Consider the following 127,041-nt stretch of genomic DNA (forward strand, 5'->3'; position numbering starts at 1 on the left):
TAATTTACTTGACAAGCTTCGATACAGCATGAGCTGGCTTCAAATGCACACGAAATTGTGCGCAGTGCAGCCGGGCAGGCTCTGCTATTAAATATGCGTGTCATGTCCATTTATTTGGCTTTGCTGTCACCTTCGGCCATGTTGACTTTTCAATCTCGAAATCCCGAACACTCCTCGCAGCGCACAGCGCACAGCGCAGTTAGCCTTGGCAATCTGGATAATGTTGGGAACATATTTCGCACATCTGCCGACTGGTTCCCCGTGGCCCGACTTGATTGAATGGGCCTAGACCGGTTCCAGACATCTAAAGTGCACACACATGACTTGCTCGCTCGGATTGCATCCAATCCCCCCCAGAACCAGAACCGAAACCAAGATCCCAGAACCCAGAGCGCTCATGAGAAAATATTTTTTGCCCCAGTCGGCCGCTTAATCAGCATTTGTCAAATGAAAAACCTTTCACCAGCTCCTGGCCAAAATGACAATGACATGGCAGAGCGGCTGGCAAATGGCTCTCTCTCTCTTTGTGTGCATTAGTCTGTGTGAGGGTGTGGGTGTGTGAGTGCGAGTGCGACTGTGTGACTGTGTGACTGCTCCTTAACAATGACACCAAAATGCCTGGCATTATGCGGGCTGCTGACTGCATTGAGTCCAACGTCAACTGTTTCTGTTGACAAATTAGAGCAAAAAGTAAAAATGTCCCATCCGGCAGACAAATGTGGTTCGAGATTTTCCTTGGGCTGGGTGGCGTAAATATGAAGCCAGGTGGAGCAGTCACCTGGGAAACCGGCAAGCACACAAAGGCGGTGGCAGCAGCTCGAGTGCTTTTCCCAATGCGAGGCTGGCAAATTTCCATAAATCATATTAACCCACATTTGACATTACCCACTCCGCCCACCGCCCTCCGCCCCCCGCTTTCCGCTTGCATTGTTTGCCTAAAAGTTTTCATTTTGCACATTTGGCATAGTTTCGCCCTCCACTCAACTTTGTGTGCAGCTTCCTTCTTGTGCTTGCTGCACTTAAAAATTTCCCCCGAAGTTGTCAGCCCAGAAAAAGGTTTTCAGGGCCAACGTTCGCACTGCATATCGAAGCTTTTACTCGGAAAATTCCCGTGCAACGGTGAGTGTACTTTGGGCTAAGTAGATATTGATGAATGTACTTTACGCGCAGCGCAGAATATCCTTTAATTTTAGCTTCAGGCTCGCGGGAATCACATGCATTTCTTATTCTAATTGCCCCGAATGGGAAAATGGGAAAACAAAATAGCCAGAGAATCACATGCTCAAGGCCTTCGATGGTCGCCTTTGTGGGGTAATAAATCATTTTTATTGCTGGCACTTAAAATAGCATTGTGTTGCAATAAAGTCGCCGTAGTAAAACACGAACATTTGCCAGCAGAGCAGCGAGTGAGTTGGCCCACAAAAATCCAGCGCTGACCCACTACTTGACCCGTGGAGTGGTTATCCTGGCCGCAGGAGCAGTCTAATTGAATCGGGATGTCTGGCTGCGGCTCGTGCCATTAGTTTTAATGTTCATTTCGGGAATGTGATCTTGCAACATCCGAGGCCGGGTAATTATGCAATCACTTTTTGGCATGACCTCCAAAACGAACTGCTTGCATGTCCTTTGCCAGGACTCATTCATGCGGCCTTTGGCATTACAAATTGCCGCCGTACGCGAGCTAATGCTTTGCTATTTGTACAAAATGCTAATTTGATTTATCCGCATTTCATTTTTATGAGGCCTCGCTTGTTTCGCGTTACATTGAATCCATTTTTTAGCCGACTCGCGTGCCGTCACCGAGGCGAATGTAAATATTAAATACAAGGCGGCGCATACTCCACATCTTTGGCCAGGACGAGCGGCCTCAGCTCGCAATTAGGATAATCGTCGGCGGGAAATGTTAATTTAAATGTGAATGATTGTGGGCTCTGTTTCTGTTTATATTTCTGCCCCTCATCCTGCTCCTGCTCCTGCTCCTGCTGTTGTTTATTCTACTCCCACTGTTGCTCTGGACATTCGTGCCGCCGGTTGCGTGATGGAGTGTACATGTGTTTGGGCGCGGAACTCACGGCGATTGTGTAACCGCTTGGCTAGGCTTGATTCCGAATTGGAATCTCTCGTGACAGGCGGCCATGCGTGGGGCATTGATTGAGTGAAGTGGGTGACATGGTGACTAGGAGATACCCGCTACAAGTCCATGCTGAAAATGCCACGCTGCTCCACGTTCATATCGCTCCAGACACTAACGGCCTCCTTCACCGCCAAGGATTTCGGCATTTCGCGATGTATCTCATGGTAGAACTCCATGAAGTTTAGAAAGCCATTCGAGGGCAGCAAGCTCTCCCTAATTGCCTCCTTGTTCGAGATCTTCTTAACGCCGGCAACGGGAGCTCTGCTGCCGATTAGCGGCCTATAGGAGGTGACCACATCGCGAGCTCGCCGCTGAGGAACTCTCTTCGCCTTGAGATTCTTTTTAACCACCTTTTTGCGAGCAGCCACTTTCCCGGCCATCTTGTTGGCCCTCTTGGGAGCCACCCGCTTGGGCACATCCATAATAATCTTGGTGACGGAGCCCTTGCAAAAGGTGTGGTACATGAATGCGGCTCCAAGTGCTTTCGGCTTAAGGAAGTACTTACCATATGAGCATATCGATTCCGCTGAGCCGGCGAGAAAGTTCCCCAAACACGCGCTGCATTGGAAAACGCATCATTGGTTCGCATTTGTCTGTGCTGATTTCTGTAGAGTTTCAGGAAGTTTCTGTAGGCAATAATGGACTCTCTGGACTCGACTGATCTACTTATGGTCTGACCCATTGCAGAAAACTTGAGATTTGGTTATGTGATATCAACGATTACTACTAATCAATTTTTGTTGTGAATGCACGAGCTTATTTTGTATAAAACAAAATGTAGTGCTGCTTGACGCAAAAGGCCATGTGAGTCATGAATAAAATTCATGTTTCTACATAAATATTCGTTCGCTTGCATAAGCTTGAATACGAAATGTGATTCATCAGTTCTTTTGATTTATTGTGAAGACATTTTAAGTGTGGCAAAGTGTGAAAATTTCCCAGCAGGTGACACAAAATTGGTTTTCATAAATAAATATGAAAGCCATGCGTCTGTCCGATTCTGCCGAGTTCGTTCAGTAGACTTAAGCCACAACTTGAACACGGTACGCTTTTCATAATTAAAGAGCTTCCTGCCACAAACATTGGTGATTGTGAGCAGTCCCGCAAAACTCCTTCTCGCCAATCTTATCGCTTGGCTAACGAACTAACGCCATTAGCCAACGCGGCCGGTGCGACAACCAGTGGCTACGTAATAAAAAAAGGGCAACAACCGACCATTAGGCTTTTGGCCAAGTGGCAGGAGGGGCACAGGACTGGGCGAAGGACTCTGGCCACTGCGAGCTGAAGCCTAATGAAATTCCATGGAAACATGGAAACATGTTCTCGCCTGATAAGCAGCCATTGGTCAATTGGCCAGTGGAGCGAGGACGAGGAGGGGGGCAGGAGGGCCTCAAATGTGCACCACACAGGCAATCCGGAGGAAGCGAGCGTGACGTGGTACGCAAAACGCAAGCGAGTCTGCCGCACGAAATATGAGAAACTGCAGGGGCGAAAAGTCAATGTCATTTGCAATGCAGCTCTGTAAATTATTTTACATGGCCGACTTAAGGCCAACAAGTGAATGGAGTGAGTGGCTGGGGCTTTAAGAGCACGACCCGGGGCGGAAACTCAGCCATGCCAGACTCTCCGCCAGGTGGAGCTGCAGCAGATTCAGTTGCGCTACACTGGCAGAAAGTGGCCAGGCCTTTGCGTAACCATTTCTGCTGCTTTGGTATTCCTATCTACCCTTAAGATAGATGGAGCGTAAGATAGCTAATTCCACGGCACATGCCGGTAACTTGCGCTCAGTGTAAGTCCACGTGCTTCACCACGCCTGTCCCAACTTTCTGGCATTTATCTCTGTGAAAAGAAATCGCTCAACGCCGGGCGGTCGGCGGTCGGCGGGGCTTCTTTGTCTTAGCCAGGAGCAAAGACAGTGGCGGCAGGAGGCCGGCAAACTGGCGGAGGACCATCCCAAAGCAGCGTTTCCGCCGCGCACTCCTGTGCAGCGAGTCCTGGCAGCAGGATTCAGATGCTCCGCCTCTGCCTGGGCTTTGTGTATGCAAACAAAGTGCGAGATAAACTTTTGTTCTGCCTGAACTTTGTCGCGGCTTCGAGTGCGGGGCTTCTGCAGCTGCCGCGTTTGGCTGTGGCTGTTTTCGCATTATGATTTCAGCTCGCTTTCGCACAAGTCCCGTCTCTTTGTGCGCGCTTTATGAAAATGAGTTAAACATAATACAAATCTCTGGGGCGAGTTTGGGAAATTGTTTTTAAATTTCGCCAGGAGTCCCCTAATGCTCGCTCCTTTGCTCCTTCGCTCTGCGTTTTTGGGTTTGTGTCACACGCGCGAGGCGGCGGAATTGAAAATGCCAGCAACAATATGTCATTAGAATATAAATTGAAATTGACGGGCCAACTTGTTTGCCTTTCGTCGGCATTTCTTTTGCGGCACGCAGACAGGGTAACTGTCATTGGTTTTGCATGTTGCAGGCTGATTAAAAAACTATACGAGAGTGTTTTTCCTCCACTCACGTGCCGCACGCAGGTCGAGGCGAAAATGAGCCGCTCCGAGATGCGGTGACGGTGACTTCTGTGGAAGGCAATCCTGCGGGGCACAGGGTGCCATAGACATACTTTTCCAATTTACCCCCACCACCGCCGGAGCGGACTGTGCGAAATGAGCCACTCAAAGCAATCAGGCAGATACATCTCTGGCCCCACCCAATCACTCAGCCTGACCCCACATCGTGCTCCAGTCCTCGCCAGCCATCAGCGCCATGAATTATGCAAATCTCTTGCGGCCAACTCAGCGCAGAGGCGGTCGAGCTGGGAAAAAATCAAACAAAATCGATTGATGTACAAATTTTTCTTAGCATCCGCAAACAATTTGCTCCAACGGAGATGGAGCCCGCCTTTTGATTTGTGCGTCCATGACAGGCGGGGCATGGGGGCTGCTTGAGTGGAAATGTTGTCTTGTCCTGGCGGCCTACTCCTAAATTATGTAGATTTGTTTTAGCATAATGCTTGCGCTCGTGTGTGTGTGTGTGTGTGTGTGTGTGGGTGTGTGTGTGCGGAAACAAGGATCCTACAGCGATTTCTTTCTGCTCGCCTGCAACGTTTTAAACCGCCATTAAGTTGCCCCCATAAATATCAGGCTGGCCCGTTCCCAAGTTCGCAAGACAAGAATTATGTAAATTCGGTTGGTCGCAGGACTGCGTGGTGTGCACACCACCCACCGGCGCATTTCATTGAATTATTGTGCGTTGCCCAGGACAACTGATGGTCCTGGGATCCCGGATCCCGGACTCGCCTTTTCGACACATTCTTCCGTTGCCATAGTGTTAGTTGGCACTGTGCGGTTGCCTTTGACCCGGCCAATAGTGTGCGAGTATATGAGAAATTCTTGAGTTTCCACTTCGTTGTTTGCCTTGGCCAATTTAATTTATTGGCATTCAGAGCGCAATTTAGTTTAATTTGCCGGACATTCCCCTTGATTGGCCGGCCCACAGTGGACGTTGGCGGAAAGTGTAACTTTTCCATCGGCAATTGTTGAAACTTGCGTTTTTAGCAATAACTGTTCGCAGAAATCAAATCAGTTGAAAATTAATTTAATTCGCACTTGAACGGCAAAGTTTGGCTGCCATGTAGCTTTATGATTTGCCTGCGTTCTACTCTCTCTTTACGCCAGCCATCGCGAAAAAAGCGAAAAATAATCGAAAAAAGCGAAAATACCGAGCTGCAAAATTTTAATTATAAAAGTTTGGATCTTGCTCGCCTTGACGCCTGCTTGCCAGCCAAACAAAACTGCCTGACTGACTGACTGGCTGACTGGATGGCTCGTCCTGCTCCTTTGGCACTCCTGTCTGCGGATTGCGGGTCCTGTGGCAAGGACCAAAGTGGTGGTATTAGTGCCACCCGCAGCAGCATCGTGCGCGCTGCACTTTGCCAATTTCACCAATATTAATTATGATTTCATTTTCGTTTCGTTAACAGTTTTTTCGCAGCGATTCTTTATTGCTGGCGCGCTCCTTTGAAATGAATACCAATGGAAATGAATGGGGTAAGTGAAAGAGTTTCCTTGTGGCGCAACTTAATTAATTTTACATTGCTTCGAGTGCACTGCTCTCTAGCTGGCTGTTGGAAAAGTGTTCAAATGATAAACGAGCTAATTAATATGCGCCAAAACTTGTCCCTGGGCTGAATCCAACTGAATCCAATGCAAATGGCTGGAAAGAGTCGCTTGTGGCCCGCCAATTATGCGATATGATTTGCAAAAGTTGCCCCCACACTCCCGGCTGCACAGCATATTTCTGCGAAATGTCCCCATTTTCTGGGCCAGTTCAACGACACCATTTTCATTAAAATTCATGTGCAATATATTGAGACTTGCATGCATAATGGTCACTAAGTTTGCACCCGGCAAACTTGCAGGGTGGCATCCAGTGGGCCCGCCAACATGCAAATACGCCGACGTGGTGGGACATCTGGGCACTAGCAACTGGTAACTGCTAACTGGAAACCAGTAACTGGCATCCGGACATCCTGCGCTCCGTTCCAAATGCAACTTGCAGCGCTAGTATCCGCCTGTATAAAAACGCAGCTCAAGTAGTTTGGCCGCCTATGAAATTTCATGCATAAACTTTTGCCAAATGCAAAACTTTTAATAATTTAAACCGTGCACGTATGTCCACGTTGCTGGGTCCCTTTTGTGGCCCCGGTCAGCTTTGGGTTGGATTTTTGAAAGAGCTTAGAAGTGCTTGAGGCGAAGTCCTTGGGAGAAAATCGACAGAAAAGACCTGGCATTGCCATCGATGATTATGTACTTTCATATGAATTTGCAGAAAGTTTGCTAGTCTGCTGACTGGCACAAAGGATGTGACACATTTAAATTTCATACTTAGGACTTGCATTATGGCTGGCAAGCACTTGAGGGCCTCTTGAAATTGTACGAAAATTGAAAACGATATACACACAAATGTATTAAGCCATATCCCTGGCTAAGCTGCAGCTGAATTCAATATTTGAAGAGAAATAATAAAGGTATACGCCACAGGAAAATAAAATAAAATAAAGTGGTTACCCCCCTCGCCTTTGTGAATGCTGATGATTTGCAAACATAAATATTGCTTTTGCCGGAAAGAGGTTTGTACTAACAAGCTGAAAGTTCAGAAAATCCGTAAACGTGGGTAAATGAAACCAAATTGCATAGTTTAGTTTACATCTAATGCTTTATTTTATTTTGAATATTTTAGGGTTCTTATGCGCATTAATCATACAATTAGCATCGTACTATGTAGTTAGTAATTAATGAATTCACTTTTTATGAACACGTACCGGTCGCGTGCTTAGCTATATCTGTTTAATCTGAATTATACTGGTATTTAGGTTCGGAGTGGATCCTTTTCGGAACCCTCCGCAACTATGTAATCTGTAGTAACGCCTCCGATTCGTCCTGCATCCTGCACTCAACTGGCTAAGTAAGGTACACACACATACACATTTATGTAGATAAATTGTAACGCTTTTACTTGGTTTTCAATTCGATTTCGGTTTCGGTTTCGGTTTTGGTTTTGGCCTCGTTCGATCGACATGCTAAGTACAGAAGGTTGTGTACGAGTTCGAGCTGCAGGCCGCGGCCCATCAAATATACAAGTGACCCTTGACCTCTATTGTGTGCCCTAAATGAAACAGTACGGATGCGGATCGTACAATTGGAAAGGTGCAAAAGCTGATAAAATGCCTGCTGGGTTCGCAACACTCAATATTATTCACGTATTTATGTATATTTACAGGTCGACGCTCGTGACATTCGCGAGTGACTACTAATATGTATGCAAGATTCACATTCAAATACTCCGAATAATATTCCGATTTCGATTCAGATTCAGATTCCGATTTTGAGTGGGGGATTAGCTAGTTTGCGTCGCTATATTTCGACCTTTCGCCTTTCTTTTGGTGGTACAACACGTTGCTTAAACTCTAATTTACATCGAAAAACATTACATTGAATTGCTGTTACGTTGTTATCCTTTTGGTTATGGGTGCGCTTACTGGCTAAAATAAGACTACAGCTGCAATCGAAAAAGTGGCAATAGAACTGAAATGAACTCGATCTCGAATGTGAATGTGAATGCGAATTCGAATTCGAATTCAAAACGGAAACGTGGCAAATACTTTACATACTAACATTTTGCGGTGTGTGGCTTCTCTGTTTTATTTCATCGCCAATATTTTGTTATTTATGGTTTCGCTCGAAACTAAATAATATCACTATATAATGTTTGCTTAATTTACATACACATCCTGCACATCAGCCCAACATTTATGAAGTAAAATGCAGTTCACATTCAGATATCTAATGCTTATTTACATGACCTAGTTCGACTTATTCTACCATGGGGATGGAACTGGGGGTGGGCTTTGGATGGTGGATTTGCCTTCTCCAATTGCAATTTCCATTAACCATTTTCCGGCTGTATGTGTGTGATGGGGTGTGTGCTAATTTAATCGTGGACAAAACTCTTGAAAAATTATTTACATGGGTTTTTCGTTCAGCTTGTGGGTTTGCCATCTCTCCGCGTCTTTGTTGCTTAGTGTAGGGCTGGATTCACTTGCTCTCTGGGCTGACGGGGTAGGTGTACAATAAAATCTTCTATTCCTCCCCTGGATTTCTATACACTGCTTGTTTCCGTCCTGCCCCGGCCACTTCCTCCTCCAAGTGCGAGTGATTCCCCTTGTCTTGTGCTGCTCCTGGTTTCGATCCTGATCCCGATCGTCTGCCGCCTGAACCGCTTATCCCAGGCCCAGTCGGCGTCTGTCGAACTGACAATTACTCAAGGCCAGGGCCAGAAGAAGCGCCGTGTGCAGCACCCTGGATCCCGGCAGGCTGCCCATGGAGGCACTATTGCTGCGCGACTTGGAGCTGGCCACCACCTCGGCGTCCTCGGGGCCGAGGTCCTGGCTGTTGTTGGCGACGACAAATTGAAATATATCGCTGACCTGCAGGTTGAGGGCGAGAGGCAGACAGTGGGTTGAGCAAAGAAAAGTGGCACAAAATCAAGATTAAGTAGCCGCCCTGTCGCACCGAGCTGGACAGGACACTCGCATAGATTTATGCCGCAGCTATGGGCATTGGAGAACTCACCTCGTTCCAGCCGTAGCGATTCTTGGCCTGCACAATTGCCTCGTAGTAGCCGCCCGGATGCAGATTCTTGATGGTGTAGGACATGATGTGTGTGAGGGGCTCCGAGGCCGGTCGGTGCTCCGGGGTGAGGATGAAGTCGTGCCACCTGCCCGGCTGCTGGTACGTCTCATTCATCTGAAGCGAAACGAAACGAAATGAAACGAAACGAAACGGGACGAAGAGCCAAATTAAGTGCCGGACTCCACCATTGACAGTTTTCCTTTGATTCCATAATTAATTTTATGTCCTGCGCGAGGAAACCAAATGATTTCCGCTGCGAGCGCCCGATCAGGTTATGACAGCTATCACATCAATTAAGTCTCCTCCACCGCCAGCTTCTGCCCCACCTGCTCCTTCCTGCCACTTGATACGCCGCCCCGGCGGAAAGTCCTCCAATAATTGCACTTCAATGGCGCATGAATGCAGGGAAAAATTATCCCCGCCCACTGCAGCTCCACATTCAGCGCCAAGTGTCCGTGAGTTGAAATCTCATTAAATTTCGTGACCCAGCTCGCCCGATTTGCCTGTTTGTACAGCCCAGAGTCGCAATTAAGCGGCATTTTTGTGTGTCTACACCGACATGAGTATTGAACAGCACTCTTCTTTTTTGTGTGTACTTTTGCTACATTGAAAATAATTTTCGAGTTTCTTTCTGTGCCCACATAATTAGCCCACTTTGTATCTACATTTGTATCTGTTCCCTTGCAGTCCTCCTTACATGGGGCTTAATTCCTTTATCAGCGCATTGGATGTCGATTTCTCAAGACATCTTTGTGAGTGTAATTTTAATCACGTGCTTCGTTAGTGAGCACAGTGCTCGCCAAATATAAAAGCCCGTCTCCAGACAAGATGTCAAGGTATCGGATTGCTTGGCGCGTGGAGCATCTCCCAGCAGATTGTCAAGTTGTCAGTCTGGCGGGATCGGGCTTTGTGCATGCTTCACCATTAATTAATTGAATATACTCCTTTCATATCGGATTGCCAGTGGCTTCCCAACCATTATCCCGCCCTCCACTCACCTGCACTCGACGGTAAAGTAGGCGGACCTCCTCCAGCGGCGGGTAGCTATCGATTTTCCAGGTCAGATTGTAGCTGTCCGGCGAATGACCCCACTTGGGCGAATAGAACTCGGCGGCTCCGGGGCGTCCGGAGAGCTCCATGTATTTGCGGGAGCGTCCCAGCGAATTGTCCGCCACGCAGCTGAAAGGGATTTCTAATTAGCATATGGCTTAAGTGGTTAATTGACTTAATTGGCTTTTGGTTTTCGAGTTTTCAGCTCTCTGTGTTTGAGTTGTTAATTTCTGGGCGCGTCATGTTTGCCTGCAATCACTTTTGCACACGGCCAAAAATGTAATTTCCTTTTAATTTTGCATTACACTCTGTCAGCATTACTCATACGTCATGTGGCACGGCCTGTGGCATGAGGCAGCACAACCATCCGCCCTGTGGGCCAGTGGCCGCATCGATCTGGCAGTCGGCAAGTGGCTGGCAACCGACTGGGGAACTCGACTCAACTAATCCAAACACGTCGACACGTCGTGTGCACCAAAGCCACTCACTGTGGGTGGTGGCCAGGTGGTTTGATGGGCGCCAGTAGCACCACTAGCACCCTCACCCACATCGCCCCACATTCGGAAGATGGCTAAAACTTTGTGCATGAAATGTTGTGTCAACATGGCGAAACTTCCGCTTCTTTAATATGTTTCAGACAGATTGACATTGATGTGGAAAACTTGTTTGTCCGCAAAATGGGTGGGGCACGCCCCGCACAGACTATTCCCCAGAAGCCGGACGTGGCTACACGAATGTTCGAGTGTGGCAAATACGGCAGGACTAAGCCCCGATCCCAGACAAGTGGGAACTTACAACTTGGTGCTGCTAACTGGCTGACAAAAAGTGAAATAAGTTGTAGTCAAAGTTGCCAAATTGACTAAATCAACGCTGGCCGGCAAAGTTCACAGTAAGCCACAAGTTGTCCTCGTCGATGCTGGGATTCCATTGAACCACGCGGCCCAGGACTCACCTGTAGTTGCCAAAGTCCTCCTGCTGGATGTGGCGGATGGTGAGCATGTGCCGGTTGGCTCTGGTGGCCATGATGCGCCTGTCCGTCGATTGGATCGGAAATGAGTTTTGGTACCAGGACACCTGCAGCGAGAAGTGACTTGGATTAGCTGGGTTTTCGATGGTGATCACGATGGAGATGAAGATGGAGCACATGTCGATGGACTGCAGCAACTAATAAATTCAACTCAAAATTTGACCCACTTGCAGTAACTTCTGCCGACTGTCCGCAATTCGAAACGAAAAACGAAAAAAGATACGAAACGAAACGAAACGAAATGAAATGAAAGTTGGGCAAATAAAAATGGCATTAATTTGCCACAGCAAGAAATCGGAAAAAGAAATTGCAAGCCAGCCTGGCACAAAGCCTGTGAGAACGGGAACAGGACACAATACAGCAGAACAGGACTCAACTGAAACGAAAAGCTGAATAACTGAAAAACTGAAAAGCTGAAAAACAGGAAAAGTGACCTGGAAAACAAAGTTCTTGCATAAACCGATGGCAAGTGGCGATGGAGGAGGAGGAGGAGGAGGAGGCAGGATGCCTCTGCCCGCCTGCCCCCATTCCTTTTCTGCCCATGGCCCCGTAATCGTAATAATCTAAAAATCCACGAAAAATAACAAAAACTGTCTGGGCACAATGGAACGAATGAAACGGTGCATTCAAAGAGCCAACAAACCGTTGCGACTGGATCAGCGAAAACAATGCAAACGAGCTTCGCCTCGAATCCTTCGCCCGAGTGTATCCAGGATTTCTCCACTTGTATATCCGGGGGATCTGCACCCAGATACCCAGGCATCCGTCAGGTTGCAGGTTGGCAGCGCAGCAGGATTGCGGGATGGCCAGCAAGGACACACAGAGAGAGAAGGAATGAAAGAAAGAGAGAGGCGGTGGAAAGAATTTAGCACACGAAGCGGCAATCTGATTACAGTCAAAAATCAATTTATATACAGTTGCTAAGATTCCGTTTGGTCTCGGCTTTCTCTTCCCGTTCAAATTGTTTTCTGCCCGGCATTTGTCTATATCGAATCAGTCGGTGGTGCCGCATTGTTGCATGCATCGAGTATCTGAGTATCTGAGTGTCTAGTATCTGGAGTCGTGTATCTGCACAGCGGTTTCTCTACTCAACTCGCAGCCGGATTTGCTTTTCCCGCTGCAGTCAGCAGCTTTAAGGCACTGATTTACGAGTCCCACCGTACGCTTTTGCCCAAAACACTTTTCCTCGCCTCCGGCTGCTAGATTTTCTTTATCCCCTTACATCTGCAGTTTCAATTGCAAAGTTCTGATCTGCCCCAAATGGATTTCAAGTTTCTGCCTTATTTACACAATGATTAATGACTGCCGTTGCGGCACAGCTACTCGCACTTAGTACTTGCAGATACACCAAAATAATATAGTTTCTTTGCTTGAAACTATAACACTGGTTGACACAGTAAATTAAGGCCTATGTTGGAATGTACTTTCTATCATGCAACCAATTGAATTAAAGTTAAATTAAATAGCTGTCAAGGGGCACTTACACAACACATCCAGCCGCATGTCGACGGTGACCGGATCTCCCACTCCGTTGTCGGCGGTGCACTGGTAGACTCCCGCCTGCTGGCGCTCCAGCTTCTCCAGGGTCAGAATGGGTCCGTCTCCGATCCTGGCCGTCGACTTGTTCGCGCCGCTCTGGAAGGATATGTGCAAGAAGGTCGGGATATTTTGTAACGCTTTGTAAACAGAGTGGCAACAAATTGAATCAATCGCCGACGTCTTTTGGCCCGGCTAAAATGAAGTCGGCGAGAGTGCAAGTAGCAAATGTCAAAAGACAAATGCTGTTGGCAAGCGAAAAAGTGCGGAAACGAAACGAAATGAAACGAAACAAAACCCAAATGAAGACATCTCCCCGAACGAGCAGGCGAAAAACTTGCTCCTGCTGCACAGGGGGCGGGGCAGGGGGTCAAAGGGCAAGTTGCACAAATATTGGATGTGGAGCATGCAAACTGGATGTAAACACAGACATCGGAGCGGGTCTCAAAGGGCCAAAAGGGGCGTTGTAGCAAGTCAGCTTTTTGGCTTTCTGGCTTTCTGGCTTTCTGGCTGCGAGCGTCTTTTCTTTGGCAACGGCTTTTGCCATGGCTCGGCTTGGCTTTGCCATGGCTTGGTTCTCTGGAGGAGGGGCGGCAGAAGTGACGCTCCCGGGGGAAACACGTGTCAACGTGTGCTGCAAAGACAGCCGAAAACACGACGGAAATGCTGGGGCAGATTGAAATGGAACGCAGCTCTGTAGGATGACACCCAGCTGGCAGTGTCTCCGGGCGAGCAGGACGAGAAGCACTTCTCCATGGAGCTGGAGTCGGGGCAACTCATAGTACCTGCCTAGAGCAAACAAATCGAACGGAAATGTCAAATGCGCCAAAGTGCAGCAAACGAGACTTTTACCCAAATGTAGATGTTCTGACATGGACATATACTCCTATGGCACACACATTCGTGGAGTGCTTACGACTCCGACACTTGCTTTATTGAAAGTTTGTGAGTGAATGCAAGTGGTACAGTCAGAAAAAGGAATGGATGCCCTCTACTCTAGTCCATGTCATTAAATGTCTTGATTCATACTGCATTTACTACATGCGAGGCCATATGCATAGTACATAAAATGAAGACATGGTAACGTTCAGTTGGCTGCCTTGCAAGTTGAAGTGCCTTCGTCACTAGACTGGTTTTTGTCCGATTTGTTTTGCATTTTCCCAGTGTAGCCCCTACAAAGTGCTAACTGGTCGAGTGACACTGACAGTGACTGGGTCAGTAGACTGGTTGCCAAGCGGCAATTTCTTGGCTCCTGCCGGGTGGCAGTAGAATATAGCATACTTTTAAGGGTCTGTGAATCGCATTAATTACGCCTTGAGTACGAGCCAGCATTTCCCCTGGCAACCTGCAGTCTCACCTTCTCGCATTTGCGAGTGGCTGTCGCTGACAGTGATTTAGTGTAAATTCCCTGGCATCGAATCAATGCCAGATTGGGATCCCGAATATATAGCCCCAACTGGTATAATGGCAAATGTGTAATGTAGTGTCTGCATGCTCTAGTTGGCACAACTTGATAAACTTCTCGAAATTAGCAGCGAAAACTAATTGCCAACTCGCATCCGCATTTGCAAGTCATAGAAGTCGGCATAAACTCGTTTGTCCCGCTGCCGTTGTGCCTGCTTTCGTCCCGTTTTGGCCCACTTTGTACGGCCCAGTGGCAAATATGTTATCCCTTGTTGGCTCATGCGTAAAATTATGTGTTTGTTGAATTCATAATTGCCTCCCATTACAGCCACATGCCGCAATCGTAGATGGTTGTGCCCTGCGATTTATCATCTCACTTTTTGTTTGCTGTGATTTCGGCGGCAATGTGTTGAAAACTGTGAGTGATGGGATATGTTGTTGATTTATAGTATAAAGCTTGTAAAGAGCACAACGCATTCCTATCTAGACCTGGCTTTAATGTGGGCGAATCGTTTTTAATTAATAACGCCCAACTTTTGGCCATCCGAAATGGCTGAAAAACTTTCCCCCTCATTGCCCCACCGATGGCGAAAAGTTGGCGGGCTCTTAAGAGCTTAAAAGCGGGTGAAAGTGAAAGTGAAATTTGAAAGGGAAAGTGCTCAGCAACTGACCCCACGCAGTTTTTCCGGCTCCAAGCTCCCGTTGGGAGCAGAGAACGCAATTTAAATTTACATAACGATGCGAAACAGTGGCGAAACAGTTGAATTAAATTCAATTAAACTAAATGAATTAAAATTCACTTAAAGCGGCTTCGAGTTCTGCGAAGCACACAAAGCGATGTGTAACGAACCTTCTTGGTCCAGTAAATGGATGGCACCGGATTACCAGATCCCTTGCACTCCAGCGTAATGGGTCCTCCTTTGCGGGCCTGCAGTTGTCCGGATGTGGGTATGGCCCGTACACTGGGCGGAACTGGGGGTGGAAAGGGGGCAGTTCAGTGAATCAGTGGCTAATTGATGTGTGCGCCTTAAGGAGCACTTGTCAAATGCAAATCTGTTAGCTAATGCTGTGCAAACATGTCGACGTGTACTCACCCAATATCTCAACTGTGTGCACTTGATCACGATTTATTTTGTCACTGATTTGACAAACATAATCCCCGGCATCTTGAGGCTCCAAATCGGATATCTCTAAATTATAACCATCTATCAGTCTTACGCGCTCATCCCTTGTAACCATAATGTTGGAGGCAGTGAGCACATTTGTTCCTCGTCGCCACAGAAGGACGAAATTGCCTGCAAGAGATGGAGATAGAGCTGTAGAGAAGTGTGCAAAAAGCCGAGTGTGGTTCTATAAGCAGATGGAAAATAAAATATATAGAGCAAAATGTGTGTCCTCTCGTTGGCTGCGAAATTTATTGTAAAATGCCGCAATATAAACATGAAACATTTTGCTGCCAGCGTAGACATATACTTTCAGCTGTCACTGTGGCCGGGCAAGATAGTTTTCATCCCAGCAGATACATATCTATACTTCCATCTCTCCGCCTCGCAGCTGTGAAAGTTGTGCAGATTCTTTTCTGTTTGTCTATCCGGACAAACGGAGGTCCTGCCAGGAGCCAGAGTAGCAGAAGCTGGATATGTGTGGGCTTCTGTTTTCATCTATTTTTTAGTGTGCTTGCCCATATAAATGACATAATTTTGCAGATGTTGTTGGCAGAATTCTGTGCTTTTTTATTCTTTGTAAAATATGCACACCAGTCGGATCGCTTTTATTGTCGTCGTCGCCGCAAAAAGGCAAACGAGAATTTGTTAAATGAGATTAAGTGGCGTATAATATGTTTATTTATTTTGTGTGCTTAAGACCCGCATTCAGCTCCGCCTCGAACAATTTATGAACTTGTATTTATTATGGAAATATTAAAAAAACAAACGTGAAAAAGCGCCGCACACTCATATTACGTATACGTGCTGTAAAACCGAAATCAGAGTTGTGTAAACACGACGTCGCCGGCATTTATCCAATGTAAAAGTGGGCGGTTGCCCTTGCCGGTCAACGGTTTGTTGGCATATGATTTTCAGCATTCGAAATATGAAATTTTAATGAAATGTTTTTATTTTCTCGACCTCCCCACTTTTATGTGTGTGGGCGTGTGTGCGCACCCACTGGCAGCTGACATTTTTCCGACCTTAAGCCGCCATTAAATAATCACAGCTTAAAGTAATGCATTATTAATGCCGCTTTTGAAATGCACTCGCGTCTGTAATGAGTGTGCTCAGTTGAGCATTTGCCTTCCTTCCGGTCATTAAGGGAAGTTCACAGCAACTGCAGAAGTAAGCTCCCTGCGAAATATTCGCTCCAGTTGTGCACAAAAAGGGGCACAGGACCCCTCGCAAAAGCACTCGCCGAATCCTGCAGCTTAAGCCCAGGCAATCATCATTTTATTGGGGCTCGATTATTATTGAATCGACTCCAGCAATTGGCCGGCAATTTGTGGATGGCGAGCAGGTGGTGGAGGGTTTTATTTTGATTTTATATTAGTCCTCGACGGCTTCCGGTCCTGCATTTTATTAGAGTCTAATGGCTGTATATTGATATTATTGGAAAGGGCGAGGAGTGCCATAAAAATTTCATTTTATGGCTCGTCAATTCGACATGTGAATTCGCTGGCCCTTTTGCCTTTTTAGAGCACTTTGTGGCTCATATTTTTCATTGGCCTACAAGATGGGTTCCATGCCCAAATGCCTAAATGAGTAACCCACTTTCAATAGACTTTGGGTGAAAGCAATTTGGTAAGTCAATACGCTGGCTTGCCTCAGACCAATGGAAATCCAATTTATAACCGCGCTCAATATTTATTGATCAGCGTTTTTGTCCGCCATTCACCGGGTGACCACATGACGTATACGTATTTGATTCACATTTGCACAGATACATACATATGTACGAACGGCAATCAATGAACGGCTTCATAGACCATTTGATACTTAATTTCTTTTATTGGATTAAAGGCTTGCCACGTCGCTCTCTCTCTGCTTGACCTCGCCGCTGGCTCTTGGGGCATGAAAGCTACAATCAAACCCTCGCCATGTCACCCATCGTTAAAAGCTGAAGCGGATTGATGACAGTGCAGTGGAAAAAGTACACACACTGCCTGCTGGACCGCCAGAAAACATGGCCAGTGACATGGCCAGAACCGCAGTGGGGCTGCAACGGGGGGGGGATTTCCGGCAACAAATAGAGGAAGCCGGAGCATTGTCTACATATCCAATTACTGCCTGCTGCTGCAGCCATTATCATGATTATTTAGCCACAAACTTGGAGAGTTGCTTCAGTTTAATTACCACCAGGAGCTTGGGATTTCGATTGTCAAAGGAATCATCGAGCAGTTCACACACATCACCTGCCAGCTGATGCGTATAGAGAATTATAAAGTCGACGAAACTATAATCCCCAGCTGAGCTCAGATGACAGCTTAAGGCGCAGATTGAAAATCCGTGTTGGCCAGCTGCACATTTGAGCAGCTGAAGCGGCTGCACAAAAAGCCGAAACATCAGGCGTTAATGGGAAATCATTGCACTTTAATGCCTCGGCTAGAACATCGAATTAAATGAAAATATTTTGCCAAAGAAAATGCTGCGCTCAAACAGGCACGGAAACACACACGGCGTTTGTTGCACATGCACTCGGCGAAATTGGCAGTTAAGTAGTTGAACAGGAAGTCTATTTACCTTACATACATCAATTTTGCTCAATTGTAAGATTTCCCTAAGGCGGTTTCTTGGCTGCAACTGCAATTATATGGCTCATCAGAAACGTAATCAAATTCGGCCATTTCGCGCAGTAAAACTGCGATAAAAACAAGGCGCCCTGCTGATTGCATTACAAGTGTGACTTTTTCCGGCAAAATGTCATGTTTTCCGCCGTGTACCATCACGGCATTGCCTTTTCCACAATCACGGAGTGGAAAACTTTGACTGATGTCAATCTGCGGAGCCAGGAGTGCATGCTGCGCGGACTGTCGTCACTGCCATCAATGTGCAATTTATTTTCATTTGCTGCGAACGGTTAATTGCATTTTATTTATTGGCATGTCAACAGCAGTCGCAATTTGAACTTTTCCCCTTGTTTTTCGTTCAACTGGGTCAGCAAATTAAAGCGCTTTCCGCCGATAATGACGGGCGCGAAGGAAAGCCATCAGCTCGGTCAATATTAGTGGAAACTGTTTAGTCGCTGCAAATATAGCGTATACCGCTCGCCTTTAATTGATTAAAATTCGACGCGACTCGATTTTCATTGGGCCACTGCCTGGCAAGTTTGCCTTGTTTGCCAGCAACGCCCAGCATGTTGACCACTTTGATGATGGCTGAAAGTTTGGCGTCACTCAGCGAAATCTAATGGACTAGCCAAACCAGTTTAAGCCACATACGGAGGCGCTTTTGACTTTGATCTGCCACATATCATTTGGGCCACACACTTGAGTGAACTCTGGGATTTTATTAATTAAGATATGCATATGGGAAAATCAAAATCGGGCAATCAAAGCGCATAAATTGCAATGCACTTCAACATTTTTGCATTAGTCCTGTCTAATTGAAGTCGAGAAAGACACGGCCGGCCTTGCTGCATATTTTAATATCTCTCACTCGATAGAAAACGGCAGCCATTCATGCATCCATGGGCAATCAAATGTCATTTTATTTGCAGCCCAGCTGCATTCACGCTTGGATTGCATTTCCATGCCGTTTGCCATTTGACTGCCTGCTGGAAATCTATCAACTGGCGGCGAATCAAGGCTAAACTAGACTCCATTTGGCCATGACAAACGGCCACACCCCGCACCCCGCACCCCGCCGAAACATCGTCCTTCATGCGGCTGGCAACGTTAATCAGGCAAATTTATTTGCTGCCAATATGTGTGAGGTTGCATATTTGGCCAGCCGATTTATAAATGCGAAGGGAAAAATGTGTCGATGCTTTTGGCCAAAAGCGAACGACAGGCTGTTGACAGCTGTTGGTTGGCCAAATGTGTTGTCGGCCACGTTGTTGCTCTGGAATATTAAATTTATGTGAAGTGACATTTTGCCTAAACATATTTGCATATACACGTATTTTGCATAATTCGCACCGACTGCCTGCTGAAAATATCATCATTATTATTATTGTTGTACGCCGGCATCTGCATTTATTTTTATGATCGCATTTTCACATCGAAATAGTAATAACGCCGGATTAATTATACCAAAACTCACCCAGATTCTCCACCTGGCAGGGCAGGACGAGCGTGTCCCCGACGACGGCGCGGTAGGTGTGTCCTCTGGACAGGAAGCGGGGCAGGGTGGCGGTGTGCGTGGAGGGTGCCACCGCCGACTGTTGCACGTTGCTCATCGAGCGGCTGTTGCTGCCTGGAAAATGGAAAAGCGGAAAAGCGGAGTGGCGGGTTAGGTTGCGGTCGTACACGGCTAACAAGCAGTGCCATATCGGATTCAATGTGGCAAACATAACGAAATATATTTCACAAAAACCAATTAGAAGCCACCACACCTATCGATTTCACAAAGGAATGTGCCACAACGCACATCACAATAAGCTCTGCTCATAAATTTGACACACTAATACGATTTAATTACTAATATTAAACAATATAGAACTGTAACGTTTTTTGCCAATTTCAATATTTAATTGGATATTATTATTATTAGCTGTTTACCAGCCGTGACCAAATATATTATTTATAATTAGCAGTCAAGCGTTTCTCCGCAATTAATTGTCTTATAAATCAAACCAAAATTGTATTCAATGCTGATGAAATGAAACCACAGCGTATATAAATTGCTATAAAAATGCAATTTCCCTGCGCAGGCTTTGTGTGGTTATTTGCTTCCAGCTGAAACTCCAGCTCCCTTGGCAACTAGTATTTCTTCGAGTGCACTCCCACCGCTGCTTGGAGGGTCCGTCTATCGATGGCAATTTGTTGCCAGTCGAATGAGTTTCAATTAGCATAAAAATGTAACAGCGAGTCCTTCCCCAGGACTCCCAGGATGGCAATAAACGCGCAGTACGCGCATACCGGAACGTTAGCGCGTTATGTGCGTAGGTGAGGGGCAGGACAATATGGCAGGACGAAGGGCATTTGTCCGACACTGCGCGGTGCGTGTGACCCGTCAGAGTGTGTTAACGCACTCGCCGTGCCCTCGGGGGCATCGTTTCCGTGTCCTGTGCTGTCCTGCCGACATGGCCAACGTGAAAATTGCTGTCGCCCAGCAGTGGCAGCGTGGCAGCGTGGCAGCGGCTTAAAGCCAATTGCTGGGGCGCTGAGAAAACAGGGAACGGAGCCTGGTATTGCCGGCTTTTGGGCGACAAATGAGCGCAGCGAGGCGAAACTAATGTTCGGCCCGGCTAAATGCAGTTCAAGAGCAGGTCCTGCGCGGTCCTGCAAGCAGGACACCAACGCAGCGTAACAAATTTGATTACAGGAAGTGCGGAGCAGCAGACCTGCAGTCGTGGTCCCGTAGTCGCAGTCCAAAAGACGCCCCAAGGAGCCGCCAGGAGCGCTAGGAAAACGGGAGAAGAGAAAGGGACGCGCTAAACGGCAGCATCAGCAAACAGGCCAAAAGTCTTTACTTTTGGCCCGCCCACGCCCTCCGCCGACTGCACTTTTCCGCTTTGTGTGAGTTTTATCTTTTACGACACCCCTGGACACGGCCATCTACCCATCCAGCCCGCTCCTGCGACCCACCTGTCTGCTCTCAGCCGCCTCCCCTTCTTAAGAGACACTTTTACAGGTCCTTAGCGCCCGGCGCACATAAAAGGACATTTTCGCAGATCATCATTTTACGGGCAGTGCGGATGGCGGGGCGGAGCGGTCATCTGGACGTGGGGGCGTGGCCGAGCACAAAGGAAACGGGCGAGAATTGGTCAAGCTTTAATGCTGGACATGGCCCGTGCGAATTTGTCGACCCTCAGATTTTATATTGTCTCGGGACAAAGACGCACGCTTGTGTGAAATTGCACAAATTTTGCAGTCAAATGGACTTCGAGACGCAACAGGAGCAAAGTGATAGGGGAGCAGAGAAACCGAATAACAGATACTCAGTAGCTACGAGATTTTTCAACTTTAAGGTTTGTTCTGTTGGATATAGAGGTCTTGATCTCTCATTCCAGCAACCCGCACATATATCTCCTATATCTCCAAGCCAACACCAGTCTGCACCAGCCAATCTGACATCTGGGTGTCCAACGGCGCCTGGAGGAGCACTTTAAAGCTCCTTTATGCCCAGGACAAGTGGAGTTCCTCGAAATACCAGTCGACCCCTGCGTTAATATCTCGGCGTGCATAAATATGTCTGGGTTGTGCAGTCGGCGCGATAGGCACCTCGTATCCTTTGGGGCGATGGCCGAAATTAGAGTTCTGCATATGAATTTGAATTTCCCACTCTGCCTCTCTGCCCCTCTTTTGGGCAGTCACCTCCATTGGCCGGCGGTCATTCGGGCCAAAACGACCCAAGTGGCACATGTCGAGGCTCCTGCACATATTTTTCAAATGACCAAAAATGCAGTTGGCCTTAAATTGCATGCATGAAATGCATTAAACATGCAAACCACTTCGCACCGAGAAAGCCCAATGGCAGGAAGGTGATTTCTGTGAGTTTAGCTGTGCGTACCCCATTTTTCGGGGGCGGTTGCAAGGCCAAAAATTTGTGGGCGGGCGTAGGCGCATTAAACAATTTTAAAGTGGTTTCCAACTATGCACAAAATTTCATTAAAAGTGGGGGAGCTGCATAGTGGGGAGCTGCATACACGCAGAGGAACTCCGATGGAACGGCAAACTTTATTGCTGTCTCTCGGCCGGAAAATCTGTAATTGTGCACTGCGCGAAAATGTGTGAAACAAGCGTGCCATTTCATCTTATAGAAATGGTTAACTAGTTGGTTGCTTGCAGTACAAGCTCTCTCAGGCTTTTTCTGCGTGTTGAAAAATCCCATAAGAACTGAAACATAAAGGGGCAGAAACTTTCCTCTCTGCTAAGCTTTTAATCCGTCAAAATAATGGCCATAGTTGGGTGTTAGAAAGCAGAAAATCTCCATTTCTGTCTGTGTGCTACTTAAATTCGAGCTCAAGCTCACAAGCTCTTAAATTTATCCCCTTCACTGACTGCCGCACGTAGCAAGTCGCGTGTGTTGCACAAAACGCAGAAACTTTCGCCACTTCCGCGCCGAACACTTTCTCTCTGTCCGTGCTGAAAAATGAGCTCGAATGTGTTTTGTCCTCGCTGTCGCGGAAACTGTGTCACATGAGTCCACCGTACAGTGCGCACTCGCACTGTGCAACACCCCCATGCCCCTGTAAACTCGCACGCACGCAGAGCACTTACATCAAAAATGCATACAACACTGCCGCTGCGCCGCACAATAAACTCGATTTGGATGCAGTCCTCCAACTCGACCGCGTGATATCCATTGTTTTGCGAGAGACACTCACAACTATCACGTGGATATGCAATACCCTTCCGAGCCGATTGATTTCCACGCGGCAGCGCAAAAGCGCTGTACCTGCCGCATGTTGCACGTAAAGTGGTGCGAAAAGCACAGTTTGTTGCTTAAATAATTTATCTCGTGCACAAACACACACTTTACGTGGCAAGCGTTTTTAGCAGCTGACGACAATGGGTCGGTGGGCGGCGGGAAAGGGGGGCGTGCACATTGTTGCATAAACAGTAATGGCAGTTGCAGCGAAAGGCACTGAGAGAAATATCAGCCTCACCTAGCATATGATGCTTATCAATTATTATGGAAGAAGTACTCGTTGATGCCAAACTTTTTATGTGAGGCAATGCACGTTTAAACTTCGCACTTAAAGCATACGGAAAGGTCTTACTCAGACTTTTCTCCCAGTGTACCGTATCTTCCGTTTGCAGGCTGTTTTGGCCCCCTTAACCAGGTAATGGCGGTTGAGCCTCGCGAGCAGCGGTGACTGTGGCATTTGCGCCTGCTTTTGCAAACGAAGCGCATTGGCATACTTTCGCTGGGGACCTTTGTTCCCGTACGGATACACATTCAGCTACAGATACAGCTACAGATACAGACTCAGATGCAGTTTGAGCTGCAATTTCAGGATCAGTTTCAGTTGCTGTGGCCGCTGGTAGCTGGTAGCTGGAGGCAAGTGGAAAAACTTGCTGCGCGGCTGAATTGTTGAATCGATTCAATGGGAGGCATTTGCAATTGTTTTGCTAAAATCTCGAGCTGCATTTGGGCTCTGCTGCGGCTGCGGCAATAGTTTTGGTTGCAGATGCACTTTCGAGCGATTCGAATTGCAACACGAATTGTTTTGTGCCGGCAGTCGACATTGTGGTTGACAATGAGGAGCAGCCAGCAGCTGGAAAACGTTGGAAAACGTTGGAAAACGCTGGAAAACGCTGTCACCGGCGATTGATATATGTGTGCATGCGCTTCATTCACCATTTTTCATTTCCCAGCCAGCGCACTAAATTTGTTGCATTATTTTCGGCGGACACAGAGCCCGCACATGCATGTACTTGCAGCGTTTTCTCATTTCCGTTGCGTGGTTGCATCTCCTATGGCGGCGACTTGCAACTTGGCAACTCCGCTTTCGGTTCCGCGGTTCCGTTTACAAGCCACAACATTTTTCCCACGCTCCTGCTGCCAAAAGTGCTGGTGGAGGCAAGTCAGGGGCGGATTCGGTAGTTCTAATAGCCCAAGGACCTCCCAGGCATCCTTGCAACAACCAAAAGGGAGGATTTTTTTCAAAACAGAAAGAAGAGTGCAGCCGTGGCAGAAAATGCATTACTAAAGGCATGCAAAATTAGCTTCTAACTGATTTGAAGTTTTTTTTGGAGACCTTCTTTTAAAATTATTTAAATATGACAGCGACTGCCCAGGACTCTTTTCAGTTGGGAACTATATATATGCACCCGATTAAGTTGTATTTCAGAATGAAATAGGTATTTATTCATCTAATTCGAGTAATTTTGTTTCTCAACGAACTCCGCCCCTGGGAGAAGCAATGGTTGCAGCCACAACGGCAGCAAAGCAATACTTGCAACAGCAGCCACACTTTGTTTCATTAAAACTTTTGCCACGTGTCGTGGGTACATGTGTGTGTTCGCTTTGCTGGTGTTGGTGTTAGCATTTGTGTGTGTGTGTGTTTGTGTTTGTATATGATCAGCATCTTTGCTTGTTTTGCCATTTGTTTAGTGTTTACTCGCCACCTGCCACGCCCACCTGGCGCGCTATCTGCATTTCAATGCATTTTAAAATATGCATTGCGCGATGGGGATGGGAAAACCAAGAAAAACTAACCAAAAACGAAGCAAGAAACAAATATTTTAGTTTACTGGGTGAATGTTCATTACATTTCGCTAGCTTTTTCTTTTCCCCATTTTTGGCAGCTTCTTCGGCGAGAGTTGGCTTGTTAGCCGAGATTTCCATGCATATGGAGCGCGGAAAAAATCCACACGCCCACCCACAGCATATTGCATTTTCCGTTGTTTTACCTTGTTGCATATTTAATGCATGCAAATTATTTACGGTGTCGACTGTTAGCCCGCGGCAGAATGTTGTTTTTAAAGCGCAGCTAGCTGCGGCCAATTCATTTTTATTGCCTGCCGTTTTCCGCCCACCCTTTTGGCCATTAGGGGATGCTGGTCCACCCATCGCACCAGCCCCAAAAAGTAGAGCATCACCACCTAGTAAGCCCTACTGACTTGACTGACTTCGGAGTCGTAAGTGCATTTATCAAAATCCTCTTGCCATAGAAAAGTGCACGTCAACGGCAGAGGCGTGGAGAACGTGCTACGTCGGCACAGCAATTTCCCAGCAATTTCGCAGAAAAAATGACAAAAAGCGTACGAGTGAAATGTCATTCAAGCAGCGAATGCCATTTACCCGAAACCCCAATCCGCAACCCCCAAAGAACAGCCAAAAACCCACCGGCTTCCATCAGCCAGGTGGAGAGAAGTCCTGCCATTTGACACCCGAAATATGCAAATGCTGTCAGCTCGCCGCGTTGCTTTTCCCTGCTTACTTCCGCTTTTCCACCCAGATTCAGTTTTCCGCCCGGCGGATGAGGCGGATGAGGCGGCGGTGGTGGGCGTGAACTCGTCAAGCTTTCGCGCTTGTCGATAGTCAATCTATTCATCTTTCTAACTGGTTTCACATGTGCTGGCAGAGCTGCCAAGCTGCCAAGCTGCCACACATTTTCCAGCTCATCCCCGCCCATCTGGCTTTGGCTCCCGTTGTTGGGGGCGTGGCCGCTGCCAGGATCGAGCTTGACTTTTATGCACATATCATTTGCATAACATTATTTGAGCAGAGTTCGCATTAAATTCTGAAATGCCAAATAAATCCGCAAGCGAAATGCTATTTTTTCGAGCTATTTTCGTTTACGTTTGCACTTAGCGTGCACTGCCGAGCTGCACTCTGCACTCGGCACTCAGCATCCTGTATCCTGCGAGTCCTGCGATTTCTCCTTTGCTGGCGCTGACAGTTTTCTCAATTTGCATTTCCAGTTGCAGTTCCATTTTGAGTTTGAGTTCGAGTTCGAGTTGAGCCACGTTTGATTTACGCTTGTTGACGCTGCACTTGGCGTATGCGTAATAAGCGTGTGACTACTGACTCGCCTCATTTTCCCTCCCCCCTTTTGCATTCCGAAAGGATATGGAAAGGGGTGTATCGAAAAAGGCGTCGTAAATTGTTTTATTGCCCTGTCATGCCCGAACATCCATGCATCTTCTTATGGCTCGGCCATAAACTTATTATATTATTCCTGTTATTTATTTGGCAATTTATATTTCATCCACATTGGCGAACCCTTTAAATTAAATAATAAAAACAATACTCGGGCGGAAGAAGGCAGCCGATTCGCTGAGCCAGCAAAGAGCAAGGAGCAGAGCAGCAAAGGAGCTGAAAAAATCCTTTCGCGCAAACAATATTTATACGTATACGTTAAGCGCATAAGCAGATAAAAGGGTCCTCGGAACTCGGCGTTGTAAAAATATTAAAGCCGCACAGACGTGTGGACTTGACTTGGCAGTTATGGCATTTGAGAGAACCCTTTATTTCGGGATATGCTGGCAATTGCCCCAGAAACACGCTCACAACCGCACGCACATGTTCGTCTAATAAGCGGAGAAAGTGGGGGGAAACCAGCCATATATCTACCGCAAGGACACATGCACATCCTCTGCCGTAAATCAAACTTCTTAATAGACAGAAATGTTTGCGGTTATATATTGACAGGAATTTTCACTAATATTTTAGACACATCCACCCACTCAGGAACACAATCTCGAGCAATTCTATGGGCTGTGTAGATGGGCGGAAGGCGTTTGCAGCCGGAATAAAAACACACCATCGCACCCACGGCGTATGAGTAATGATGCCAGCTTACGGCTCTCGTGCACCGAGCTAATTTGAATTTTAAGGCCATTTGCAAGCAGCACTCCAGTTTCAATTGCTCGGAAACTTGCCGCAGCCAGGACTTCGACACTCGAGTCGCTGCGGTGGCCATTAATTTGCAACGCCTCAAAATTGTTTACGAAACATTAAGCAATTGCAGTGGCAGCGAAAAAATGGCATTAAATATACAACATAGTTGCCCCACGAGTTAGAGGCGACGCAAGTGGGTGGCGTAAGATATCACATTAAGAATTTAAATTAATTAAATTAAAATGCGTGGCGCTTTCGGTTGCTGCTGCTGCTGCCGCTGCCGCTGCTGCTGCGGCTTTTGGCCAACCAACCAGCCAACTTACCACCCCGCAGCCGACGAGTAGCAACCGGCACAGCGTGCCGAGCAGCTTTTGGCCGTTCTGTTCCTGTGCGGTTGCCACGGAGCCTGGCACGGAGGTTTGTTAAAGCTGCCACAAGATTTGCATAAAGTATAATGGCCATCTTCCTGGTCCTAGCAAAGGACGACAACGCTGGCACAATAAAGGGGGAATGGTGGCGGAGCGTGGAGGAGCAGAAGGTGGAGGTTTCTCGCTCCAGGATCCACGATGAAAAAACCAACCTAGCGTGGCCATTCAATTTTCATTTTTTCTTTGCTCCCGTCGTCTTTGAACTTTTCACATTTCTCGTTTTTTGGCTGTCGCGCAGCATTTGTAGTCGTACTTTTTTGCCCAAGACATTTCCGCGCCGCATGTCCAGTTCCTGTCCAAAAGCTTTTGGTAGTTGGTAGTTACCCGCTGGACGCCGTTTTCAGCTCGCTCGATTTCTTTTTGGCTTGATTTTTCCCAGCCATCGCCTTTTCCTGGCTGCTTTGCTTCCTGGCCGCTTCATCTTTTTTCCTTTTCGATGTCTGGAGCCGGGCCGAGAAATTTCAATTTGATTCTGCGCCCGCGATCGTTTTGTTTTATTTCCTGCAGATATCTGCAATTTCGTGTATCAGATTTGCTCCTTTTACAAGCGGCGCCCAATAAAAACTGACTTCGCTCGCTTCCGCCGCCATCGAAAGTTGAGCATTTAAGCTGCCGCTTTTCGCTGCTAAACGAACTGATAAATTTAATGCGCCGTTATGAGCGGTCCTTAAAGAAGGACTAAATAGCCACAGGGCTCTGGTTATTATTCGCCAAAAATCCGTCCTTCTTCTGTGTGCTCTGCTCTGCTGTGCTCCGGCTTAACTTACAAATTGCTTTTAATTACCGCTCCAGAAAAGCGGTAGTTAGCTAAGCTAGTCACCTCACGACCGAGCAAAAGGTGAGTGGCTTTAAGTGGGGAATCAAATCGATGCTACTCACCGCCCTCCCTACAGTTTTATTTCCAGTCAGCTGGCTGTGGAAAGTTTTACTCAGCAAATAGCCCGGGGTGCTAGAAGTTGGGAAAATTCATTCGGCACACACAGAAACACACCCATTTACTTCATTTGCAAGGTTTATGCATGGTGTTCACGAAGTGCAGACTTAAAAATAATCTAAATGTTTTGGCGCTTTTCTTGCTTTATATCAAAGTTCTTGAGTAAACAGCTGTCTTTGCAGTGCCATCAAAATCACACTAAAACTAGTTCTATTTTATTGAATTGTATTTGCAGATATTGTTGAAAGGGGTTAAGTATTTTCATGTTTTCTCTCCGCATGAACGTGGAGTAGGTGGCCATGTGGGCGAACGACCTTTGTCTTTTGGCCCGCCTCATATTTGCGTTAACTGTTTGCCTATGAGAGTGTGTTCTTTGAGGCCAAAATGCAAATGTTTGGCCGCCTCGCAAATCCTATTATTTTATTATGAGGGTCAGCCGAGTGTCGTCGGGCGCAATATTGTTAATATGAATAGCAAACAAAGGACGTCGCCGTCGCCGCCGCCGTCGCCTCCTCCTTCCGGCCAAAAATGTTTCGCATGGCGGCCTTTGTGGCCGTAAACACTCTGATATCTTTGGATAACTTTCGCCAGTCATATAATATAATAAATACATTCAGCCCCGAAAATCATGATGCCGAATTGTTGTATAATTTAAGGCGCCTAATCGGATTCAACTTGATAAGCCGACAGCATCCCTTTAAAGACCTTTGGCCTGGCCGCATTTTGCCTATTAGTCGGTGTAATTACGTGCATTTAATCACAACGGGAATGCGGCTTAGAAAAACCAAAGCCCCATGCCCATTTTCCCCATTTTCACCATTTCCCGCATGTGAGCTTGTGTGCCATTGGCCAATTTTCAGCTAACTAATGTTTGTCTGTTACTTTGCATTGCGCTTATTTCTGCTCATTTATTTAAAAGTGTTTCCTCTGTCTGTGATTGCTGTTTCCCGTCCCTTGTTTGCCGAGTGGTCGACTGTTTTTCCGCTTTTCCCAGATTTTCTTTTTAGAGTTGCGCGTCGAGGGGAAAGGGTGGAGTTTGAAAATAAATTAAACGGGATAATTTGTGGTGCGTTTGTTAGCAAAATGTTAATGAGGTCGCTTGTGGGGGGACTCCCCCTCTCTGGGCGGATATATCGTACTATCATAAAGGTGATTTCCAACCCTCCACCGAGCTGGCCAACATGGTGACACTGCAAAAGATAAAGCCCGGGAACCGAACAAGCATTTAGCAATGTCAAGCAAGGGGCAGTAAATTTCAATTTGCTGGCAGGACCAGAGCATCATTTAGATTGTTTAAATACCAGCAAACGTGAGGCTGGAGTCGTCCTACTCGAAGGCAAAATGAAAATGCATATCCACATTCACATTCACATCCACATCCACACGCAGCCAGACAAATTGGGCAACAGTTTTTCAGCTCAGATCCCTTGACTTTTCCGGCGCAGTGAAGAGGAGTAGAGGGTCGTCCTGGGCTGTCCTGGTTGCTTGTGGTTTCATTTGCTGGGCATAAATCAAGCAGAAATTGCAGCAGGACCCACTCCTCCTGCCTCTCCACCGGACAATCTGTCACCCCGCAGAGCGCTTAGGTCGTCTACAATTTTAAAGATAAACACTCGCCAGACTTCTGTGTCTCTTCGGCCCGAAGTTATTTCATATTTAAGCCAAATTTAATGGCCATGTCCAAGTCGACTGGACAGCACGCCTCGGCAGAGGCCAGTCAAATCCCTGCTTATGTATGCATGAATTTATATCCCAGTGCCTTTTGCTCTGCCTGGGATACTTGCCCAATCTGCAGCCTGCATGTTTGCCAATCAATTATGGATGGAACCCCATTGGATTTTGATATGTGCCACTGTATTCCTTGAAAGAGATTGCCCCCCACCGCCACCAAGTGACATGGGCTGCTGGGTTGTCTTCTAATTACTTTAATTTCGAGCCACAGGACGAGTGCGCTCGATAATGGGCTGCAATTCAATGGGAATGCCGAATCAAAGTCATTGCAACTGGGTCGCACAGCTGTGAGTTTGCCAACTTGAAAGTTATCGGCGGCCAAGTGGGGGCCAAGCAAATGTTGTCTGCTCCGGAAACGGAAACAAGCAGTGCACACGAGTGGAGGCGGCCAAAAGGAAGTAAGCCAGCCAGCCAGCCAGCTTTTCAGCCACACAGATCCTGGGAGCCAGAGATTGTCGTTTGGCTGGTGGTGGCACAGTTAGTCAGCAAGTCGTTGCAGCAAATGGGGCGAACAGAAGGGAAAAAAAAGCCAGCAAGGAATAATCCTGCGGCAGCAGACGGAATGCTGCTTAGTCGACTCGATATTTCGTTTCGCCGTCGTGAAAGGACTTGGACTCCTTGCTCCTCCTTCAGCAACTTACATGTGCCATGCATTCGAGTGTAGTTTGCTTTTAATTCAGCATGGAAAATGAAATTGAAAACTGTGCCAAATGTGTGCACACAGCACCCACACAGCCAACACTTTGGCGTGCTCAAATAGACAAACTTAATCCGTGGCACTGCAAGGAAAATATCGCCTAAATAATGCATCACTTTCGCTTGGGAGTTGAAAATATATCTTTGTAATATATATTTTATTATGCATGGTAATAGATCATATCCTATGCAATTCCCCCTATCTAGCTGGAGTTATAAAATCCATAACTTTTCATCCACTTTTAAGCCTCTCTTATATTTTTCGGTGCACGTCTGATGCTGCAGCTGGAAACCAAAGCCGAGGATGCCTCTCTGCAGAAGTGACATGTAATAAATTTTATTGATTTTCACTTTGGACCGGAGGCTGCTGGCGCTCCGAGTTGCGGCTTTAATGCATTTTTAAGACTTTAATTTTGCGGTCGGAGTGGGACTGCAACTGGGTTTTGGGTGTGGAATATTCGGGGCGATGAGATGGCAATTATAATTGAATTAGAAATGCCAATCTGAGTTTGTGCCGCCGCATTGAGTGGATTTGGATGGAAATCTGTGGAACTCAGTGTGCCCATGCGGGGGATGCATTTGTGATTAGTTGGCCGAGAGGATTGTCCCAAGCAATTTGCTTGGAAATAGTTGGAAAACCAGTTTTCACCCCGGCGGCATGGTAGTATTGCATTTTTCATGCATTGCCTGTCACACACACTGAACTCGAAACAGACATGCGAGTGTATCCCTGTTTGAATTTATTGCATTTTTAATCAGTCGGCTTGGTTGGGCTTGGTTCTCTGTGGCATGGTTTGGTTTCAATCGAGAGGGCGTGTCCCATTTTATTCCGTGTTTTTAAATGCAGCTTACACAACACAAGGTTCAACAATAAACGCCCCATTAATAAATAACAACAACTGGCACTATTTGTTTTGCTCTTTTTCTGCAATTTATGTTTACCCATTGTTTTTTTTTTCATGAATACGTTCAGTCACTGCAGTTGGAACTCACCTGCAAATAAATAAAATACGAAATGAATCAGAATAGGTTTGCCATTGTTTTTAAATAAGTAATTAATTAAATATTGTGCGCTGTTGCAGCGTTAACAAGATAAGTAAACCGAAATGGTCAGGAACAATATTCTGCGGTATTTAAAGTGCACACTTTTCATTGGCAGCTTTTCCATTTTCCGGGAACTTAAATCGTGCCAGTAACTGGTAATTTTAGTCTGCGACTTATCTGATAAAATATGAGTGCTGAACATGCACATCTAATTTGCAGAAAGGAAAAATTATAATATATTGTTGTCGTAGCCGCTTTTTGCTGATTCCACTAGGCGATTGCTCGGTTCTTTTTTCTCTGCAGCTGGGCTAATGTGTGTGCCTCATTTATCAAAGCGCAAATGCCGCTCTTGTTTGCCGTCAAAGGGTTGAGGAGCGTCCTTCTGCCCACCACCCACCACCCACTTACCCCCTGCCATGTGCGTGTACAGCACATGAAAAATCCTGCGGCTAATAAGTGACACGCGTCGATTAATAAAACTGTACGGGGCGTACAAGGCAGCCGCCCACTCTGCGGGGTGTGGGGGGTGTGGCCCCCGGGGGATGTGGCAGGAATGCCACTGCGTGTGTTGTACATTAAAAGGCCATGTCACAGTCAACGATTATGCAAAGCAGCCAACCCAGCGATCTAGGATAAGCCCAAGACCCTGCGAAGGACTTGCCTGCAATTGCGTGAGTCCTTTGGGGACGTTTAGGTACGCGTTCTGGCCCGGCGCTAATAGCTGCCCAAGATGCCAGCTGACCCCGAGTAACCGAGCCTTTTCGACAAGGATCATCATTTTTTAGTGCCCTCTTGTCTATGAATCTTAATGATTATGGGTATATGATGCTGAGAGCAGAATGCAAAGCAAACGATTGAAAAACAATCGGATTGAACCGTATAAACTGTAAAATTGTATTTATTATGACAGCAAGTTCATGAGCAAGCCACGTCTGAGCCAATATGCGAATTTACATAATTCTTAAAGTGTGACAGTATTACAGATTACTTCGCCCGGCGAGCCAGCGATGTTTGCATTTCGCTTTCGTTCGGGCATGTGGCAAGTAAATCAAATTTTAAAACATGCCAAAAGCAAAAATATGAAATCAAAATCCATTCAATTTCCATCTGCGGGATGGGTGGGGGGCTGTCCTGTGGCTTCGTTTTCCTTTTTTTCCACCGCCCCATTCTGTGGCTCGTATGGAAATGAGTCTGCTGGATTCTTGCTCCACTCAGTTATTGCTGCTCTTCATTTTGAGAGCGGTAGAAAAACAGATGCAAATCAACAAGCTGCCAGCCAGATAAGGCAAAAACAAGTGTCTCCTTTCTGTCCTGCGTGTCCTGGATATCCATCTATCCCACTCCCTTGCCAGTGCCATCCCAGTGGCATCCATATTTTTCTGTGGCATATCGTACGTATTTACAATCCGCATGCAGAGATGAATGATGCTGCCAATGAGCGTGTGTGTCTCGGATGTATTTTGACAGCATTTTGCTATTAACTTGCTATTCCTCGTCAGATATTTGTTTTTCTTTGCACTTGGTCGGGGTGGCATGTCTGCTCCTTGGCAGGGAATCAGCATCAGATGCACATAGAGATTAGGGGGAAGTGGAGGTCAGGGAAGTGGAGTCGAAATGGACTTTGGCTGGCGTTTCACATTTGATAAGCCTTCTTCTGCGGCCAAATGACTGCTGCTCCGGGCTGGAACAGATCGCCGGATAAGTGATTTATGCATTATGCGCCCATTGTTATGGACATAAATCGTATTAAGATTGCCTGCCCCCATCCGTCTGCCTCATTACCGCCATCAGCCCCGCAACGGCTCCATTTGGCCTCTGCCCTCAGCTCCTTTTGAAGTTTACACCTGCGGCATCTCAGACTCGGCTGAAAACAAAAGCCGCTTTGTTTGCCGCTTGCCAACCTTGGGCAGAGCTGTTTGGATGCCGTTTTTTATTTCTTCCTAACGAGAAACTTCAATATTGTCCCTTCTGCCCAGGCACCAAACAAAGAGCGAGCTAGAAAGAAGGCAAGACAAATATTAACCCGGGGCTATTCATTAAACAGTCCTTTGCTCATATGTTTTCCTTTCGCCTGCTGCCACTCTGTGTCCTTTCATTAAACAAGCCCCTCATTCCCCACACCCACACCCCTGCCCCCTCACGTTTCCCCTCCGGCAGCCACTTGAAGCGCTCATTGTTTGCACTTGATGATGCCGGGTTGACAGCCACGCCCACGTGGCAACCCCCGCCCCCGCCCCATCGCTGCTCCACCGAGCTGCAGACATTTATGGCCATATTGCCGGCCATCTTCGACAGCACCTGCTGCTGTGTGGGAGTCACTGCACTTGGGGAAATTGCTTCGCAAGTCAATAAGGTAGAAAGGTAACAGCTTCGCTGAATTTAAGAACCTAAAGGCTGCCTATTACCTAATGGAGTATGACTTTCAAAGTGACTATTGGCTCTCATTGAATGTATGTAGCTTAAAGTAGAGATAGCATCATAAACTGAACAGCATTAAAGTTGAAGAGAATCAATATCCTTCGACTTGAGTGGAGTGTTTTTAAAGTTTTGATTTTCAAATTACTGCCATGGCTTTTCTCGCCGTGTGCGCCTGGTGAGGCGAAAATGCTTAGCACCATCTTGGGAAACGGGGCTCGATTTCTCATTTCAATTTCGGCACTCCTGGGTTGTCCGTTTTAATATATATCCCTGTTCTGCGGAAAATGCTCACTGCTCCCGCTTCCCAGTGCCTCGCCAGCTTTTCCCATTGTCTCCGATGACAGCAGCTGGCTTTCTCGCCGTCTGGCTGCAGAAATTGTACATTAAAAAGCTTAACGACGCGCGCGCCCAGTTGTCCTTGTCATTAGGTCCTTGCCTCCTGCGCTCAGCCGCCAAAATCCGACAGGATAACAACGCAGTCAGCCCCGTTTGACCGTCTGAGTGGCATAAAACGCACCTGATGTGCAAAAACTGCTTAATTGAAAGCATAAGCTTCTATAATTTCGCTGCGTCGCCAGGCTCGCGGTGTCAAAGAACTCAATTTAAATATTCTAATTTATGCGCCTGCATATTAAGAGGCGCGATCACGTAGCCAGGACCTCCATCCAATCCATTCGAGTGGACTGTCTGCTCGGATGGAATGACTATGTTGGGGCACTTTCCGCGCCGCGTCTGTTGTCTGCAATTAAAAGCGCTTAAATCAATAAGCCCACACAGTTGACGTTCCATTTCTCATTTGGCCAAAACGTGTTGGCTCTTAGTATGCAAAGCACTGCCGGCGGAGGCTAATGGATCCGTCATCCTCCTTAGCGGCATCCCTCTGGCTTATCGCCTGGCATTTTCTGTAACCGATTGCCGACGGGCGCGAAACTGTCCCAGTGGCCTTGTTGCGATATTGTGACTGGCATCCCGGGACTTCTGGCATCCGCGTCATATCACAATGGCAACTTTGGCCGCCCGTTCGCCGGCTTATCAATCTGCCAGCGCGACAAATTCGCGTCTTATCTCAATCTTTTGCAGCAGCGGCAGTCGCTCCAATCTCACCTGGCACCTCCATTCCGCTCGATGGCAAAATATGGCTGTTAGAGATGTGAGGGATTGTACTTGGGTACACTCACGAATGAAGGTACAATTGGCAATGTTGGTAAATAAATAGTACAAATTGGGCCAGTATTTAAAATATATCTTCTTGTATGAAGTATACATCTTATACTTCACATTTTCTTTAGAAAACCCTGTATGATATGATTTACTAGATAATAGAACAGTACCCTTTCCTTCATGATAACCTGGTGGTTGGGTAGTAAAGTGATTGAGCTGTGGTGGGGTGGCCTTCATTACTTCTTTTCACGCAACCGTTTCCTGGTTTTTGCGGCGCAGAAGGGAGGTTTCGAGCTGGGAGTAGAACGACACCGGGAACCTCATCCTTCTGCAGCCATTCATTTACCCCGGCGAAGAGGTCCGCCATTGTTGCTGCTCGTAATTTATCTACCGCTTTTGTCTACCGCCGGCGTCTCAATGTCACCCGCTTTCTAGAGTCTGGATTCTGGATTCTGGGTCTTGTGGTCTTTGGCGACATTCCCGGGGCAAAATTCTGAGCCCCCGGCTCCAGCAAATGGAAAATCTCGGCGCAGTGCTTAGCATCTCAATTCGGTTTTGGTGGGTGGCCTGTGTTGCTATCTGTGGGCCGATAATAAAAATACCACCGCCAAGGTCCCAGGGGTGTGACAACTTCCAGCTTTGATTTCTCCTTGTGTTCCTCGTCCTTTCGTCCGCTTCCAGGCCAGGAATGTCTTATCAGCAGCGGCAAGTGTCGCCCCCAGAAGTATGCAATGCTAAATTATGTCAATAGGTAAATGAATTTCGGCTAAATTCAGATTTTAATATCAGCGATGGTGGGGGAAATCTCGCAGGATTCTCATTTCATTCAGGCTTCTCACTTATTCATACAGCTGAAAAATATACTCGCACACATGTGCGTTGTTTATTTGTCGTTTTGATGACGACTCTTTGCGGGGGGCGTACACAGGCGACTTGCCACGCCCACCACTTTGTACTTGATTTTAACAAAACTGTCTGTTTAAAGGAAACAAAGTGAAATTGTCTCCTTGGGGAGCTCCAAAAAAGGAGGAAAAGAACACAAAATAAAGAGGAACCCAAAATGTGATGTTCCTGGAAAATGTATTTAATATGCAAATCCTGTGTGTCCTTTGAGATGATTATGGCGCACATTATGTCCCAAGCAGGAGCACATGCTGAAAAAGAAAAGTGAGTTTTCCCAACGCACACACAATTATCGATTCAAAAAGCCGCTTTCCACTCGCTTTGCTGACAAATTGGCCACTAATTTAGGAAAAATTAAAGAAGCTTTCAGCCCGTTCGGAATTTAGGCACGAGCGAATCGAGCTGAAAATTAATATAGATGGGAAATGAAAAATAGAAAATGGAAAATGGCAAATGGAGTTCTATTTTTTCTCCTGCCCGGGCGGATTTGTTTTGTGAGTGCCGCGCGGAACTTTTCCAATTTGTGCACCGAAAAAGGATAGATAAACAGAGACGCAGACACGGACATTAACTCTAGCTCCACCGCCAGCTGGAGTCCAGACATGGGAAAACATGGACAGTGCACCTGGCCAGACATCCACACCACCTCCACAGCCCCAGCCGCTCCACTGACCTCCACCGACCTCCACCGACCTCGGCGGCCTCGTGGAAAAGCCGGAAAAAACTAATCGAACCGAAATATTCGAAATGTTTGCCTGATTTCTCGAGAGTACGCGCAGCTTGAAATTGCAATCATTGAACAGAATTATCCCTCCTTTCTCTTTGCCATGTTATTTTTCAGCCATCCGCCGGTCGGAAACTTCAACTTGTCGGGGGCAGCAAAAAAATCACAAAAAAAGAAAAAATAAACCCACGAGGACTCAACTATCCTCGATAAATTAGCTCTTTAGAGTTCCATGGCCCGCAGGATTGGTTGGTGGTTAGTCTTTGCTTTGATTGCATTTAATTCGATTTAATGCGACTACGGTTGTTGCGGTGCTGAAAGTACTTTTTGCCCCGAAGATGGATATTTTAATTCCGAGCGGAAAGTCCACGATGACAGTTGGAACATCTTGTATATACATTCTCTTTGGGTCTGGCGTTTAATTAAAATACAAACAGCGATTCTCTCACAATTATCCCTTTTTTCTTGGCCACTTCTTCTTCTCTGCGATTTTTTCGCGCCCTGATAATCTCCATCTAAATGATGGCAGAAAATTATGCTCGAAAATCGTGGGTTGGATTTGCTTCTCCCCAATTTCCCCGTTTCTTTCTAATTAAATGTGTGGCATTAGGTGGCGCACTCTGGCACCAAGCCCAGCTTTTTGCCACAGATTTGTGGCCGGCGATAAGGCCAAATGGAACATATTCCCGCCGAACAGATGATGTCAATGCCATGGCTAGGGGTCGGGGGTCAGGGTTCAGGGGTCAGTGGTCAGGGAGGTTGGCCAACGCTTTCAGCTGCCAATTTGCGCCGCCATTATTGAAGTTTTTCATACATTTCGGTGACCACTTCCGGCCACCACAGCATCTTGTCTTCCTTGTCCGGTCCTTCGTCCTGCGTCCTTCTTCACTTAATTTTTTATTTATTTTCCTCCTTTTTTCGCCGCTGCTGCGCTGTTTGTTTTGGCCTGGCCCACCAAAAAATAATTCTGCACGCCGGCGTTGTACCGTCATTACGTCCGCTCTTCGCCGCGGCGTTCCAGAGTCGTAAAGTAAATTTTTTAATTAGAGTCACGAGTAAAACAAACCAATTAGTAAAGCTGTCAGAGCAATCCTTTCGCCGCGTTCTCCTTTGGCCAAGCCGTGTTGTATTTTTAATTTCTTGGCCATGTTTTGGCCGCAATTTACGCGTGCTGCCGCGTCGGTGGCGTGTGAATTATTGAAGGAGTAAATTATGTGAAAAGGGCAAATTAAAGCGCTTTGGCATGGGGCTCACTTCCCACGTTCCATGATTTTTACGACTATAACACTGCCGAATGACTTCTCGTCCCACTTCGGCGCATCAAGTGGGGGTCCTCTGCTCCTCGAGACCCCAAATGTAGTTTTAATTAAATAGCACAATTGCCACTGCCGCCGGGCACCTTTCATCCTTTCATCCTTCGAGAAAAACTTCTTGGTTCGCTTCACTTCGCTTCGTTTTGGTTCGGTTCGGTTTGGTTTGGTTTGGCTGGGTTTGGTTTGGTTTTGCCAGGGCTTTGTTGTTATTTAGTTTTAGTTTTTGGTTTTGGGTTTTGGTTTATATTCGTGGCTACGTGAGCTGCATGCCCGATGAATGGCCACCGGGGTGGAGGCAAATAAACACAGCAATGTGCTCGACTCATGGGGCGAAAAGTGCGACGGACTTGGAGCTCGCAAAGTTTTGAACTTGGCCCCCGTCGCTGCCAGGGCTACAATAATACAAAAGGCAAAAAATAAGCATGGCAAACAATTCAAAAAAAAAAAAGAAAATGGGAAAAACCGAGGAGAAAACTAAGTTATTAGCACCAACTGTGCGCTCGGTCGCTGGGCGTTCTGTTTCGCTTGTTGTTGTGTTGTTGTGGGCGTGGCCGCACTTGTACTTCATGTTTACTGCACTCCGAGTGCAAGCGTGCGGCAACTATTTTTGGCCTCCATCTCGGCCATTGTTGTCATTCTCCAATGCGATCCATGCTTCGCAATATGTCAGCAGAATGCACAGACATGGAACAAGATCTGGTTACTACAAGTCCATAAAGCTGGCATCTAGCATTGTATCTAAAATAATGTATCTGTACTTTCAGTGCTGTGCATCTAATTGTATTTTGATGTGCTGCACAAACTGCGGATTTTCGTTGCTATGGGTCACTGTATTTTCCCCAATATTGTACTTTGCCAATATGTTTTATTCAAACATAAACTTGCGTTAACTTATTTTTCCTGCCGCCCGCGCAGAATTTATTATTGTTGCACTTTGTGGCAAAATATTTGCAGTGGCTGGTATTAGCATTTTATTTTATTTGCACTAATGTTCTTCCGTATTTATTTTGGCCAAGTTTACCAATTGTGTATCTGTTTGTCCACAGCTCGTTTCGGGCAATTTCCCATGTTGCTAGTCGATAGATATTGCCTTTGTCGGCGCCTCTGTAAACACACTCGACCTGCCGAGGTGAACCAAGAGTTGGGGCAAGGAGTTGGAGTTGGGGGCACATGCTGGCAGAGTCGTGTCCTGGCACGCCAGCACCTGGGCATCCCACCACCCAAAGCCTCAGCCTGCCAGACTGCTCAGACTGGGCCTAATAAAAATAAATAGCCATATAAAAGCGAAACAAAATTCATGGCAACGCCTGGCGATACAATAAAGCATATTATTTCGACATTTATTTCGCCGGTTCCATCTTGGCAGCCATTTGGCAGTGCCAAAGTGTTTCGCACTCGGCATCGGAATGTTGGCACCACTCCGCCGGCTAATGAGTGCAAGTGCTACGTGATTTACTCAGAGACAAGGAGCCCCATCCTCCGGCTCCAGCATCCATTCACTCGGGATGCATCTGAAAGGGCGTTTGCTTCCAGCTCATTAGAGTTCGCTGCCATCTCCATTACCATTCTCCATCACGAGATAATTCCTGGAGGGGAAGTGAGTGTAGTGCCTCTTCGCAACACAAATGCTTATTTATGCCTGGGATTGCTCGAGTCCTTGGCAAAGTCCTTGTCGGTTATTTACTCTGCAGGAGCACTCGACTTGAGTTCAAGTCGAATGCATCCGGCTGAGAGGAAGCGAAATCGAAATCGAAATGTATTGATTTATGACTGCAAACTGAGCGATGGAAAGGACAGCCAAGGTGGAGGCACTCCACCACTTCTGGCTGAAAGTTGGTCCTGGATCCTGCGACCGTGTAGGACTGTGGCCAGCTCGAGAAGTTCAATCAAGTGAACTGTGTTGGCTGTGGCTGGAGCTCGGTCATTGATAAGTCATAAGTTGCTGGCCGCCACACAAGTGCGCCCAAGTTGCGTCACAAAGTTTGTCAAAGTCAAACACACAAAGTTTCCCGCTGGCCGGGCAAATGCCATGGCAAATGGCTCAGATATTAGCAGTGCATTAGTAGCCAGTGCATTATTAATGACCAGCTGGGCATTGATTTTTACACTTGCTCCTCTGACAGCCCCACACTTGCCACCTCCTTTGTTTCTCGCTTACCGCTCCATCAATATTAATTGAGTTGATTGAACGGATGAACACGAAAAGGCTTTCCGGTCCGGAATCGAATGGCACTTGCACTCAGAGAAATCTCAATAAGTTATGCCTCAAAGATTATTGCCACTTTGCGCACTTAGAGCAACCTCCAATCGCCTATTGGAGCCCTCAAAAGGGGCTTAGGAACATAGAAACCATTGCCTTTTGATGTCTTACCCTTTTCGAGGGGTAACATAGAAACTACAGTGAAATCGCATTTATTTTGTCAAGTGCTAGGGGTAGCTGGCCCACCCCCAGTTAACCCAGATATTGATAACTTTTCACATTAGCTGCGAGAGTGCCGCGTGACCCCGTGACCTGTTGCATGCGCGCTCGTGCAGTTAATTACTTTGATTTATTCGAGAGTCATACATATGTAGCTGCGTGGTCCGCCTGTCACATATTTCAAATCGCGCTTAATTACGGCTCCATGTACTTACAAATTAACAAAATTGCCCAGCGCCCAGATAGCTAAGCCCACCCACTCGGCCTAGAATTTATTACAACTTTCAACTGGGCTGCCAGCGAGCAGTTCACCTGCCACTCGAGCCAAAGCGCTGAATTTATTGTTTTGCTAGACCAAAAATTACAGCGATAAAAAGTGCTACAAAGTACAAAGTGCTTAAGTGCGACATTTGCCAAGGAACAAGGAACTGCCCGAAGAGTATAGACATGGCACATCGATAAGGATCGATAAGCATCGGCAATAAATTGCCAACCAGAATTCAAATAAAGCCAAATGCCGGCTAATCTCCATTAGGCAAATACGTTGAGCCCACCGAAAATGCTGTGACCCATTTTGGGCCCGCTGTTATTGTTGTTGCTCTTATCTGGGGGCGTGGCACGGAGCGTGGAAAGTACGTGGGTTTTCAAAGGGGGCAGGGCGGTGAAAAAGGTCAATGTAAGTGCTATTCATTGAGCACTGAACTGCGAATGAATGCGGACATAAACTTAATGGAATTTGGATTTCTTCATTACGGCAACAGGTGAAAGGAGCATCAAAATGTGGGCTTTTATGCCGGCTTGATTACCTGCACACATGAAAGAGATTCCAGATTTGGGTAGCCCAATATTCCCGGGTTCATTTCCATTAGATTATAAAGAGCTTTTGCTACCGGGACTAAATGTTCGAGGCCGACATCAATAGAAAATTGATTTGCGCTTGATAATTCGAAAAGGTAAACAGGATTAGCCTATATATGTGGATAATTGCCAGGGGCCGAGTTACTTACTCATTCACTCCTGAGTGTGGGAGCACACGTGGGAAGTGGGAATCGATTGGAGCACGTGTCGCCAAAAGCGGGTGCCCACTGTACGGCATGAGTAAGCGGCAACGTATGCGTCCGTGCTTATTGATATTTACAGTCGGCTACAACATTGTCGCAGGGGCACACAATCAAGGAGTTTCCCTTGGTCCCTTGGTCCTGGCCAAGTTTTATGCTGAGTAATGGCCCTGGCCGCTGCAGGAGCATTGCTGCGAGTGGCCGTAAAGAATCGCACTCGCACTCGTAGTTTACATAACGGTTTTACGGCCAGCACTTAAATGCCATGCGAGTCATAAATGGCGGGCAGATATCGAGTATACGCCATGTATGCCATGTACGCCGCACTCGGCCAGCAATCGTTTTGGCCCAATTGATATCCTTGCTGCAGTACAGGCGCGGTCATTGAACCCTTTTCGGCAATGATCGCTGATGCTGCTCGTTGTACTGCTGTTGATGATGACGATTCGGGCTGCCACATTGTATCCCATTGTGTGCATGTATGAATCCGAGCCCGGACATAAGTTCCGAGCAGAACATACACAACATCCGCCGGCCAACTTCCGTCTCGAATGTTTACGCTCGGCTTCAGTCGCAGAAGTTCGTTATTAGAAAAGTTTTAATGTGGCTCCCGAACGCACAGCAACAACAGACACTCCAAAAAAAGACTGCAGCCTAATTTAGTTGGGAAAAAGTAACTGGGAGTCTGCCATATTATTTGAGGGGAAAGCTAACTCGTATGGCTTATATAATTCACAGTTAAAGTGCAGACTAGCTTGTAAGCTGAATTTTTTTGAGTGCAGCCATGTAGAGACTTTCGGCACTATGCGACACGGAGTTGGGAATATTCAGGGAATCCTGGCCAGCCACAAATATGAGCCTGACAAACGACTGGCAATGATCTGCTGTTGCCACTTAATAAGCTCCATTTGAGCCAACCGCAAAAATAGGGCGACCTTCGGACTGTTGGCTTTTAATTTGCCATCGAAGGCTCTCGCCCGACTGAGCAGCAAAAGTTGATGGTGCCGCCGCCTGAGAGACGTCTCCAAAAATTTACATAACTGAAAAAATATTGTGCGGGCGAGCCTAAACGAGGCACAAACGCTGCCCTGCGGCTTGCCACTTGCTGCCCTGCTTACAAGCATTTTTAAAGCGGTTTCCCTCAGTTGCCCCTTCGCTTAGCTTTTTTTGGGGAGCCAAACAGATGTAAAACTTCTGGCAAAGAAAAAATGCCAAGGCAAAAACAAAACGAAAAAAATGTGGAAAAAATATGAATAAGCCGTACATGAGGCAGCCTTCTAGGCAAATGTGTTTAACATGGGGCAACACTGTGGGTGTGCTGGCTGCTTTTTCCACTCTTTGGCTTTGAAAAGAGGGCCAGAAAACACAGCGTTGGCCAGAAAGTTAAAAGGTGGCCCAGGGGCCCATGCGACACATGGCCGGAACATACAGAAATGTGAGCCAGAAACACGTGGCGGCCATAACTGGTGCCGACTTCATCGATATTTCATTTAACCCTTTAATAAAAGATATGCCCGGCTAACTTATTTCATAACTTGTCACCGCCGCTCTCCGTGCGCCGCTTTCCATTTTCCCAGGCGGATAGGAAGTTCTCGTGGAAAGTTTGAGGAGCCTCCGCTCCGAATTCAGCCACAGGCAAATTGAAATTGATTACCAAAGCAAAACAATTGAGCGATATGTATTTCGTGGCGATGAAGCAATGATGGGCTTGGGGACGCAATCCGAAATGTTTATTTATACCAGGCATTTTGGGTTCGATCGGCGCCCATTTGCATAAGCGACCGACCAGCCTATTACACAATTTAAAATGGAAATGGGTTGGCGCAAGCTTGAACCTCACATACAGGGGCACATTCAGGGGCAGCTCAGCTGGTGTTCAACTTGGCCTCCGCCGACTTGAGCTGCTTGCGTATGTAGGTCTTGTAGTAGAAGTCAAAGAACATGGAGAACATGAAGATGTTCTGGATGAATCCGATGAAGGCGATGAACACGGGAAACTGGCACGGATTCCGCACGATAACGAGCAGGAAGTGAAAGGTGAGGTAGCCGAACTGCATTAGCTGCAGCTGCGTAATCCGCTGCTTCCACCACAAAAGATTCTGCACCGCCCCTAATGAGGCGGCATAGTAGTAGGCATACATCACCGTGTGCACCAGCAGATTGATTACCCCCAGCATGGTGCAGTGGGATCCGCCCAGGAAGGTCATGAAGATGGACACGCCGAAGACCATGCCGCCGTGGTGGTACACGTGCAGGAAGCTCACCTGCGAGTTCTTCTTCCGCAGCACTATGAACACCTGCAATGCATTTCATATATTGCTATGGAATTATAGAGTACACTGAGCGCTGGCCACACAACTAACCGTATCCAGCAGATCCAGGTACTTGAGCATGTAGTACGCATAGGAGGCGTACAATGTCTTCATCATGGCCGGCGACCTGTCCGTGTGATCCACTGGCTGGCAGGTCCAGCTGTAGCCCGGCTGGAGGTACGTGTTGGTCAGGCCAATGAAGAATATCGTGGCATTGGCCAGCACCTGCACCACATTGTACACCTGCATCACCCGCTTCAGCTCGAACGGAGCACGGTGCTGCATCCAGCGCGGTCCGTAGTGGAGCACAAAGGCCACGTACAGGGCCACTATGGCCAATACGATCCACAGATTGCCCAGCAGCGGCAGGTGCGCCACTCGGGGATCTCCGTGCTCGGCGTACAGATCCCTGACCAGGCAGTACAGGTACGCCACCATGTTGTGCCGCATCCTGGATCTCGATTGTAAAATACTCCCTGCCGAACTGCCCAACTGCCCAACTGCCGTACTGCCGGATAGCGATTTGCAGTCCACGAGACACGAGGGTCTTCAGTCTTCTGAACCCAACTGCTCGAAACCACGGGCTATCCGGACTATCCGGGCACTCCGGCTGGCTATGTTAATGACCGATAAACGAGAAGCACCACGCATACCGCATTAACCCCAGTCAAGCGTTGCACTGCCAGAGAGATTCTCGTTCTTTGTCGCCGGCTTATAAGCTTGGAATTATTTTGGTTTACGCTCAATGGAACACTGAGGGAAAATGTGACTTATACTGAAGATAAAGTGTAATATAATCAAGATCAATTCCAGATACTCTCTTCCCCAATCGAAATTCCTTAAAAGATCTTAGCTATTTAACTGGAAAACAAGTAATTGGTTATCTCTTTTCTGAAGTTGGCCAAGTTGTGCCACATTTTTCTCTATCTCTATGAACTTGTGCCTGTCAGGCGGTAAACAGGGTTTAGCTATTACTTGACAATGTATGAGAATTTATGGGCTATAACCAGCTGCTACGGAAACTTTGGCTGAGTGGCAAAAAATGATGTTCCAGCGGGCAAATGTGGGTGTTTGTGGGTGGTGGGCGGTGGGCCGTTAGTTGTGGGCTGTGGTCGATGGGTGGTGACATCAATTTGGGTTACTCAACGTTAATCGTTTGGCTCGCAGCTTGCGGCTGCGAGATATATGCAACTAACCCAGTTTACAAAGCATGCCAATAAATTTTCAGCATAACTGCCAATATAAGCGCAACTGTTTTGAAATTAAGCCAAAAGCGAAGCGGAGGAAAAGCGAAAAGTGGGCGGTAACGTCAGCTGCAGCATCTAGTATCCGGCATCCAGAATCCAGTATCCAACATCCGCCATCCGCCATCCGCCATCCGCCATCCAGTGACCCACTGAGCGACTCCGCCATGCTTGATAAATTCGCCAAGTCTGTACAATGGCTGTAAATAGCCGCGGGCATCGGACAAATGGCTCTTAAAAACAACAGCAGGAGCAGCGGGAGCCGGAGGAGCTGAAGGAGCTGGATGAACTGGAGGAGGAGCTGGAGCTCGCAGTCGAGCCAACTCATCGAAATAGGCAAAAGTGTTTTACGACCTGGCTTCAAGCGAAAACCGTGGGCCATGCAAAGTAGCGAAGGAGCAAAGGAGCAAAGGAGGTGGACTGCAGGTGGCCAATCAACCTGAAGCAGGTGCAATTTGTTTGCGCAACGTGCAAACTTGGCTAGCATTTTGTGGTCGAAAGTTTGCAGTTAAGGGGCTGCAGTTTATATCGATAAGTAAATGTGCCAATTTATAGAGCAGAATCAATCAAGGATCTGTACGAAAAGTTTACCTTATTGGCCATTAAACGAGGCCAGTTGGACTAGGTTAGGCGAGGCCATTTCACTTACTTTCACTCGCGCGTCCTTCAGCCGCCAGTGATGCGGTGTGTGTACAACACACACACACACCACACACACTGACATGTGAGGAAGCGTGTCCTTGGGGCTCCTGCGGTGACCTTGTTGTGCGGCAGACATTGAGCCAGCCAGCGCCAAAACAATCATTTGCATTTCACCTCCCCACGGACAATGTAATGGACGTCAGCTCATTTGCACAAATAAGCCATAACCGTCGCACGTTCCCCTCCGATTGGCGGCCATTTTCGGAGCTTCAGGACGACAGGAGGACAGGAGGACAGGACTTCAGGAGCAAGGAGCCGCTGCAATAACGGTAATGGTCGCGGTAACGACAACAGCAAACAACAGAAATAATAATGATAATCATTTTGCGCGCACCGGAAGTATGCAAATATACGGCTCGAAGGACCAAGACGAACAATGTGCGGATGTGCGGATATCCGCATATACGGCATGCGCGGATTCGCGGCTATAAGGCCAAAGGAAAATGGAAAGAGGAAAACCCTGGCCTTAACAGGTCGCCCTGAAAATTAAAAGTCCGCCGCGAATGAAGCGTTAATGAAGGCGAGTAAGTAAACAGTTTTTGGGGCGACAGCATAAATATGAAAATGAGTCCTGGCCACGCCCCTTATGTCTCTGCTCAATATATAGTGTTCTGTGCCGTCCTCGTCGTCGCTGGCCATGGCATGAAATGAAAATAATAATCTCTTTGGCCAGGAAATGAAGGGAAATTCAACAGGAAGCTTTTGTGACGTGCCGCAAACAGTCCGTGCAAACACACTCGGCGACTGTTAGTGTGTGTGTGAGTGTGTGTGCGTGTGTGTGCGTGTGTGAGTGGGTGTTTGTATTTAAATTGAAAGGCCCACACAAACACAAGCCGACCAACACTCATGCAGGTGTTAAACTGCGCGCCGTCTCTTTGTGTGAGTTGCCAATGCAAATTACAGTCATTGGGGCAGATATTTTTTCCAGCCAACTTGCTTGGGAATTTTATTTAAAAGCGTTGAAAAATATATAGAGGTTTTCATTGGATGGGAAGCCTACAGCCCTCGCCGAGTTTTTCCGCCAATTGCCGGCCAGCAGTGTCAATGGCATTGTTGCTTGGCACGCACTCGCACTGCGAAAAAAAATGCAGCAATATCGGCATGGAACTGATAAAGAAGTATTTGCGAAAAAACATTTCAAAAGTTCCCCTTTATTTTTTAATGACCAAAAGAAAGGCGTAGCATTTTCAATGCATTCCTTTGCAGGTACTAAACGCAAAAAAGTTAAGTAAATGAATATTCAAAAGTATTATCAGGCTTAAAAAGCTTTTTAATCATAAACCCGTTTTGATGATATCAAATGCGCAGTTTTTGTGTCACACCCTCTGACGAAATGAGGTTGAAGTGTGCTCCTCTTTTTTTTCCGTGCACCTGCCACTGGCCCAGCAGTTTTAAACGCTGTGCCCGCCGCTCGGGAATAGCAATAAAAGTTTATGTGCACTTATTATGCGCCCAACCGCCCAAAACATTGCACCTCCGAGAACTGTCATTAGTAAGTAGTGCATAATTTTCGGGACAGCCGGCAATCTGTGCACGGGCGTCCATAATTATCACCCCGGCAAGTGAATGGGCGATAATGGCTTGATTTTCAGCTTGGCAAAAGAAGGTAAATGGGTATTAATTATTATGATTATGGCCAGTCGGAAGACACTCGATTCGGGCATTGTCATGGCAGAAATGCTGCTCCAGTTCGCCCTTTCTTATTTGGGCAGCGGCTCGTTCAAGCGGAATTTGGCAAATGCCGAAAGCTTCAGGGGTATTACATAAATGTTGGCCCTGGCCATGTCTTCTAAGCATATTTTGAATGCCAAGCAAATCCTCATCGCGCCACTCCACATTTGCCCCATGTTTTAGCCATGAAAGTCACTTCCAAAGTTCAAGTCAATGTCGCAAAATGTTAACGGCGCGTTAATAATGCGATTAGTGGATGCTGCAGACCCATTCCGATCCAACGATCCAACGACCCGACTACCCAGCTCCTGGGCTCCAAGCAGCCAAGCAGCCAAGCAGCCAAACATCCAAACATCCAATTCAAAGCCAAGAACCAGCATGTATTCCCTCCGGAGGAAGGAAAACACATTTGAATGCGACCGCCCCATCTGAAGTAACATGGCAAAATTGGCTTTAATTGGTAAAATAAGTGGTGGGAGTTTGGGCCACAGAACACGAGTTCCCCGCTTCCTCAGCTCCAGTGCTAATTAATAAATTTCTTGGGGATTTCTCGCTGCGTCCTTTTCGGGATACGCCTGCCATAATTATCGCATAGCAATCGCCCAGGGACGCAGCCTGCAAATGTGTATTCTGTGTATGCTAATATACGAATTTATATGGGATGGAGGCACGGATATTTGCATAGGGAAGCTCCTATATGATCCGGCAAAATCCCCGCTAAGTGAAGCCTTCAATTACAGTCGTCGGTGTGGCGCTGTCGGCGCCAATCCCCTGGTAATAGGATATTTTCAATTTCCATTTGCCCGCTCGTATATTTTGCAGTTTCGTATTTGTTTTAAGTTATGCGTCCAAGTCTCTCCAGGGGAATCGTTCACTTCCCTTTTATTTCGCCTCCTCGAAACATCCCCCCATCCAAACATATTTCATTGATACGCCGTTTCAGTGGAGCTGCCGGCGGAAACATGACGGGGTACATATATTCAGTAGGATATACATCTGGGCCTAGCTGGAATATTGTCAAGCCGGCGAGAAGAGCAGAGCTGCCACGGGTCGTCCTGGTCACGTAATTGAGCCCTACACCACGGGGTCCACGGGTCCACCACCGGCCAGCGCCGAGTAGGGCGGAGTTGAGTCGATTTCTGGGCAATAGAAAATGAATTGTATGCACGGAAATATGACAAACAATCAAAACGAATTCGGAAAAACCGCAGCACAAACCAACAAATGCGCCAGCTGAGCCAGAGATTTGTTTCCCCAGTAACCAGGAGCCAGTAACCAGTAACCAGAAACCGAAGGGATGGACCTAGATGGCTTTGAATGGCCTGGATGGCCTGGATGGGATGGCACCACTGCGAGTTAATGGAAATGGAGGCGCGGTCGGCGAGAGGCTGGAAAAATCCTGGACGCCTGGCACAAACGACAGCGACTACGGCGTCTGATGGAAATTTATTGCTGGCAACATACCCAAAGGGATTCACAAATATAATACTATAGTCGGTGCGCTGGAGCAGTAGCAACAATCCACTGAGAAAATTGCTATAAGACAAATTGTTGTAAACTTGCTGCGCAACTGATAACTGATATGTTATGATTTTATAGTCTTCTTTATATTCCCTTGAAAAGAAAGGAGAATGGTGCCCAATTGACCACGCTTTTCGCTCAGTGCTGGATCAGTAAATGGAGGCGAGGACTGCATACAAACACGTACTCCATGTCAGGACGTTTGCCAGCCCCGAGTCTGATCCCTCCCAGCTTCGAGCCACCGTTGAGCTAACATGGCTCTGAGTCTGCGGAGTGGAGAGCCAGCGAATTGGCGGGCGGGAAAAACTAACCCTATGAACAATTTCCCAAAAGCATCTGCAAAAACATACAAAATGCGGTTTTAGCCGCTGAGAGGAAATCTGTATAGGGAGCGGGCACGAAAAATCTGTTGAAAAAATATATGACAGCTAGAACATGTTGCCAGCATTTCACCGCCCCGCGTCCTTGCCCCACCCACCACCATCCGCCAAACAAAGCTGCTGTGTTGAGCCAAAAGTGAGCTGCAAGCACGCACTGTGCATATTTTGTTATGAAAATTTAAGTGAAATCACTAAAAATGCCAAACAAAACAGCAAGCTATGCAAAAATGCAGCGCTAGTGGGTGTGGCAGTGGGCGGTGGGCGGTGGGCGGTGGTCGGTGGTCGGTGGGTGGAAAAGCCCTCGAGGCGGAAAACAGCTGTTGTTTGTGTTTGCTGCTGCTGCTGCTGATGCTCGTCTGCCGCTCCTGCAGTCTTATGAAAAATTGTTGTCAGTTTATAAAATGGTAGCTAGATGCGAGACACTGCGCATCCTTCAAGTGTATCACGTGCACCAGATTCTCAAACAGGCAACTGATGCCAGCAAATGGGGGTCTGGATGGCCCATGGCTCATGAAAATGGGTCAGAGCTGAAAGTTGGTCCGCCGGACGGAGCTGGATCGCTTTTCGCTTGCAGTTTATGGCTCGTGTTACTCAATAAACATTTGTCAAGGCGATGCAACCTTCGCACCCAGCCAACCAGCCACCCACACACAGACTGTCCCACCAATTTGCTGCTATCGGAGCCAGCAGCTTCCCATTTTCCTTTCGCTTTTCCTTTGCCAACTCGCTCCCCTTTTACAGCGTTCCAGTGTCAATTGTAACGTTTTATTGCCTCTTGCTTCGCATTGAGTACACGGCGGGAAAAAGGGGGCTGCCATGCAACGTTGGGCCAAGAAATAGGGGACTATCTTTATTGCTAGTCAGCGGAATAGCTTAATGTAATGAATTATAACTTAATTTAATTCCATTTGGCTGGCATCTAGTTGCTTATTGTTTTAATTATGAGTTTGGCCAGCAATGCACTTTGTAAATTACGAAATGCTCGGTATTTATTACTTCTGCTGAATTCCCTACATTTACTACACACTTTGATGGCAAACCGAACCCAGATTCCTCCGCCTGTACAAGCACATACATAAAGACTGGCCAAAGGTAACTGGCGCACAAGGAAATTTATGATCAGTGACAAAAGCACATTCTCACCTTTGATATAGCTTTACTGCCTGAGCCCCTTTTTCCACTCTATATGGCCGATGTAGCTGGGATAAGAACAGCTCTGTCTTTGGTTTGTTCTGTTTTATTGTGCCCGCCCTTTTGTGGCTCTGTGGGTGGGTGGGCCATGTCCGCCCAAAGCCACCTAGCCCGCTCTAAGGGCCGCCCACCTTGGAAAAGTCCGAAAGCAGTGCCACGCATCGATGGCTCTTTTATGCGCTCCGCAGTTTTTCGTTTTCCGTTGATTTTGCCTCATTTTTTTGCGACCCTCTGCCGCTTTTTTGCACAGTGTTTGCCTTCGGATTTTTGCGATAATGGAGACAAATGTTGTGCTCTTAAATTTATCGATTGGTTGGCAAAGTTACCAAAGGAAAATATAGCCCTGGCTGGCGAATTTGTTTTTATGGGCGCGCCCGCTTGTTTGTTCACTCGTTGCGTTGCGTATACGCCCCGTGTTCGCCATTTGTGCCATTTTTGCCGTTTTCGCTTAGCCTTTAAGTTGGCTGGCGGCGCACCTGAGTTTTCAATTTATATGATGTTTTCCAAGGCCTAGTGGAAGCTAAGCACAGTGCCAGACAATGGACTTTGAGTCGCAGCTAATCTTGTGCCGAGATAAGCCAACTATTTGTGCAGCCACTTTCCCCTTTGATTTTTTTTTTGTTTTCGGTGGAAAGCGTGGGGCAGGGAAACTCTGCAATCGAAAGTTCGGCGCTTAAATTCACAGAGAGAGGCAACTGCTTAAGTTTCCGCCGCCATAACGAGTTATTAATTGTGGCCGGGGTTTTGGGGCTTAGTGGGGGCGTTGGCTGGCCAGCCGGCCAGCTGACCGCTCCGCAAATGACCTCGGCATGCCGGCATTCCTATCTCGCGGTAAGCTTTTACCATATTCCTTTCGCGCGCTCCTCGCGCCAGCGGGCTCGGCATTAAACACCACAACGTGCTCGAGGACCTCGGCGCCTGGATTTATGCAGCGTTACATTGGCATTAAAATAGCAAAAAGGGATTACGGGAGAGCACTGCGGGCAGCTCTCGTATTTTATTATATTTTTACATTATTCTTTTCCTTTTTTTCTATGCCCGCCAGCGCTTTTGGCCCCACGCGCTTATTGCCCCCGCGTCGCACTCTCTATTATGTAAAAACATAAATGCAACTTGCGTTGAGTGCTGTGCGAAATAAAATGCGATGACTGCGAAGCGATGCAGAAAAAGCAGAAAAAGCTGCACGGGAAAATATACTCGTGCACAAGTTGCTTTGGATTTGCCCCGGAATGTGGCAAACAAGCAGATTACATTTTTAAATTTCAATTGCAATGCTTGTTGTAAAGAGCGAAATCATACACATTTTGTATGGACATTTTCCCATAAAAGCACTGCCAGGCTTAAACATCTCCAATGACAAATGGATAACTACAATATTTCAGCAGTATTTCAGTAACTGCCACTTTTCTTTCAGTGCGCTGGAAAGCGCTGCGCTCAGCTATCCCATTCCACATCGCCATTGTTCAGATGTGACTCGAACCAGGGGAGCGCACTCCACATATATGAGGTATAGAATGCAACTAGGATACTGGGGGGCGGGACACGAATCACTTACCTCGATTTGAAATGGCGGCCTCGACGGCGAACCCGCCGCTTCCGGCGTGCGCGTGCAGCAGCCATCCGAGGCTAATTACAATCAGAATGGGGCAATTCATTTGGAGCGGAGCGCGGTGGCGTCGCTGGCTGCTTTTCCTGATGCGGCTGCCGCTGGCGGGGGCGGTGGCGGTGGCAGCGGTGGGCGGGGCCAAGGCGCCGCTACGTATGCTACGCGAAATTATTTTCATTGTTTCGCGCTCGGCGCGTATGATGTGGAGTTTTTAGGTTCCGGAGCTCTCCTCTATTTTTGCCGGCTTTGTTATTAAATTTACTGCAGCTGTCGAGTTGCAAAGTGCTGTTTCGGTTTTTATTGTTTTTTTTAATTTTTTACCTTTGCCGTTTTAAGTTTTCATTCGGTTAAGCGCCAACATACTTTGCATAGTCGCTTTGCCACTTTGTTTAATTTCCAGCTGTGCAGTTTTTTCCAGCTTTCTAATTAGAAATCGAGCGAAGGACCGCAAGTTCCAAATGTTTCCCTTGACAAATTGCGGCTTTGTTGCGCGAAATATTTTCTAATTAATTTCAATTGCACAGCGATTCGTTGTTGGACCGAACAAACTAATTATCACTGTTTGCCTGCCGCTTGTCCAAGTGAAAATTTATATTTGCCGTATATCTGCAACGGAAATGTGGAAAAACAAATAAATAATTATATTTTTCGGTTGCAACATGGCGCATGCAGAGGTAAAAGTTTCTCCCCCGCTGCCAAAACCAGCAAATAAAAACCACTCCACTTGGCATTTTGCGATCTTTAAGCTAAACTCCGATTCCACTTTGGGCCACAAAACTCTCAAGTGCAGTGCTCAGGAATGTTTTTGGTGCTCAAAGCGAACATTAAAGCACAGGATGTGTGCGTGTGTGTGTGTGTGTGTGGCACTCGCATGCGCTCCATGAACCCACACACTCGCACACACTCGCACACACATGCGCCGAAATGCGTCTGCGAAACTTCACTGACACGCAAAATTACCCCACAAAGTGCAATTAGCACACAAGTTAAATTATAAAAGTTCCGTTTTTTAACCTTTTCCCTCAGCGTTGATCCTTCGCCCACGCACACATGCACACATGGAAATTTTTGGACAAAAGGAAGGGAGAACGGCGAATGGCCGGGTAAACAACACTTCAAGAGAAAAGTCCAAAGCCAAATAACAAATTGTTCCTAGGGCGGTGCAACCCCCCGCCAACCCCTTGTGCCATATTTAATGACAAAGTTTTGCATAATTTCATGAGTTTGCTGCGTTATCCTGGCCACATGAGCTCGGGTAAGCCAAAGAAAAATCAGCAAACTGAAAAGTTCAAATTATTTCATTATCGCTTCCGTGCAGGGCAAACTACTGCCAAAAAAAAAATCAGAGCAGAACAGAACAGAGGCGGAAATGTGCTCGAAAAACCCATAAAACCAAACTGCGGCCCGGCAGCAGGATGTCGTGGTCAGTGGAATGGGTCGCGATTGTTGGGTAAAAAAATGAAGTTATAAATTTAGATTAACCCCATGCAGCCGATGGCGGCGACTCACTTTCGCTCTCACTTGGGCAACGCGGCCGGAAAAGTCCATTAAAAGTCAGGGGGCAGAGGGCAGAGGGCAGAGCGAGAAATGGAAAGCCGGTAGCCATAATTATCTATCGCTTTCATTATTACCCTGGGCATCCAGTGGCGCCAGATATCAAGTATACGCTACGTGGCGCGCTTATGTGCCGCTCATGTCCTGGAGGAGCAATAAAATATTTGTATCTGTGCCCGCTTCCAAGGCTTTAAGTAGGTCGCGTAGGCGGCGGCGCTACAAATCTGCACCGGGCATATAATTACTCAAAAAGTTACCTCGCTCGCCGGAGATTCCTGGTATAGGACATAGGATAGCCGGGATGGCTCCGGTTTTTATGCGCGCTGATGCCGGCAAAAGGCTTTTATCATGTAGGCGGTAAATAGCCGTAAATAAACAGGACGGGCATAAAACGGCAACAAAAGACGCGCCCAGGTTGCCGCCGTTGTCATCGCCACCAAAGGAGCGCATTAAGCGGAGCACTCTTAGAAAATCCAGTTCAATCCACAACGAATTGTAAGGATGACAGAACAACATTTAGATCCATAAGCATGTTATTAAATTTTAAATCTGTTTACCGATTGCCCTTATAATGAGTGGATTACTACCGCTGAAGTTGTTGAAAGTGTAGTGTAACTGCTATTCGGTCCATTCGACTACTCCACTCATTTTCTCCGTGTGCATCTCCTGTTGTCACCCACCGTTGTTGGAGGACCAGGGTTATCGGTTTTATGGGCTTTGGCCTACAGATTTTTATACGTGTGCCACATGCTGTGCACTGCTGCCTTTATTTATGAGGCAGGCAGCCATCCCAGCATCGCTACAAATTTCTGAAGTCCTGCAATTTGATCTCCGTGTTTCGGTTGGACACAGAGCTCTGGCTAAATGTTTTAACAATGTTTTTATCGGGCTCTCTTGTCGAGCCTTTGACGCTGCGGTGACTGCGGTCGCCTGTTGGCCAAAACCGGAGCCATGACCATAAAAGTTTAATATTCTAATAAAGCGGATTTAATTATTTAAAAACAACATTGCCACGTCCGAACGCCGGAGGTTTTTAATTTTTACGCGCTCTGTTTCGCTGTCGCAAGGCAACTTGAGTCGACTTTCGACTAAATTGCACTTTGCGGTACAATTTCCAGCTGCAAGTTTGCCAGAGCAAGTCGTAATTAGTTTTTGCTGGTTTGCTGTGAAACTGATTTTCGCTTGACGGGCGGCAAAACGGGGTGGCCGTTGGAGGAACTGAATCCGAGGGCAAAGAAATAGCTGCGTCTTTTGTCAGCCGGGGCTTGCTCCTCCTCTCCTGCGACCCTGTGGTTGACTGGCGGAACTTTAAAATGGGTTAATTGCATTGTAAACTAAACGAACAAATGGCAAACAAGTGGCACAAGAGGGCAACAAGACAGCAAAAGCGGCAAAAGCGGCAAAAACGGCAAAAACACCAACTGCCAACGAGGCAACCAGCTTGCAACTGCAGATTCGATTTGAGCTTTGGCTTATTTATAAATCTGCAATTTCACCCTCCTGCTAAGTTTCGCATTCTTTGCAAGTTTCGCTTGGCAACCGACGAGTGCATCATTAAAACAAGTTTCCCGGGGATAAGTTCTTGGGTAACGACAACGAGTTACCTGGTATCTGTTTCACCAAAGTTCTGCACTAATTCAAAGTCGCTGGCCTTTAGGTTTTGGACGTTTTCATGAGAATAACCTAGGATATATCTTGAAAGTGTAAGCAAGATGCATTATGACTTACACATTCCCCATCAGCAAGTTGATATACAGGGTATAATTAGTCAGTTGGAAGAGTCAGTGAGCCTGGCAGAAAACAAAGCCGGCGAAAGACTTTTTAAACTGCAGCAGCCTGCGAGGCGTGTAATCAAAGGGGGGAATATGGCTAAAATATCTAATAGAAACGCACATGCGGCAACCCTTTTCGCAGTGAGTTTTCATCCAGGGGCCTGTGGCAGTGAATTATTTGCAATTCTGCGAGAATGAAGCTGACAGCGACCATGGGCGCCACATTGTCATCGGAATGATTAACAAGGCGGGCCACAAAGTTGCCAACTTGTAGCACAAAGGCGGTTGGTATGGGAGGAAAAAAAATGGGCATGACCCCAAAGCTCTTCACACACAAAAGCCCGTTGCGTGGAAAGTTCAAGCCGAACACTTGCCACAAACTCCGGCGGATTGACACGGCAACAATGTGGCAAGATGGTAGATGGTAGCCGTTGCCTCTCACGCACGGATATTCAGATCCCCAACCTAATATGCAGTTGACAAGTTTTAATGAAAAAAGGAGAAAAAATCCTACGTAGAGGAGATGGAACGACAGGATACTAGAAGTAGTTGAGAGGAAGATGTAGATTCAGCCGGCTCGATAAAAGATTATTAAAATTTTCCAAACGAATGGCAAAAGTTCACTGCAGCAGTTTGTCAAAGGTTCAAAAGGTTATCTGCAACACACACTCACACACGCAAGCCGAGAGTCTTACGCTCGGAAAAGCGGTGGAAACTCACTCACTTGACGGCCCCTCAGTTCACGTGTGCGCGGGTCTACAAAGTTGACAGACATTTTCCACAAGCAAAAGTCAAGCACCCATTCAGCACTCGACTCGCATGCGAATTTCGCATGCACAGAGGGGGTCAGGCAAATGGTTCCCCCATCAAATTGGGCGCATATCTTATAGTCCCATGCTATTCTATAAATTCGGTGATGTTTCTAACCCATTTATGGCACTATCCTGGTAACTACAAGGCGAGCTGGGGGTTACTAACCGGGTGACCACAACTGTAGGGGTTTAAAGTCGACGTTATCTCTGCGCAAGCAGTGCAAATTAAATTCTGGGCTCACTGGACAGCGGAGGTAGCACCATGAATGCCCGTACATGAAATATGAAAGTAATCTCCGCATATATTAAGGCATTTGACGGCTGCTTTAATATGCAGCCAGCTGGCAAAAGGAGGCATCTCCTAGCTCCTGGGCCCTTGATACTTTGCATTTTTGCTGAGGCAAACATAATTCGTCTATTATGCAGGCTGCCACAGAACAGGACGTACACACACAGCCACACACATCCAGTCACACACATGGGATATCAAATGGGGATAGGACATGGCTTGGTATGGGGTTTTTCAGGCGGAGTTCATAGATCCTGACTGCCGCTGTATTCACTTGGCAATTACTGCTTTATTTATTATGCCGAAATGGATTATCCCTTGCAGTGCCCGGGGATGCAATTTCTGCTTGTGCTGCTATTTTGTGCCGTCAACATTTTTTCTTTCTGCCCCACCATCCGTGCTGCAAATTTTCCGAAGCACTTGTGTCCTCGTCATCGTCGTCATCGTCGTCGCTCCCGATGGAAAATATTTGCATGGCAGAACTCTGTGGCAACAAGGCCTACGGCTGCATCTGCGTGCCCCACCATCCCATCGGGTATCTAATCCAGTGGCTGCAGCAGCGTTTAAAGGGTGAAATGCCCAGCATGGAAAGGTCCTGTGCACGCAATTGAATTAAGCAAAAATAATCCTTTGAAATGGCATTTAATGGGCGGGCTCTGAAGCCGTTTAAATGCAAATTCCTCGGAACGCATTGTTCGAACCGGACGTGGCTGGCCTGTGGCACACGGCGAAATTTGTAACAAATTCGATGCACACGAAATCCATAAATCAAATCAATAAAATGACAGCATGAAAAATTGCCAACACAAAAAAACCGCAGGCCAAACCATTATTTTGGAGTCAAAAAATCGACAGCAGAAAGGCAAAATGTCGCCAGTTTTGGCATTTTTGCCATTTTCCGAGCACGAACAATGCGGAGTCGAATGAAATCCGCAACCGCATTTTGAATGGCAATCAGCAGTTAGAAAAAAGCCAAGGCAACAATAATAATAGCAATAATAATAATAAAAGTACAATAGCGGGTGCGATATGCAATGCAAGCAAACCTTTTCGACACCTACAAATAAATAAATGGCCAAGTAAATATTGGAAACAGCGCCAGAACAAACAGCCAAATGCAGAAAACAAAAGGGCGGACTGAACTTGGTGAGCAAACAGGAAAAGGCTGTATAACACGATTGTTTCCAACGCAGGGCGTTTTTGGGAGGCTGTCCTCCCAACGGAGCAACGGGGCAACGGGGCGGATGGGTAACAAATAAAATTGTTGACTATGCCATAAAGCGACAGCCAGAGTTGCAGGGGCAGCAGAAACAGACACAGAAACAGAAGCAGAAACAGAAGCAGAAACAAAGACAGTAATGTAGAAGACAACGAGATTGAATGAAAATCCTCGTATGACATAAAAAATAATACGCAGCATGCGAAAACAGACAAAAGTGCACACACAGACGTACAACAATTGGCAGAACATCGCAGCCAAAGGATTGCGATTTCGAATACGTATCCGGGGCGTATTAGTTATATTTCCCTTCGCCTGTCAGTTCTCCAGTGGCGTCAGCTGGCCAGGATGAAGCCCCAGTCGCAGTCGCAGTCGAAGTGGAAGCCAAAGCCAAGCCAAGCCAAAATCCCAATCCGAATCGAGTGGAATGCCAAGTGGAGTGGAGCTGCCGAGCAAGGAGAAAAAGCCGCTGGCAGGAATGGCAATAATAATACGTTATTGGGAATATTGATTGCCCGTATTAGGAGGATCCCAGCCCAGAAGCGCGCTAGGATTTCCCTTTTCCTGGCCAGGAAAATTCGCATGACGGCGTTATGACGGGCACGCACTGATAAACGCCCGAAAGTCGGGCGGAAAAACCAAAACCAAAACCAAAGCCAGCAGCAGGTGTTCTTTGTTTAACGCCCAAATGACTTTCGCATTGCTGCCCCGCCACATCCCAGTTCCACGTTCAGTCCCGAAAAGCACACTCAACTGGCAGCAGTGGCAGAGTTTTTCCTGCCCCAGGATAGCTGATGACATGCAACGGTCCTGTCAACAGGAAGGCCAAAGCCAAAGGCAAGCCCGGCCAAAAGAGCAGCTGTGATTAATAAACAAATTGAAATACCTTCGGCTAAATAAAGAGCCGAAGACGCGACTCAATAAATCACCGGCTTATCCACTCCCACGACTGGGCCAAATCAATTATAGCCGAGCACACACAAAAACATGGCCTTAAACAACGTGCCAGATAATTTATTGATTACCATTAACAAACAGCATGTCAAGTAAGTGTCATTAGAATGTCAACGCATGTTGACGAAGACGCTGCCCCGGGATACTCCTGCTCCTCTTCCCGCTGTCTTTGCTGGCTGTCTGGCCACCGAGTTGGCCAACTGCCTGATGGACAGTGCCGCCCTTTGACCCCTGATACCCGGAACCCCTCCGGCTCTAGGCCTTTGTCACGCTCATTAATTTGCGCGGCATGGTGTGGAGTGGTGTGTGTGTGTGTGCAAACAAGTTCATTTCGTTTGCAATTTCCCGCCAAAGGCGTTGGGTTACTGACCGCGACTCCATCACCGTTGACAACGCAAATTGACCAAGTTGGCGGGCCAAGAAGCTGCCCTGCCATTTTAGCCACCACCTTGCCAGCTGTCTGCGCTGACAGGTCGAGTCGAGAAAAAAGCACACAAAATACTGACAGTTTGACAAATTGTTTATGTAAATGGAAGTGCAAGTGGTTGAACAGAGGGAGCTGGGATCGGAAGATACAGAAAAAAAATGGCCAAAAGAAATTGGCTGGGGCCGAAAGCTTAGGCGTATTGGCTTAGTGACACGTTTCTTCGCATTCTCCCCATGCTCCTGGTTCTCCGTTCCTCCAGCTGGCATGGAATCCATTTCAAGCTGGCCAAGAGTAAACATCTAATTTACTGTTTGTGCTCTTTAATTGTTTGCCGTGCCCAAGGGGACAAGATACGCTGACAGGCTGGGCACTGAATGGTTTTGTCGGCCCCATAAATGACAACGACCTTCGCGGGCTGGAGAATTCCGAGAGTTTCCAGGGGCGGAAGGTGGTAGTCACCCTAAAGACTCTGTCCTGGCAATTAAAAACTGCTTTCTTGGAATTTCAACTGCGGCCAGCGTCTAGCCTGCAGCAAGTTATATAGTTCAGCTCCTCAGTTCTTAGCTTGCAACACCGCGAGAAACAGGAGGAACTAGGAACTGTTGGCTGAAAGTGTAAAGTAAAGGAAACCGTATGAACGAATTGATTTTAAAAACTTGCGAGGTAAGAAAATAGGCTGTTATTTTCGCAGTGTAGACCTGGCCAACTGGTTTAGGTTGGCTTCCTTCTGGCGGTTAGGCCCACTTCCTGGGCGTCGCTCTCGTTGGTGGCCAGCAAACCGCTTTGCCAGCTTTCTTTTGCCTGCTAGTTTTCATTTGCTTTATGAATATGCGTGAATATCCGTGCTTGTATGTGTGTGCACGGGTGTGAGTGCGAGTGTGTGAGTGGACAAAAGCTGTTGCTTGATTTCCAGCTTTTCTGCTTACAGGCTGGCTGGCTGCTGAATGCCTTTCCGCCAGACTTGCCGAAGGGCAGAAAGTTTTCCTTTTGAAACTGAAATAGCTGCGGCCCGTTTCCTTCGGGAGCCTTTTAAAGGACCTTTATGGGCCGACTTAGGGATACATTTATTTTTCCTTTTGGCTCTTCCAAGCCGTTGCGCTGCTTTTGGCGTTATTAACTCTAATTACCACATTAAACGACAAAGTGTCTTAATATTCAATTATAAGTTTTTTCCTTGTGCCGTACAATATCCTTGCGTGTCCTTTGCCGTTTGCGGCGGACTATTGGAAAAGTTTTGCCGATATTCGGGCCATCTTGCTGTGTGCGTTTGTGCACCCAATTTATGTGACCCACAGCTACTGGCTTTAATGATGTCTAAGTGCTTACAAATTCCTTCACCAAATGTGTTTAGTGTTTAGATTGCTTTTGCTTTTGATTTTGTTTCGTGAATGTTGGACAACGGAAGGCCTAATGTATGATGGCAAATCAAATCGAATTGAATCGATGAAATGAATTGCGCTTATTGACTTTTTTGACCCGCTCCCCTGGCAATTAACTGTTGCTAATGGCCCTCCTCGTTTGTCAAGGCTCGCATGGGTACACAGCGAAAATACCGTAGGTATCAATAGGAAATGTGCTGATAGGCAAAGGGGTTGCTTTTCTCCCCGTGTACGTACTAAACTCCAGTGCAATTTGAGCCCGACGATGGCTTCATCAGGGAAATGCCCGACGCCACACGGAAAAACACACTCTGTCGTGTGACAGCAACTCAATAAACTAATGAATGCTTATAAAGTCAGCGTCGCTGACAGAATTTTAATTAAAGAACCGTGAAGCGCTAATTTCGCATATTAATAACCGGGACAGGACTACCACTGGCACTACCGTGCACGCCATGACGGGAAGGCCACAAAGGATGTCTGGATGGGTACAACTAGCTGAAAGGCACCGACCGACTCGTCCTGCAACTGAGACTCAAACTAAGACTCATACTGAAACTGAAACTGAAACCGACTTAAACTGAAGCGGAATGTGCTGCGATCTGCAGCTGGCACACACAAAGGCAATAAATAAAACAGTAGCAGGAGTCGTCTACTCCACAGCCATTTAAGTAGTTCAAATTAATTTCAATTCAGCTCGCACATGTCCCGCCACTTCGCTCTGCTCCACCACATCCACATCCACATTCAGCGCTCCACTCAATCCGGCGGATGGATGAGGTGGGTGAATGGGTGGATGGGCGGTTGGTTGGGTGGGTGGTGTTGGGGAATTTCTCGGCACCTCGTCTCTGTGGAGTATTTTATTTCGACGGCACACGTTGCAGACATAAAAGTCGCCGCGCTGCTAAATTATAATATCAATTATTTCGCAGCACAAAACACATAGGAGCAGAAAAGAGACACTGGCAGCCAGAGGAGCAGGAATCTGCTGCCATCCAGTCACCCAGTCATCCAGTCGTCTGAAATGAAGGCTCCTTCGCCGGAGGCTGCAGTAATTACAACTCGGTATGCAAATGGCAGCTAACTAGCTGTGTCAGGTACGCAAACAAAGTGACAGCTTCGCACCGCTCGCCTCCTGTTTTCCTATTTTCCCATTTTCCTGTTCAACTGTTTTCAGTGTTCAGTTTTGCAGTTTATGGGCGCTCGGCTCATTTTGTTACGTTTTGATGGCTTTTCAATTATGCGCTATCAATTAACCAGGCCACAACCCATTTACCGACGGCCCATTAACTTTGACTTTTGCCCGCAAATCAACTTGTGTTTGCGTTGTGCACTGGCAAAATGCGTGTGTGTGCGTAACAAGTGGATATCATGGCATGTCCTTGAATTTTCATCTACTCAGATAGGAAGTTATACGATTTGGAACCTAACGTTCACTTGGTTTTGAAAACCATAGATATAGATCCAATTTTCTCCAGTGCAGAAGTAGTAAAATCTATCTTATTTCCTCTCCGAAAATGTGTAATATCAAAGAGCATGTCAAAGTCAAACTTGGCCTGTGGCATTTTCCCTGTCCAGTCCTTAGATTCATTACACACCAACGCCTCGGCAAACTGAGGAGCTTTGCAACTTTAATTTAAGCACAACACGACGTTTCTCCTTCCGCCTGATGGGAAAAACTCATTAAATCAATTTCACACCAGACCGAAAGCCAGACCAGTTAGCACTTTTCAGGGCCGATACAAAAAATAAAAAAAACTCTGCAGCTTTGGCGGCTGTTGGCCAGAACCTTTCCGGATTTTCCGCACTCCCCGAAACTCAAAAGGCGCGTCAAAAGCCACCGCTGCTGCTGCCGCTGCCGCTCCAGATGAGTAGGCCCGGGAAATGGGAGACCCACCGAAAAAGCCGACCGCCTGGTGGCCAGCCATTGTTTGGGGAAAATGCTTTTCACAGTCCTTTGTTTTCCATGCGGCTCCTTGGGGCTCCTTCTCGCCTTTTTCTCTACCAGAGAAATTGTTTCTGCGTGATTGAGGTTTTCCGGCAGACCTTTTCTTCAACTCACAGCTGCTTAGCTGCGGCAGAGGACCGAAAGAATCCTGGCGAGCATTTAAAGAGGACAGCGGACCTAGTGCAAAATGTCTTTGTGGCCACAATTCATAAAATTTGCAACTGCCCTACTGCCTATTTTTAATACTTTGATTAATTTGGGCTTCCCTTTGTGTGCGACCCACGGCAAAAAAAAAAGAAATGATGTTTTGCCACAAAGTGTAAATTGTTATCAGCGCTTGATCTTTTTCCACAGTACAATGGAAAACCCTTTTCGGCCACGATAAACTTTTGTTGTTGGCAAGAAATAAAATCCAACAAAAGCCATGGCGGAAATCAAAGAATAAAAAGGGACCTTCACCTGGCAACCCTCACAAGTGCTAATGGCGGAGAATTCGTAGATCAGGGCCCAAAATAAGGAAAATAATCTAAATGCAAATAAAACTATTTTCATGTCACAACAATGCCTTAAACAAAAAAGGGGAAGCAACTGGAGGGCGCTGAAAAGTATGCAACTGAAAGGAGAGCGAAAATAAACACCAAGCAATGGCACACATTTTGAACACATTTATTTGCACATTTGGAAATGCAAACAGCGGGAAAAGTCTGAAAAGCCGGTCGAGAAGCCCTTGCCCAAAAGAAAGAACCCTTTTTGCGCAGCCAAGATGGCGAAAAATGATGCTTCCGAGGGACTTTCTCCCTCCCCCGCATCCGAAATGAGTGAAATGTGTAACCCTTGCAATGATTTGTTAAATTACACGCAAAGTTTTTCCAGTTACCAGGGGAGCTGGGCATGGAGCTTCAAGTAATTAGTGAAAACCTTGGCTATGGCAATGAAAAATTGCTGGAAATTGGGCGTGAAAATGGCTTCCAACCTAGCTGAAGGGGTAAAACAATTCCGTTTCCCCATTTTTTTTGGGCTGATGCCTAGGAAAATTCCCCAGAAGTCACATTAAACACTCCTGGTTTCATTAGCGTTGCGTTCTATCAAGATCATGTTCTCATTTTTTTGTGCCCGGCACTCGTAAGCCATTACTAATGCAGATAATTAGAGTTTTAATGTGTGCTATGCATTCAGCGCAGAAAACTTTAAAGACAAATTAATGAAACTTATCGGCGGCGTGTATTCAGGCAATCTCAGCCTTGTCTCTGTGAAAAGGCAACTTTTAATGGATCCCCCCCCACCGAGATCCAGGCAAAGTTTCGCCAAAACTTAATCCTCTCCAAAAACTCAGAGCCTGGACAAACATTTCAGGCATCCCATGATCCAAGTATCCGAGAATCATCGACGTCCGCCTAGAAAGCGGCTGCTTTCAATAAACAAATTTGTACGCAAATATTTTGGTACACAAATTTCTGCCAGGCTACTAAATATTTTGTGTAAAGTCGTTGAACATTCACAAGGATTGCAATAATGACAGTCGAGGCTCAGTGTGGGCGTGGCAGGGATTGGGGCGGGCCACGGGGGGCAGGCGGAGGCGCATCCATGGCGCAGAGTGTGTAAACTGGAGCAAAAGGCGGCATACATTACGGAAACGAAACGAGGCGCACGAACCTACGGAATGGAGTTTCAACTGCGGATTGGAGCGGGACAGACACAGACACAGGCACAGGCACAGATACACACATACAGACAGGCGGACACACACCAGCATACAAAAGTCAACATAAAATTTAATTAAAAACTTTGCAACAACTACAACGATGGGGCGTGCGCCGCCTTCGAAAATGAACCAACATAATGCAGCGCCAGCGGAAAACGTGAGGAAAACAGCCCAAAGACTACTGACTTGCCGGCGAATTTTGTATCTGTGCGCTACGGCAATCCGAATTGCCAGTCGCAAGTTGAGGCAGTCCGAAATGGGCACAGGGAAAAACAAGGCAGCATATAAGCTTATAATTCAAATAATATAAATAAGAAATAAAAACTCTTAGGCATAAAACAAAAACAATAAACTTATAAGACAGAATCAAATTATTATGGGCTTCACCAGTACGTTTCGTCACTACGTGCACTCTCTTCCGCATTTTCTTTCCCTGTAAACACTCCACTTGATTTCTATGCCAACGAACGAACTATGAACTTGGAGTTAGTAAAATTGGCCAAGAATATTGAGCAAAGGCCGGCCTAAATAAAATTCTAAGGCAGATAAAAAACAGGCAGCGGCTGAAATTTAAATAAATAAAATGGCTGAAAACAGCGATGCCAAGGCAGCAGCAGCAGCAGCAGCAGTTTCTTCACGATTCCGATGCGGCAAAAGGAAAACCAATTACGAATTCAAATGAAATTCATGAAATTCCAGCCACTTTGTGCCGAACTTAAACCACGTCTTTGTAATATATATCACATTGAGAGCCTCCCGGAAAAAAATACAAGGAAAAACAGGAAGAAGGTGGCATAGTTTCGCAGGGCATCCTCGAATCGGAATCGTGGGCGTACATGTACATGGTACACACCCGCCCTCCCGGGAGACTTCGAGACCTGAAGCTTTCTAGAGACATTTAAATTGCGGCATGATTTGAAATACAAATTGAGCAAATTGGCAGGAAAAACTGTGCAAAGAGCCCTTCGACCGCACTGCCAAGTGAATTGAGGTAGGATGTGGGGCTGTGGCAGCGATGCCATCAGGAAACTTCGAATACTTCTTAGCAATACTCCACTTAAAGTTCGCCATCCCTGTCATAAAATTGCTATTGATTTTCCAGCTTTATCTCAATGCCCGCGGAATATGAGTACGCTCAGATATCAAGTTACGCCAAGCCATAATTAAAATGTTAAAAATGTGGTCACGGAATCTTTGGCAGCCTCCGCTTTCTGGCTTTTAATGGGCGATGTCGTAAATGATATGGCCGCCGCATTGAATTTCCAATGAGCGGCGACCCACGCGGTTGTTTTAAATGCTTTTTGGTGGCTCTGACGCCTCAGAGGGCCTGGGGTGCTGCGTTGTCACCTTGACAACCACTATGGCAGAGCTCGTTAGCCAGCTTAGCTACAATTTATCTCCAGCAATTGGCGACCCACAACCACAGCCATCAGCACTCAGCACTCAGCACAAAGCTCCTCTGGCCGCCTAATCGCATTCAATTAACACACAACACACACAACACACACCGTGCAGCCAAAGCCGCACAGAAAAAGCCAAGGGAGAAAAAAATGGACTTGGACGCAACTTCTTGCCAAAGGCAAGACAATGGCTGAACTGAAAACGCTCGTAAGAATAAGACCAAGTCCAAAGTGCATGGCAGAAAAGCAAATCCAATAAAGTTGTTATTGCTTTTGTTTCGGCTGGTCGAAAGGCGTTTATAAATTACTTAAAGCGCTTAAGGCCGGAGAAAAGAAAACCCGTTTGAAGGCGATTGGAGTGTGGCGAATGGGCCAACAACTTGTGGCGTGACCGAGGCTTCGAACTTGCTGGCAAAGCCAATCCCGGCAATATGTTCGCCGCTTTTGCTATTGCCTTGGCCATCTTGGCTGCTGAGCAGATTAAAGCGTATCGTGTAGCAGCAAATCCAAAACCGCAAGCGGCCAACAAAGGAGAAAATCGAGGAAAATTGGCGGTGGGAGAGCGGGAAAGCGGGAAAGCACTGGGAAAGCCTACCAATTGAATATCAATCAACTTTTGGGGCGTGCGTGTGCGTCGGCCCAAAGGAGCTGAAACAAAGGAGGCATTCAAGTGGGTGTGGGAGTGGATGTGTTTGTGGATGTGGATGTGGCACGAGCCAAGTGAAGTGGCCTTGCCCCCACTCCCCACTCACCACTCCCCACTCCCATAATGGAATTAAAACTGGCAATTTCGGAGCAAATTGCTTGATAGGCTGTCTTGTCTTGCAAGTGTTATGGCTGCTGCACGGGAAAAAACCATAATCGGATTACTCTGGCATTCATAAAGTATATTCTAGCACAGGTTCTTACGCATCAGCTAATTGCCAAAAACTGAGAAGTACACAGAAAACACTGACTTCTTTTGTCTATTTAAATTCATCATAGTTCCGGGCTTAAATACAAAATGTATTTAGTGCTTGTAGTGAGGTAGCTCGGATGAATCTGTGTGCTGATAGTCTAAGGATGGGGTTCCGAGGAAATCGAAGTGCAATATTTTCGCTCAGTGCTCCGAATCGCTCGCACATTGGTATTGTGGGAGCGCGTCTAAGCGAATTAGGCAACACAAATCAATTGCATTAAATGGCAGCTAGCGCGTGTCTTCGCCCCTTTTGGACTGCCAATGGCTGTGTGGTTAGGATTCCGGCTTCCCTATCCGATTTGCGAGTACTTTAGCATACGAAATTGGTGTACACGCCTCGAATGCGGAATACTGGCTGGCAAACCAAATGCCAGAAACAATTGTGATGGCCTGAACAGGCAGCCAAATAAATGCCGACGAACAGCTGCAAACGACTTATTTATGCCACAAAGAACTCAAAGCCCACTCCACTGCGCCTTCGTATGATATCCCTATTATCGTTTGCTTTTCGGGATTAAGTCTGCCTGGATCTGGATCCTAATTTACACAGCTTCTGGGTATTTACCTCTTCATCCTGGGGCGCAAAACTTTTGCCCAAATGAGAAGTCGGAAGGAATGCCATTTGGGGAATGCTCTTAAGTATTTAAATTCAGCGGATTTTTATGAAGCTTTCGCGTTCCTTTGCCTCTCGCCATTGCATGTGTTTATTTCATTTCTCATTTTCACAAACATTTTCCCACCAACACCCCCGCACAAACACACACATATACAAGTACAACTAAGGACGCCACATGCCAAGTTCTACTTCATTTCATGTCGGCATTTGCACATTTTCCTTATTTTTCCCAATGGTTGTGTGCGAGTGTGTGCTGAGCGAAATTTTGTTATACTTCTGTTTTCTGAAGGCGGCAAAAAAAAAAAAAAATAAAGAGGAAAGTGCGACTTGGAAGCCACCGCAAAACAATGAAAATTGGTTTTGTTACTTTGCTTACTTTCGCAGACTCTCTTCTTGGCTAAGACCGTTCTGCGGTTGAGCCCTTGGCGGTGGCTTTTATTGCCCGCCCTGTTATTGTTGCTTTATTTATTTGGCAGCTGGCGGGAGTAGAGGAGTCACAAAGCCACCCAACCACCCACCTGGCCTCCTAGCTCCTAGCCATCGAAGCTTCCACTTCTGAAGCTGATGGCGTTGAGTATTATCGCATAAAATCCAAAATGTAAACACTGGCTCAAGTCGAGTCCTTGCAGCACGTACACGTTTATATTCTAAGCGACAGTCGCTGCCAATTTGAATATTTCAGGGCGAACAGCTCCCACAAGAATTCACTAATATGCTGCAAATTATTACCTGGGCCAGCGCCACTGCAACTCGTGTGGCGAACGATCGTTTTCGGTTTTATTATCCTTAAAGCTCGCACTTTTATATCTTATTCGCTGAGTTTATTCACTTGGCTCGTTTTAGTTAGTCGCAGTCTGGAACTGCTCGGTTTTAGTTAGCACACTGCACAAATAACCATTATCCTGCAGCTAGAATCCGTTTTGCTGGCACAGCTGATGTCCTGCTGGGCCTTTGGCTTCAGCTTGAGGATTTCTGCTCCTGCTGGAAAACACTAAGAGCGAGTCGCGCGCGATTCGTGTCAACTGCGTCGAAGGGTTCACTTTCAACTGAAACACTGCTGGCCGTTCGCCGTCGTTTCTCAGCGCCCTGCATTCGGGTTCGGGTCAGCACTTCGGCTTGCTTCGGCGCCCTTCGGCTACGCCCACGAGGCCACCCGAGCGGCGGAGAGGGAGAGCACTGCTCACAGAGCGAACAGTGGCTGGACTCTCTCCCAGTTCGCCGCAGGACAACTGTGCCACGGCGAATTGGGCATTACCAACTCGAGTTGTTAGACTTGGCTGCTCTGCTCTGCCCTGCTTGGCCATAAAACATAATTAACAGTTTTGTTTACAAAAGACAACAACAAAGTAAATACAACAACACATTTTTCCGATTGTCTGTGCACTTAAATTCGTGTATGCACATACTTTTCTTTGAAACGGAAACTTAAACATCCAATTTAAATATTATTTTTGGGAGGCAAGGCATGTGACAGCTTGAAATTCAAACTTAAAAATGACAATATACATAGGTAATATTTATTTAAGTAATATAATTTTGGTATTACTTTCACACTTTCAATAGCAGCGTCTATTCCCTTCTCAGCATAAGCCACTTATACCAAGTTGATCATGTAAAGCTGTCATATCATGTTGTTCACCTGTCGCTTGAAGCTATTTGAGCTCGCCAGTCACTCTTCGTCAGTTTTTCGCGCAGAGAGGCTTGTGGAAACTACCCCTGCCATATTTTCGCCACGAATGCCACTCCGAATTTCGCTCCGAAACGAGGGGCTGACTACAGAAATGTTGCTGGCTACATTCGAACTGCCTTGGCAACATTTCGAACTGGGAGACAAAGTGCGGCATGTCCTGCTGGATTCGCTGAGTGAAAGTTACGCGGCGAGTTCCCAGGTGAACGCAGCGCTGTCACTTTTCACATGAGGAAAAGCTGGAAAATCAAGTTACCGAGGCGTGACCGGCGAGGGCAGGCTCGCGTGTAATTAAAACTAAACAGCAGGAACAACATCAACATCAACATTTGCACCAGGGGCATTGGGCAACAACCACCCACCGGTCATCCGGATAACCGTAAAAAGCGATTCAGCAGTTTGTCCGGCGGAAAACAAAGGGAAAACCAAAGGGAAACCATCAAGCCATCCCACCAACGTGCAGACCAACCAAACGACCAACAGGCATTACGCTGATGACGAAACCGAATACGGAAGTCCATAAGTCAGGATTAAAAACGGCGGCAGCGGCGGACACGCAAAATATGGCGACAACAACCTGGTCAAAAGGAACTTATGTCCAACAGGAGATGTCCTGAAATTAATTTGAATATTTTCCAAACGCTCTTCCGTCCCCTCTCCGCCCCCGTCCACTGCTCTTGGCCCTTTGTCGCTGCTTTTGTTTCAGCTTTTGTTTCAGTTTCCGCTCTTGTAGCAACGGGGCTTTTGACTTCATTAGAAGTAATGGCGAAATCTGGCTGAAAAGTGAAAAACAGGAATCTGTCCGCGTTCCACGCGGCCCCCTCCCTCCCCGCCCCCCGTCGCTGAACTGTCAGCGACGCAACGCAACGGTTATAAAATTCCAAAATATGCACATAAAGACATAATCCTCCTCCGCCGAACATTTTCCCCGGAAAATGGAAATAGAAACAACTGCCGCCGAGTCAACGGTCAACAGGCGATGGCGGTGGGTCAGTCAGTTTCAATTTATTGGGTGCGCTTGAAAATAAATTTGCTTTTCGAAAATGCGAACATCAAGCACACAGAACGCCATGGGCGGTGGGCGGTGGAATGGGGGTGGCAATACAGGTGGGCTGGGCTGGCTCAGGTATGGAGCAACTCTCAGGGGTCCTCGCGGATGAAAAACGATTACGCAATCTGGCCCGTGCCATGTCCACCAAAGCAAGTGGAACAATGTGGGGGCGGTCAGCGTGAAATGAGCTGAATTTATACGAATTCTTTGAGTAAAGCTCTCATCCTTCGAGCACTTTAAAGGTAAGGTTTTGCCTATTAAATTAAACAGAACGATTAATTTTTATGGGTACATTTTTTGACTTCAATCACAAAAGATTAAATTCATATTTAGCATCTTTATTTCGAGTTTTTCTTAATAAGTTTTTAAGCAAGTGGACAAAAAGGTTATAGGAATAATTTCCAGATGCATCAATAGGCAATCATTTATTTCCGAAAAGAAGATACGATAATAAATTGTAATTAAAACGCGCTGTGTTAAAATAGGAAATATAAAACAAGCTATCTTCAATTTTGCCTCGACACATAATAGAATGGCTTATGTTGCCAAATATGTTGTTATTAAATTCTTCGATTTCAGTGCTTAAATATTATCAATAACAACGGTTATCAAATCTTTGTATGTTCGGATTTGCCACGCAGCTGCTGCCACTCCTACCATTTTTGCAATTAGTTGCAGACGCACGATTCGCTTCAGGTTTCGGCGAAAACTCAATATTGAACATTAAGATTGGTCACCTGAATGCAGTATTGGATGTTTGCACAACATGGGTAGTGGGTGTGGGTGTGGGAGTGGGTGCAGTGACTCATTCGGTGCACTCAGCTGCCGCCGGACAGGCCAAGCGGATTACGATTCGGATTCGATTTACTTTGCCGTCGCCAGGAAGTCACAATGCGGGTGCGTTACAAACAGGCAACAGTTGAGGGCTGTTGAGATTCAGAAGTGGCATTGGGTGGGATTGGGCTGGTCTGGGTTGGCCTGGGTGGGGTGGAAGTGGGGTACTTGCACTGCCGGACCCACAAACAAACAAGCAAATAAACAAGCGGCTGGCAAACAGGCCGCGTCGTGATTGCAGGACATTTGCGCAAAAAGGCAAAACAATTGAATTGAATTGACAACAGCGGACCACCAAGTCTGGGATCTGGGTGGTTGGGGTGCTTGGGGTGGTATGAGGCCGCTCACTCGACCGGTAATGGTGTTGATAGCATTAAGCATGCCTCAACGAAGTCCAGCCAGGATATGCGTACAGGCATGATTCCACCGATGGCCAATCTGCTCGAGACCCTTAGGCACTGCCTGCACTTGTCCAAAAGTATGGCCTAAACAAAACCAAGACTTCATATTTACTTTCTAGCTGAAAGCAAATCGAACAGGTTTACAACATAATTGGTACTAACTTAAATACGATGAATGCCTATTTATATTAGCTATATTTCATTTTAAAAATGCACAGCATTTTCGCGAGATTTCGTACCAATTAGCCATGATTTTCTTGCAGTGCAGCTGCTGTGCCGTGTGTTGTTTTCACTGCACTTCAATGCTTTTTGCAATGTAAACAGCCGCCGCAGACGCCGCCCTCGGCCTTTCACCGACACTCGCACATATTTTCACATTTCCCATTTCCTCACTCTTCTTTTTTTGCATTGTTTATTTGCTTTACTGTGGTTACTTTTGCTGTTTTTGCGTTTTTTATTTTTTCACTTCTGTTTCTGGGCTAGCAGCTGGTGTTTGTTGTTGTTTGTGTGCTGGCAAATTAGTTGAATTTGGGCAAGGGCTCGGCCGAAAAAAGGGTGTGTGGAGGCTGTTGAAAGTTTTTGTTTGACACTTTCTGGCATAAGCCTCGACCACATGCGACATGCAACAGCAGCAACAGCAGCACAGGCAGCAAATGCAGCATCGACAAGGACAAGCGACAACTGGCAGGACACTCCCGTGCTGCTCGCACTTAAATGTCCTTCGCTGAGCCTGCTCCTGCAGCACTTAATCCGCTTAAACGTTAAAAGTGCTAATAGTTTTTCATGTTTCAACCCTGACTTCTTTATGGCAGTAGTGGCAGCAGAGGGGCGGGGGCAGGGAGAAACCCACCACCGGCAGCAGGAAAAACAACATTTTCCCCAGAGGGGGTGGGTGAAAAGGTGTTAAAAGGCAATAATTTATATGCTTAGAATTGTCATTTGTAGATGTTTTGTGTGCAGGACCCGTCTGTCCCAGTATTCATCTGTTTATTTGCTTTGCTCTCCCAGTGCGGTAATTGCAATTTTGTTTTGAGGTTTTCCCTTTATTTAATGGCAAATAATTACACGCTCCTTTTTTATGCGCACCATCGACTGCAACAATGCTTGGCTAATTCGCAGTTCAATCAAAGATACTCCCCCCTGGCGAGCTCATCAATCAAATGGCGATCCAATAAAATCGCATCTGTGCGTAACGCCCACTGTATCCCTAAAATCCCCTAAAATTCACGAGCGGGCGGAAATGTCCTGCATCAATTAAGGAGTACGTACCGTCTCGATTGGAATGTTATTGTAATGGATGCCCCAGCTGAATTATTAACCAAGCTGATTGCAAGCGGAACTATGAATTAATACTTAATAAGACCAAAGTTTCTCGAAGCAACCGAGGACATGCAAAAATGCATTAGCATCGATTTATGGCATCTGTGTGGGTGGATGACTGCCCAATACTCATTTCCGGCGGGCGTGGCTAGATCATTCCGACAATATTGCCATATAACACTATTCATATTTTAGCACTGGACCAAAAGTCAGCGAATGACCAGAGTCTAGGCGAAGTTTCCACAGCCACCCACTGGGAATGAGGAAGGACGTCGGTCGGATGTCCTGCCGCGCATTGAGCCATTCCAAGCTGCCTTATTATTTATGATAATGTCTGGCCATTCGTTTGGTTTATTGTGCTAATGTGCCGCAATTAAGATTAAGAAGACGAATTTTCCCGCTTTTCCACCAGGCAGGACGTGCCTGTGCGCCTATGTGAGATTTTGCGGTGCGAGTCACCTATTGAAATGAGGTCGCAGACTTTGACTTTAACTTCAAGCAGAGGAATTTAAACCCCTTCTTCATAATATATGTCATATTTAAAGGAAGCAGCTTTGGATATTTGAACATTTATTTAATAATTTAATGCACCATTTAAATTGGTATTTAGTGGCGAAAGAGAAAGAAATGGATAGGAGCAGGTACAAATTCAAGAACTTGCCTAGGAACAGCAATTCCATTAGCTTCTTGGACAGTTGCAAAATAGTTTGGACCTTGTCAGTTCCTCGCCTGAGCTCCAACAATTAAAACTTTAATCTTCTAGTGGCCCAAAACAGTGAGTGTCCTGCCACCGGGGAAATGGTGGTACAAATGGCATCCGTTTTTTGGCTTCTCGCTGCGCCGATTTGTGATTAATGACCTGGGCAAAGGAGGCAGTGGAGGCAAAGAGGTCGTACCAATTCAAATGGAGGAGTAGGTCGTACAAAATCGTGCGATAAAAATTCTTAAGCATCAATATCCATCGGTTTTTGGGGCCCACCGTACGGCATTGACCGCTTTGCGCTTTTATTTATGACAATCATTTATCACAGAGCGCGGTACAAGGCAAATTTTACGCGATTACGCTTTTCCATTATCCTGGCGCTGCCATTTCCTTTCCTTTCCGTTCCTTTCCATTCCTTCCCCCCCCACACTCCCCCACTTCTTGTTTTCCATCGCAGCCAGCCCGTGTATTGCACAATGGCACTTTGATCTCTGGCAGGAGATTTCCCAGAAGCTTTCCCACAACCACCCACCTCATCCTTCGATTGCATTGATTTTCTCGTCACTCCGCTCGACGGCGAAAGGAGCTTTTTTGCGGTTTTGCATGACAGCTGACACATGTCGGTGCGATAAGTTCGAGTGAATAAAGATGAACAATTGCCGTAAGAGATTATTAAATGTTGCTTAAAAATAATTAAGCCGCCGCTCGAGTTGCTGGCTGGGTTGGTGTACACTTGGTATGCAGACAACGATTGGGTCAGCCCCATAAAAAGAATATCAGCGAGTGGCCATCAAGTCGGAAGATGTGCTAACTTTTTTCCGAATATTAAACACTTTTTTCCTACCAACTGCATTTTCCAACGGGACGGGGACAATTTTCGCTGGCGACACGAGGTCGACTTTGACGCGTCTGGGGATCTCGATTTTATGCAATTCACGTCTCGGACATTAGGCGATGTCAAGTTCTTGCAACGTGCAGGCATCGTCCATTTCCAAGAGTGGGTGCTGTTGTTGTTGCTGTTGTTGTTGTGGGTGATGGTTACGTATTCAAAACAGCCCGCCCCCTTCTGCGCCCCCTTTGCACAGCCAGCTAAATGCGTTCTTGGAGTCCAAATCCCTTGCTTATCCTGAAATCCAATTAGAAAGCTCTCAGTTGCAATAGGACGTTGCCTCAATCTTCGACCTGTCTTCGATTTGTTTTCGTTCCATTTGGCCAATTTGTTTGCGGCCGGATTGCAGGCAAAGTATTTAATTGATGCTCACATCATCCGGGAATCGAAAACAGAGCCCCGGCATAGATTAGCATAAACATTTGTAATAAATATACGAAGCGCTCGCAAAATTCCAGCTGGCAATAATTCCGGTTGAGATGCAGCATGGAAATGCTTGCCTAATTGTTTGTTTGCCTGTAAGAGTTTACATACCGCCCCCTTGCCGCTTTTCCCAAACAGATGTGTGCGTTTGGCTCGGAATGAAACATAAATATTACGCATACGCAACGGTAGACACACAGGCCATGTGGGAAATGCAAAAGTTCATGCAGCAGCACACCCGCACCAGTTATCTGCATGATAAGTTTAATTGATCCGAATACCAGTTAGCCCCCGTTAGCCTCGGAGCCACAAGGATAAACCGAATTCGAACAGTGGCTGGGAAATCATTAAGTTTTTGCCTAGCTGTCTGCCGATGCCAGAGAGCAATCACAAAGGAAATGGGAAATTAAAACGTGCGGAAATGTGCCGCTGAGAGCTAATTAGCTTTGTGGTATTGCCAAGCGCACCATTGCACAAGTGCTCATCCTTCGACATCAACTTATTCCTCGACTTAGTCAGCGCCTCCGCCTACAACTGCTCCAACTGCTCCTCATCCCTCTCCGCTGGCCTCATAACTCGACTGCTCTTAGTTGGCCACTCAATCAGAGCCAGCGCGATTTGCTCGACCCCCCGATTGATGGGCACATGGAGGATCTCGGACTCGCTACTGGGTATTGGACATGGACTGCTCCTGCTAATTGCGCGTCATTCGGCCTGCTCATCGACTTAAGTCCAAGCTCTGGCCAGGCCATCGAGATTTAAACGCATCCGCACTCGTATCCCGCGGCGCCAAATGCGCAACTCATGGCGTCCAATCGTCAAATGCTCAAATGCTCCGCACGTACGCGCCCTCCATATGCGGGCCAGACGTCTATCCACCGTTTTCCGATTGTCACACTGAGATTTCAGCTCAGCCACTTGTTTAAACAATAATAATACCTAATACCTCACTAGATGATATAACATTTGGCTATAATGTTAAAGCGGAACTACCTCTCCCCTGTAACTTTCAATACACGGACTTTGGAAAATAGGATTGTACATTTGTTGAGTTTTATAGTTTCTTGCGGTGCACTTCCGCCTGAGTCTCTGCTTGCTCCTCTTTCCCATTCACTGGACTCCAATATCGACAGTCATTCCTGCCGACGGAGAAGTGGGTGGAGTGGGTGTTTTTCGGTGGAAATCTCGGGAAAAGGACGACAGGACGACAGCGCACGTGGGCCGCACTTTGGCCGCTGTTAAATAGCATTGACGAATTAAAAGCTGAATTGGCAAAAGGGACCGACAGCGGAATAATAAAAAAAAGGAGAATCCTCTGACGGGGTGTAAAAAGGCAGGCGTGTATTTTGTGCAATATCATCAACTATAAATTACGAATATTGAGGCACACAACAACTTCGAGTACGTGGCGTGATAATGGATATTTGTCAGATATGTGAACATTTTAAACTTCCGCCCCGGAAAGCAAAAAAAACGTGGAACAACAAGAGCTGGCCGAAGGTTGGCTGCCTCATGGAATCGGATTCGGCACATTTTGCCACATAAACATAAAAACGGTAATACGGCACCGGGGACTGAATGTAACCCAAATGTGTGGTGTGGCACACGGATCCGAGGCGTGTCCCCTGCAAATTCTGGCCAGGATGGGCTACAGGGAGGCTTCCGATTGCGATTGCAATAAGGCAAAACACCGACGGGGGTTGTCCATGGCAAGGGCCATGCGAAATGGTTTGCAATGATGCGGCAGGTTTCCTTCGACCAACCAGCCGATCTCGTTATGATTAGCCCACGGTGGGTGGAGCTGGGCGATTCCATGCCCAGAGCATATAAGCCAAGTGCGGAGTAAATCCGGGAAGTAAGGCCGGGAAGGAAGTCAATTTCTTTGGCCGAGAAAAGTGTTGGGCCCCAGCACATAAAAGTGAATTCGAAAATTATGCACAACACTCAGACCGAAAGTTGTCCTGCCAAAGAGTTTGAGTTGTTTGGGTTTTTATGCGCACTGGGGATACAGAGAAAAATACAGGAAAACGAAACTTTCATTACGAACGGAAGTTGGGGAAATAAAAGAAACAAACCGTATACACTTGGACCTGCCTGTTGTTTTGTGACATTGAACTTTTTGCATTAAACTTGAAATGTTTTTAATGAATCCCGCCGCCGCCTCTCGTCCTTTCGTTCAATCCGCCGTCGCAGGATTCGGCTGCAACTTTGGCCCCAAATGTTATTGTTGTTCTAGGGCTAAGATACCCTCCACAAAGAAAGAATAAGCGAAATTTTTGGATGCAAAACTTTGCATTTCCTGCATATTCTTCTCCATATTTTACAGCAGCAACTTCCGGCTTCCGCTCGAGCAACATAAAAATAAAGCGAGACTCCTGCCGCCCAAATCTCCTGATCCTGCCCATATTCCTTGGCCGAATTGTTTGCTGCAGGACGCAAGGACAGCTGAAAATGCAGAACTTTCCCAGACATTTTGCTATTCATTGGAGCCTGGTTTTCTGGTTTTTTTCTCCCCTCGACTTGGAGCCTCGTCTTTCGGCTGTCAGCGTCATGTCTCCTGCGACGCACTGATAATTGCTAGAAAATAAACTTGAGACAATTGGGAATCAAACTTCGCAGACGCGCGGAGTTCTCTGCTCTTAAACGGGATTAAAATTTCATAACAGCGGATTCGAGGAACCAGCGCATTTCCCCATTTCCATAGAAAAAACCGCGTTGCTGTACAAATGCCTATCACTTAGGCCGAATGTTACGCCACATTCATCACATCCAAAAGCACGCGAGTTCTGGGAAAGCCGAAATATATAAAGACCCCTTATGCCACGGCGTAAACGATCCACAAACAATATTAATTGAAACGTACCGCTCATATGACATTTATGAAGCGGCCCGAACGGAAAAACACGGCCAAACAAGCCGGCGAGCTGAAACTGTCGAAATGTGGCAAGAAACCATCAGGCCGAACAGAGATGGTATCTTAGCTACTTTTTAGATAGCTGTCAGAGTCCAAATTGGGCTCATATGTTCACTTTTAAGACAGATAGATGTTTAGATAGATGGATGCTTAGATGGATAGATAAGTAGAATGTTCATATGTAACGTGTTCATTTGTTCAATTTCAAATTAGATGGATGTTTCGATAGATGGATATTTGGATAGATACATAGATAAATAGATAGAATGTTCATATGTTCATTTGTTCAATTTCAAATAATATATGTGTTTAGATAGTTAGTTCAAATTAATTTCGAATTAGATATATGTTTAGATAGTTAGATTTGTAGACAGAAAGATAGAAACAGAAACACATTTGCTACTCAAGTTTGTAACCACTTTTTATGTAATTCGTTTATATTTGTATGGGAAAATAGCTATATTTAGTAAGTTTTCCTGGCAGCACTGAAAACGGATCAACTTCAACCCTTGGCCCGTGCGCCGTGTGCATGTCCAAATGCCAAATACAAGCGTTAAGCTAAATGAAAACAAATTACCGTTGCATGTGAGACACCGTCCAAGGCGCTGCCGTCATTCGCTCATTCAGTCACTCATTCAGTCATTCAGTCACTCATTCAGTGCCTCATTCAGTCACTCTCTCAGTTCACCCCCAATAGAATGTAGCCACCCCCAGGGTGACGACTGCTGCAATATGCTGCCGTCATAGCGAGACCAACCTGCATTTTCCGCGCTCGCATTTAAACATTTAAACACGCACCGAACCCGGACCAAAAATAAAATTGATGTACATAAAGGGGAAAATGCAGACCGAAATGGGAGACAAATTAATGAAGGCCGTAACGAAATGAGCTGTGTGCGGGCCGGGCCAAATGATTGTCGCACTAATGACAGGGCAGTTAGGAAGTCAAATCAAGTCGCGACTGGAATTCGATATTACTTGAGGGGGTTGCCAACCAAAACCAGAAGTCCGCTCGTGTTCGTTAAAGCGCAAATAAAATTAATTAAGCAGAGGGCGATATCCGTTTTTTCCGATTTTGCGTGGCGCGCTCCTGTGATTCACTATAATTTCGTATGCTTAAAGGTGAGCCGATGCAGCATCCTCATCCCAAACTGTCGAGAAACGCTCATAAATCTCCTCCTACAGCGACTACAGCCATGCTGCGCACATGTTCAATAAACCAGAGATTATACGCAAACATAGACAAAGTGAATATAGAATTAGAAAAAATCACTCAGTCGCTGCTGAAGTGTGAATACCCTTTGAGGGCGCCGCGAAAACTAATCAAGATCCCAGTCAGGTTCGCATCTCACCCACTATGAATGAATTCCTAATCGCGGTTCAACTCTTCAGCAACGCTCCAGCAGTGCAGTTTATTAACGCCCTCGATGGCTTGCCCAAAAAGGGTATTTGCGAAAAATGCGAATCGAACAAAAAATACCTGCGCCACGGGGGTCGCTGAATGCACGGCGCCTCCCAATGAACTGCAATAAATCTCAATAAAAGTCGCACAACAAACCGAACCAGCACCAGCAATCCAATGCAAGCGTCGCAAAACAAACAACCAGCAAGTGGTCCTGGAAAACTCAGCGAGTCCTGTGAGGGGGAAAATCCCCCCAGTTCTCCACCATGGCGCTTCCGCCCCACCAAGAGCGAAAAATGTGTAGAAGGAATATTTTAAATTTGATTATTGAAAGTCGCGCGACGCAGCGATTATGTGATTTGTAGGGCGACAAATGTTTTTGCCATATGAAAAGGTACTGAGAGAAAATGGAATACTTTGTATTCCAAATATAAAACAACTACAAATGAACTAAAAAATCTCCCCAAAACATTTTCTCCAATTTCTTATATTTAATTGGCTTAATAAATCCTATTAAATTTAAGTTAGTTGTGGTAAAAAAATTAAATTTAAATAGCATTTTATTCTTAATAACTTAATAATATTTAACGTATCATTATCTTGAACCTACTAAACTCTTTTTTTATTTTTACTTTACAAATATGTATTTTAATGGATCTCCAAGTGCCGATCAATCAGCGCTGATAACTACTCGTTTTGACACTAAACAGATTATGCCAAAAACTCCATTGGAAACACGAACCTAAAGTGATTACATTTTTCTCCCCGTGGAGTAGCAAACGCGAAGGGCGCGAAAAGATGACAGTAGGTGGGTGGCTTTTTTAAGGATACTTTGTGGGTGTGTACGTGCGTGGGTTTTTGTGGGCGGGGGTTGCGCGCATAAACTTTGTTTATTTTATTAACAAGTTATGTGGAGTGTGTGCAAGGAGGGGTTGGGATGGGGTGGTTGCAGGCAACCCTTTGTTACTTTCGCTTTCCGAAAACCTCGACCGCGATCAACTCAGGTCGCAACCCTCGTTTCGCTGGGCTTTTCCTTTCAGCCAGCTCTTTTGCGTGCGGCGCACAATTCAATTTTCATTGTTTATCAATTTTCCGCCTATTTTGGGCGCTTCAAAGCGACGCTTTGTAATTAAATTTGGAAAGCCGCCAGTGGGGCATAAATCAGAGCTCGACAATGAGAAGGAGCCCCCTTGCTTATGATTGCATGTGAATTTGAATGTGAGTGGCAAGGAGTCGGCTGCTGGCAATGTTTTCGTCTGGCTGGCAAATGTCTTCATTCAATTTGCGAGTGTAAAGTGTCAAGTGCGTGGCTCTGGGCTTTGGTCTCTGATCCTTTGTCTTTCCAACTTTCTTTGCCAAAAGTGCAATCGAAGCAGCGCCAGGAGGAGGCAGAAAAGAAAGCCAAAAGAAAGCCAAATTATTATGTGTGTGCCTCATATTTCAGTCTCCGCCGCTCCAGACACATAAATCTCGCAAAACAATAGAGCCTCGCACACATCGCGTCGGGCCAAAACTGATTTGAATTTATGGGAAACTGATTATTCTTCCACGCCGCCAAGTGGCGACAACGAGGCAATGGTCCACTGCCAAGAGCTGGTATCCGTTTAAGCATTTGCCGGAGATAGTTGATCCAAGCGGCAGGATATACTCGCATATGTAGTGCGTGCCACGTGACCGCGCAACGGGAGTCGCTAAAGATAACACAAGCAAACGGCCAAACAGGCAAACAGCCGCTGCACTTGGCCAAATCCCATTGAAAGGTCAAACAAATTATGGCGGCACAACTCCTGCTGTTGCTGCACCCACTCCCCCTTCCTTTCTGGTGGCACTCACAGTGCACTGAGCGAAATTCCAAATCAGAACCAGAGATACATCTTACTTTTCAAGCTGATATAGGTTGATTTATAACTTAAGCTATTTGAAAATAATGTCAATAATCTGAATAGCATTTATGTGCCCTGGATGGTCATAAATAGCAGTTTTTTCCAGTGCAGCTTTCGCTTTTGAAGACCACTCGACAATCTGGAAGTCCTCGGCGCACGCCGCCACTTCATTAGACGCGTGCTGTGGGTCATGGCAACCCAACCCTTTGTCACCTCAATCCCGAGATATCAGCGTATCTGTTGGATTGCCCGGGAATTCCGCCCCTTATTGTTGTTGTGTTTTTGGCCGTGGGCTGGCTGCATTGGTGGGCTGAGCAAATTTGAAATTGATATTCGCACGGCGTGAAATCAGTTTCAGTTTTCATTTGCCCCCTTTTATTTGTTGTACCATCGATTCGTATGGCTTTCCTTTGTTTCGTTTCGTTTCATATGCAGCGGGGTCCAGCGAGTCCTGCGGAGCACTTAGCCGTCGGATGGGGCCATGATTTATTGAGTTGCATAAACAGAAACGGCAGCGCAATCATGTCGCAACTGTGGCCCAAAACTTGTGGCACGGCGACGATGGCATTCGCCCAGTGAGCTCAGCTTTCAACTCGATTGCTTCACAAGTCGTTAGGCGTCATCGCAAAAGGGAGCCCTCATCGTCCGTTTGCCCGGATTCCTGGGGGTTGACCTGCACTTCATGGTCTATGCTTGCAGCACCGTCTTGTGGTCCTTCCATTCACCCCCCTGCCACCCCGGCTATCCAGCAGTATGTACATACCTTTGCCCATATCGTGCCATCCCAATTCGCCCCCTTCAATGGCAGCCGCAATTTTGGTTATGGGAGTCGTGCAACAAAGGGGCAGCAAGTTGTGCTCCCGCCACTGCCAAAGTATAAATCACAAATAGATTTCCTTGCGAGACTTTTTGGCCAAAACTCCCTGGCTGCTGCCTCCATTTCCCAAATGGGGCAACTGGCGCCTGCCACGCCCCCTTCAGCTGCTTATGTTCCTGGTTCGAAGGTAGCGCCTTAGCTCTTTTCTAGCTATCTTTGGAATATTACAATTATGTTTTTGCACTTGAAACAAATACCAAAGAAAAACACAGTATCAAATTATAAACATAAAGATATGTTTAAAGGATTTTTCATTTGAGAAAAAAATTCTTTAGTTAAACAATAAAAAAACAAATAAAGCTCCCAATTCTTAAAGAAGATTATTAATATTTGTTTTGTGTTTCATTTTCTGTTAAATTGAATCTGTGTATATGAGTTTTGGCTTTTTCTGGATATCTAATGAACAGCACTGTCCATCTCACGCCGAAGTTTATGTTGGCTTTCGTTTGCGGCATTGGTGGCACTTTGTGCTGCTTTGTGTTGCGCTTCAATGAGGTCGAAATGGCTCAAAAATAATGTGAAAAGTTCCTTTTAACCATTTTTCCACAACCAGCACGCTGGTGACGCACAAAAACAGAGGAAGAGCCGAAGAGCAGAAAGGATTCGCGCCACATTTCCTACTTTCCTTTCGGTTAGAATTTACTCCTTTGGCAGACCGTACTCGCACTCCGCCTCCTCTGATTTCAATCCTCTTCGTTTTTTTCCACTGCTGCCTGGTTGGAGTTATGCGACTTTGGGGAATTTCTGACGGCCCTCGACTCCATCCTCTTGGCCGCCTTTACGAGTGTATCCCTCTGTCTCAACCCGTTTGCCACTTTGGCTTCCTTTGACTTTTCGAGAACTTGGTTAGCAGCATCTTCCCATCTTCCCATCTTCCCATTTTCCCACTGCCATCTAGCCATCGTTCCATCTTCAGTCGGGAAAACTGCCTTTGAAGTTATTGCGGCTAGTGCAACGCCTGCTGCTGTCGCCTTTGATGTATATATCGATAGTGAAAACTTGGAAAACTCGCTGTGGCTAATGTAGCGAAAGACATGTCGTCCTAGCACCATCACAATCGTATTTCTTTCTTAAAATTTGGTGTGATTAACCCATTTTGTGGCACTCTGGTTAAGGGAAACTAAAGTGTTGCTCGAAAAAAACGTTCATCACAAAAAATAGACAAGAAATGAAAGCACTTTCTATCAACAATTAATTAGTTTATTAATTCATTGCTTTATGTTTGCTTTACAAGGACTCCTTCAGACCTTCAGCCTTGGAACATTTCTTAATTTTTTCGAGTTTCTACAATATCATACATTAAAAAAAATTACAAAAAAATAAAAATAAAATGAATTTTTAAATTTAAATGCAGATTTTTAGAGAATTGCGCCAGAAACATTTAGAGGTATGCCACTTCAAAGTCCGATAAATAGAAATTGAGTTATGGAGTTTAGAAATTCAGTCTTGGGCATTTTTTGATTCTTACAACATTATAACATCAGAAAAATGACAAAAAATTAAAAAAAATTAAATTTCCAAATTTGAATGCAGATTTTTAGAGAATTGCGACAGAAACATTTAGAGGTATGCCACTTCAAAATCCGACTAAGAAAGGTTGAGTTATGGAGTTTAGAACTTCAGTCCTGGGGCATTTTTTGATTCTTACAACATTATAACATCAGAAAAATGACAAAAAATTAAAAAAAAATTAAATTTCCAAATTTGAATGCAGATGTTTAGAGAATTGCGCCAGAAACATTTAGAGGTATGCCACTTCAAAATCCGATTAAGATAAGTTGAGTTATGGAGTTTAGAACTTCAGTCTTGGGGCATTTTTGAATTCTTACAACATTATAACATCAGAAAAATGACAAAAAATTAAAAAAAATTAATTTTCCAAATTTGAATGCAGATGTTTAGAGAATTGCGCCAGAAACATTTAGAGGTATGCCACTTCAAAATCCGACTAAGAAAGGTTGAGTTATGGAGTTTAGAACTTCAGCCCTGGGGCATTATTTGATTCTTACAACATTATAACATCAGAAAAATGACAAACAATTTAAAAAAAATTAAATTTCCAAATTTGAATGCAGATGTTTAGAGAATTGCGCCAGAAACATTTAGAGGTATGACACTTTAAAATCCGATAAATAGAAGTTGAGTTATGGAGTTTAGAAATTCAGTCTTGGGCATTTTTTGATTCTTACAACATTATAACATCAGAAAAATGACAAAAAATTTAAAAAAAATTAAATTTCCAAATTTGAATGCAGATGTTTAGAGAATTGCGCCAGAAACATTTAGAGGTATGCCACTTTAAAATCCGATAAATAGAAGTTGAGTTATGGAGTTTAGAAATTCAGTCTTGGGCATCTTTTGATTCTTACAACATTATAACATCAGAAAAATGACAAAAAATTTAAAAAAAATTAAATTTCCAAATTTGAATGCAGATGTTTAGAGAATTGCGCCAGAAACATTTAGAGGTATGCCACTTTAAAATCCGATAAATAGAAGTTGAGTTATGGAGTTTAGAAATTCAGTCTTGGGCATCTTTTGATTCTTACAACATTATAACATCAGAAAAATGACAAAAAATTCAAAAAAAAATAAATTTCCAAATTTGAATGCAGATGTTTAGAGAATTGCGCCAGAAACATTTAGAGGTATGCCACTTCAAAATCCGATTAAGATAAGTTGAGTTATGGAGTTTAGAACTTCAGTCTTGGGGCATTTTTGAATTCTTACAACATTATAACATCAGAAAAATGACAAAAAATTAAAAAAAATTAATTTTCCAAATTTGAATGCAGATGTTTAGAGAATTGCGACAGAAACATTTAGAGGTATGCCACTTCAAAATCCGACTAAGAAAGGTTGAGTTATGGAGTTTAGAACTTCAGTCCTGGGGCATTATTTGATTCTTACAACATTAAAACATCAGAAAAATGACAAACAATTTAAAAAAAATTAAATTTCCAAATTTGAATGCAGATGTTTAGAGAATTGCGCCAGAAACATTTAGAGGTATGACACTTTAAAATCCGATAAATAGAAATTGAGTTATGGAGTTTAGAAATTCAGTCTTGGGCATTTTTTGATTCTTACAACATTATAACACCAGAAAAATGACAGAAAATTTTTAAAAAATTAAATTTCCAAATTTGAATGCAGATTTTTAGAGAATTGCGCCAGAAACATTTAGAGGTATGCCACTTCAAAGTCCGATAAATAGAAATTGAGTTATGGAGTTTAGAAATTCAGTCTTGGGCATTTTTTGATTCTTACAACATTATAACATCAGAAAAATGACAAAAAATTTTTAAAAAATTAAATTTCCAAATTTGAATGCAGATGTTTAGAGAATTGCGCCAGAAACATTTAGAGGTATGACACTTTAAAATCCGATAAATAGAAGTTGAGTTATGGAGTTTAGAAATTCAGTCTTGGGCATCTTTTGATTCTTACAACATTATAACATCAGAAAAATGACAAAAAATTTAAAAAAAATTAAATTTCCAAATTTGAATGCAGATGTTTAGAGAATTGCGCCAGAAACATTTAGAGGTGTGACACTTTAAAATCCGATAAATAGAAATTGAGTTATGGAGTTTAGAAATTCTGTCGGGCATTTTTTGATTCTTACAACATTATAACATCAGAAAAATGACAAAAAATTAAAAAAAAATTAAATTTCCAAATTTGAATGCAGATGTTTAGAGAATTGCGCCAGAAACATTTAGAGGTGTGACACTTTAAAATCCGATAAATAGAAATTGAGTTATGGAGTTTAGAAATTCAGTCTTGGGCATTTTTTGATTCTTACAACATTATAACATCAGAAAAATGACAAAAAATTAAAAAAAAATTAAATTTCTAAATTTGAATGCAGATGTTTAGAGAATTGCGCCAGAAACATTTAGAGGTATGCCACTTTAAAATCCGATAAATAGAAGTTGAGTTATGGAGTTTAGAAATTCAGTCTTGGGCATCTTTTGATTCTTACAACATTATAACATCAGAAAAATGACAAAAAATTAAAAAAAAATTAAATTTCCAAATTTGAATGCAGATTTTTAGAGAATTGCGCCAGAAACATTTAGAGGTATGACACTTTAAAATCCGATAAATAGAAATTGAGTTATGGAGTTTAGAAATTCTGTCTTGGGCATTTTTTGAGTCTTACAACATTATAACATCAGAAAAATGACAAAAAATTTAAAAAAAATTAAATTTCCAAATTTGAATGCAGATGTTTAGAGAATTGCGCCAGAAACATTTAGAGGTATGACACTTTAAAATCCGATAAATAGAAGTTGAGTTATGGAGTTTAGAAATTCAGTCTTGGGCATCTTTTGATTCTTACAACATTATAACATCAGAAAAATGACAAAAAATTTAAAAAAAATTAAATTTCCAAATTTGAATGCAGATTTTTAGAGAATTGCGACAGAAACATTTAGAGGTATGCCACTTCAAAATCCGAATAAGATAAGTTGAGTTATGTAGTTTAGAACTTTAGCCTTGGGCATTTTTTAATTTTTTTTAATTTCGCCAGAAGACTCGGCTATTAATCCTGATCAAGAATATATATACTTTTTATGGTCGGAAACGTTTCCTTCTGCCTGTTACACACTTTTCAACGAATCTTGTATACCCTTTTACCCTACGAGTAACGGGTATAATTACCTTTTCATTTATATAGGTTTCTGATGTTGATATTAATAGGCTAAAGGCAGCCTGAGTGAAAATCACAACGAGACCAGAGGTCGCCCCAGATGGATGCAATTAGCCGGAGTGGCTTGAAAGGAGCAATCAGATCAGGACGAGTACTGTAACGAGGTCGACGGAGTGGCGAAAGGGGAGTGTCCTTTCGGGAGCAGACGGCATTTGGACTGATTTGTTCCCCCAAATGACTTAAGTAATGCAGCAGCAGATTGTCAAATGCCGCTGCCAGATAAGCGAGAGAAGCAGCTGGCAGGATATTCCGGTTATACCAGAAGGAGCAGTCGGAGCAGTCGGAGTGGCAATAAAACAAAGAGCCCGAGAAAGGCAAAGTAGAATGGTTGCAAATCTGTGCACAGGATGCGGTGGGGGCGCAGTACCTTCCCAGCAGGCTGAGGCTGAGCCGAGTTGAGCAGTGTCCTTGTGCCTGGCACGCAACAACTCAATTAAGCCGCTTTAATTGGTCTAATTAATTTGCGCTCAAACGCACTTCAAGTCTAAACGTGTTTTTCCCCAGGACCAAAAGAAAAGGCGTCCCAAGAAGGGTTGCCTTCGCCAGTGACTGTGCCTCTGTCTGTGACTGTGCCTGTGTGCCACCTCCTTTCGCCATCGAGTCGAGTCCTGAAATATGCATTAAGCCGCAGATTTGCGACGCGCCGGTAATTAAGCCGAGCGGCCCAGGACTCGGCAATCGTGGGACTATTGAGTCCCCAGTTGTGGACAGGACAACTGGGATGGCAGCTGATTTTTCAGATTTCAAGTGATGCGTTTAATGAGCGGCACGTGACTCGCTTCTGCGCTTCAATTTTTTCTTTTGCTCACCAAACATCATTCATTTCGAATTCTATGACAGTCGACACGTTGACGTTTAATTTGCAACAAATTTGGTTAGAATTTGTGCGCACAAAGCTATTTTTTAATACCCTTTTTATACAATTAGGAATAGCTTTCAGGCATCTGCCAGTGAAATGATGTGCACAATTGCAGGGCAATTATCCTTCGGCTTTTGAGCCAAACTTTTAGACATTTCAATTTCGTGTACAATAAATTTTTATTTTGTGTGCATTTTACACCTTTTCGGTCTTCAGGCATCATTAATTTTAATTCAACAGATAGATGGAAAAATGCCAAATTAAGCCCGGCGTGGCATTAAGATAGCTCGAAAGGAGTATCCCACAGGGCAGTGCCATTTTAGGGCCAGAGATTATTGCTCTAATGCCGTCATGTACTCGGCATAAATACTTATTTACACCAGCCTCTTAACGGAAAATACACACACCCACACACACACCTCAATGGGAGCACTCGGCAAATTTGTGGCTAATGGTGAAATATGCCGCAGCATAAAGCAAGAAATTGCTTTTAGGACAGCAACTTCACTTTCATAAGCACTTGCAAGCCGATTCCGTTTGCCTATTTAACAATTACAAAAACCGAAGGCAAATCCCCGGCATTCCGAAATGTGCGACATATGGATGGCAAAGATGGAATACACTCGGACTCGGCCATACATAAATTTTCCGGGCCGACAGGGAGGTGGGTGTCGAAGTTGGCCAGAAATGAGTGATGTTTATTTGTGCGCGCGGCAAGGCCATTAAAATGAAAAGCAGCCGCAGCAGCAGAAGCGGCAGCAGGGAGGCCTCCTTCCGCCCCGGCCTTTCCTTATGGCCAAGATAGCGATCATGAATATGCAACAGCCAGGATAAAGCGCAGCCGCCTTGAGGAGGAAAAGCGGGAAAAGCGGGAAACCGAGAGCGGGAAGTTGCGGGGTAGGAAGCCAGGAAGTGAAGCCAAACGCGCCATCACAATAAAAATTCATTACGAAATGCGACGGATGGCCAGACGGACGGGGAGGGGCTGCCAAAAGACCGGAAAAGAAATCGCTATAAATTTTCGACGCAACCAAAACAACAAACGCAAAAAAAAAGTAGAGGGAAAGCGAAATAACAGCAGCGCCAGTTACATGAAGAATTATTGCGGCGGCGAAATGCTGTCCACCTACTTAAAATTAATTTCGGCAAGGATTCGTCGTCCTCCCAACCACATCAGCTAAAGCCATAGCTCGGCTATAACTTCGTTGGGCATATCAGCACTAAAAACCACCCAGTGCCAGCGAAAACGCCAAACGACAGCGAACGTCAGCAGTCGCCGGGAATATCCCGCGGCGTCTACGGCAAGGCGTAATGAGGGGGTTCAAGTGCACTGCTAAAAATATTCGTGCTTCATAAATAGCAAATAAATCTAATTTAAAGAGCACTTTTCGGAAATAAGCAGCCATTTTTGAGGCAAAAGATTCTAGGCATACATTCCCAGCATCAGGCCAAGAGCATATTGATTTTCTTCAGTGTAGACTAGCGAAGTCACAGGGTGCGGTCTTCCCCTTTCCGAGGAGTTGGGGGCAAGGCGGGTCCTGACTTTCGGCGCGTATGTCAAAATATTGAAATATTGAAACAAACGACGGCAGCAACAATAAAGACGAGGCATTGCCAATGGCCAGCGGCCGCTGCTGTGCCTTAGAGCCACCCCGTCCGCTTTTCCCCTCGCTTTTGGCCAAGTTTAATGAATGTGCGATGTACACGACATACTCATAAAGCCGCCCCGCTGCTGTCGCTACCAAAAACCAAATTAGTCGCAGTTTATAATGGGGAGCAGTGTCGATTGCAGTTGCCCGATAACCGAGTCGAGGGGGTGGGTTAATCCACGGGCGAGGGGAGTGTCCCGATAGACAGGACATACAGGACATACAGGATATAGCCCTACAGACCCCTAAGCACAACAGTCAACCCCCGGGAAGCTCATTAGACAGGCGGCGCTAATGACTGCAGCATTCGGTTGTGCAACTCCATCCGACAATGAAACACTCTGTGCTGGTAGTCATGTGACCCTGGAACTCCTGCCACTCACGCTCCCGCCGCTCCTGGAACACCTCCTGCTCGTAAACATAATAATAATGCCTCATTTGCCGTTTGGCCCGTGGCGCTCATAAAGCCATTAAGGCGCTGAACCCTTTGGCGCGGCGCGCAATTCACACAAGGATACGAGGTCCTGGAACGCGAAACCCGGAACCCGTTCGATTTGTATCGACTGAGCCTCTATAGTTGCGCAGCCATGCAGGGTGACCCCCATAAATTATTTTACCAAAAGTGTAGTGCGGCAACCTGTGAAATCGATGCTGGATTAGACCTATTCTAATAGCCCGATGGCGTTGGTAAATATTTCATTCGGTAATTTTCGGATTTTGCGTTCGAAATTTCACTCAGTCTAAAAGGGTAGCAAATATGCTAGCTGCAATGTTTTCTACTAAACAAAACAAAAAAAACAGCTGCAGATATAGAAAAACTGTACAAAATACAACCCACAGCACTTGCCAAATTTGAGTGCCGGCCTCTAGCGAGGTATAAAAAAAAATAATAAAAATCGAAGCCCACACATCCCGGGGTTTTTTCAAAAAACCTGGCCACAAAAAGTGAATCAAAAGGCAGCCGCGACTGGCCAAAACCACTCGAAAAGGGCCAACAAACTCTGGATCGTGGTATTCCCATATGAGTACGAGTATATCGAGGCAATTCAATTATATTTTTGCAATAATTTTCAATACACTTAAGTGCAGGTGGCCCCAACACCCCGCAAAAACACACACACTCACACACACACTTTTCGCACAGCTTTGGCGGCAGTTTAGAAAACAAATAACATTCAATAGAAACAGCAAACCCCACCTGTCTGGCGCATTTGCTTATGCTATATGTGGTTGGCACTTCTTCGTCTACCTGCTGCTGTAGGTAGTATTGCATATTTTCCTTATTTTATTGGCCCACTCCGTGCCGTAGATGTTAATGGAAATTGAACGAGCACTTGGCCCTTTTGCTGTGGCCCAAACCCAACTTTGCAGCACTTGAATCGCAGTGCGCCGTTTGAATTATGAAAGTTACTGAAATTGTTTTGGGGCTTAGGAGGATGCCTGCTACTGCAAGTACAAGTACAAGTACATCTAGAAATAAGTACACAAGTACAAAAACCCAACCCAACCCCTTGTCTCTGGGCAATAAATTCCTGGCAATCGCTTACAAATCGCTCGAAAATTGCCTCAACTCGAGCACGGTTCTGCATTAAGTGCAGAGCGCTCTCAGCTCACATCATTCACATCAGTTGGGCGAAACTTCACCCTCGACCTCATATCCTTGGGCCAAAATTGACATTGACATTCGATATTATCGCTGACAAACGATCGGCAATTGAAAATTGCCAGCCAACGGAGTTTGTAGCTACTTGGGGTTCAGCACTCAAAAATTCACGACTCTAAAGTACTCACTGCATGCTGAGAACTGAGTTTCAATATTTTATATAGAAACTTTTAAGATTATTTAAAATCCTTTGGTTCTAAGTACGATAAAAAAGCTCTTCAGTTAATATACATCAGCGCAATCCCTAGTTACTACACAAACTCTATAGCCACCAGTTCTTCAATCTAAATATTAGGTATAATTCCAAGTAGATATTCATAAACTGCATATGCCCTCAAATCCACAAATACCCTGTACAAATACACAGAATTTGATGACTGCGGGAGCGCATAGCTTAGCTTATCCAAGTGCAGTTTGTCACAGCTTATCAACATCTGCGGGAAGGAAGAGTTGGGGTTTTCAGCACAGATAAATCCGGAACACACGCGCACTTCAAAGATTCAAGTAATTTACAGATGGAAGGCGAACCCAGCGCCATCGCATTTTCACATTCAATAACTTTAAACTGCAGGGGAGAATACGCGCGATACAAAAGAAGCTCCCATATGAAATGCAACCACTTGGAAAATCCAGTCAATACTTTTACTGTTATTGTTTCATGTCGGCAGGGGTTGTAAATACGTACGTATATGTACGAATATGTATCGGTTTGGGGCACTTTTATTATCGGGGCTTGCCAACAATTTGCAGTTGCGATTTTCGATTTTTTCGCCACCCCCGGGGGTTCAAGTATTTCTTAAATATTTCCAGTGAACTGCAAAAGTGCAGTAAATCGTGGGAAGGGCGTTAATGTAATGGCCCTATTAACTGAGCGGCAAGAACAACAATGACAGGGCAATAAAAGTCAATCAGCATTTATTTCAGTTAACCCCAACAAGATGAAGAACACCAAGCTGGGGTAAACCATCCGCAGGGCAGAGGGCAAAGTTGAATTGTTTACACTCATTTGCCATGCGAAACGAGAATTTGAGAATGTCTCCGCAGCAATTTGCAGCATGCAGGCCACGAATTCGGTGGGGTATTTATCTCAATTAACCGGAGCAGCCCTCCAGCTGCATTCCATCTGGGGGCATTACACCTTTCAGCCGGTTTGATTGATGCCAAAATCCAGCTTAGGGTCACAGCCAAATCCCATGTCCCAGCGGCAGTTCGAATCCGTGTAGAACTTCAAGCATAAGTGATTAATTCGAGGCGCCACAAATGTTTAAGGTGCAAAAGTTGGCACTTAAATGGCCACAACAAACGTTGGCCAGGCCTACGAGTATATGCAAAATATGCAGCTGCAAATTTGCGTACTCGGAATTGCAAATTTATGGGAAATAAGCCGGCAGCGCATAAATCACTGCCATCGGGAATTATTCAATTTCATCTCGTTTAGTAACATCAAAAAGCGCTGCCATGTTGACAAAATGCCAATGAAGCAGCGATTCCACTTGAATGATGGCCAAAACGGGCTGCTCGTGTGTGTGCTCAGCTATAAGTCAACTAAATTATTTAAGCACATAAGCGTATATAAATACATATACACGTATATATAAATATATGTGTGTGTTTTGGGGGGTAGTGTTTAGCGTGATTGCCACTGAGGGGATCAGCAAATAGGGGATGCCATCGTAGTGTATAGCTCGATTTTTGGCAACATATGGCCAAATTAAAATGCAAATTAAATGCAAATAAACAATTAAAATTTCCAACTGCGTGGCGCTGATTGTGGCGGAAGCCATATCGAGTGGGCGTGGCCAATCAAACGGAAATGTTGACACCGACTGTTCCAAAGCGTCCCTTCTCCTGATGGGGGCGCAAAAATGCATAATTAATAGACAAACAACTCAAACGCACACACACACACACACACTACACCCGCAGCCAAAACGCTGCCACTCAAATTGCCTTTTGGACAAACAAACTGCGCAAAACGCACAACAAACATGACAACAATAGCGGCCCCAACAGCCAGAGCAACACGAAGGACTTTGGCAGCAAGGATATATGGCATGAATGGGTATTATGACTGCGGGATACCTGGCAAAAAGAACGAGAGGCTTCTATAAAATACATTGTATTAAAAATTGTTCTTAATCAGCCAAAGAATAAGTATTTTGTAGGCTTCTTTAAAACTCTTCTCGACTTAGTATAATATATTTCATGATTCGGGATTAACATATATCTGCAATAAAATTGATTGCAGTTTCAATCCCAAAAAGGTCGTCGTATATACTAGAATTCTCTTTAATCCTTTCTCCACCCTGTTATCCACATTCAATATACCCTGAACAATTCATTTGCCGCGTCTAACCAACCGGCAATGGCAATTCAAACAGAAGCCGCATTCAAATTCAAAACAAATGAAACGAAACGAAATTGTTAGCCGACTGCGGCAAAAGCCCTCAAGACATTTAGTGTTTGACATGCCGGGTACAACAAACAAACAACAAATGGCAGTCGAAGTGCACAAAGGTGCGAACTGTACGCCTTTGAAGTGCCGGCAAAAGGACCAAAAGGAGCACTCAACTGGTTAACACAGACAGGACGAGCTCGCCACTCGAACACCGCGCAATTATTGGACTAACAAGTGGTGCAACAAAACCACTCTCTGTTTTTTCCCCCCAATTGAGTGGCAGTGAGTACTAATGATTCCAAGGGTGACATCTGCAAGGGTTGCACTTAAAAATGCGACAACTTTTCATCATCACGGCGTGAAATCCAATTGTAGCAATTCCCCGGGCCCAAAAAATCTGTGCAAAAAGCGGCGGGCGCAGGAATCATTAGCCATGCTGGAATTCTGGGCCCCGAGGGTACTGGCAATTATTCTGAAAGCGAAAGGAGGACGCCGATGGAAATTGTCATTTGCTGATATGGCTAATCTATTGCATCAGCCGGTGGCTTGTGGGTCCTGTTCGTCCTGTCGTCCTGTCGCCCTGTCGCCCTGTTCGTCCTGCCGCAGTAACTGGCTAACAGCGAGTGACGAGCACGCTAATGATACATTGACAACTGCTGTTATTCTTGGCCCAGCTCGGCCTCACTGCCACCACATCCCGGCGATCCTGGCGAGGATATGGTGACTACGCTCCTGCTGCTGAAATTCCAGCTAATAGTAGCTGACCCACGCTCGCCAGCAATCCGTTTGTTTGCGCATCGAGTTTGTATGGCCTGCGGACTCATTAGGCCATTAGAGGAATCGCGGCCAGGTCCGCTGACTAATGGTGGCAATGGGGGCGGATGGATCGGGGCTCCAGTGCGCTTCATTAACGCATTATGTGCCACGGCGGCTTCCGTCTTTCGGCCTTCGACTAACAAGTGTGCACGGCGGAAAATATGCAGTGCTTTACGCATAAATCAAGCGCTTAAGTTGGCTAATTCATTTTAAAGCCGAAGCGTGAAGTGATTTCAACACATCTGAGTTGACTACATAAACAGGAACGTGCACTGAAAAAAGGCGCTGGGCAATTTGTATTTGATTGTATTAATACAAAAGTCAACTTAATAATATATTAAATTACAATATCATCGGATGTTGATTTTTTTATCCCATAAAAGAATATGTGCTTATTATTATTATTTATTTTTGATTATTATTGAAATTTTTTTAAGATTTTGCTCTAAAATAAACAAGAAAGAATCAATGAATATGCACGGCGCACAAATTGCATCCTTAAACAGATTGATACGAAAAGGCTTACTGCAAGCTAAGCGAATGTGATACGACACCATTGTTTTGTTCAGTGTACGGCTGCTACCATCGCATAACTGACCGCACAAACATACTCGCACACATGTAGGCGAACATGCGTGGCCACACGCATACATAAACAGTCGGCTGACAACATGAAAATGCAATTAACGCGTTAATGTTCAGTTGAAATGGCTCTTGACCACTCGCCGTTGTCGGTTGCTGGTCGTTTGTTGCATGTTGTTTGTAGCTGGTTGCTTTCGCCGGCATCAACATCAATTTTTTCGGGTTCCGCGGTCAGCGCCCAAAAAATGTTGTTGCCTAACGCAGGTTATATGTATCCAGCCGCATAGAGATATTGAATCCGCATCCGTATCCGGCGGCCATTGTCCCCACTTAATGTTTAACAAATATGGCGCGTCTGCATTTTGGCCGCCTTTGTTGTGGCCACACGGACATGCATATTTATTTCATTAAGCGCAAATGGCAGCGGGAATGCGTGCAAATGCACCGCTTTATGCACTAATTACATTGCAACCTGTGGAGCGCTGGAACACTGAAATGAAAGAAATACTTGCATAACTGCGCCTTGCATGCCAAATTGGTCGCTCGAAAACCGCTTGGTGGCTTCCGCGCCCCTCCCCCACTTTGCCCGCCACTTGCCAGTTACCAGTTACCAGGATTCCTCCCGCCCGCAACCAGTTGGTCCTGTTGGCACTTGCCACTTGCCAGTGCCACAAAACGTGGCCAACGCAACGAAATTATGCCGTAAAACTGAGGTTTTGCAAGGGCGGAAAAGCGGGAAAACGCTGGAGCATGCAATCTGCTACCAACGCTCCAGTCTGCTCCTGGTCGCTGTGATTTTCTAATTAGGCAAAGTTTTGCCGACACATTTTGCGGTCGCTAACGCTGCGGCAATTTACGCATAATACACGACTGAGGGGCAAAAAAAAAAAGGAGAACTAGTGCTGGGACAGAAATGGGGCCGCTGCCTTCCACACCTGCACCTCTATTTCTGTAAATTAACATAGAAATATGTAATTTCCGCTATGGGCAGGTAAAAAAAAGATGTAAAGGAAATAGAAGCGAAAAGTATAAGCGGAAAAGACGAGTTACTTTATGACTCGGCAAGATCCTGCGATACATTCAAGCAGTGCGCCAACCGCAAAGACCCTTGCCTACTTATAAAAATATTACGCTGCCTCCCCAATCCGGGGAATTGAGCAGTGGGCGTGGCAGGTGGGGCCTGCCTGCCAGCCAACCATAATAAATTTCATGGGCTCAGTGAGGCGGCGTTCACGGATCTTCGGGAAGAAGAGGAACGCAGCCCGGACAGCGAAAATGCGCGATTGCACCGCGAGAAAACTGCGAGAAAATAGAAAAACCAATTAAATGCATATAAATTTAAGCCAATTACAGCATTGATACCAGATCAACCTATATTAAATACAGAAGCAACATGCAATATATAGGACTGGTTATTATGAAAAGACAGAAATAAATATACCATTAGAAACAAGATTAATTTCCACTTTTAAGCAGCTTTCTCCACCTGAACTACAGCTTTTTTCGCAGTGTGCGGCTGTGCGTGCGAGAATCGGAATCAGTAGCCGTGCGTCCGTATTCCGCAAAAGCCGGAGACCGAGACCCGGAGTCGAGTCCGGAGTTACGGTTAAGCTCCGGCGGAGGGCGATGCGTTGGCCGGCCCAAAAGAAATTGCGTTGAGTTGTGAATGCCGCGCAGGGATTTACGTTTTCATTACGTTTGTAACCTCACAAGTAAAGACAGTCATCCGCATTTGAGTGTGTGTGTGCGTGTGTGTGTGTGCGCCATAGGTGTGGGTAAGGTGTGTGTGTGAGTGGGCTGCTCGCCACCTTTCACCTTTCACCCTGCACATTTCGGGCGTAATTTATGCGCTTATTGTCTTTTGCACGCCCAACCTCCTGCCAGCAGCAGAAAGCCTTACTTGGAGAAAAGTATTTTATTTGAAAAAACTCCGAAAAGCACTTACTTTTCGATTGAATTAAATATTTTCGTGACAATATGAAAAGTTGCATTGAAATTTCAGCATACTACCAAGCGAGAATTCGCAATATCTTCTCAATCGTTTTACTTATCACAAGCTTACACTTTTCCTGAGTGTAGCAACCTCATTTTGAGCCGTGATCTGCTGGCTCCTCTGCCCCATTTGCGCCCCCTGCCACGCCCCCCGCTCGACACCGTTTCGAGGACTCATTTCGGCCATGCTTATTTGCCCACTCGCGCGTTCGCACGCCCTTCAGTCCTTCAGGCCAACGCAACTCGACTCTGTTCCTCCACTCCTCACTGCTTGCCAGGACTCACTTGTCGCAGTGTCTCGGCTCCTTGAGTCCTTTCATGCTGGTAATTTTTCATAACCGTCGACGAGTTGTCCGCCGCTGCCAGGTCGCTTTGATCCATGGCGACACGTTGACTGCCGGCGCACCTGAACACTCGATGGGATGGTGGTAACCATGCCACACATCTGAGCCTCCCGCGCCAGAAATTAAATATAAACTTGCTGCAGCACTCTGCCCTTTGGGAGTGGCAAGAAGAGGGGCGGAGCGGGATGGAGCGGAGCAGGAGCAGCCTTCGTCCTGCCGCCTGTTCGGGCAATAAAAAGTCCCTAGATTATGCTGCTGCTGCCGCTGCCGCTGCTGCTGTTGTTGCTGCCTTGTTAATGTGGCACTTGTGTTGCTGTTATTGTTGCCGCTGTTACTAGCTAAGTGGCAACTTCATCATCCCGAGGGGGCGGGATTTGGAGCCGCCTCAATCTCCGCCGTACTGCCATAATTGTATTCAACAAGCTGGTGTCGCTCCGGATCCAAGATGTATCTAAATGTGTGTGCGCGTGTATATTTCATTCTGTACTTTTGATTATAAAACTCACCCGGAGGCGTGCAGCCGAGGCCAAGCGGTTTCTTAGGTTTTTTTCTTTCTTTATGCAGATTATGAAATTTATTAGACCCGCCCGCTCATCCCTCAGGCTCCTCCTTCAAATGAGATATTACCCTAATGCGCTTGAGTTTTAATTCGCCGGCCCTTGTGATTTACGGCCCTCGAGCTGTATCATGCCATCAGTCAAAGCACTGCAAACTCACATTTTGCGAGCCCTCAAACGAGCTAAACATTAAGTACTTACTGCACTACAGCGAAAGGCGATGCACTGCTGCCAAATTGTTGATGGACCGGCAACACACATGGGCACACACACATTCGCAGTCACACAGGCAGTGCTTATCGGGTGTTCCCAATTAGTTAAGCATTTCCACAAATTCCAACAGAAACTCTAGCTCAGCCCCGTCCTTTTGCCGGTTGTCTCAGATGTCTCGGCAGTTGTCGGTTGTGGCCATAATGATTATTATTGTGCCAGTTGGGCCAGGCAAGTTACACGGTAAAAAATGTATCTCAGGTACCAAGAAATTTACCAAATAACCAAATTATTATTATAAGAGAATTGCCTACACCTACGATCTCCATTTACAAATAAGGAATATATCCTAATAATATATGTTTATTAGGTCTTTATATTTCCCAATTTCCATGAACTTATTAGTACCATATTACTGCACTCCAAAATATTTAATATATTATTTACATACTTATAACTTATAAGAGTAACTTTATAAAATGGAATTATCTACACAATATGTTTAGGTTGCAACGTCTCTATTTACCACCTTTTTCTCTCAGTGCTCGAGCACAATTTCCAGGCTTGTGTATTGATTTGGCTTGCAATGCAATAATTACATGGTTACATGAGCGCAATTTCCGTAACATAACTCACGGAGGTCGCATGCCCCCGCTTTACGCATGCAACATGTTGTCTGCCACAGGACCTCCACACCCTCACCCTCTCCCTCTCCCCCCTGCGCCTCCTGCTCCTGTAACTAACCATCGAACTACACACACATGCGTGTTTGGCGAGAGTTCGCCTTGTTGACGAGTTGATGAGATGTTAAGATTATGTTAATGAGTTCATTAAATCACAAGGAACAAGCAACCGCATAGAGTTACAGACAGTTGAGGACTCTGGAGTTTCCGAGATCTCTGAACTTGGGTCAGTTCTGCTTGAGGTTTGGCCGGTCATCGATATATTGCACTAGCTTCTCACTTTGTCCCTTTACGGCTAATTAGTAGATTTAAAGTGCGCAAAGTTAATTGATGAATTTAAATGCGAAAGTTATCCATTTAAGGGAGTACTGCATAAATAGCACAATGCCATTAAGTACCATTGCAGTTTTCGAGTGCAGTAATCGGCGAGTTAAACAACTGAAATCACGTTTCCACGTTCGCCACTCGCGGAAAATTTCAATCTGATCGATTTGTGTATTTGTCAAACTGATTTATCGAGTGTTTCGATTTGATGGCGTGGAAATGACGACCCCCAGACACACACACTCGCACACACAAACACGTGCACCTGTAATGATATGCAAATAGGATGCCCTTTTCAGCTGCACCCGCATCGGTTGGAAGTTCCAGCGGCATTGGCATTGCTATTGCCACACGCATTCCATCGGGGACACACGGAAAACCTCATTTCAATCTCGGCTGAGCCGCTCTGAGCTCCTGCAGCCAAACATCCGTGCACACGCCGCACCGTCCGGCGAATGGAGACGGAGAGCCGCAGATCCGGAGCCGGAGTCATTTGGCACACCTCCACCCACACTCACACATACACCCACACACACACCAACACACACACACAGCCATTTGGAAGGATTCTTCTCACAGCATTGCTAGGGTGCACTGAAAGAATCACACATACTAATCTGAACTGATCCAATCTTACTTTCGGGGATCTCTTCAACTGATGTATGCTTTTTCATATAAATGTTTAGAAAGATTTCAGTTTTCTGCAACCTAATGTTTAAAATCACTTGAGATATATTTACAGCTTACAGATTATTTAAGCGAAAAATGTCAATATTTCATATTTTGTAAGCAATTCTAATGATAATAATAATAAGCAATACTACTTCGAGTATCAAGTATTTTTCCTAAGAAGCGTGTGATTGCAGCACCTTTTTCTCGCAGTGCCTCGTCCAGCATTGATGGGTAACTCCTGCTCTGGGACGGAAAGTCGAATGCATTTGCTCAAAGCCTTTGCACTGCATTGGCTCCTTTATGCACATTCAATTGGTGGTGTAGCTAATCTAGCGAAATACCAGCCAGCTGGGAAGGACCAACCGACTAAGCCGAATCGCAGCTTATTTGAGCGCCAAAAAAAGGAGGAAATAAATAAATAAATGGTGAACGGGGACAGAGAGCTGAGAATAATGCTTGCGCTTATCATATTTGCACCTTTTTAACCTTTTGCACAGATTTTTCACCCACCGACCGCCGCATTGGGGTCAATTTTAAATTATACACTTCCGCTTCCGTGCTCCGACATTCGCTCGATTGACGGCGATGGCGATGGCGATGGCGATGACGATGACGATGGTCGTCGGCGGGATGTGGGATACGTCTTGCCTTGGACTCGACTCCTGTGTAAATATTGAAATCGATTCAGTTTTCATAAGCCGTCCGCCTCCGTGAGTCAGGTAAAGCTGCCTGGCTGGCTGACTGGCTGGCATCCTGTTGGAGCAAGGACTCCGAGCAAGGAGCAAGGACGCAGGACGAAGGACGCAGCAGTGGGGAGATTCGGTCTGTTCTGGTCTGTGGTTTCGCCAACTGCTTGTTATGCTTCATGTTTTTGCCAAGTTGTTGTTTCAGCGCTCCCCTTTTGGCTCTCAGTCGGCCTGTTTATGCAAGTGGATTACGGTGTTTGGATCTGATTATAAATCATCTTTATAATCCGTAAATCGTGTTTGGTTAACATAATGGAATAAATTTATTTTATTTATTGCAGCTGTAAGTTTTAATAAGATTTCCACGACTCGTCGTCGTTTATGGCTGGACGCTTCCACCGACCACCCACCGTGCTCCATTTTCCGGTGGTTCCACCTCGGTTCCAGCAATCTGGTCACCAGATTCCCCGGAGGTCCTCCTCCTCCTCCTCCTACTGCTCCTCCTCCTCCTCAACCCGGTTAACTGTGCCGGCTGCTTAAGTTCAAGTGCACTTTAAGGCATCTGGAGATGGAGGCAAGGTTGGACTGCGTTGGGCTGTCTGCCCGCGACGCGGCCAGCAATTATTGTAAATTGCTCGGTGTCATTTACACATTTTCCACGCATTTTCGCCATCGCAGTTGTCGCTGGGCCGGAAGTTGTTTGGCCTTCGCTTTGCCTTCTCCACTCGTAAATACATATAAACCAAGTTCTGCTCTTTTTTTTTTGTGTTTTTTTGGCTCTTCTGGCTGTTGGTGTCGTTAGCGTTGTTGTCTGCTTGCTTATCTGCGCACTGTTGACCTCCTGGCTCCGGCTCGTCCTCTCGTCCTTTCGTCCTTTGGGCCACTCCAAGTCCTTGTCGCGCCTGTCGTCGCCTGGCCCAAATAGTTGCCTGCACGGCGAGTATTTAACCAAACTGCCCACAAAATGGCATCCGAGCTGCATCGCGGCAGCTCATTAAACACATGCACTGCAAGTTCTCCGCACTCAACGGAGATGCCAAATCAACTGGTTTTCGGCTAGGAAAATCACCAGAAAATTCAAATCTCTTAGTATCGCAAATGAGGAAATTTTTGAATTAATATATAGGTTTTGGTAGTACTTAGTAGAGATTATATGCCTCTCATGTCAAGGCTTTCCATAAACAAACATACAAGTATTTTGGAAATATCCTTTTAGAGGATTTAATGATACTACATGTAAAGGCACTTCTGTAACTAATAAAATCAACAATATAGTTTACAGACTGCTACAGAATATGTTTGTGCTTCTTTATTACTGTATTGTTAAGCTATGTTGCTTAATTTTCGTAAGTAAGTAGCTTGCAGCACTATAAGCCAGAGCCCAAAAATGCGATTGCAACCACTCAGCTGCAAGAGCGTGGCATGCGAAAACCTCGAGCAGCTCATCGGCGCCTCCTTGAAAATGTTCTTTGGAGGGTTTTCCAGAAGCCAAGGCCAAAGTGCCGCTCCTCCCACCGCCCCTGTCTGCGCCTATGAAATATCGCACTTTAACGTCGTTTCTGGGCATTTTTAAAATGATAATGCGAATTTCGCACAGATAAATAATGCAAGTGGACTCATGAACCACACAGTTCTGTTCTCTTTTCCCCTTGAAGAACATTTCTGTCGAAATTTTATGAATATAGGGATTTATGGCCACGCGAAGGATTTGCTACGTGGAATGTTCAAAAGCGATGAAATATGAAGGCGGCTCTTCATATATCTGGTAAAAAAAATAGTTTATTTCAGTATGTGAACTTTCCGTAGGATTTTTTGCTTTGCTGGTTGACCGGTTTGATTTAATCAATTTTTAGCTAATTAAGTAATGCACATGAACACTTCTACAATCATTTAATTAGTTTAATTATATGCAGAACATTTTTTGTGGCTTTCTGATTGCGAGCAAATGATATGATTTTAATGGATGTTATTTGATGGAAATACATTTCACAAAGCCACTGAGTAATAGCAGCATTCTGGATTTGCAACTTCTACACTTCCGTGCTAAGAAACTTTTAATTTTTCCCCACCAATTACCGAGTTATATGATGCAATCATTTAAGGGAGCCGCGTTGACTCCTTTTCCGGCGATACTTGAACTAATTTACTCTCAGACAATTATGAATGTGCATATGCACAAATTGTTGGCGAAGTGCGCATTTAGCCACTCGAAAGAAATGTGCAAAAACACTTGCCACAGGAAGAGTCCCCCAGCTAGATGATTGTTATGGAGATGAAGATGATAATGATGATGTTGCAAGGGCCAAAAGCCGGGGACTCGGAATCAGGCATTTAAAATATGGCTGTAGCATGTAAGCCAAACTAGGGGTTCCTTTCTCGTTGGGATGCATATACGCGTATGTGTTGGGGTTAGCATTGGATTTTTAGCGCAATTTAACAGCAAATTAAACCAGCACACATACAGTCTCACAGTCACAAAGAAGCACAGCACCCCACACCCACACTAATGCCACATGATTGGTGGGTGTGTGTGTAAATTGAAAAAGTTTCTGGCCAAGTTCGGTTGTGTTTCCAACCGAATTTATTGGTAGTCGATGTTGAAATTGATTGCTCGAACACACCAAAGTGCTTCTGGTGCTTCTGCTGCTTCTCAAAGAGCGCCTGCAAGTGTATTGACCAATTTATGCAGCGATTCAATCGCCGGCGGAGCGTGTAAGCGGCCCTTGAATTTATTGCCAACTAATTTAATATGTTCGCTCACTGTCGGCCAGTGTGTGCCAAACTAATTAAAAAGTATTTAATATCTGTAAACATGCCGAAAAATAAACTCTTTCGGCCGGCCAGCCCCAGCCCAGCTCTACTTCTCCTTATTTTGTCTCGTAAAAAGAGAAAACCCCCAAAAACTATGGGCCAAAAAAGTTTGTCGTCAAAAGGCAGACTCTCGCATACATCATCCTTTCCCCACGCAACCCGCAATCCCCTCCAGCTGGACTTTATGGACTGCCCGGGGGCAAGACTCGACAACAACTTCAAAAGCGGCACTGCCAACGTCCTCATTTGGAGCGTGTGTTGCCTTTTGTCGTTGTCGCCTCGAACCCAAAACCAAGTGTTGCCAAAAAGTGACAAAAACTAGAAAGCCGGCAATCGACTAACTGATACCCGCTGCTGAACAGTGGACACAATCCGCAAGCTTTGAAAAAATGTATTGCCTACTTTGAGGGGCCTTTCTTTGCGAGAAAACCGTTAAGTGGTTAAAGTATTTAAATAGCATAATTAGATGAAAAAAAGTATTATTCTTTTGTAAAATTCAAAGAAATACATTATTGTGCATCATAAAAATAAGCTTATATCCAAAATATGTGTAACAAATTTACCCAAGTTGTTCTTTCCCCCATTTTTTTCGTTGCAACACCTAGATCCATTTATCAAGTCTACATGTATGCCTCCCATTAACTACAGGCTATCAACGAATATACCCCACTTTCGCAGTGAGTAATCGGTATAAAAACGAAGCTTTCGCGCTGGCGTTGTCGCGTCCTCATTATGAGCTCTGGGTTTTGGGGCAGCCAGCTGCATGTTGCATAGAATGGAGGAGCCCTAACCCAAACCCCACTGCCCTATTTGCCCCTCGGTTTGCTGTGTTGTGTGGCCCATTTCGGGGGCTCATTTCTCATCGGCGGGGCTTTGTTTTTAGTAAGCCAACTTTTGGCAGCCAAACATTTTTAGCAAAGTTTATGCTGCTCGTTGGCCAGTTAACGGCTTTTCGCATCAGCGACGGACCTTGTATTTCGGTTCGTGGAGCAGCAGCAGTTTGCGTGCCGGTCCAAGGGGTTTTCCCACAGCAACGACTTTATTATTAGGAAAGTTGAAATATTGCCGCCCACACACAGATACTCACACACATACACACACAGGGAGGGAGAGTAATCAGCTAATTGGCGAAGGACAGTGAAGGAAGCCCAGTTAATAAGTGAAGAGTTCATGCAGCTGCACCTTGCGGGCATTGCAAGCCAAATAGCCGAAGATACTCGTCCTGGCAAGCGAACAAATTGCACGGAATGTGGAAAGTGAAAAGTGAAAAGCAACGAAGGCCAAACAGAACAAACTTTTTTAATTGTTTAATGTTTTGCAAAGTTCGCTGCCTTCATGTTCTTAATTTCGCTTGTTTGCAGTTTCGTTAGCTTAGTTTTTTCGCTGCTACTTCAAGCACTTAAGCTGACTCCATCTGTCAGGTTGCATGATTGTTTGCGTTCGGTTTTCGCAGCCAATGTGGCGTATGATGAATATCAAACAACTGTGCGAACAACACTAACTGCCATGACAATCAAAATGTAAAAGGGCAAAAGGAAGTAAGGAAAAGGGGAGAGATTGCAATGCAACGAAAGTTTCCCGGCAAACTCAAAAGTCAAATAGCCGCAACAGGAGTCCACGTTTTCCGACCAGCACGGGAAAACAATGCCAAACAACGGGGTTATGTCCACAAGTGCATTCCATGAATTAAACATATTCGGCTGACTGGACTTTCGTCAGCTTCCATCCGGATTCGCTGTGGATCGATTGCTGTTCAAGGGCTACACTGAAAGAATATATATTACAGTTTATGGTTACTGAAAGTAAGCCTTTTATTCTATATTTAATTGTAAGATATATTATTAATAGGGCATCGTTGATATGCGCTTGAATTTTGTGCAGTACGTAATATTTCTTTGAGTTCATTTGGGTAGCAGCTTCAATGTGAAGTAGTTCCAACGTGCAATATTTCCGCATCCAGCACAAATAAATCGCCATGTCCTTTGTCTCCTGCTGGCTTGCGGTTCGCTTGCCACCTTGCAGATATTTCAATGTCAATGCAAGCGCGGATATAAACCGAATATAGTACACCGCCCACGCTGGGCACAAGAAAAGTTGGGAAAACTTTTGCTTTCGGCCGTGCTGAGCGGAAGTCAGTGCCATAAAATGGGGCAAGCTTAAAGCGGAAATAACAAAAATTCTCTAAATAACAACAATGGTAAATCGGGCACATATTTCTGTGTGTTTAGCACTGTTATCTGGCTGTCTGCGTAAAGTGCCAAGCGGAAGTGCAAGTTGCAGTGGCAAAGAAAATACGAATGCGATCGGAATTGGAAAACACAGTCAAAGTCAAGCAGACAGTCGTTGGTTTGCGGGGTGTGCACAAAGTTTTCACTCTCGAGCAGGGTACGATAATTGTGAAATGTTTTTGCTGCTGGCCAAGTTTATTATTTTCTTATCAGTCCGGACAGTGCTGAGCGCATTATTCACTAACTCCAAAAAAAAAAAGGAAAGAAAAGAGCTGGCGCTCCTTGGCCCGTTGCCACTTGACGACGCATAAAAATCTTCGCACGAAGTTTTCAGCAATAAAAATTGCAATAAATTGAAATGTGCGTCTTTGGGTCTGGCCGAAAAGAAAAAAATAACGAGTCTATGCGGTTTGAATCGGCTATCGTGAGGGTCAGCCAGTCATTCAGCCAGCCCCTTCGGACCATCATTCAGTCAGCCAGTTCGCAGTCGTTTCATAAGCTTTTCCGCCAATGGAAATACATCGTGCACCGCGAGAAAGGCGGTGCTTAAAAATATTTACATAACAAGTTCCGTGAGCATGGCACATTTTACTCTTTGATGGAATGTGCAACGCAATATTTACAATATTTATTTCTTTCACCTATGATTCTACAAAATGTAGCCCGCTTTCTCGCGGTGTAAGCCATTCCCAACGGGGTTGCACAGAAACGATGTCCGAATGGGTTTGTTTATGCGACCGGGCGGGTGAGCCAGTGTCTGTTTGATTTGATATAGTCGAGCAGCATGTCCTCGTGTCCAGAGCTTAACTGGGAAAACAATAAAATATCGAGTTTCCGATAGACTAATGTTTCAGTGGTTCCAGTGGCTATTGAGGCGGGCACTTTTACGAGTTCGGTGTCGAGCAAATTATCATGGCTGTGGGGTCGTCTGTGTTTTGGTGGTTCGGTTGGGGCTGAGTTGTTCGTGGGTGGTGGGTGTTTGCATTGAAACCACCGAACAGCATCCCAGCAACTTGACCAATTTGTGCAGTGGTGTTTCAATTAGGATGAGGGAGCTGCGCTTATCGGCAACTCATCGCATCTTTCCAATTATTTGTGTACATATGTAAATGTTGTAAATTTCAAATTAATTTATGTAAATTCCCATTTCGCATTATGCGCAACAACAAAGGGGGCCAAACACGAAATGAATCTCTAATTGGCAACCATCTCATTAATCCAATTTAGCAAAATTAATTAAATCGCAAATCGACTAATGAGCACGCAGCACGGTCCTGATTTCAGCTGCACACGATTTTGAAGGCCAAACCTGCAGTTCGCTCGTAGTGTGGGGTACTTCATTCGAATTGCACTAAAATCTATTCAATCGATGGACCAGATTACACGTTGCTGCATAACACGCATACGCCGTGTGGGGCATTGATAGAGCGTGTCAGATAAACAGGATGTGGGCGGTGGGCGGCAAGGGGTGAGGGGCGTGGCAGGATGTGTTCGAATAAGATGGAGAGGGCCAAGAGCACTGTTGTTCCTTGGCGGAAATCCAATTTCACTCATAGTGTAAATCGACATTGATTACAATTGTGGAGGGCCTGTGAATGCATACTCGTTCAAATGCATAATCAATCCTTAGTGGTGATGATTTGGCTATGTTCGGGCTTATTACTGCAATGCTGGCACATGAAGTCCTTCATTTTACATTTTCTGCCTATTAAAATAATCAAGACCCCATGACAACTTAAAGAAATCTAGCAAGTAAACTATAAAATGAGTTCAAGCTATTTTATTACATTTTCTGCTAATTTATGTTGACCATATCTGTTGATGTAAGTGGATTTCAGGCAGCTGTGGCTCTTGTCCCCAATGCACATTGGTACATTACGTTTCCATCAAAATATTCAAATGCGACAGATTTGGATTAAAATAAGCCATTCACTAGGGAAAGTCCTCAGCAAGAACATGCACAGAATGCAGAAATTTCAAGGCGATTATCAATCAATTTGCATAGCATAAGGACCTCTTGTTTTGAAACAGTGCAGCGAACACAAGTGCACATGTCGATCCATTCGCCTCCATTCCATTCCAAGCCAATCCAACCAACGCATTCCCCTAATCCCCTGCTGCACTCGCTGCTATGGGGGATTACGTAAAACTGCCTGCCAATGGAACCGAGAGGTCATCAACTTCATAATCAACGGCGACATAAATAATCACATGTCCCACTTGGGGTTCGTGCACAAATGCGTTCCGAAAACGAGCAGAACTTGTACTCCGGATCCAGGTTCGAGTCCATTGAGTGGCTACCATTCCACGTACGTACGCTCGGCCTGCGGCCAGCCGCACTTTTCTATGGGCCATCAGTCGGACGCTCACGTGCGTATGGCCATCTCCTCCTGACCCACCGCGCTACTCTCCCTCGGCCACCTGGCGTCCAGTCTGGGAACTGGGTTAGCCCCACAGATGGGCAACCGACTTGGTCGGGCGTACGTGCGCCTACGCCAAAGACCCCTCGCTTGTAGTGCAAACACTTGGCGAAAATCAAGGAAATCAGGTGAAGATTCCTAATTGGTGATCCAATATATAGCATGTATAACGATAAGGATATACAGATGCCAGGGTATGGTCAAGTGCTTAGTTAAGCACAATTGAAGTTGCTTTCCCGGTAGATAACATTCGTTTTGAGCAGTGCACAGATTGTGCTTAATTTCACAGCATGTGCATGTATTTCCACGTCTGCAGCTATTCATAACAAACACATACAGTCCGTGCCAGGGCCAGGACTCAATCGTACTGTGACCCGGTCGAGCACCGAAGTTGTCTGCTGTTTATGGCACTTTGACGATGACCACCGACAGCCGCACCACCCAACTAGCCAACCACCTAATCACCCGGCCACCCAACCACCCAACCATCCAACCACCCAACTTGCCGAAACCACCCGAACTTTGGCAATGCTTTGGCATTTGTGCACGTTTTATTAATGGCGCATGGTTTAATATGCATTAAGTCCATGATGGCAGCACTCGCATTGTTCCGGCCGATGAAATTTGCATTCAATTGCTTGCTAAATATTTGTCAAAGCCATTGCTGGGCATTTAATAATCAATTTTGAGCACTTCCCTGCACTTTGTTTGCAACACAAATTGTATTTGTCTTGGCCAGACTTAAAATTTGCTTATCAGCCATGTTTGGTGTTCCTGCTCTAATTGAATTTTCCCCGACTTCAATGGAATCGAAGCGTTGGCGTCTTTGAGAACCCAGGCCGTAATTATAGCCAAAAGGATGTGGAGAATAAAGGTAGAGAAGGGTTCCGGGTTCTATTAACAATTTGAAATTTATTTTTGGTGATTTTTCAGGCCACGAGTTTCGCCTTTTGTTGCTCCGAGAAAGAGAAATATTGTGGCCATTGTCTGAGCATTGTCCTTTTACCTTTGCCACCATCGTTTCGCTCTTACCTTTCGGGCCATTCTTGTGCCTCTGGCCGCAGAACCTCCTTCATTTCCAGTTAGCGAGTGCTGTGGTTTATGTGCGCTCATCTATTTCATTTGGAAAGTTTGTGGGTGTCCGGCAACAACGAAAACTGTGTCAAAGGCGTCTGCCTAAATGATTTAATGAGTTTTCTTTATGTCCGGCCATTTGCAGGGGTCAAGATCTCGGTTTCGGGCGATTCGTTTGCCAAGAAAGCCCCACTCATTTTTTATGCAGCGCATGGCATAATGATCAAAGGCATTTAGCAACAGCTGTTCGTTACCCCCACGCACACACCCGCACACACACATACATACACCCGCACACACACGCACTAGTATACGCATGGATTAGGCCAAGCGGAATAGAAAAAGGACCTGAAGTACGACAAGGATGTGCTGTGTACTTATTACGGAGTAATTAAATTATGTTGCATAACCTGAGGCGTTTTCTTGGCAGTGACGGACAAGTGGATTTACGGACAGCACCATTGATATGCGGAAAAACTGGGCGGGGAGAGACAAATAAATAAACCCGAGGCCAGACTGGCAGATGAAAAAGCTGACAGGCAGACAGTCCCACCAACGAACAAGCTGCCTTTTGGAACAAACGGACAGATATACGGACAAGCAGAATTTCCGAGCCTAATATTATATTTATATTATATTTATGCCTAACTCTTAATTATGTTTTATTATTTCTATTGATATTATATTCATGCTTAATTGTTAAATATGTTTTATTTTTGGCAAGTCATTAGCAGGCATACCTTATGCTCTGCCAGCACCAGGTATAAATGCCTGCTCCTTAGCTTCAGTCCACCGGATACCAGATACACTGCGTGCACGTGATAAATACACATCGCAGATATTGTTTCGGGTAAATCTAACAGAGATTTATCTGCCAAGTGTCACCTCGAGGGGAGATTTATACGCTTCTGGTTCCAGAATTGCGCGACAAGTGATCGTCGAGGCGGCTTCCTGCCAGCCGCATCCGCATCCGCAATATGGCTACGTGCGCTGCCTCGCCATTTGCATGGGAAAACGGGTACTTTGGGCGGGGGAGCGAATGGAGAATTAGCTGCATGTGCTTGAGATTCCGATTCCCAAGGCTGACAAGGATATTGTCGCACAGATACAGATACACACACACACACCCACACAGGCACAGATATGCATAGACATTCGCCAGGCAGCCGGCTGTCTGTTTCCGGCTTAAACGACGCTCTGTCGCTTCAAATTTCATAGTCGCTTGCGCGCTGGATGCGTGAATTTGTGTGAGCGTGTGCATATAAATTAACATAATGCTTAAGTATGTGTGACAAGCGACTTCCGGGTTTCATTCTCTGAAAATTTATGTTGCTCTCAAATTGTCGCACTCGGCTGCTGTGAGCATATGCCCAGCACCGCACTCCTCCGCGCCGGCAATTAAAATCATTGGAGCAATAAAATCGGGAAAGCGATGTATAAAAGAAATATAATTGCACGGCACAAGTAATCTCTGCAGGCAATCGATAAATTGTTTCGCTCGCTCCACTCAAAGGAGGAGCACCATAAATATTTATTTACTTTTCCAACGGGCCCGGCCAGAAGCCAATACATCATGCCCATGCCAGCCTGACTTGTGCCGATAACCTAAACGTCAGTGCATTTCACAGATAGATAGGAATTCTAATTCGTACATCCAACCACTTCCACTACCGCTACCACTACCATTCCCATTCGCATTTCAATTCCCTGTGGCATTTCAAGTGCCAAACAAAACTTCACTCATTACGTATGCGCTCCGGCTAGAACGTTGATAAAATTTATTACGCATGCGGCACGCGTATTTCATCTTGTTTGCTTGTTTGCCGCGTTATTATCGCCCAACGTGGCGTATGATTAACATAAAACGACAGCTCCCACCTGCACGCCGAAAAAGCAATAGGCTTGTAAGCCAGCAAAACGCACTCGGATAAAATTGGCATCGGCCATAGAAAATAGTTTGGAATATACCACCTAAAGAAAATGTTGTTTAAAAATGCCCCAAGTATATTTACTGCCATTTTACATGAATGCTTTCAATAGGTTTTCGGCTGTCTAGAAAAAATGATGGAAAATGATGCACGTTCCAGCTGTAATTAAACCGAGTCTTCGTTTCGAGCAGTGTAGCGTTGCCAACCACCTGCAATGCATTGCCGGCTGCTGATGATGCCGATGATGCTGATGACGGCGCCTCTCTGGGGGCGTTGTATCGAAATTCGGCATTTCAACTGATTAACATACTTTTCTGGCATTTTACCAGGAGTCGGCGGGTTCATGGTCGGGGTTGGGGGGAAGTGTAGATTGGAGCAGACAGGCACTGCGGTTACGTAACACGCCAGATTCGAGCCTCCAACTTCCTGTCGCCCGCACTCACGCACTTTATCTGAACGTATTTTCGCCCTACGTGCGTGGATGTAATCGTTTCGTGGGCGGCTTACACCTGAAAGTGATCAGCCCGCGATGGTGGAGCCACTCTGGCTCAATATTTAACATTTAAAGACTCGAAAAGGCTGATGGCCTGAAAGACTGGCAGGCGACTTGGCCAGGTCGTTGGCCATTGTTCACGACGGGTCATTGTTGCTGCAGGTTCACGCTCCTCTCACGTTGGCAAAGAATGAACGAATGGACGAATGGCATGGATGGCATGCCCGGTATGGAATGGACACAAAAGCGGACCCGCCTGGACCTGCCGGCCAATCAAGGACACATTGTGTGCGTGGGTCCTGCTGCTGCTCCTTGCGTTCCGCCTGCCGCCTTTCGCCTGCCGCCTTTCGCCTTCCCCTAGAATGTGAAATGACAAAAAATCGTTTGTGCGAGAGTCAAGCGAATAAAAAGTTAAACAAAAAATCAAAAAAAAACAAAGAAAACGTACTGGTAAATGGTAGCCAAAGCAAAACGCTTCAATATCAAATTGCAGTAGCAGTGCGGCTGCCACAAAAGAGGATTTCAGCATTGAGGAGCAATAAATATTTAATTGAACTCACTTGGCCAGGCATTCGCCGGTGTGGCAACTGAAAATTGCCGCATTAGAAGCAATTTTCATTTTATTTTAATGCCCGCAATTACGACGATTGAACTCTGGTCGAGCTTAGATAGATATTTGAATTCCTTTTGCATTTGGAAAAAAAGAAAACATTTTACCAGCTTAATTGCAGGCCAAATGGTAAAGCCAGAATGCCTTTTAATATACATATGTTTATATGTAGCCGTGCATGTTTTTGGTCACAAAAAGGTGGCGGAAGGTGGAGAACATGTGGATTAATTAACAGGGCTGCTTGGGCAAACAAATTTGGCTCGATAAAAGTGAAATGTGCCACAGTAGTGTGTCAATGGCAATCAATTTGCGCCCAGACAGCAGGCCCAAGAACTTTGCGTCACCAATAAACAAACAAGAGGGTCAGCAAGCCAGAAAACGAAGAACAGAGGGCAGTCGGCGACGGCAGTAAAGCCTCGATATGGAAGCCGACTAGGTGGGGATGAGTGCGATGATGGGGTCGTTATTGTGGCTGCCATCCAGCCATCCAGCTATATGGCATATAGAGCTATGCAGCTCGCCAGGAGGTATTATTACACCATTACGCATGCACTCAGGGCCTTCATTAGCTCGTAGTTTGGCGCTATTTGAAAGGCAATTACGGCTGGAGATGATGATGCCCGGGCTCCAGCGACTGAGACGCAGCTCGATGACCGGAAACGAGGCACAAAGACCCATGGTGCATTGAGCTGGGTCCTGGTCCCACCATCACCATTCCCTTGCCCATGATGGCAGTGCTGTCCACAACCGATTACCCAAAGTGGCTAGAAAGGAAGTCGAAAGCCGCTTACAGTGCACTTATGGTCTGAAAATATAGCCTTATTGCACTACATGGCTCAGGAAATTATATAAAAGCACACAGGTTTTTGAAAAACAGCCTCAAAGCTTATAAATCTAATGGAATAATAGAATAGAGCAGTGTATAAATAACCTTTAGAGCGCCTAACACTTATGGTATTATGTTTTTAGAGCAATAAAAGGTGTCCTGGATGTCCAGCCACTTGTTTTGTCCGTAAAATATTATAGAAAATTGTTCCTTTTCAAAATTTGCAGATTTGGCGGCAAATCGGCCAAGATATCACTGCTGCTGGAGACAATGATGGGCCAAGTAAATGAGCCTTCTCGTTGACAGGCCAACTCATGTGTCTGCGGCTGAGAACGTGCGTGTATTAGTGTGATTGTGTGATTGTGTGCTCGTGTGCTTGGGTGTGTATGTGTGGCAGGGTGTGTGTCCTGTGCGAGCGGAAGTCACTTTAGCCAGTGTCTGTGTCCCCGCTGACTGCCAACCGGCACTTACAACCTTGTTTGCTGTTGCCAGTTGCCAGTTTTCAGTTTTCAGCTTGCAGTGTCCACTGGCTGCTGGAGTCGCAGTGCCTGCCCCCGATAACAAAACCCCCCTTTTCGCTGGCCAAGTCTGCAACACGCAAATGCAATTAACACGCCGGCAGACGAACGGAAATGGAACGCTGAGAGAGTTGAGTCCTGCCCAAAAGCTGACCGTTTCTTCTACCTTTTTGCCCAGTAGCGGTCAGGACTGGTGACTCTGGATTCTGGATGCTCGATTCTGGGTGGGTAAGGCACTGCTGCACGGAACGTAAATTAGACATCTGAGTGCCCGAAAGTCAATTAGTTGCAAATTAATTTTTCAATCGCTGCAAATCGGGAGGAAGTTCCCCTCCTGCATCGCAACCCTTCAGTTTATCCCATGGGCGAGATCAACAAATCGATGCTGCAATTAAGGGCAGGAATGAAACGCCAGACGAACAGGTAGACCAGCACCATTCAACGCACACGATTGCTCTCAAAAAGCACGCGCCAAGCAATCGAGTGAATTTTCCATTCCTTAAACGCTTTTCCCCCCACTTTCAGCCGTCTGCCCAAAAAAAAAACAAGAAATAATCGCCCAGTCAAGTGTCTTTGCTGCACTTCTTTTCCCATTGCACTTCTTTTGGCCTCATCGGCGAAATCGTTTATTTGCAGTTTAATGCGCACTTCACTGCTCGTTTGCATAGCAATACATATAATGTCGAGGGGCAAAAGTGCAAGATTTACATCTCGGGGGAGTGGAATTTAAGAAAATTCAATATTTGCCAGCAGCCTAAAAGTTTCGCCACTTGGGCTACGAAAAATGGGAAAACATTAGCTATGCAAATCAGCTTTCTCCATGCAGTAGCACTACAGGTTGATGTACCTACACTAAGCAAAACAGAGGCACAGTTTTCATTTTAGAACGCTTTTGCAACAAAATTGAATAAATTATTTAACTGTCAATATGGTACGCAAAGCTGTGTTCCTGGGAAAGGAACGATTTTGTTTTCCAATCGTGTTTGAAGTGGAACATTCTTTGCCCTGCCAGAGCTGCTACCAAAAATAAAATTGCTCTTGGTCTGAGCCGAAAAATGTGGAGCAGTATCGTGAGTGGGAGTGGGAGTGGAAGCAGGGAGCAGTCTCGCCGGCACATATATTATTCATTCATTTAATATTTAAGCTGCATAGCCGTAAATCATACCGCTGGTGCAGGGCCAAAGCACAGGGCCATGTGCACAGGGCCTCATTGAGTGCAAAAAGCATTGTCCAGCGTCCAGCACATAAACACATAAACCATGTTGCAAATGACCAGACCTGGGCCCTCCATTAGCCTGCCCGGCTGCCCAAACCACCACAAGCCACCTATGCTCCCACTTTTGGCGCCCAACCACGCCCCTGGATGGCCTTGGTATTCGTAGGGATTTTTGTAGTATTCCCTGTGTCTGCGGCCCAGTGCAGCTGGATTCTGTTGTTCGTTCCACTTGACCACTAAAGCATAGTTTTAGGCGCTAAAAGCTAAACACCAAAATTCAAAAAGCAGCTGCTGTACGGACGATAGAGGCTACAGGCCGAAAACTCACTGCCACTTTAGTTTATTTCGTTTGGGGGTGTGAGTGCACAAGTGTATGGGTGCTGGGTGTTTGGGTGTGTGTAGTAGCTAGAGTGTGTGCGTATTTGATCACATTTTGGGCCACACTCACACCTACACACCCACTTGCCATTGGCCATCTTCCTGCCTCAGTTGGCTTCGGCACTAATTGCATGTTTCTGCACTCACCTGCTAACAAGCAACGCATTCCCACTGCCTTCGGAGCACAAAAATTTGGAGCAGAAAAAAGAAAATGTGTGAAATAATTAAGGAGAATGCAGCAGGCAGCCTGCATAGTTGGGCAAAAAGCGCGCACACACACACAGAAGTGGATACAATTTGGTGGGAATTAAGCCATGTCGAATGCCTTTCTGATTGATCGACAAGCCAAAAAATCTCTTTATTGAAATTTGCGGTCGTGTCATAATGATTATATTGAACACGGGTGCGCCAGTCGTCATCGTCCTCCGGACAGGAATCCATACAGCATATAGCATACAGTATATAACATTTGCTGTCGACCGCAGCGCAATAAACCACTAAATAAATTATGCATGGTCGGTGCAATTGTGTATTGAATTGCCAATGTTCAATGTTCGGGCAAATGGTCCCACACCGATCAGCTGCCCGAATGCAAACAATGCAGTAAAGGTAAACTTGCAAAATTAATTAAAATAATATTTAAATGTTCAATCAAATATTTAAGTACCCTGGCATGACAGGCAGCCGGCCGAAGCGGTGCAAATGAAATTAATAAATAATTGCAAATAATTCTTTCGCCTTCAGTTGACCAAAATGCCAGCCAGCCAAACCGAAAGCCAACCAAGCAGGCAATCCAGCCATCCAGCACACCAGCCATCCAGCACACCAGCCATCCAGCCCGGTATTCAAACACAGAAATGCCGGAATCCCCAGACCCGGCCAAACACCCACAGTTGGGCCATAATGATGGCCTGGTCCAAACACGCCCCGAGGAGCCCAAAGATCCCGGGTAATCCCGGCCAGCCTCCACCTGCCAGCTGTCTGTTGGTTTAGCCATTTTAGCAGCAACAACAGCCGCCTGAGCAAAGGCAATCCGCAGTCAACAGGATACGGACACGGATACGGACACGGACACGGACACGGACACGAACTCGTCCTGAGCCCAATATTATTGGTAGGGCCAATTTCTGTTTGTGCCGCAAAGTGCCAAGTGCAATTTGGGCAGCCCGGCTCCGGCTCCGGCTCCAGCTGCAGCTGAATCCTTAGACCCATCCATAAGCCTGGACCGCATGTGCATCTTGGATGTTGAACGTTATTAATGGCGACTGATAGACGGCACCACTAATGGCCGCCCTGGAAATTTATCTGCGCTGCGGCCATGTCACCTATACAAATTAGCGGTGAGCCAGTCTAATTTATTCTGTTTAATAAGCGCTGCACTTGGAATCTGTTTTCTGCAGAAAAATACTTAAGATGGGATTAAGCTGGCTTGCATTGAATGCAGTCTAAAATGGCACAACCCACCATATTTTCATGAAAAATTGAGTGAATTGCTAAGCGGTGCTTTTTGTGGAGGCTAAATTCTGAGCCTGAAAGTGTGAGCATGAAATTAACAAATAAAATTTATTTTTTCCGTAGCTACCACACGCGTATTAAATGCAGTCGATTTTTGTGGCTGTTCCTTGCCGAAAGAAAATGCATTTAAGCCAACAAAGTTTGGGAAAAATGTTCATCCTTGACGCACAGCGACTTTGCACGTCGCAACTGTTTAAATTTAATTTGCCAGACGACTGTGCTGCTGCAATATAGCTGTGTGTTTTCAGGTCGCCAGAAATCAACATTTTCTGGGACGACGTGAGCAATCGAAGGTAATGCACTGCCTTCAGTTCCTTACCCTTTTCCAGGGGCAAAAGTAAGGCAGGCGGGTGCGCACAACACACACGGAAGTAGTTACCATCATGCCAAATATGACAAATGCTGTTGCACACACAGACCCAGGGGAAAAAAGGACCTTAGAAGGAACTGTCCTGGACCGACTGACACGTAAACTGCATAAATATAAACGCAGCCGGCGAACGTGCGAGACATGGAGGCAAAATGCAGGCAACTAGGGATGCTGGCAATCCAATGCAAAATTTAACAAGGTGCACCCACCTAAAAGCCACGCCCCCCGGAGCGAAGTAACCTCCAAGAACCGAGACACTGGCGATTAGGGGTCCTTGAGAATAGTGCACCAAAGGCAGTGAGAAAAACTACAGGACTGCCAAAAACAGAACTACCAAAGATTCTAATGGTTTATTAGGCATGTTATACATTTTTAAGGTTTATTTGTAACATGTGTAATGTAATATAGTAATATTTAACAAAATATTTGATCAAGAATTACTCAGTATACTTGTACCTTAATCTGCGCACTCCTGACAAATGATTCCTTTTTTTCAGTCTACAAAGTGTCCCGAAAGTGCAGCTGGGATGCCAGGGAATACCCGAAAAAGGACCACAAGGGGCAACAGATGCCGCTGGCAGCAGAATACAAACTGGCAGCAGAAGAAGCTGCGTCACCCTTTGCGGTTGCCACCAGGCAATGAATGTAGCATCCTGCCACACCAGGAGCAACAGCAGCAGCGGGAGCAGGAGCAGGAGCAGGAGTTGCAGTTGCACTTGCTGTCCTGGCGGAACAAAAGCTACTTGGTTGGGGCAGCAAATTTTAGCTGATTTGCAAACGCAAAATCCGCTTAAGGTTAAAATATGCAAAGTGTTTGTTCGCCTGCTGGCCGAACGGCAAGTGAGAATGTGAAATGACATTTTCGGGGCGTGCCGCAGGCAAAAGGAACTATGCTTGTATATTGCAATATTGGGAGGGACGAAAAAAGAAAAAAAAACGCAGTCATAGACATAGAGCTTTCAATGAAAAGGAGTCGAGAGCCGAGTGACCGGCAGAAAACAAACTGCCCCGTCAAAGGCTCAAAGATGTTGGAACAGTCAACAGTCAATGGGCGGCATTAATGGGTCTCGCCTTGGCTTTTTGGCCCAGAAAAAGAGTGGAGATGGTGCCAAGCCAACTCGTCTCGAGGCTGGCTACAACGCAAGGATATTGCAAATTTACCAAACAACGGAAGCGGAAGTGCAAAACTAGCAGGAAACGCAACAAAATCGATATCTGTTTGTCTCCAGCCAATAGAACTCACACATATACACTCAGTCAATGGGGGAAATAGAGCAGGATAATAGGAGGAAAAAAAGAGGAGGAGCCACCAGTCGATCCTTGGGTGCTTCGATGTATGCAAATGCTGCTCGTTACATTTGCATTTGGCCAATGAACTTACTCTGCTGCTGGTAAAGTAGATTTAGATAAATTCACTTTCACAATTGACACTATAAACAGATTGCGGTCCAAATTGCTGGCCACAGGAAGAGAATTAGTTGAAGTTTAAGCCAAGGAAAAACTCAAGGCAGGCGCTCCTTGTAATTGCAATTGTGCAGCTGGCCAGTGCGAAATTGGAGATGTGCCTGTACTTGTATATATTGGGGCCCAATCGCCATCAGAACCAGACTTTGGCATAATTGCCAGCCACATGGCTTGCATAATTATCAATTTACAATCGAATGCACTTGTTTATTTGCGCAAATAATTAGTTGCATGCTAAAATAATTGCAATGACTGCAAGCAATGCACTATTGTTTGTGGCTTATTTGCCTTTGTCCGGTTAAGTTAATTGTTAATTAGCGGCCAGGGCACAGATTTCACCGTCAGGCTTCAGGCAGGCTCAAAATCTCTTCTAGTTTGCCAGGTCCTTTGGCCATTTATCAGCGCAAGGATTTGCACGACGAACGCTCATTACCGAGCACTTTCTCCTAACTGCACACGCACCATAAAACCCAGTTACGTATGCAGCAATTTTCGACGGCACCAGCAGCCCAACGCACCACCTAACGCACCACCCAACGCACCACCCAACGCACCACCCAACGCACCACCCAACGGACCACCCACCGAAATGCCCTTTAAAAGTCATGAAAGATTTATGGCAATGTCAGGGGGTCTGGTGGAAATTTAATCAAACGCCGAACAACCCTTTCGTGGAATACAGAAATCAAATTTTGAAATTTGCAAACTGCGTCTGGGCGAAAACTTTCATATCAGCCCGGAAAAGTCGGTGGGTGGAGTTTGGAGTGCAGGGCCGTAATGGAAATGGCCGAAAATTGCGGGGATCACATTCCACAGCCAGGAATGCGGACCACTCACTCCCAGCAACATGTCCTTCTAATACAATACTTACAGTTTGCAGGACTACAGCTAAGGTGAACATGATATCTCGCTTTGAGGGGGAGCTGTTCTTCTAAAGGAAGTCATAGGTTTAGGGCAGTTCCGACATTGGATGGATATACATACTGATATTGCAAATTAAACCAAAGATAATTAAGTGGTGGACAATATACACCGAACCTGGTGGTGCTATTATTCTGACCGCAGCTGTGAACAAACAGCCTCAGCGGAAGGAAACTGATTCTATGCAGAGTATGTGTGTGCGTGTGCATTCGGGTAAATTTCATCTTGGAGGAGCAACATAAAAACGTCGAAAACATGGCAAACATTAACGGAAAAACAATTTTCATAAATCTAGAATTATTACCCGAGCACAAAACAACAAAAATGACGAAGGGAGACGGGGTAGGAGCAGGAGCTCCATGGCAAAAAGCGGAAGTGCGCTGTGTGTCCATTGAGGCAACAAATTTGGCAAAAAAAAAAAATAAAAAACAAAAAAAAAGAATAAATAAAATTCCAACCAGCATATGGATGATGGAGGTTTGCGAATACCCTGTCGAAAAACCCTTGTGCCAAATAAAACGACTCCAAGTCCTGTGAATAAAAAAACCCTCGCGAAAAGTTTCTTGGCAAACATATTTGCAAACGCATTTAACATACGATACGATAGCCAGTGAATTTTATTTCATATTTTACGCCTATTTTTTGGGAGGGTTGTTTTTCCTGTGCAATCCGATAAGGAGGCCAGAATGGGAGTGCTTATGTAATTGGGAAGCGTTTGGCAAACAAGCCGCCGCCATAAATCACATAATTCACGCTCCATGGACGCGAGTCCTTTTGCCATTGTCTCTTTTTCCCCATATTTTTTTTTCCACTTTCGCCACTGCGTTCTAATTCGATTTTTGCAATCGCTTTGAAGTCCACTCAAATTTCAATAATTCTCCATTTTCCATCGACATGCAAACGCAAACAAATTATAGTAAAGAGGAGTGAAGTGGGTGGAAAAACCGGGCAGAAAAACCGGGCGAGCTGAAGACATCAACTGTCGCTGTGAAATCTGTTATTAAGCCATTTATAGTTAAGGCAAACAAAGCACAAGCGACACTTGAATGCTCGAGTGCTTATAGACACACTTTTCAATGGCTTATCAAAATCTTAAGCTCACGACAATGGCAGCCCAGTGACAAAGGAAAACCCCCTTCTCACACACACACACGCACACACCCGCACACTGCTCAAGCACACACACACACACAAACACACAGACACACATGCGAGACAATTTATAAAATTAAAAGTCTTGGGGGGCAGGCAAGTGAAAGAAATGCATTGGCAGGCAACAATGGGGCGAGAATGAAATTCGCCGAAAGAAAGACAACTCCTCGACCGATTTCCCGGCTTTTCCGCTCAGCCGATTGGAAAGCCGTTACTGTGCAGCAGTTCGATAAAAGTACATAAGTGAGTGAAAGGGAAAGTTTTTTCCAACCAAACACCCACCCACCCATTCACCCCACTGCATTTGGCATATGCCGCACATATTAGTTCGCGGAATTTCTGCCAATCGCAAAGGGGAAATTTGTGTGTGTCAAGTGGTCATGACAAATCCGCCAAATACCAAAAGCGGTTTCGCAATTTGCATACGCAGAGCAGCGCGGATTTGACACAGGAAAAAATGATCAAACTATTCGGAGGTCTATTGGTAAAATTAGTTACTAATAGTTAAATAGCTGTGGCCCAATATGGGAGTTTTAGATTTTACCAAATGTATCTTTTGCTCGTTTCTTTGTCATTATAACTGATTTAAGAAAAAAAACTGTTTTTTTTCAGTGTCCAAGCCAAGTAATAGATTAATACGGCGCGCATTTAAGTATGCTGCAAAATTCCATCTAATTTATGCCACTTTCGCCATTTTCATTTTCAGGTTGTGACACATGACAACAAATCACAAACGCTAGCAGTTTACAATTGATGTTAAATCAAAGCAATAAACAGGCAATAGACGTGCGATTGTGTGTGTGAGCAGAGGGGAGGGGAGTTAGCCTTATTTGTCACCCACACTCAAAGGCAGAAACGTGACAATTTCTGTCATTCCGCCTGGAGGCGTATCCGTTTCCGTTTCCGTTTGACTTTCACTGCACTGCCACTGCCACTGCGAGTGTGAGTGCGGCTGTTTTTTGTTTAACTTAATTTTCGGCAGCGCTCAAATGCTCGACTGGCTTTGGCGGCACCTTTGTTTATGCTCTGATTGTTGTTTATGCGAGCCAGGCAAACACACACTCACATGCCCGCAAATATGCAAATGTAAGGATGCGAGAAGGCCACGATACCAGGACACCCGAGTGCCAGCGAAACGGACAAAAGGATTGTGCTTCGGGTTGACAGGCGTTTGACAAAAGGGAAGCCTAAACTTTGGCCCGGCTTAAGTGCCACGGCGAGCATTATTCACCTGGTTGGCCACATTCCCATTCACCAACACCCAAATCCCAGATCCCGTCAGCTGGGAATTTCCAGCGGCCTACGTGAACAAAGTGGAGCAGCACGGAGTTTTCCAAGGCAAGTGACAGGCTTTAATCAAGTGTCGAACACCAGGGCCAAATTAACATGTGGGACGTGGCATCGAAATCAATCCGTTTGTCAATCAGCATTTACACAAATACACGTTAGTGAAACGATATTGTATACATATTGTCTATTCGGTTCTGAAATAATGTTATCGAACATTTAAGGGAGGCAGAACATTTTCAGGATTTAAATTAATTTGCAAAAATTGTTGTTTAAAGGCTGCAAACAGCTAATAAAAGCAAACACTTTTTCAACTTTGTCATCTCATATGTTTGCCAACGAAAATATTTATTAGTGCCATATAAATTTGTTGCAAACAAATCATTTTAAAGGCAGTGAAAATGGGTTAAAACAAAGGAATTCAAGTGTAGGTAAAGCCTAAATAAATGTTTGAACTTCAATTCATTTTTATAGAAATGGTAAATTAGAACAAAACTGTGATGCCCTAACAAAAGATGCAATTTAAAATAATTTTTAAATACCGTGGGCATTTTACAATGCAATATTCACATACACATAAAAGCCTAATCAGAATTCATAAATATGTTGGTTTTGCTTTTCCTGAACAGGCTTTGTATAAATTTGTATACAAATTATTTGCCATGATTCATGGAACATTTTTGTATTGCTCGCCTTTTATTCAGCAATATACATATGTATCTCACACGTCTTAGTCACATTTTATTAGCCAAATGTAGGACTTGAAGACCCATCGAAAGTTTTGCGAGCCAACGAGAGTCCTTGTAAGCAAAACTTACCGACAAGAGTCCTTCACAGTCGCACGCCGACCGAGAATAAGAAGTTGGGGGCAACTTTTTTCAGATATGCCGAGCACCTCAGTACAATGGCAGGCGAAATTGCCAGCTGACCGCCCATAAATGCATAGAAATCCAGTGCAGAAATTAGAGAAAATCCACAAATCGAAGCAAACTTTTTGCGCCACACCCCAACGCATTCACCGCATCGCACCGCCCAGTTTATTGTTCGCAAATTTCCCTGGGGCCTTATAAAGTCCAAGCACCCAGCACCATCAACATCTCACCATCTCACCATCGACACCAGAATTTCCGTAGTGCAAACATTTGCGCTCCTGATTACTTTTAATGCTTTTCCATCGAGGGTGTGTGTGTGTGTGGTCCGGGGGGAAGGGCCGGAAAAATCAGCAAGAGGCCAAGGCCTGGCAACATCAATCAGTTCAAGTTTGGCCGAAAAAAATACAAAAATAAGAAATAAGAAATAAGAAAAAATATAAAATAGAAAATTGACCCAAATTCTAAGCAAGCATAAATCGTATTCCACTAGCCAAATTCGCAGTAGCATCATTCGTGACTTTCCTCTGTTTATGATAGTTTGAAATAGCCTCACATGCCGCGCTTTTGGCCATTGATTTTTTTATGCTCCCGTTCGACTGCAGACATTTTCTCGCACTTCTTGAGTGACAAAATTGGGGAAAATTGGCCACTGTCTTCGACTCTGCATGCCACCTCAACTGATGGGGATCAGAAAACAATTAGGCGCAATCGTTTGATTTCCCATCGAGATTCCTTTCGGGATTACACCATCATGCAGTATGAAAATCGACTGAGACTGTTCGCACATCCCACCAAGATTTTCCGCTACTTTGCCACCATTAAAATGAAGAATAAATCAGGTAAATGGGAACTATACATGACTCCCAGCGATTTTCTAAGATCAATTCAACCCGGATCGCGGCAGCCGGAGAACTTGGGCCTGGACAAGTTCCACATTCTGGATGAGCAGGCGGCCAGGAAGTGGAAGCCAGAGGTCAAAGACGATAGCATCTTCCTTAAGATCGAGAATCGTGGCTTGCTCACCTACAGTGACTATGTGCTCCTGACCATTCTGCTCTCGATTCCGGAGCGAAATGTACGGATTGGCTTCAAGCTGTTTGATTTGAATGGTGATGGCGACGTGACCATCGAGGAACTGAACTCCGTCTTTATGGCGATGACGCAGGGAGAAGTCTCCATGATGAACTCCCACTTGAAGAGTCACTTCTTTGGACAACGACTCAATAGGACCCTGAGCATCGACGACTTTCTGGAGTTTTTAAACGCCCTGCACAACGAGATCCATAGGGAGCAGTTTCAGAACCTCTTGCAGGAGTCCAGGTAACTGACCATGTTCGGCTAACACTCGTATATCATAATGCATTCCCGCTTGTAATATACAGATCCGTGATCTCAGAACTGGACTTCGCCAAGGTGGTACTGGGATTCAGGAAGTCGCGAAGCGAACGACGCGAAATCCTGAAGCGAGTCAAGGAAAAGTTCGGCAAGATGGACCGTGGAATTAGTCTGGAGGAGTTTCTGGCCTTCTTTCGGTTTGTCCAGGATGTGGGTGTTATGGACAATGCCCTCGCATTTTACTATTTCACCGGTGCGGATATCTCACACAAAACTCTGCGACACATTGCGTACGTAGTGTCCGGCATCAGTCTCTCCGAACATCTTACGGATGTGATTTTCTGCATCTTCGATCGGAACAACGACAACATTATTCAGCGGAGGGAGTTTACTGAAATGAGGCGACAGTGGATGCATCCCATTCCGTTGCGAAAAAATCTAAGGCTCTTATCCACGATGTGTATTATGTGCAAGTGCACCTGGAAAATGCTGCCATCGTGGGAACGTAGAAGACCTCATCCTGGCTATACGCCCCTCTGGTGATTTCCTTTGGGGCTAGGCGCTTTTAGTTCACTGACAAATGTACACTGAGACAAATGCCACTGTGTATTTATTTTCATCAACTTTTATAAATAAGAAAAGTCGTCTATCTGATTCAGTTGTGCTTACTATGCCTTTACTGATTACTTTAGGTACGTAAATGAAAATATGACGCATGACGGGGCTTTTCATCAACTTTCTCTCAATGTTGTGAAGAAGAACGCGGATACCTACACTACCTCACTTGGTCCTGAAGAAAGGGCGAGATGGGATGCCGGCTAGAAAAGCGCAGCTTGTTTGCTCTGGTCTTGAAATGTTTCAACTTCACAAGCCGCCAAGTTGAACGAGTTGAAAAATGAAGCGAGTCTGCAGGACGAAATCCATTCTGTTGTTGCCCCCGACACTCGAGTTGCGTGCGAGTGATGGGAAAATTCAAATACAAGTAGAAAGCAGATTCAGCACCTCCACGGCCCTCCAAACCAAAACCAAGCCCAACGACCACGTGGCTTACATGACTTTGAACTTTTATCACCTGCTGCCAAACGCTGCCAGCCATCCGAAAAGTGGGCGCCCGATTGGATGGAGGTGGGTGTACGGCATGGGATGGAATGGAGTGGAGTGGAGTGGCTTGGAATGGGTGTAACCCGGCACTTACCAAAACAATTTTAAATACTTGCGGTAGCACGCACTCGAGGGTCGAGGCGTGTTGGGCTGAGTTGAGTTGGAGCCGAGTTCCTCGTTCGACGAGACAATAGTTTGCCACATACACTTTATCTGGACATTGGCAGCCGGCCACAAGTTGATGACCGTTGGACAATTAGGGCGCCCAGGCATTCGAGATATTTGTTTAATTCACTCCCCTTCGCAGTGTGTGTCAACATTATTAAATGCGACGAATTCTAAGTGGAAATGGTTTCAGTGAATAATAATTACTATTTACATCCATTTGGTGCTGTTAATTGCGGGTCCTAGATACGAAAGTCGTTCACGGATACTGAGTTCATGGAAAATTATATAAAAATACCTACCGCCTCCTATTTGAGCTTATCCATGGACTGTTAATTGCCTAGCATGGGTTAAAAAATAGGCACTGAATATCATTTATGGACGCGAAGGAACTGAAACTTGCCTGAATTTACTAGCTGCCGAGTCCATGAACCCCACAGCTTAGAGGCTCGTAAACATGTCGAGGTTACCTGTACTATGCCATACCGCCTGGCAACTTTCACACAGCACTTTACAAAAATCAAACTCATGTGTGCTTACACGTGTGCTACCAGCAACCGAAAGCAAAACCCTCGCAGTTGTCTGCTCGCAAAACTTTGAAACTCGACGCGTCAAGGAAGTGCGATAAAAATAAACATGGAAGTTCAGGGGTCGCAAAGTTGCTGCTGCCACGCCTCCCAAAAGTGCAGCGCCAACCGCAAGGACTTGAAATGATTAGAAAGAAATGCCACAAATTCCAGTTTGCTGGACAGAAATCAATTAAATTGACAAGAGCTGCACTGTTGCTGGTTAGCCATAAATCAGAAATTATTATTTTGGATCTCAGTGTGGCCTGTAATCATGAAATCAACATCAACTGTCAATGGGATTTCGTTGGAAGTCAGAGCAGAGGAAATTCTCAATTTCAAATAAATATTGACCAGCCTTGTTTCTGATTCTGGCCAAAACGCAAAAAGGCATTTATAACATTTGAAATTTCGTAGGCAAATTACAATGCTCATGTGCTCGACCACAAATTCTGCTGACTGACCTGAAAAAAAATGCTGCTGTCTCTTCTCGTTTTTCCAACTGGCCAAAGTGTGTGTTTCAAATGCTCGGTCGAGGCAATAACGTTTGACTCTGCCTATTTGACCAGTTTTCCGGCCTCTTAGCCCTCTCTTTGTCCCCACCCCCCAAAAAGCCAGAGAACCTTATAAATTCATACCACTTTTGGAGCCTTTGTGTGCCCGCTTTTATGTGTGAGATATTCAAATTTATAAATTATGCAATTTTATGGTTTTAAGGCGTAGAATGTGCAAAAATATTATTTTACACACATTTGTGCCCGAGCACGGCATCGCCCAAATTGCAGGACGACCAGGTGAGACTGTGTGCGCCACATCCTTACACAGATTTGCCCTCCAGCTGCACCACTTTAACATAATTTGCATGAATTTACTGTGGATATACTCTGGGTCTAATGCACCGGATGCACAGGTTGAATTTTGGCCGACCAGCGACACTTATCTGAATTATGAATTTGCAGGTGCTTATCGGTCGGAATAACCACACATGTACATAAATATATATTTGCATAGATGCTGGAAGGAGTTCTCTTTGAAGATTTAGACAGCTGTAAATTTAATTTATCATCTTAGAATCGCAAAGCACTAAATTTGCTTGGCGAAAGTCAAATGCCGACAATAAATACCCCTTTAAATCGCATTTAAATTAACTGCTACACTCACACCTGAGTGGCTGGGTGGCTGGATAATTAAGTTTCACGACTTTTGCTGGCTTTAAGCCCTTTTCGGCTTTCCCAGCTTTCCCTGCTGTTCCAGCTTTCCCTGCTATCCGTGCTTTCCCTGCTTCGACATCGCTTTAACATTCTGCACTTCTACGCGCATTGAAAAGTTGCCATTTAAAGGGATTAAAAAGTTTTTCACATCATTTCCTGCCGATTAAAATGTTCAGCGTGCAGGAGCGACACACTGCCAACCGGCTGAGCCCTAACTATTGCCCTGCCCCATCGTTTGCCGGAGCTGGAGTTTCAGTTTTCGAGGACACAAAGGATTCACATGTCGCCGAACAAAGTTTTGCATCAGTCTGCGCTCTCGTAAAGCTACATTTACTTACAACTTGTACCGTGAGTTACGGCAAGTATTAGCACAAGTGCTCTTAAGGGGCCGCAGATTGCTCTTTCATTTTTAAATTTACCCTAAATGCGACCGTCTGGCTGCGCTCATTACATAAAGCTGATTGGCTCGACTATCGCATACCCAATGTACGCGGTACTGTTCAAAAATATGCTGCACATTTAAGTGACAGGCTTTTAGCACTCAAATGAAATCGGTTCAAGGCACTCACATCTACTGAAAATCAAAATATATGTGCGAGTATAGTCTGCATGAAATACCCCTAAAATGGGCCATTAGGAGGTACTGAAATCCACAGAGGACAAAATGTTCTGCGGCTTGTTTGATTACGTTTCATCAAACGTGCCTAAAATTCTAAAAAGCACACATGTCAAACTAATAAAGTTTAAGCGAGAACGTTTTGATAACAACGTTTTG

The 127,041-nt window shown here is 45.6% G+C and overlaps 4 protein-coding genes across 5 annotated transcripts; 1 reads left to right on the forward strand and 3 right to left on the reverse strand.

The window, feature by feature from the left end:
• Window positions 1-1,313: 1,313 nt before the first annotated feature.
• Window positions 1,314-2,930, reverse strand: LOC6554895. The gene is made up of 2 exons (XM_001982170.3): window positions 2,640-2,930; window positions 1,314-2,577 (listed from the first exon to the last, which is right to left on the reverse strand). The coding sequence occupies exons 1-2, from the start codon at window positions 2,814-2,816 to the stop codon at window positions 2,191-2,193; spliced, it is 564 nt and encodes a 187-aa protein (XP_001982206.2). The 5' UTR covers window positions 2,817-2,930; the 3' UTR covers window positions 1,314-2,190.
• A 4,410-nt stretch (window positions 2,931-7,340) lies between these two features.
• Window positions 7,341-68,324, reverse strand: LOC6554896 (MAM domain-containing glycosylphosphatidylinositol anchor protein 2). Its single transcript, XM_001982171.3, has 11 exons — window positions 67,996-68,324; window positions 52,186-52,842; window positions 19,587-19,739; window positions 15,429-15,629; window positions 15,185-15,306; window positions 12,879-13,029; window positions 12,038-12,135; window positions 11,320-11,441; window positions 10,316-10,496; window positions 9,258-9,431; window positions 7,341-9,112 (listed from the first exon to the last, which is right to left on the reverse strand). Exons 2-11 carry the CDS (start codon window positions 52,412-52,414, stop codon window positions 8,906-8,908), a joined length of 1,638 nt encoding a protein of 545 aa, XP_001982207.2. The 5' UTR covers window positions 52,415-52,842; window positions 67,996-68,324; the 3' UTR covers window positions 7,341-8,905.
• On the reverse strand, window positions 43,287-44,501 carry LOC6554897 (elongation of very long chain fatty acids protein AAEL008004). The gene is made up of 2 exons (XM_001982172.3): window positions 43,973-44,501; window positions 43,287-43,906 (listed from the first exon to the last, which is right to left on the reverse strand). Exons 1-2 carry the CDS (start codon window positions 44,369-44,371, stop codon window positions 43,475-43,477), a joined length of 831 nt encoding a protein of 276 aa, XP_001982208.2. The 5' UTR covers window positions 44,372-44,501; the 3' UTR covers window positions 43,287-43,474.
• Window positions 68,325-122,503: 54,179 nt separating the features above from the next.
• On the forward strand, window positions 122,504-123,861 carry LOC6554900 (calcium uptake protein 1 homolog, mitochondrial). Of its 2 annotated transcripts, XM_026983643.1 has the most exons (3): window positions 122,690-122,727; window positions 122,793-123,208; window positions 123,271-123,861. In XM_026983643.1, exons 2-3 carry the CDS (start codon window positions 123,039-123,041, stop codon window positions 123,764-123,766), a joined length of 666 nt encoding a protein of 221 aa, XP_026839444.1. In that variant the 5' UTR covers window positions 122,690-122,727; window positions 122,793-123,038; the 3' UTR covers window positions 123,767-123,861. The 2 variants fall into 2 exon arrangements, with proteins under 2 accessions (XP_001982211.3, XP_026839444.1); XM_001982175.3 differs by having other exon boundaries at window positions 122,504-123,208.
• Window positions 123,862-127,041: the final 3,180 nt, after the last annotated feature.

The sequence above is a fragment of the Drosophila erecta genome, unplaced genomic scaffold (genome assembly GCF_003286155.1).
Source record: "Drosophila erecta strain 14021-0224.00,06,07 unplaced genomic scaffold, DereRS2 tig00000000-arrow-pilon, whole genome shotgun sequence".
Taxonomy (NCBI): domain Eukaryota; kingdom Metazoa; phylum Arthropoda; class Insecta; order Diptera; family Drosophilidae; genus Drosophila; species Drosophila erecta.

Coding starts and splice junctions, on each gene's coding strand:
- LOC6554895 (XM_001982170.3), bottom strand. CDS start 2,816: ATGGGTCAGACCATAAGTAGATCAGTCGAGTCCAGAGAGTCCATTATT. Junction 2,578..2,639: donor GGAATCGATATGCTCATATG/GTAAGTACTTCC, acceptor ACCTTTTGCAAG/GGCTCCGTCACCAAGATTAT.
- LOC6554900 (XM_001982175.3), top strand. CDS start 122,640: ATGCAGTATGAAAATCGACTGAGACTGTTCGCACATCCCACCAAGATT. Junction 123,209..123,270: donor AACCTCTTGCAGGAGTCCAG/GTAACTGACCAT, acceptor TGTAATATACAG/ATCCGTGATCTCAGAACTGG.
- LOC6554896 (XM_001982171.3), bottom strand. CDS start 52,414: ATGAAAATAATTTCGCGTAGCATACGTAGCGGCGCCTTGGCCCCGCCC. Junction 15,630..19,586: donor CTGCCAGGTGGAGAATCTGG/GTGAGTTTTGGT, acceptor CATCTCTTGCAG/GCAATTTCGTCCTTCTGTGG. Junction 9,113..9,257: donor ATCGCTACGGCTGGAACGAG/GTGAGTTCTCCA, acceptor CTCAACCTGCAG/GTCAGCGATATATTTCAATT.
- LOC6554897 (XM_001982172.3), bottom strand. CDS start 44,371: ATGCGGCACAACATGGTGGCGTACCTGTACTGCCTGGTCAGGGATCTG. Junction 43,907..43,972: donor ACCTGGATCTGCTGGATACG/GTTAGTTGTGTG, acceptor AATGCATTGCAG/GTGTTCATAGTGCTGCGGAA.